Raw genomic sequence first — 144,179 nt, 5'->3', positions numbered from 1 at the left:
AATTAGCAGGTACCTAATTTATAAATGCTAAATGTTTTCCCTGAAGAGCACTGAAAACTTCAAACCTAAAACTAAGAGCATGCAACTTCTGTGGTTTGCTTTCAGGACGTGCTGAAGCCTCTCAAGGAATAGCTGGATCTTTAAGACACCCCGGAGTACTGGGGGGCTCCTGGTAAAAAGGCAGAGCTGCCCTCCCATCAGCTCATTTGCCATTAAGGGAAGGACAGAGGATTTTCTGCTTCTTGGGGTGAATCATCCGGTTACAGCCTGTGCAGGACCCCTCTTTGCACAAAGATCATGGTTACCAAAACACTCAGAGAATGGTTTTAAGGAGAAAATGATCCAAGGATTTGCCACTAATGGGTTTCCCTTGCCAGCCTAAGGGACCAATAACACTCCCACATCCAGGTTTTCACCATCACAGAATGGCTCTACACATTGCAAGCTTGCTCATGCCATCCATCCTCACCAGAATCTCCTTACATTTGCTGCATTCAGGATCTCCCAACAAGTATTTTGAGGATTTCTTTCTCTGGACCACATCTGGGAAGAGTGTGACTTGCACAGAATAAACAGAACTGCTAACAATTCTGGTCCTGAGCAAGCACAAAAGCATATGATGTAAGTTGTACCAGCCTTTCAAATCCTACAAAAAGGCTGTGGCTGGGCTCCTGCTGACATCTGCATAGAAATCAGTCTCCAGCCTTCTGATGTAATCATCACTTAACATTTCAGAGGTAGCACTGAAGACCTGCCATCCAGGGGTATTTTTGAACCTAATTCATAATGACTGACATTTTTAAACCAAGCTACTGCAGAGGAAAGGTATAATGGTTCAGAAGAGGTCAAGACACCAGACAAAGGAAGAACTATCAGACCCCAGTGACAGCATGGTTTACAGTGAAATATGAAGAGCTAAATTTAGCACCTGTATTAATGGCAGGTTATTAAGGGGTTTCTTACTTGTACATTCCTATACATAGTGACATATACTACTAAGGCTTAATCTCAGTCCTCAGATTTATTTTACTCCCCTTAAAAGAAAAAAAATAATTTTCCCTCTATTCTTTAAATATTTGCTCATACAGTATAAGAACAACTCAAGTTATTACAAACATATAGCATTTTGAACTACACCATCAGACTTCTCTATCCCTCTCATGCCACATATAGAAGAAAGGGAGTGACTTTACTCACAGTGAATTTACACAGGTGCTCTGGTCCATAAGAACTACTCAGTGAGTTGACACTTCTTTGCACCAAGATATTCCCAAATTATTAAAAAAGAACCATGTTGTTTTGTTTTTTTAAAGGGCTGTACAATTGTAAAACTGTAAAGGTTACCACTATTTTTACTAGAAGATTTTTTCACTAAAACATTGGCATAACCAGCCTTCATTTTATTTCCTTAATCATGCAACAAGTCATGAAGATGCTGCTGCATCTTTACTACAATTCATCCTCATTTTATTGCTTACAGACCAGCTCAGTAAAGTAAAACCTTAAAGAATCACACAACACTTTCTTTCTTTTTTTTTTTTCCTTCTCTTCCTCTCAGTGGTATTGCCTGTGGTATTTTGAGAAACACAAACAAATAATAAATTCCTGCCAAGATTACTAAGCCGGTAAAGGTATCTAGGAAACCATGATAACAGTGGTTTCTTTTTTCTTCCTCCCGTGGTCTCTGCAGTAATTAAAAAGGTGGTCTATAGTCTGAGATCCCCTAATCATGCTACAAGTTGTTACATCTCCATTTATGCAAGAGCCATTGGTAATTTCTGTAAGTTATTGAGATGCAGCTGAATGTAATGCAGTCTTGTCAAGATAAGGTAAGCCTTGGCACTACTTCTGTGAGATCAGTGATAATTCCCTGATGTGGAGTATCAGAGGCTGCCAGTGAGTCACAAGACCCTTGAGTTCCACCAGAAAAGTTGGGCATGCACCCAAAAGGGCTTCTAGATTACAAGTCTATAATGTGCCTCTTTCATGCTGATATACATAAACTTCTTTAATGTCAACACACATGAGCTTTCTTTTAAAATAATTATCCAAAGGGGTTGGTGAATCCGTGTCTCACTCAGCCTTTACTGGCCTACAGACTTGGATTCCTTCCCTGCATCCAGAAGAGCATTAACAAGGGACAGATATGAGAAATAATGACTTCCCAGGTACCACAGTTCAGGGCCTGCAGATTTACAGGGCTCAGAGGAACAGGCTGGTACCACTCTCCCCATTGACTCCACAACAAATAGGTCAGACCTGTCTCCATGGCACATCCTCCACTCCTCTTTGCACACACCACAGAAAGTCAACAAGCAGCTCTGTTTTCGGGGGTAACAAACCATATACTGTCCTCAAGCACACACAGGAACTTGTAACAAGCCATGAATCTATAGGCCTTTCCAGTGAGACACTCAAAAGGGAGGAGGGGAGGAAAGACGCCCTCTGACTGGTACCAATTACGCACTTCTCCAAGTCACAATAATGTACCACTAATATTATCCAGAGGGAGTCCCTTTGGCTCTATTCTTATCTGGTGTTTCTAACCCTCCTTTACAGAAGGATACTGAATAAATGAGGTATTTCTGTGACCTACAGCAAGCCTGCACACAACTGTTTGTATTATATATGGTTTCATTTTGCTCCCTGGCACTGCTCTTTGGTGGCTGTTACAGCCCATAAAGCCATCTGTTAGGAACACTCAGTCATAAAATTATTAATGCCTATAGCCTAAAACCAGCCCTAAGTAAATAAACAGTACCAGAAGGCCCAGTGCAAAATTCTGGGATGTTAAATACACAGAACCATAAATCTTCTTAATAGTTCTACGTGCTATTATTATGTATTCACTTGGAATTCTAACACACAGAAAGACTAGAGAGAAGTTGCTTCTAAGACAGTGCACTGAAGATTAGTCTCAGAGTGTAACCCCACATGAAAAATTCTGGGAAACTACTGTGAATCCCTCTGACATTTAGAGTTAATAATACAGAATTATGCAATTAGGAAAGAAAGTTCTAAACAAAGAAACTCAGGGCACACATAATCCTCGACATTCAAAATGCAGAGAACAAAAGAAGAACATCCCAAGTTTGAATCATTCAAATTCTAAAGTGCATAAAGGAAATTTATTTTTATGGGATACGTGGCACTTGCAAACATGAAGAAAATATTAAGAAATTAAGGGCAGATGGATCTTTGGCACTGCAATGGCAAAAAGTAAAAGAATAAAAGGCATGTGATGGCCACCTTAGTCACTTGACACTGGCTCCTACTCTAATATAAAGATGTAACCTCTTCACCTTCCATCATGCTCCCTTGGCCATGGGGTCTCCAGGAGGCTGGCATGGAGCCTGGCCTCTCAAGTCTCGCATACAGGAAGCAAGACAGACAGACAGACAGACAGACAGACAGACAGACAGACAGCTGCACTTCCCACCCTCCTGCCAGCCTGGGCTAAATTCCATGTGCACCCAGCACAGAAGAGCAGCCTGTCACCCTAGTCTGGTAGCCACAGATATCAAGAAATGACATCAACTGGAATTCCTGGGATCTAAGCATCTGCCAGAGCAGGAGAGAGGCTGCAGTGCTGCTGGCTTTATGTGTATCTTCTAAAAAGCTCTGGTCTTAATGAGGTTCATCATCTCCCTAATGGCAGTTTCAACAGCAACAAGTCCAAGTTTGCAGGCTGGGTTTATGAAGGAGGATCTGGCTTAGAAATGCCAGCCCTGCAAAGACAACCAAGGCCTGGCAAAAGATGCACAAATGCTCTCTGCCTGGAAACCAGCAGGTCCCAGGGAATCTGGTACAGGCAACAGTCAATCAGTGCGTGGTATAATCCAGCTCCTACTGAAGATCTGGTTACTCTAAAGAACTCACCAGTCTTAAGCCTTCACCCCAGCACAGTCACCAACTCAGGAACTCATTGGAACATATGGCAGTTCAGTTTAGCTGGTTTGATAGCAGAAACAATATGTCAATGCATTGGAATCAGGAAGCTTTTGTTCCAAACTGTTCATGTATTTAGCTACATTTTATTTAGAGCTGTGCCCTTTCCACCTCATCTCACTTAGTTTGTATACTCAGCTTGTGCACCTTTCACTTTTTAACCTAAGGTTTTGCTTCTTAATCACAGAGAGAAGAAACTGGATTATGAGAGTCACAGACACAGGGCTCTTTACTTACAGTATGTTTCAAATCTGGGTTTTCTCTCAAACTGCCAACTTCTGTAAACTGGATTGTGATTTTTACCATGAACAACATTTTGCATATGTCTATCAAGGTTCTTTGAGACCTTGACTATCCCAGAAATAAATATATTTTATTCAGACTCAGAGCTCTGTAAAGTAGGAACTAGAAGGAAAAACCCAGACTGGACCTAGTAATGCAGAAAGAAAATTCATTTTACATATGAAAATGAAAATGGATTACAAAAATGATAAATCACCCACCACATGCAGGCTGGGACAGCAGTTCAATTTCCAAATTAAGACTTAAAAATCTGAGTTCTGTTTCTAGCTCAATGAAAATTTTCACTGCAACTTTTGACAAATGATCTGATTTCTCTGTGCTCCATGTCTGCCAAATGAAAAATAAGCATTTCTTTTATCTATCCTGCCTATTTACATGTTAAGATTTTGTGGAAAGGAAGCTGAGAAGAGACAATACTAGTGGAAACTGTTTCTTAGCTGGGTTCTTAAGTGCCCAGTCTCATCTAGTCTTGGATTTCTGAATGTTACTCTAATGTTACTGATGAATTTTCCCTAGGGCACAAAATAAGATCATGCTGCTACCTGAATATATTGCTAATAAATGAAAACCTTTAAGACAACAGCAAACATCATCTCCAGTGACATCATTTGATGTTGCACATCACATTGTACTTGTAAACACAATAATTTGTTATATTTTCTACTTTACTGACAAGGACATTATCATAATGCTCTTTTACAGACCAGATGGATGCAGCAATAATTCTTATCCATCACATGCCCTACTGCGTCCCTCCATTACCACAATGCTTTATACAAAACAATATTTTTACATATCAACCACTAATTTAATATAATGTCATCTGTGTCCAGCCCATCTGACCCCAGAGATTTCCTCAGTGAATCCAGGTCAAATCCTGCACCTCCCAGATGAGCATTTTCCAGGTCTTTGCTATGCAACAGGTTTTCTTTGAGAGCAGGGGGACTCAATAGATCTGTATTTTCTAACTTACATATGTCGAAAGATATTCTAGGCACTCTATAATTAGCCAGCAAGGAAAAGCATTTCTGATTCATTAGGTCAACTTTAATGGTTTCCTCATTAAAAGTTTTCACTGTTAAGCTGACAGAAGCTAGAATTTAATAGTAGCTTCCAGCACTTTCTTTATTAGCCCATCTCTATTGAATCAGTCTTTATCACCTGAAGAGATATTTTAAATGGAAATTCCTCAGCCCCAAGCAACCTAGATTGACCAAAGGCCTAGAGATTGCTCTGTCCCTGCTTTAATAAACTGACTGTATATATTGCTGCAAAGGTCAGTCCTCATTAGTCAGTGGTGGCCATGCAAGATTTAACACATTATATTCCAGTACTAATTCGTCATTTGTTGATCCTGACCTATTCTTGTTGATATAAAGTATCTTTTAGAGGCAATTTATCAGTATGGATCTCTGGAGACCTCTTACAAGAACTGCTCCCCTCCTACCTGATTTGCAGCAGCTGGATAATTCTGTGGTCTGGACGAGCTAACTCCTGTTAATGCAGCAAAATATAGAATTAAGCTCTTTTACTCAACCCTTTGAGTATAAATCAGTAAAAGAAAAGTGACAGGCTCATATTCTATGTGCCTAGGAATAAGAACTTTGGCAGGTAGCTCATGGAATCTTAGATTCCCTTTTGTTGTGTTTCAGCCAAGTGAAATCACATCTTATGACTATATTCTCATGTTTGCAGGGGAAAGGATTCTTTCTTTAAAAGAGCAAAATTGTATTTCTTCCATTTTTTATTAAAGTGCCAGCTGGTAGACATTGGAATTTCATGGAGAGCAAGTCTACCCAGCTCTAGACAGCAGTAATCGTGTACAACCTAGTTATCTTGGAATGAACAAACTGCAAATAAAGTAGAGAAGTGGGCCCACTGAAACCAATCAAGATTGCTCTATGTTGACTAAAAACTATCCTCCTTGGGAAACTAACCTAATTTTCTTAACAGCTCTTCAATAGGTTTCCTGTTCTTAATTTGAAAGGCACTCAAAAAAAAAGTCTACTCCTCTTCCAGCTTCTACTTTCTGTGGGGAATTTGAGCAACTCAGAGTATTTTAAGAGGTTTGCTTGTCTAATGAATTAGGTATTGTCCCAGTGCTCAGGAATGGGGATTCAACCCATGCAGTTCTCACTGAGGCTGCATCTGAGCTTGAGGAACCTCTCTCAGGGTTACAATTTCCACAGACAAAAAGTAAAGGTGACATTTACCTTCTCCTGTATTTGGTCGATCTCGTCTCTCTGGGTCATAAACTCTATGTTTTCAGAGACTCCCTTTTGCAATTTGTAAAATGCCTAGCATGGCACTCTAAAAGCATATTTAATACAAATTTAAAACAGTAATTCATATGTCAACATGTGGATTTTTTCCCCTCATAAGCCTACGTAGGTGTCTTGAGTAGAGGTGTTTCTTTTAAACAGCATCAAGTGAAAGAACTACGATCACATAAGATGGAAAGACATTACTGGAGGCAGTTCAACTCCCCACTCCTTCCATCTTATTAAGATACCTAAAACTCTAGTTGCACTAATTTGGAATTTAGCAGCTTGTTAGCTAGAGAAACATTTTTGGTTAGACACTGAAAATGGCACAGAAGGGAGAGGACTATAGTCTTGGCCAGGATGTTTGGATTTACAGAATTCTCTCATTTCAGTAGCAATTTATAGGGATTCCAGGAACTCAGCTGACAATGATTTTATTTTTTTTGTAATCTCCTCTAAAGGAAAACCAAAACTGGCATCTAAGTTAACATTAAAATGTGGCTATCCATAGCTGCAAAAGCTTCCTGGCACAGGAGTGACCTTGGCATCCTTCGTCGATGCCTTATGATGCTAATGGAGGATTAATATAGGGAGGAGGAGGCAGCAGCAAAATAGGGAATAGATGGGGAAATGTGTGGGCAGTAAAGTAGCAATGAGCTTTCAAAGCCTTTCCATGCCCATAAACCATAAAAAGTGGCTGAGAGGAGTATTTACAGAACCATTCTCCGGAACCAGGGTGAAATAATTCAGTATGACAGCAGTTTAGAGACTCTGTGTAAGGAAAAAAAAATTAATTAATTATAGAAGAGGAAAATTATAAGCAGCGTAGTAGTACCAACAAGTAGGCACCTTGAACTTCTCATACTGTCCCTGTTACTGTGGCTACTTTTGACTGCCAAAACACCTCAAACTCCCTTGTTTGCATTAGCATATGTGTCTTAAACAGACTCTGTGCTGCCATCAGCAGCATCAGAACAAAGGTCAAGGGTAGCTGTGAAGAAAGTCTTTAAGCATGGCATCCAACCGTAGGCCCACTTCCAGTTTTCGTTTGGGTTTTAAAAAAAACACCCTTAGACAAGATGCAGAGTGGCAGACTTCTTGCTGAACAGAGAAGAAGGAGGCTTCCTGTTCTTGCTGAACAGGAAGGCTTAGAGGCATATGGAACCCATTAGAAATGGCATGTTTGCAGGGATAGATTATAAATTGGATCAACTAGAAAAGCATCTGAAAAAAAAAGGCCTGCCTACAATTCCATCTTGTGTGAACTGTCTCAGTCCAGATGAAGTGGGTTTCTAACCAGAGACTTCACTTTTCCATTGTTTCGTCATTTTACCACTTTTGGAAAAGGCCCAGAAATGATGACAGCAGAAGTCCTGTACACTGTAAGACCCATCCTGGAACAGAGAGAAAGGGGAGAGGAATGATTGGCACCATAATATACAAGCATACACCATCCAGTGTTCACCCAGAACAGAAAGCATCCATTTCAAAGGTTTAATGAGGCCATAATCCACATTTGGGCAAATCTTCAGACCTGGATGCAATAGACACACAGCTCTTGCACTTTCCCAAAATGACACTCACTGGGATGCTACCTGGCAGCCCCACACTCTTGAGTGCAGATTTAAAATCCTTGCTCCCTCTCTACCTCACAACTTCTGGAGTCATACTAACTTCCCTAATTATGGCAATGCAGGGGATTTCAACCTAAAAGAATAGCAACTAGACATTCATTAACATTGGACATGCAAAACAAATTTAGCTAAGCTGATTACTGTAATGGAGTAGCCAAGAGCACTGCTCAAATTGACATGGGAGTAGAAATGCCTTTGATACTCTCAGTACAATGAGCTGTCTATTTTTGTGAAGTCTCATGTTTCCTAATTACCTTAATACTGTAAGAATTAGGTAATACCAGTGTACAATCACTCACACCGGGCTGGGTTCACAGCCTTCCATTCCATGGTGCTAACAGGGGATGTTAATCTGATATAAGAAGTCTGGCTGCAACAGCAGCAGTGTCAGACAGCTTCTGTGGAATAATCAGTTTCACCTCAGGATAAGGAAAACCCTGAAATGCCACAGGGCAGAATTCATGATGGAGTAAAGGATATGCTACAGGCATGAAGGCAGCTGTAAATACGTCCTCCTGAGTTGTGCCTTGTGCCCCTGCCTTGCTGAAACCTTTCTCAGTGACAGCTGCACCACAGCAGACTGTCCCCTTAGAGAGTCCCTTTCCCTCTCTAGCACAGACAAAAATGAGGATGAAGCCATTTTCCCTTCAGTGCTGTGAAAGCAACTCTACTTTCCCAGCTGTGTGTGTGCCAGGAGATACAAAACACAACCTCTCATCCCACACATCACCTGTAATCCATGCACAACCCACACAAATCTCAGTACGAACCTGGCACAGCAAAAGAGTGCAGCAAGAGAGATGCCCTGACCTAACCTGAGAGGAAGCGAGCAGTTACTGAAGAAGGTTAATTTTCCATTCACCCAGCCTGTTCCTGTAACACTCAAATTTAGGCCTGGAGGAGCTGCAGAGGTGATGTTGGATGTCAGGTATGATATATGCTGCAATAGCTGAGCATGTCACTGCTGGTAGACATGAAGCAGGACCTTCTGTGCTAACCTCATGATGTGTGCTTCACGCCCCAGTATTTTTCTCTGTGTGTTTATTTATGGGCAGATTTAGAAAAAGAAAGCAAAGCATCCTAAAACAGGAACAGATGGGGTCTGCCTATTATCCAAAATCATTCTATGACAGAATAAAAACAAGCAAAGGCTCATGTGTGGCAACCTGCAGTGCAAGACACAGAGCAGACCCCGCTGACAGGCAGTATCTTATTGCTGAAGAGACCCAAGCTGGCTCCCCTTTCCTGTTCTTCAGCTGAGTTACTTCTAGTTTGCAATAGCAAGAGTAAGGAAAGGAATCAGCCTTTGTGTGCCACAAACACAGCTGAGACTCAAACTTTGGCTCTTGAGTGCAAAGAAAACAGAAAGCCAAGAAGCTAGGAGCAGCGTTAAAATTTCCACGGCTACAAATTTATCTTTCATGCATGATACACACAATTACAGCGTGCTTAAATCCTGGATTATTGGGACAATAGGTTGTAGCAGCTTAAATCCAAGTGAATCATTAAGCTGTGCCACTTCAGTAGGAATCTGCATGCTTAAAAAGTGCCTGTGCATCATACAGTCCATCTGTGTAACACACAGTCCATACAGCCCAGCTCCAGTAATTAACTTAACTACAATTCCTCATGAACATATTGCTACCATGTGTATACATTAGCATCTTGGCAATATTTTCTTTTTACAAAAAAGATTGAAAGCATTAGTGCCAATGTGGTAAAAATCTATGTCTGTCTGTATGTCTAAGCCTTATGGCTGTTCACAGGGATTGTCTCTCCTTCTCCCCCCCCACTTGTGTTAGACTACCAACTGCTTTGGAAACTTCTTTTTCCATTTCAAATACATTTTGTGCTTCCATATTGAGATAAACCCCCCAGGAGATGACTAGCAGGCCTCCAGCATCTGTGGCAAGGCTAACAAAGGAGGTCTGTTAGCTGATGATGATGGTGAGCTGAGTTGGAAAGCTTACAGGGAAATAAGGCAGTTGCCATCCACTGCACCAGGATGCTGGACTGCACTTCATTGTAAGGCAACAATGCAGGTCTGCTGGGAATCTTCAGTGGCTTATCATCCTCATCACATAGCTCAAGAAAGGAAAAAGGAATGTATAAAAGGGAAGCCTGCTAGTTGATTTAGATTCACAGTTCAGGAACAGACAGCAAAACTTGAAGAAACCTTGTCAAAACGGACTGTTGCAGAGACTCTGACACAAAAACCCAATAGATTGAATAACAAAAAACACCAAAACCTGAGGCAGGAAAATTTACTCAGCTTGCTTGTCTAATCTCTGCAAGCTCTATACTGCATAGTGGATAAAGACCTCTTACTGCTGCAACCAGCCTGAAGTCCACACATCACAGCACATCAGGATGTAGATTGACCATCTCAGCCCAGTCCTGCCCTGCAGTGCTGCCTGATCCACTATCTCCAGCATAGCTTCTGGGAGTAAACACAGAAACAGCTAAATTGGGCAACCAAAATGTGGACAGGTCATTTCTTATGCTGTAGAGAAAGACTGGTATCAGAGCCTTTGTAAAGCTTGTAGATGACTTGTTTCAATAGCTATCCATGCCACAGCTGCAACCCAAATTCCCATCTAGCAAATATGCTTCCTCTGCTGGAGCATCTAGAGACAGAAAGGCTACCCAAGCTGTGGAAGCACCATCTCAGTCACAGGTGAAAGTCCTAAATGGAGGACCTGCACCTTTGGATTGCAGCCACAAAGGTGAGATGCAGCTGCCTGGAGTCTGCTTCATCTCAGGCACGCTGTGAGAGGGGAGTATGTGGGAGCCAGACACAGCAGTGTGGTGTGGAACCAGTAGCCTGGGCTTTACCAGCATTGTAACACCACTATCCCATAATCTGATTTTAAAAAAACAAAACAATAAATATTACTTACCCACAAATGTTTTGCCACAGAACTTCCAGAAAGCTTATAAAAGCCCAAAGGCAGCAGTAGTCATGCTGCTTAGTCATATAGCTGCAAAGGATCACAAAAAAAATCCAAACAATATCTGGTACATCATTGCTCCCAAGCTGCAACTATACATGCCAAGCTTTACCACCAGGAAATAAATGGGAAAAATGCATAGGGAAAATCCAAATAGACCCCTGATTCCAGTTATAGTAAGTCATGCCAGAATTATGATTTGACATTACCTCCTAATCAGTGCTTTGAGAATTCTCTTCCTCATTCTTTACAATATCTCTACATGGAAAGATATACCTTAGGAAAAATATTATAATAAATGGAATGCTAATTAAAATCAAGTTTGTGACCTGAAGCAGTAATCTCAGATTTTTACATATTAAATAAGATTTCTAGTGGGTAACAGATTACATTTTTTTTATTTTATTTTGGGACAAAATGGGAAAAAATACCCAAAATATAAGAGTTTACAGAGTGAAAATAATTCACCTCTCCACTCCCAAAATAAATTAAATAGTTCTATATATTTATTTTTTGGAAGTTTGTCTGGAGCCATATCTACCAATGTGCCTTCTGGGAGTTGCAATATCAGAGCCTCAGGATTAATCCTGACAAGAGCGTGCCCTGCCCATCTCCAGCCCCCACCTTTTACAGTAATCATGGGATTCCTACAAAGTCACAGCTGGGAAATGTTCTTCATGCTATATAACATGATTATATCTCACAGGAGATATAATCCAGATAAAAAAAGGACCTGGGGAAAGAAAAATTAGATGCAAAAACTCAACTCCTATGTAAACCATAAGAGCTGAGCAGATGCAAATGTGCTTTGAACTGACCTGACACATCCTGATGGGGCCAGCTACAGCAAAATATCTTAATTCTATTAAACTCAACATGAAACAGATTTTATTCTCCAATTCTACATGGGGGAAAATTCAAATTTTTTTTCTGCTTTTGAGCTTACAGTTTTCCTGCTGAAAAGTATTTTGGTTTTGCTTTGATTTGATGTGTCAGGAGGAAAGGAAAAAAAAACACTACCATTTATACTCAGCAGTAAATCAGTAAAATAATTCAGAAGGAAGAAATTAAAAGAGTGGTTGGCACCACCGCCTTTTAGAACTAGTGCTAAGGACTGAGCATTGCTTGCATCCCTGCCTCAGCACTCACTGTGCTGTGCTGGGAAGAAAACAGGGCAGTGCATGCAGTACATCCATTTTCTCGGGAAAGGAAGATTCTGTCCTTAATTAAAAAGCATGGACTGCTGGAGGCTTCATCAGCTCTGCTCCCATGGCCAGGGTCAGGCCATGGGCTGTGTCACATCATTCCCTCACACTTGGAGAGGAGCTCCCCAAACACAAATCCCCAATAACTTTATTATTCCCATGTCCATCCCTCGTACTGAGGGAGGCTGAGGTGTGGAGAGGAAGTGGCAGCAGTGACTTCCAAGCCCAGACACAGAGAAGAATGGAGAGCTGAAGCCATCACTGAGCTAAAGCAGAAATAGAACTTTTCAAATCCCGGGGACAGAAGATTTGAGGCATCTCACTGAAAAGTCAAAAAGTTCTAAAGGAGAACCTACATTGTCAGGTTGGAGAACAGAAGCCAGATGTGGGCTCAGCAGCTGCCACAGGACTTGGCCTTGCTGCCTTGGTCAAACAGGCATGAGATTGTAATAACTGTAATTGAATTTAGAGCTTTTGCGTCATTTTCATTTGGATGGTTCCGTATTTGCTGGAATATCGTGGCAGGAGGGGCATGAATTTGGATTTCTTGTAAAAACAAGCCCATTTTTTATTTTATAGTTGACATTTGCTCTAAGAACAAGCTTTAGAAACAAAACCTCTCTGATCTCACAGGTCTGCAGTTTAAAGTTGTGGACATTTTATTTCCACTGCTCCCTTGTATTCTGACTTGTTTTACTGTGAGCAACAAGGTCATACATTTTTCAAATCTGGACTCCCCTGAAGTAAGGCAATCCTGACTACATTCACAAGAGACAGGATATATATTAGTTCATGGAATCACAAATCTTTTTTATCTTTCAAGTGTGTTATCAGTAGTTTCTGGGGTCATCAGCAGTCGTCACTCCTTAATCAACTGCACAACACCCATCACATTGAAGTATGTCTGTTTCCAGAAAACTGCAATTAGTACATCAGTCAATCTGCACTCCAGGTTTGTAAGCAAAGGTGAGCCATCAACACTGAGGCCTCAGCTGGAATCCATTCTTAAACAAATTACTTGCATTCACTTTAATCATTACACAAATAATAATTTCTGAAATTGAATCAATCTTTTGTTTAATATTCCCAAGAACTTATTTACCTTGGCATAAAAGAAATAGTAGAAGAGGGTTTCCTTAATTTTTGTGAGTATCAGAGTGAGCATAAGACAGTAGCTCATACAATAATCTGGAGCTCCTTTGTAAACCAATGTAGCTTCATTCTGTCTACAGCTTTAAACAACACAGGGCAGATGGGTTTAGGAGCAATACAGATCTGCTCAAAGTATGTTTTCTCATGAAGCCATTCATTAGTCATACACTTAAGACCAGAATAGCATTTTTTTCTCTACACATTCCAGGCCAACCCCAATAAAGTTGCAGAACAGTGACTGGGATTCAGCACATGCTATTGCTCACCTTTCCAGAGGTTTGTTTCCCATCTCATCACCCTAATTTATGGTATTTTGTGGCTTTCAGGTAGAGCGTATTTATATATCTATCTCACTACTCCAGTGGTCACAATGCTCATCACTGCTGTTGATCCATCAACCCTGAGTCACCTGCTGGGCCTTAAATACCTGCACCATCACTCTCCACTGAGCCAGTACCTGGGTGCAATTACATTCTCCATGTTTATGGAAGTGAGGCAGAAGTTTTGTGCAGCCTGCCACCTTTGACAGTGAACACTTGGCCTAGAAGACAGAGATAGAAAAGTATTCTGGAAATAAACTACAGAGGAGTCATATTGCAAACATGCAAACAACTCTGGAATCCTGGCAGGAAGAGAAATAAACATTGAAGAATGAAGGGGACATGGTTAGACAAAGTCAGCATCTTGGGAAGCATTTGGTGAAGTGAGAGACAGATTTCAGCTTAGTAAACAATCTATAAAGTTCTCCACAGGAAGAACAGACATACCACCCTGGATTACTGCAATGTCTAAGCCATTTCTCCTTTGTGATGACTTTCTTAGAAAAATCTTGGTTTTCTGCCTATTTGTTTAGAGAAAACATAGAAGTGGCTGTCTCTTTTGGAATGACAACATGAAGTCAAATGCTGTAACTTGGCCTAGACACACTCCCTCATAATGAACACAGTTCCCACTTGCAGAAATAAAACAAAGCAAAAATGCATCTGGATGCGCTTTTTTTGGGTGTTTTTTTTAAGATACATTTTTCTGTTTTGGGAATAGTTAAGCTCTATCACTCATAATTCCAGATTGCAGAAGAACTGCATAACAATTGCAGGTTAGAGCAGCAGGGAGGTTAAATCAATAGAAACCTTACTTTGTCAGTGTATTGCAAAAATGACAGGCACGTATCCCAAAGCTGTATTTTATGCTCCATGTTAATGGTATAGCAGCTGGCTTTGTTACCTTCTGCCCTGGCTTCCTCACAAACAGCATGTGAGCTGCTCATCCCCTCAGCCCTCACAGACACAGCATATCTGGAAAGTGCATAAAAGTGAAATTCCTGTGGAGATTACAGTGAAGAAAGGCATCTGTACCCCATCCCAGCAGCTGCAGGGGGGCTGTGACAGCAGTGCTAGAGTGCCTCCGTTGTGCAAAGGGCAATAGTGACATTCACAGAGCTGGGCAAAAATAAGGTGTTTCTCAGGAGGGGTGGTTTTGAACTTATCCCTCACTCTTCTTTCTGTCCAGCCTCTTGACTCACCACAGACACATGATCTGGGCACAAAACAGGCAGGCAAACATCCAGAAAGCCAGTGGGGAACATCTACAAAAAACAGCTCTGCAACCAAAGGAGAAAAGATACCTTCTCATAAATCTCCCTGGCAGAAATAAAGCAACAACCTGTAACTCAGAGAAGGCCCTAATTCCTTTTTGGATCAGCATTGGAATGGTCTCCCCAGGGAAGTGGTCACAGTACAAAGTCTGCCAGGACTCCAGAAGTGTTTGGACAATACTTTAAGGCACATTATGTGAATCTTGGGGTTGTCCAGTGCAGGGCCAGGAGCTGGACTCAATAATCCCTGTGGGTCTCTTCCAGCTTAGGCTATTCTGACTCTTGATGTGTGCTCATGTCTCCATTGCATCTCTCAGTGCTGTAATTGTCCATACAGACTCAGCACTCAGGGGAGAGAGCAACATCTTTCATGTTTTCCTGACAGCCTCTTATACTTCAGAATGATTAGTTTTAGAGTTGTTCACATATCTCACCTACATCTGAACACATTCAAGCTTCACAGGTAGAAGAGAGAGAGTTTCTTACAAGAACATGATTTCAGTCTCTAGGTGGAAGGAATTTCACAAAATCTATATCCATGTAAAGTATCTGCAGGCTGCATGGATGTGCCAAAACCCTCATATGTCTTCTCAAAAATCAAAGGGCTTGCTTAACAGGAAAAATATTATCCCTGGAGTTTAGTTTTATAGGAGTTACATCATTCCCAGAGGTATTGCAGCACTAGAGCAAACAGTGAAGAAGGGAAAAAGAAAAAGAGGCCCTTTCTCTGCCTCAGCATAGTTGCTTTGCCAATTTAATTCAAGGAGTAATGTCATAAACCATTCTTTACACCACCATAGTAACTATTGTTTACACCTTAGCATTGACACCAAACACTGAGAAGCTTCCTCCAAGTGAGTTTGAAAATCATTGAAAAAGTTAGTTCATTAGCAAATGAATTGCTCTTTTGTGTTTTATTATTTATTCATGTGGAGACACAAGTATAGTCATCTGTTGGTTCAGACATAAAAATGCCAATTGACAAAAAGATATAAAAAATCTTTACATTTAAAGTTTGCTAAAATGCTCTTACTGAGAAGTGCAAATGTGTGCTGATTATAAATATTCACTGAACAGACTAAAATAAATTTGATATACCTAAAAAGGGCTATATATTTCCAGCCAATTTTATTCTTCCTGGAAGGCTTTTAATGCATTTATGAAGATATGCTTACAGGCAGGATTAAATCTCTCCTGTTTGCACAACTATAATGCAAAATATGCAAATACTGTGGTAAATTAGAGCAGTTGTTGGCTTTTCTCTTCTGAGAAAACTTGACTGTGATGGTCTCTTCCCTTTTCCTTATCTCATAATTTCTATACCCTAAAATCATTGCCATAAAAAAAAAAAAATCATACCTTCGTACAACATCTTCCAGAGAAGCTATTGTGTATTTTCTCTGGAAAAAAAAAATAAAATGCAGAACTTGTCCTGCTCTTGAGTGACAAGGAGTGACAAGTACACCCTGTGAGCAAGCCAAGGCTTGTACTGAGACAGTAAGAAATAAAACAACATACATTTAGACATTTTACACAGATACTGATCACCAGAAAGAACATTAAGTGAATTAAATTGAAACCCATGAATAATTCACCAGTTTCAGCTGATGACAAACACAGAAGTGGCAGAACATTTGATGATCAATAATTATTTCAGAGATTTTAGGAAGTGTGGCACCTTATAACTGAACAATTTAATTAAGCACTAGATGTGACTTTAATTGCACAGGCTGTATCAATCCTCTTTTCCTTTTGAATTTCATGCAGATGCTAAAAATTGTTCATCTCTATTCAAGCAAATTCATTTCTCACCATGAATTAGAAAACTGGTTCTCTAATAAAGTTTTCCAATATTACATTTTGTGCTACATTCCTGCTCTCATTAAACTGCTAATAGCCTTCAAATTATAAGTTCATTGGCAACCGTAGCTGTAGGTTCACTGACATCACTCTTGAATCTCATCTGCTGCTGAGGTTTACAAGTGACAATACTAAGACTCATGACCTTGTGTCCAGCACCACCTTACTCCAATGGTAGATAAAATTTCCAGCAGTCAGAGACACAACACATGCTCAAATTGCCAGTCCTGGAAACATTTTTCAGAAATTAAGCAGATCCATATATTTATTTACAGAGCTTTTCTATGGAAACAGTTTCTTCCTATAACACCTCCTTTGAAAATGTGATATCACTGAACAAATCACACAAAGTCACTGACTTTTTTTTACTAGGTCTGCTGGCTCTGTGCCATCAGCTTGGGATGCAGAAATGCAGCTTGTTTTATCCAACCAGGTTAAACAAAAGGAATTCATTCAGCTCTGAGCCACAAACTTCTCCACTGTGGATTCCCACAGCTTTTGGGTTTTACAAATAATGTAGGATGAGGATACTGTATTTCTCCTGAAACACTGTGGGATGGTTTTTGATCTCTCTCACTTTGAAGCCTTCCTTGCTAGTTGTCCCAGTTTTGTTTGTTGGGGTTTTTTCCACCATTAGTCCAAGTTAGAGAAAACCTCTTCATGCTGCTGTGAGGGGTTGTGTTTTCCTCCATACAAAGAGTCTCCATAAATAGGTACATGATTCCCACACCATCTTCACAGTTTGTATCAAGCCCCTGGTCAGACATCAGCAGACTGGATCTTCAAACCTCCCCTAAAGCGATTAACCCAGAATCTTTGCATCCTCTTTGAACCTATATTTTCTACACCAAGATTCACAAGGAAGCACCAACAGTGCAGTGTCCTGTTGTCTCTACATCCCTAGACAAAACCAGCTGAAACAAAAAATTAAAAAAAAAAAAAAAGAAAGAAAAACCTGAAAACCTTTAACAGGCTTCCATTAAAACTTTTGGAATGCAAGTACCAATTCCATCTCCATGATCCAGTGGTTTTGAATATATGTAACTCTGGAATATGTGAACCATTTCAAAGAAGTTTTTCATAAAAAAAAAAAACTTGTCATTCACTGACATCTCCCTTCATGACCATGTTATTTTGTAATAATTTTCAGTCAAAAACTGACATTAGTCTATGACTGAGTCTTGCTGCAAACTTCTCAATCAGATCCATGGTGTTTTCTGAAACAGACAGAAATAAAAGGTCAGTTTACACTTGTACAAGCATCTAATTTCATCACATCTCTGTGCATGGTAGCTGGGGCCACGTGAGACCTTTCTAACTTACTATGGACTCTAACTGCCCTTGGAGTTACCACAAATTAATTTTTTACTGGTCTGAGACAATTTTTTTATTAATCAAATGACCCAGTTGGTTGGCATAATAAAGTAAATAATGCCAACTCTAAGCTGCAAAGAAAGCCTACAAATCACAGAAACTTTTTAACAGAGTCTTTCACACTAAAAAGATATTCCAGCCTGGTCTCAGCTTCCATAAGCAGAACAGCACCTACAGTTCATTTTCCATTTGTCAGGAGAGCTCATGAAATTATGTCTTGTGTGCTGCTGGAACTAAGCTGATATACTGTAAACCATTAGTTGTGTCCTGGTAGAAATAGTTCCTTACAGCTTCAGTGCCATTTGCTATCCCCACTGCAAGAGAGCTGTGGTGATTGATACGAGAGTACTCCCAACACTAGATATCCTGGTGTTGGAATAGCAGACTAAAGATACAAAAACCAGCATTCTAAGGGATGTCTTCCATGTGTATTCCACACTTCCATTCAAACTTCAATAATTTTTATGAGATTTTAATTTATCTCCGTTGATTTTGCTCTAACCTTGCCCACAACCCTTCTTTGCCTACTTTCCTAAAATGTTCTGTCTGTACAGCCTTCACTGACAAAACTGTTCTCCAAAGCACAGGCTGTTACAGAGCAGTCATGGAACAGGAATTATAAATGCAAACATTTTGCCCCAAGAGCCTCCTGTACAGCAGGCTGGGAACAGCCCCAGTCTGAAGGGCAAGGACTGCAGAGCCATGTGGTGGATATCACTTTGTATAGCCCAGAGTGGGCAGGCTCTGCCAATTAGCAGTAGTAGGGCTGTTTCATCCAATTTGCTCCCGAGGTAAATCCTGCCTGCAGTCAGCATTATGCTCATTTGGTCTCAGCAGACATTTGATCTGCCTAATCAAAAGAATCCATTTTCTGCTACCCAAAGAAGGAATAATGCAGTACACTCCAGGAAAAGAAGAAAAAAAAAAACAAAAAGCACAACAGTCTTACACAAACATACTGTCAAATCATACTTGAATAATTATGGCTCCTGTGGCACTTGTGTCTGGAAAAGAAAAAGAGGAGTTCAATCAGTTAACATGCAGCTCCTTACAGATAGGAGAATAAAGGAACTTGCAACCATGAATTTTGAATAATTTTGTTTGGTTCATTGTTCAGCACAGAACATAACATAGGAATATCTTTTCAGAAGTTTCAGTTAGGAGTATCTTTTCCAAAGTTTCATCTTTAACTGCTAGACACCACTTGAATTTATCTGGACATCACAACCTAATCTGGCTTAATGCCTCTGCTCTCTGGCTCATGTATTTCAAGCCAACATTTGGAATAGTCTTCAGTGTTCTGCAGTTTAACTCAAGGTTTGTGACACCTTTTTTGTAGTTTTTAGGTATGATTCAGTTACCCCTGTAGCCAGGAGGTTTCATTAGCAATGTGTGATACATTGGAGAAGTAAAATCAGGAACTGGAATACACTGCAATTAATAACTGAATCCATACTCAGATTCAGCATAAGAACACCCAAAAGCAATCATAAAAACTGCTCAGCAAACACCTGAGAAGCAGCCTATCATTCCAGAGGAGGCTTCAGAGGTATTGCTCCATATCCTTGTGTCATGCCGCCAAATATTACTGTAAATCCTTCTTGGCAGACCTTCCAAAGAGTATAGCATATACTGCATGACCAGACAGATAAATATCATCTCACAAACCTTAACCAAAGCCACAACACTCCCTTTCAGACTGAGTTTTACACAAAACAAGATTTTAAAAGTCGTGTGATATTTTCTCTTCAGTTGTTGTTCACTTTTTTCATATGTATATGCCAACCAGCTAAACTCATAACCTGGTGATCCTTCCAGGCCAGAAACTGCCACAGACAGTTCTGCAAGCATTGTAAAAAACATGCTCTGGCCTCTATCAACACTAGGCAGAAATCTTTAGAGCAGATCAGCAATGACCAAAGAATTAGTAATGTTTTTACAAACTCAGGTTTTTATATTTAGCAAGTGTATCCATGGCCTAAAACAGCCCATCAAAACCATGCTAGTCTTTGATATTTTAGCTTCTTCCTTAAAAAACTATTATAATGACACTTCTTCAACAGAAGGCATTTGCCTGTCAATATTCCAGCAGAAACTTCTTTTGTTTGTGCCAGTGTTCAGGTCCCAACAATGGCTAGGATAAGATGTGATTTCTTTGGGAAAGTGACCTGGCTGCCACCTTACAGACTGCACAAAGTTACACCAGCACAGCTAACAAAAACCACTATTTCTAATCAAACCTCAAAAAGAGGTCTTGCAGTAGGGGCAAGTGACTTCTACAGTCACTTGTAAGTGTAAAGAAAGGCTTTTTTTCTGCTGCATTTCAAAGTTGTGAACACTTGTCAAAAAGAAAAAGGGAGCAGAAGTCATTCCCTGTGGCATGTCTCAGGGAAACTTGAATATGGGCACCACTATCTTTGCCCCTGGAGGAAGAACATTTAACATTTCAGCACTGAGACACAGTTCCTTGTAGTCTCAGCCTATCCAAAACAACTTTCTAGCACCACACTCTAAGCATGTTCTGGATGCTCTACTGAAAAATGCTGTTATTCAATCAAATCCCATCTTAAGACATACACATTCTTGAGCAGATATAGTTAATCCTACAGAGCAATTTGATTCTTTTAATCTGTTTGTATTCTAACTCATCTGCTCCTTTTCTTTTGTATATACTTTGTGCTTTTTTGTTGCCTTTGTCTGTATTATAATAATAAATTATTAACAGCAATTTAACTCAGTGATTATTTCTTTTCTATAACTAGTTTATAACTACTGTTTTCAACTTTGGATGATACATAATTTTTAAATTTTGGAACTACTGCCACTTATTTAGCGCATCTATATTAACCAGCTCTTCTTTTCTCATGCAAAATTCTCCATAACTAATCCTACTCTAACCTAGATCACAGAAAACAGGGTGTTCCTCTCAGCATTATAAAGAGTGAGGAAATTCTACCTGAGATCTCATCTGAACTGGCTGATTGCAGAAGGATTTTAAAAATTACCTAGGGACATAATGCTGAATTGCCCTACAAGATGTGAAAGCAGCCACGTCCTGCCCTCCTGCTCCTGCCCTGTCACAGCTGTGCCCTGCTGTAACTTCTGGTCAGCCTGGCCCCAAAGACAGCACTGACCTGCCTTGAATAAGTGTTACATCTGCTCAAAGGATATTAATGGTTTGAACTATAAATATTGTCCCCACCCCATAAAATCCAGTGTATTATGCTACATGTGAATTTAAGTGAAGTGCTAAGAGACCTTGCTAAAAGAAAAGGTAAATTAAAGTTACTTTTTCCCTCCACAGCTTCTGTATAATAGGAAAAACTTTTTCTCTGGTACTTAGAACTTCTTTTTTGTCTCCACTAAATAATTTGCAAGCACCCTTGAAATGCTCACTGTAGTTATATTGCTCTTGGGAATAAAAAAGAAAATCACATTACTGAGGCCAGTGTGTCCAATTCTGCCATAAAGGCAGTGTGGAAGAGTACTTTGTGCACCAAGGATGGATGGGACAGGTAGCCAACATGTCCAGTTTAACCAAGGAAGATGAGAAGCAGAGCTCAACTTTTATCTAAGGTAAAAAACTAAGGTGGAAAAAACTTCTGAGACCACTCATTTGAGGTCCTCAATATTTGTTATGATTTTAGATACTTAGCACAATGCAAGTGGAGACTCAGCTGTCTTCCTCTGTTCAATACACAGTTAAATGCAACACCTTTTAGAAGTTTTATTTTGCTTTTTATCAGAAACTCCAGAACTGTCACTCATAAAACAAGTTTCTCAAAATTCTAGGTTTCAGCCAATACAAGGATATTACCAATAACATACCCTCTCTATTTAGCTGGGATTTTTATGACATCCATTAAGGGGTTTAATCTAAATACAAACTATAAAGCTGAGACAATCAGCAGCAGCTCTCCACTTGGCTGTGATGGTGCACCAAGAAAGGGGGAGAGAGTTCTGCCTTCCCATGGGGCAGCTGAGAGCCACTCTGTCTCAGAAATAAACAGCCTCCTGGTCTACAGGGAATAAATCTATTACCACAGTCTGCTTCCATCTTCAAGACAAGAGTCTGGAGAAAACATTCACATTAAGCATGATTTTTTTTAAAAAAAAGACTGATAATAAACAGAAAGCTTCACATTCCAAAGTTTAACCTATCAACTGACAGAATCTGGCCATGCTGTATTGTGAGATTTCTCATGTATTTTCAATCCATCTGGTACTTCCCAGAATATTGGATTAAATGGGCAATTAATCTAATCCAGTACAGCAATTCCTAAATGTTTCTTTCACCCTAAACATATACAAATATAGAAATATAAACAGTGTTTTAAACATTTGAATTTGATGTACTGAAGGTCACTGAACAGCACACAATACTCCCTCCCTCTCCAATCCACAGAACAGTGTGCTTTGTTTTTTCATAATTAATTTCTATTTCATAACTAAGCTTCTAGATAGCACACTACTCAGAAAAGAATTAAATATTCACGACTATGAGGTTTAAATTGGTCTTTTCAATAGATAAAACTATTGAAATAGGACAGTAAAATATCCTGATTTCAAGAGCAAGACACATAACTCAGAGTTCAAGTAGTAAAGCAGTTAATCTTCAACAGAACAGCACATGGTAGCTCTGAAAACAAAGCTCTAAATTCTGACAATCATCCTAAAATATTTAACACTGAATCTCTTCTGAGGCTTCTGTTAGAACTCAATAGAAAAGCCCCATCGTCTGCTCACAAAATAAATGCAAATCCTTACAAGGCTGGATAACCGTAATATGGCTCCAGGCATACCTTTGGTTCTTTCTTACTATCAGCTCCTGTGAGAATCACCATATTCCCTGATGCTCAGGGAAAGCTCTTTAAATGCCTGCTTTTTCCATTCTCTTCCAACACAGTCACTTTTAAACATCACCTCATTTTCCTCTCACATTTAACACTTCCATTAATGACTAAGAGCAAGACTTCTCATTTCAGTGCATTAGTCCAGTGAGCTCTCATCTTGTGATTTTCCTATTGTTTTATGGATTATAAAAATTAAGCAGCAAGATAAATAAATAAATAAATTAACAGTGTAACCCTGCCAAGGTAAAGTCAGAAAGAATTATTTACAGTCAATTCTTAAAAGGTATTGGCTCACTTATGACTGATGCCTACACCAGGGCTGCCAAGAGCAGACCCCCTGTGTTTCACTGTCATGGTCACACTGAACACACACCCATGGTGGCAGCACTTTTGATCCCCCAATTTACAATACATACACTTGGGTGACAAATTAACCTTTGTTTTGAAAATTGCTATGATCTCCAAAAGGCCAAAATGAGGAGCCCCAAATTTAACTTCCTCCTCTCACTGACCCAGTACAACACTCAGTCTTCTTGTGTGCCCTCAAGCTCTCTGCCTTATGTTTTTGGAATCACCTTTGGGACATGTGTTTCTTCACAGAGGTACAACAACCAGCACAAAGGCTTTATCCCAGTGGTGACCTGCAAGTAGGAGTTCCAAATGAAGTTTCAACAAAAACACTGAAGAGGTAAAAGGCATTTCTCAGCTCAAACTCCATAACAGATTTTCAGCCCAAAGTAAAAATAAATTATTTTTATGGATTATGCTAATTTACACCAGGAAAGAGGTCTTTTTCTTAAGAAAGAGGAATTTTTTCTTAAAGGTGGGAAGCATCATACACACAACATTTGACTCTTACTACTTCTTACATTAAATCACTTCAGCCAGTTACATTATTTGCCCCAGCTAGAGGTCTTAAAAAAGTGTACAATGGTATCTTTGAGTTCATCTCAGTCTCATCCTTGGAGAAATAAAATAAAATTATTCAGCCCTCCTTCATCAGCTGTTTCTTACTCTTTGTGTTGATTTCCATGAACTCTTCTCACCTCCGGTTTTGTCACCTCTTTCTTAAAACACAGCCCCAAAAGGAGTATTTCACACTCTCTGGTACATCACAACACAGTATATACTCCTTCTGTTGATGACTCAGACTTTTATCCAAGAAAAAATACACTTGGAATTGTCAGAAGGCATTCTTGAGAAATTAGATTTGCAAATACTTGTTCAACTTTGATTAAATGGACAATAAATCTAACACTAAGCCACAGGACACTGTTGCAGGAAAGAAACTTAAATCCAATAGTTTCTTTTATTTGCATAAAGGTATTGCTTCTTGGCTTGTACACCCTTGTATGTTTGTGACAGAGCTACTCATCTCTGCAGTAATAAACCAGCGTGTCCAGTCAATCACACATTACTGCTGTAAATCAAATAAAAAAGCATTTATTGCTTAAACCAGAAAATAGGTCAGAATGCAACTGAAGAGAGAAAAAAATTGAGAGGAGATAGAGGAATCACTCAGAAATGAGTGTGCAGTTATCAAACAGCTCTTGTTTTTCTGTGAGGCTGTATTTTCAAGTCATTTGTGAAGGTTCAAGTGGCCCATAATTATTAAGAAAAAGAATCTTGAAACACTGAAGAGCTGAATAATTTTAGTAGGTAGATTATTCCTCTGAAAACTTGAAAAATATACTTGTTATTACATACTATCCATTTTGAGTCCAGTTTAATGCTTTCCAGCCATCCAATGGTAAGAAAACTGCATGGCTCTTGATACCCTTGAATCTCATTTAAGTGAATATCTGGCAGCTGGGGAAGTTTGGGCATCACCAGCTAAGAGCTGCCCTGGAAGAAGCCAGAGTTGTAAGTATGTTTAATAAATTGTCTTTTTTTTTTTTCCCACTGTCTTACAATTATTTATATTCTTGCCACGCCTGCAGATCTTTGAAATAAAACTATGTCTCAAATGGTCTTCTTTCATTAACTGTCTCCAGACAAATCAATATATTGTGTGAGAGATGTGGGCACCATCTTTCAAGAGAAAGAAATTGCCATTGTAACTTATAACATGCAATTAGTCATGCAAAAATGAAATGATCTGGAAATAGGGTCTGCTTTATAAATGCTTCATTGTGAAGAGTAGATGGTACTTCAAAATGCTGGTGGAGTAATAAGTTCTTGTTTGTCAACATAATATTCCCACATGTAATTAGAAAATTGTGTGCAAGCTGACCACTTTACTTTGCTCTATTAAGGAAATGGACCAGTAGCATTAAAAACACCATGACAAAACATCCACTTTCAACTATGGAATGAAGAATAATTCCAGTCACTAAGCTGTTTTCACTGCTTGTCTCTGACATTTTTCATCTGTGCCCTTTAACTGAAGTAAAATCTTTTTCCCCAAATACTACAGAAAAAAAAAAAAAGAATAATTTTAAAAAATTATGAAAGGAGGGTGCATTATTCAAACATCTCTCCGTGTTTATAGGGTAAACACAAAGAATCAGCTTAATTGCATCTAAAAAAACTTGGAATGAGGACTAGGAAAACTTTCTGCCACTAAAGGTCATGACACACAAGGGTAGGGCTACCAAGAGAGGTCATATAATCTGTTCTTACACATGCCTGAAGATTTTTGACAGCTTCAGAAGAGACCCACATTGTGTCAGTGCAGAGCAGTGGATTCAGCTACTTCTCAAAGTCCTTTCCACCTGACATTTCCATTATTGTCTGCCTTTGTGCACCCTGGCTCTATGAGGACATTGCTGCACTGGTGCGTTCATACAGATGAAGATGACAGGGCTTGGCATAAGCATAGGGTGCTGTCAAAACACTAATACATGCTGCACCAGAGCTTTTCTTTAACACTTCATGGTTTTTCATTACTGAGACATGGATGAAGTCTCCACACACTTCGGTTTCCTGAGGTCATTACAGCTTTTATTAACTGGTCAGTGATGCTTGGGCTTTTTGCAGCTGCAAAAAAGACCTTCCTGAGCAATATGAAATGCAGATTTCATTCCTGGTGAGCACAGCTGCATAGGAAGAGGGGTGTAAAAGAAGTTATTTATTTTACTAAAACAAGGAAAAATAGTTGTCCTTTCTGTCATTTAAACAGCAGATTACAGCAAATGTTATGTTATGAGAAATTTAAAAAAACAAAACAGTTATAATGCAGTCTACCTTCAGAAGATAGTCAAAACTAAGTATCATGCTGGTTACTACTTTGTCATCCTCTCTCAAATCAAAAATCTTTCTATAACTAACATGACCCAATCTGAAGATACATAAAAACATAGGAAAACCATATTTGGAACACAAGTGTCCACATTTTTAGCCATATTTTAGGCCTCCACAAACAGATATGAGTACCCAGTTTGCCTGTTACTTTATTTTTAACTACATTCATAAACTAGACCGATGCCCTCAGGGAGATCTCTATAGCTGGCCCACCTAATGCTATTCCTGGTCAGTATAGCATGACTGTTCCCTTCAATACATACTCCCTACTTTGCTCCATTACCCAAGAAATCACATTTTTCCACTAGCCTGAGATAAAAATCAGGTGGCAGTCATGAGATCTGATGGAAAAATATATTTTTATATTGCCAGTCTTTTATGCTCAAGGAATAAAAGATATCACTTCTTTATTGTGTACACAAAACATAAAGGGCCAGGGCAGGCAAATCCAAGTGTTTCCATGAGACACTAAAATGGAAAAACTTTCAAGCATTTCAGAATCTGCAGGGTGAGTACCAGGAGCATAATTTCTCATCTGAAATGAAAGTATTTCAAGTTTGAAGTTTCAAAGTGTTTGTTTCAGGTTTTTTTCCTCCTCTGAACAATGTCTGCCAACAACAGACGTGGGTAGCAGGGCCTTCAGAGAAATTTATTTTCAAGTAGCCAGTCTTTTATCCCTCACCACTACTGAAACATGTTTGGTACTGAACATGTCACACAACTGTTCTGGGCTTGTTTTGTTTCCCTTTATTGACAGCTCATATGAGCAGGATTTCACTTAACTAGAAATCCTGCCAATTTTAATCATGCAAAAAGACCTAGGCAAGCGTGACAGGCATTAAAAAGAAAACAATTTCTTCAAAGATGCTACAAACAGATTAGTTTTCATAGAGTAAGACATAAAAATCCATGAAGCTTCTGGTTTATTAAAGCCTAAACACAGATGGATACACCTGAATTCAATTTCAAACTATCCATGACCCAGCATTAGAGGTTCCTTTTCTTCCCTCTCACCACAGCACATGATATTTCTTTCACTTGTTGTAAAACATATGTTAAACAATCTCTGATGGTCGCTGTTTCTGTACATTCACACAAAGGAATACAAATACCATTAGACCAAAATCAGGCTGCTTGTGCCACAGGTCTACACATACAAGAATAATCACCATCACACACTGTATTATTTCCCTAATCACATGAGAGAAAAGCAAAAAGACTGGACAAAACTTTATCCCTAAAATAAACAGAGACACACATAGATTCTTTTGCCAGTATGGACAAAGGCTCAGGAAATTTCCAAGACAATAATATAAATTCTTTCCACAAAAAGGGTGAAAGGGGTGTAATATGCTCTGCTCCTCGCTTGGGATACAAAAATCATTTCTGTGTGACATTTAAATTCAGTGGGGTTTGTTGCTTCTCTAATGTCAAAAAATAGAAACATTTTAATCTCCATGTGGTGTCTTTCCATCCTTTAATACAGAGTTCTTCTCTATCCCTCTTAATTGTGTCTAATTTTCTACGAGCACACTCATTCTTGGTTTGGTTTGCTGCCTCAAATTTTAGCAAATTTATCCCTTTTTTTTGACAGAGCCACATTTCACCTCTTCTGTCTCTCTAAAGACCAAAAAAAAAAAAAAAACCCAACAATAAATAAGCAAGCTTTATTTTTCTTTTTCAAATAAAACAAATATCATCTGTTTCCTCTTTCTCCATCTTGAGCTGTGTCCCAGCTCACCAGGGAACCAGCCCTCTGCATACCTACATGCCACTGTCAGTATATTTGGAAAACTCTTGACCTCAGGTTAGAATGTACTGCATGGCTCTCCCTGCTCAGTATTCATATTTACACTCAATTGTCTTTAAAATTGATTTGTTTATACAGCCAGCTGTATGTTGGAAGCTGCACAGTTGTTCCTTGCATCCTGCCTTGAGCTGTTTTCCCATAAAGGTTTCTGCTGCCCCTTTTCCCACACACTTATTCCCTGCAACTGGGATCAACATCAGCTGCAATCCCTCTGCCCACCACTCCACTCTTGTGCTGTAAACTGATGAATTCTAATCAAGATTTCTCAGGGCATTTTACACTCTCTCAAAGTCACTTTTGTGTTGCTTCATCTACTGCCCTCTCTTAACAAGTATTTCAAATTGGATGATAGCTCTAGAAGGTTTTACTCAGATACAAGTAGTACCCATTTTCCAGCCTTATTAAATCATAGCACTTGATTCATTTCCAGGGATTAGGTCCAAAATATCCTCTGGCTATATTGACCATTCAACAAATTGCATTATGAAAGCAGCACTACACCAGAGTAGCTCTAAAAGCCTGCTTTCTTGGATTTTGCATGGTTATTATTGCAATCAATATTGGAGCAATTCAAATCCCTCATGATCAATCCCCAAGGCTTCTTTAAGGTACTTTTCTTATAGGTACAAACATTACACCAATATTTTTTGAGCCACCCCCAGGGTCTGTAACAACAACCTGCCTTTTCATCAACTTCAACTTTTCATTCAACTTCTTTCAACTGCCTCTGGTTTATGGGACATATCACGCATCTCTTGCAAAATTCTTTGCCATCTTTCAGTATTAATTCATGCTAGAGTCAGTTTTGTTTTCTAATTCTCAAATCTCTAGAGCTTTCCTGGCTGTTTGGCTTGATATCACACCCTTGAAAACAATAATTCATTCAAAACCATGTGGGAGAAAATGTCCTTTTAAACATCAAAAGTAACAAACAAAACTCAGTGTTGTATCAAATATTTCAGAACATTTTAATTCTGAAAATAAAATGCCTTTTCCCCACCAAAAATATGTGTAAGTCTGACTCTAATCAGGAGTCTGGTATTTAATTTCCTCACTTGGATAAATTCACGATTCTATCAGGAAGAAAATATCTGGTATCTAAGCCCCTGACTTAGGAGAAGAATTCCACCTCCTCTCCTGGAGAAGTGCTGCTTTTAGTTTGTGTTTCTAGAACACTCTACCACAAACCTATATCCTGTCATTCAATTCTGTACCTTGATGTAGGTCTACAGTATGACCTCCACCACATCTCCCAAACTGAGGTTAATTTTAACCTGTCTACTGCAGGGGTTAAATCAGTTAAAATTCAATGATTTGATGCACTCAATAGTGTGACAAATCGAGGGAAAAGGCAGGGGCACATGAAAGGTGCACTAATTTCAATCAAGTCTTTCCTGTGTGTGAATGCCAGAGAATGATTGGATCTCAGATTTCATCATATGTGTGAGTACTGCTTTATTGTGAACATTTACATTAGTAGTTTAATCCCTTTAGGAAAAGAATACTGGAAATTGGTTTCAAAATGTTCCCTTCATTAAATTTGTTGCAATTTCTTTTGAAATAAAAGGCACAGTCTGAGGTAGTGAGAACCTCACAGATGAACTGTTAGAAACATTAGGTAAGGACCTCTCAACCCTTAAAAGGAATGAAATTGTGCTGCACATTTCCCAGCTGAATAGTTTGCAACATATTAACATCATTTGGGGAAATGGAATTTTAAGTAAAGGCTGTCAATGTGTATCACACATTTAAAGGAAATCAAAGTGAAGAGCTTAAAATGTGTGAGGAAGCCACATCCACATACAGCCACTCATGTTTTTTCTATGCTCTATTTTCTGCCCATTATGGTAGTTTATTCACAGTATTTCACTGTGCTGGGAGACAGAATGATATTGTACCACCATGAGAAATCTCAGGTTTGTGCTTCAGCAAGGTCCCACCTCAGGTAAGATCTCATAAGATTGTCCTAAATCTTGATTTCTTGTATCTCATCCACTCAGTGTGTCTAACATTGGCAAAAGAGATGCTGTGTAAAAATCAGCAACCTGCAGGAACCTGCCCTGGGTACAAGATCAGATGTCAAGTGCAGAGTTCCCTTTTGGAAAGAATGCTTTGGAGGAACCTCTTGTGGAAAACAGAATGTGGTCCAGCTGCATTTGTTTTAAATTCATTCATGCTTTTCTGAGTCCTGTGATGTGTTCAAAGCAGTAAATGTGGCCTGGTGCATGCTGAGTAACCTGCTTTTGTCTTCAATCTTCCCCAAACCACAGCCAACTATCAGATTATTAGAAATACCTGTGGCTTCAGCCTTAAAAAAATTCAAACTTTCTCAGATCTGTACACAGCAAACAGACAGGCAGGGAGTGCTCTAAATTAATCACAACTTATGATAATGATTATATGGCTCTAGTGCCTTCCCTGAAATTGCTAAACTTGACTCTCCTGGATGCCAGGACATTTTGGGGTGGCTCACACTCTTTCCAGTTCTCACAAAAAATAAAGGAAAGTTTCCCTGAAGTTGGTCTGTTCTGTGAACTAATACTTGGATTATTTTGATGGAGTCACACTTTTTAAACAGAGAACACTCTACCTAAAATTTCTAAAGGCACCTAAAGGCAAAATGTTTCAGACAATTTGTAGTTACAGAGGAAACTTTAAGGGTAAACATCTTACAGAAACACTTAGCTTTTCCATTCAGCAGTGTAGCACACAGAATTAAAAGCATGATGATATTGAAGAAATTACATAAGTAAGGCATATTTTTTAGATGAAATGTCCTTTTGTTCTCTCTACTCAAGTTTCCAGTAATCTTTTCTTTCTGTGCAAAGCACTTATGCACTATTAGAATATCAGAATTAATTTTAAAAATGCATTTGACAAAAATGTGTTTCTGACCCACACAGAAAAGCTACAGGAAAAACTTAAGTACTAATCTATGAATGAGATGAAAAGGGCAGTAGAAGATTGATGTACAAAGAAGAGTATTTGGTAGAGTCTTAAAAAAAAGGATATTACAGAAGCAACACTAAAAGTAACAGCACACAGGCAGCCTTAAAATCCTCCAGTTTCACTGCTGTGGGAATATTTTGGAAATAGGAAAGTAGGAGTATACTTATATTAGTAACTGCAACCACACTGATGGCCTGATGCACCACAAGTGACAGGGAATAAGTGACCCACTGGAAGCTTCCCATGTCACACACCTCTGATGCCTTTTTACTGAGAGTAAACAGGGCTTGTTATCTCTGCTCAGAACAAATATCCATGACTTTAAATCCAGGAAGGTTAAAAGCCTTCTCCTGACCCATGTCACTGTATGACACTTATAATCAGAACTATATTGATAACAAAAAAGGAAATTTTATTATCCAAACTAAATGAGGTTTTCCCTGAGCTTACTCCTGATCTACCCTCTGGCATTAGTAGTTTAAAAAAAAGAAAAAAGAGAATCACAGAGAAAAAGTTTTCTGTGGGTGGAACCAACACAAACTAGAAACACATGCTATATATTCTCCTTGGTGGGTGTTTTTTCCACATTTCAGTTCAGAAAAGGAAATTTATAGATTAGTCTTCACCTGCAAAGATGCAATGGCTGAAAGAAAGAGCAGGAAACATTCCTTTGGACCAAGTTCTCATTTGGAGGGGCTGCACCAAGCAATGCAGAAATCCCATATAGGCTGGCAAAGCATAACTTCAATACAACCTAAATGCAGGAGTGCACAGGAAAACATTTGAACACTTTCTCATGCTCTAGTAGAACATGTGGTTGAAGTTAAGCCTTTGCTTTTGTTCTTTCCCGAATCACAAGGCAATGAACAGACACTCTTCAGTCTTTGAGTGTTCTAAGTAAGGAACAGCCAAATTCCATCTATGACAACTGGCTCTATATATCAAATACCTCTAAGGAGGTATCTCAAAGTAGGGCTGCAACTCTTTAAAATACTAATCCTAAAATCTGCAACATACCATTAGCTGAGTAACCATACTGGCTGCAACTAACAAGAAACCAGTTTAACAAAAGCTCTCCCAGAAAATCCGCAGCAAAGAAGGCATTTTTAAAAAGTGCTTCATATAAATTGATTGTATTTTATCTATTCAGTATTGTTTTTTAGTGCCAGAAGTCCAGCATTAACTCAAGAATGCCTAGATTTGTGCTTACGCAGACACCCAGTCAAACAATTAGGAACTTAATCATTAAAGAGTTTAAGACAGAAAACAGATGTTCCAGCCAATTTTGTCAGAGCTGGGAGCCTCTGAAAAGAGAAGTCTGGACTGTTTAGCTTGCTTATTTCTGCAGAGCCAGAGATCATTCTTGTTACTGTGTTTTGAAGAGGTAATTTCTGAATGATGATGCTGGCAGAACTACAAACAAAGAATTACATTAATCCAATCTGGATGTCACTAACACATGTAAGACTGTCTTCAGATTTTCACAGGTTAAGCAGGATTTAAACTCCACTCCATTAATAAGACAGAAAGACACCATTCTTGGGCTTTAAATTGTGTCTCTGCCTAAAATGGCACAGGAATCCAGAGTGGATAACAATGCTTTGTCCTGCACCAGGAGCTCACAGAAGTAATTTATGTACATTGTACTGCCAACCATCAAATTGCTTTAAACAGATAAAACTCATCTTACACCAAACATTTGCAAAACAATAACCTTGCTAAGCCAGAACTGCCTCTCCAGAGCCTGTCCATGTACATAAACTTTCATTGTAACTGATAGCCCGCTCTCAAAGAAGAATAAGCAATATATTAGTAAAGAACTATAACTTCAAACACTCTCCAAGATATTGGACAAGAGGATTGAGGGTTAATTCAAACCTCTGGATCCAAAACACAGGTATTTGGGGTTTGGCTGTAGAGCCAAGCTGGAAATCCAATTAAAAAAATTATACCTTTAATTTTTATATTACCTAGAGCAGCTTCAAGAGCTGCTGAATTCTCAAAAAAGTTCTCTAATTACAGAAAAGCTTACAAGACAGCTGAGAACAAGCAGCTTCCCATTTCTCTATCCCAGATATAAAGCTCAGGTGTGCTCAAGCCTTACTGGAAGAGGCAAGAAGTACTTTTTTTTAAAAAAAAATGCAAGAGACAAAAATAACAAACCAGAAACAAGAAGACATCAAAGTCCTCCTGTGCTCAGGCCAGAGAAGCAATGGCCCATGGAACACACTACATATCATGCCTACAGGACTAGAGGAAAAATTCACATGCACACATCCTGACTCCTTTCAAGTCAAGCTGTCCAGATGTTTCTGCACAGCTGCACGTTAGTAATGTTCTGTGGGCAGCGTGCAGCAGACCCAACAAGCCTGTCTTGCTGTGCAGAACACCTGCAGGGAAATGAAAAGCACAACCATAACTCACAAAAGCTAAAATTAACTTCTCTTGTTCATGCTTTAAAACTAAAGCTCAGACAATGTATGTGAAAGAAAATGGAAGGGTAACCCAGATGAAGACAGCTAAAAAAAGAGAAAAATATATCCTTGCATTGGTTTTCAATTTGGATTGTAATTATGATGGCTTTTTTTTTTCCATTTCACTCAGCAACCCATTTTCACATTCTCTTTCCCTCCTCTTTTTGTTCTGCATATTGCTGATTTATGCTCCTTCATAGAGGAACTTAATCATTTGGAAAACTTCAAACCACAAAAACTCTAAAAAATGAAGTACACATGCTGAATTAGTAATGAATGGTTCTGCTCAAGGAGGCTCTGACCATACAATTTCTGTTAAAAGATGTTGCATAGAATGTTACTGATTTTAATGACATTTTTGATAATAGCATTGGCAAGGTCCATGATGAAATTTTCTCTCATTTTCAGAGTCTCAGAGTGAAAGCAGGGCTTTTTCTGGAAAATAATGCTTCAATCCAGCTTCAATTTGCACAGGAAAAAGATACATTTTGCTCTGCTATAAACTAAAATAAACTTTAAAATGTCAGAATGTGTTCTCTGACCAAAATCTGTCTCTATCTAACCAAGAATCAGTTTTTTGAAATGCAGACTCTTGGGTACTTGAGCATGACAGGAATTCAGTGAAATGCAGAAGAAAATTCAGAAACCTTTATTACTTTGAAAAATTGTTCAGATATCACTAACATAAATGCCTACAACTTAAGCTAAAAGCATTAGAGATTACATCTTCTACTATTTGAAGCAGTTAAATGAGCAAAGCTAAATTCTTCCCTAATATTCCAAGAGCTTGAACGTGTATTGCTGTATCTCTCATAAAGGTCTATTGAGAAGATTTTCTGCTCCTCATATCTTCAGATCATCCTCAATTTTAGGCTTTTTCAACTAAAACCTCCCCAAATCGCTATAATCTTCAGAGCTCAAATAGTGATAGAGAGAGAAAATCCAAAACATATGCAACAAGAGCATTAACTCAGCCAGGTTTTCCAGGCATATTTTCTGTAGAAAGAAGCTCCGTGACCAAAGGCATTGAAAGAAATTTACTGTAGGAGAAAAGCCTACAAACTTATTCCAGCATATCAGAGGGAGCATAAGTGAAGGTCAGGGTTAGTGCTATACCTGTCCTCTGGATAAACAGAATCCTCACAGTTGTCAGTTACTATAAGGATTAAAAATGAAATTCTCCTTTAACAACACAGGATTTGCCTTGTAAAAGGCTTAGAAACAAACTCTCCTCAGCAGGAAATTTGTAAAGGGAGCCTCAAAAGCCTGAGACACCAACCCAAACCATACCTCACCTTTCCTTAATCTAGACGTAAATGTGATCAGGAAAGAAAGCAACAGCTTCACTTGAACTCAGTCTATGCATTTGAGGTTATAATAACAAGATTATTGAAGAAATTCGAGGATGCTCATACAAGCTGGACATCCCAATGAGGACACAGGGTACCAGAATGCAACAACAACGTAGCATCAACAGCAAGAATATTAACTATTGAAATACCATGAAAAGTAACTGATGACAGCTGTAACTGCATTGCCTTTCAATAAATAAATAATCAATCTGGTTTAGATGAAACCTCAGAAGCCTAAAAGCTTGAGACAAAGCCTATGTGAAAAATCACACGATGATGACCTTTGGATCAAGTGTTTGGTCTGACAGGTCTTCAAACTAGGGTTCTCTTCTACTGTGCCTCTCCTCCTCCTGCCATCACACCTCCTTTCTCAAAGGATCTTGTTAAAATCTGTCCCACCTGCAACTCACCTTCCACTACTTCTCTCATCACATAGATCTCTCTTGGCTTCCTAATTTTCAGCCCAGTACACTCTCATCTCCCTCATGTCTGTTTTCACCTCATTTTTTCCTCTTCTTATGAATGTTTCTCCCTATAAGGATCTTCTTTCCCAAGTTACAAGTATTTTAAGATCTTCACCCTTCAGTCCAGTTTATTATCCATCTACCAACTCTTTTCATTATATTTTTTTTAATCTCAAAAAATGAACTGTGCTGTCTAGTCTGCCTGAAGTAGAACTGGATATGAATCAGTTTTCCCATGCCATCAAGGATCTTGAGCTTTAATTGCCTTCTTTTTTGCTGTTTCACAGTGAGATAAAACTGACATCTTTTGATATTTTTATTAAAACCAGAGACAGAGATATCTGTCTCAGACTAGACAATAAGTCTTGCAAAGGTGCTCATATGGGAAAATCTCAGTCTACCTAATTAGCATGAGAATTTTTCAAAGGATCACCCAGATTAATGATTTTCATATTATGCTCAGGGCTAAAATAGGAACCCAGCACCACTTTACTTCCTTTCTCCCAAAAAGTAATACTGAGCTGGGGAAAAACCTTCCATAAGTGCTTCATTCAGATGAATATGGCCTTAAACAGGAAGGGTTTCAACTGAAAACTGGCCTAAAAACCATTTATCTGCTTTAACCTGAGCTGTCCCCTACAGTTCCTCTCCACCCAAAAGTGTCTCCAGTAATTCTTAGTTAAGGCTCACCTGAAGATAACCATCAAGTCTAACATTTATCTGTTCTTCACAAAGCATCTTTGACTGTGTCTAAATTATGCTTGCATTCTCCTTTCCAGTCATACCCCATATTAGCTGCTGGGATTTCTTCACTGTGTGGAGCCATGGGGCTGGCTTTGGTGGGCTCTGTAGGAGTGGCAGAGGTAGCCCAAGACAGATACCTTCTGATGAGTCCTGCTTTTAGCCATTAAAAGTGACATCTTCAACTCTGTCCCAGTCTTCTGGGCATGAACAGTGGAACACATCTGACACCAGCCCTTGGTCCAGTGTAGCACCTTAAGCAGACTTTACCTACATATAAATATAAAAATCAAGATTACTCTGAAACAAACTAAGCCAAGTAAATGTATCTCAGGTGATGGCTAGCAGTGAATGTCACAGGAAACATACTAGAACTGAGTAAATCTATAGCCACATTTCTGCAGTTTTACTGTTCTGTTTCCTGAACTAGAGGTTTCTTTTCTCATTTAAGAGTTCCTATAAGATATTTTCCCATTAATTTATATAAATGTTATTTTTCTGAAGCTCTTACATGTCATATCTCACCTGGGTTCAGCCCACAAGTCAATCTAACACTCATTACTAATCTCTCAGATATACCCTTCTGAGGTTTCTCGTGGCAAACATGCACATCCTTTAATTTTTGTGACCATGACTGTGTGTGGTGCTTGACAACAGCCTAGAGCTGCAGTTGGGTCTGCCCACAGCTACATCATCACATTGTTTGCCAATCTGTTGCCATCTTGTACTTGACAGAGACACAACTGGGAGAGGACACCCTGGACCAGCACTTGACAATCAGGAGAATACTGTCCCATGACTAGACAGCACAGCAACAAAATATTACAACTTGGGTAGCCAAGCCGTGGGGTTTTGGGAGTGGGAAGCATCATCTGTAAAGTGGTTTGCACACAGCCTGGCATGAGCCTGCCTTCTAAACCAATTTGTCTCTGAGGAAAAAAACTCTGGGCACTTCTGAGGAAAGGTCAGCCACATTTATCTGCCAAAAGTCAGTCTCTCAGTGTCAACAAAATGACAACTATGCACACAACAGCAGGTAAATGTAGGTTGAAGGAGGAGAAGTTCCACAGGTAATACTGACAGCTGGAGTGAATATGACCTCAAGGCTGCCCTTCAGGCCATTTGAGAATGGCAGGTGATTTAACAACTAAAATATGATCACATTAACACAGGGGAGGGAGGGGATATCAAAATAAATGTATTAATTCAAAATGGGCATCACTGCTTCTACCAGAGCTAATGCCAAACCTTGTTATTTCAGTATGTTTCATCATTTGGGAGATGATTTAAGTAAAACCTCCTAGAGAAATGTTATTGACATCAGTGCCTTAGCTTTTACATGGAAAAAGAATTTCAGGAAAAGCTGAAAGACATGAAAATCAAACCAAATAAATCCAAAAATAAATGGAATATACTTTTGGAGGAGGAAGATATCAGGCACAATGATTTGGAAGGTCTCTCAACAGTTCAAACTTCTTACTTTGCCTGATCAAACCTTATCCAGAAGTCTTTATGAAATCTAATATTACTACTATGCTCTTCCTGTAAAAAAGCTTTCATTAAAACAGACCAGAAAATCTTGAATAAAACAGAATTTGTGTAGGGTTTAGGAATGAGGAGGATCTGGGAGTCACCCAGGAAAGGGCTGTAAGTAGATCAAATATGTAAACAACACTTACTGTCAGAATTATCCTGAAGGATGCTGAAATCCCACAATTCCTCTCTTACCCATAGCCTGTGCTTCTTCTCCAAGAAATTTTGTAATTTCCCCCTGGCATAATTATCCCTTTAACTAAACTAGTTTGTCAGTATGCAGAGGACACAAATAAACTAGTCATGGGCAATAAAGCCTTGCAAATCTTCTATTGTACTGCTCCAGCTCCCTACTATCCCTCCAATTTTTAATTGAATGTTGCCATTAAATGGTTCACTTTAATATGCAGCCAGTGAGGTTCCTTTAACATGCAAACTACTGTACTCCCAGAATAAGCATTACTTGCATGACATTTCTAATTCTAATTATTTTAGATTATTTTCTAACAGTCATTAAAAATACAGGAATTTTCTATATTCAATTAAGAAATAGGCCAACAGCCTAAGAAAGAGCCTTAGCAAATACACTTAAGGTATTCTCAAATATTTAAAAACTGCTGCCAGAGGAAATGAGCATGATTTCCAAAGCTGCTTTCCGAGACTGCTGCTAGAGATAGCAGGATAAGCTGTTGTAATCCTAGCTCTGGAAGCAGGGATACCACATCTTTCAAACTGCTGTAGGCAGCAACCAGGAGACCTTTCCCCCTCCTTCCCCACGCTTTAAACCTGTTTCCAGCCCACTGGAGGGGGAAATACATGCAGTGATACCACAGCCAGTTTCTGCCACCAAACAGATGGTGACTGCTGGAAGCCAGCAACACAGATCCTAGTCACTGAAACTTTATTGGGAGCGCCCACCAGTGTGAATAAATGTCTTTAGATGGACTAATTAAAATGACTCTTTTCATTAGTTAGGACCATCTGTTAGGCCACAGACCTGGTGGAATTGCACACAGGTGGACTTGCCTAGGTGGGAATCAGTAAAAGAGCTTCTCATGGCTCATAAAGCTATTGTGCCCCAATAACAGGCTACTGAGCTTTCACACAGAATGATCCCTCAGTCTGTGTCCACAGAAGGATTTTTACCCATCTCTCCAGCTCACCTGGATAGGTAATGACTGGTGTTGAGCACCAAGCTCAAAAGCTGTTTAATCTTCCTAGCTAAGTGTACCAAACGTGTCATTGTGTTACAATTGTCTGTACCTTCCCACTATTACCCTGGGATTTGCATGCAACAGCAAAAGGGGAGGAAAAAAAAATACTTTATATTTACCACCCCCAAAAAATTTCAAAACACTAGCTTGTAAAAGATCAGGAAAAACCCACAAAAATAAATGTGGAATCCACAATATTGAGCTTTGGTGCAGAAAGGATAGTGATACATAACATTTCCAAGATTTTGCTTTAAATCAAATCCTTCACATGGTACAAGGTCAGCCATATAAGACTCAGCAGTAAAGCCCTACATGCTCTTCTTCAGCTTTCCTGTGAAATCCACACAGACATTGCAGATACAGTGCAATGGGCCTGACTTGAAGTTTTACATTTATTCTTTCTTTTCCCTCACCCTGGAACACCCAGCATTGCTCAGTGCTCACACAATCTCGTATTCAAAGCTATTGGTAACAGAACTCCTGCTGACTCCATATCTCCTGACTGCTCAGGGCTTTATAAAAGCCAGGCCAGCTCACCCCTGTGAAGCAAAAAGCTCACATGTAAGCACCGAGTCATGGCTGTGCATCACTGCTGGCAATTGCTCCCATTTCCTGGCACAGCAGCCTCTCACAAGCTACACTGTTCTTTCATATTTGCTTTCCTATAATTCTCAGACAAACTAGAAATTGCATAGAATTAGGTAGGTTGAAAGTTCCATTCCACCATGTTAATAGAAGTACTGGTCACTGAAATTCATCTGTACTGCCCTATACACTACCAAGACTTCTGGGCATGAGAGCTGGACAGAAGAGGCACCATTGCCAAAGATAAAGGTCTAAAATGAAACTATTTCAATAAAATAGTTGTTTCAAGCCTTATTTTACACAAAAGGTCACCAACAGTTTATTTTCCCCCGTCTTATAGATCACCTTTAGACAACCAAAGAGTTAAAGCAAGGCAGACATCCAGGAAGCTGGCTAGCCAACATGCAAAGTACTTTTAAAAGAGCAGAGAGGCCAATATGCTTCTATTTACAATATTTTGTGACCCTAACCTACTCATCATGTTTTATTATTTCCTCATTTTATAGCTCTGCTCTTTCACAAGAGCCAGCAGCCAACACTTCTTCTCTGCTGGCCAAAGGAGCAGCCAAGTGTCTCCTTCACAGCCAATATCACTTACTGAGCCATGAGCAGCCAACATGAGGCTGTGAATGCACAAGGCAGCAGCTGATGCCCTTCTGCTGGAAAATTAGACTTGGGTTTTAAGCACCTAAGGATTTTTTTTCCTATCAACTCAATTCATTCTGTGAGTCTACTCGAAATGATTTGATAAAATTTGGATTTTAAATTAGGGCAACCAGTGGAATTACGCCGATTTATGCCAGCTGAGGAACCAACTATATTTTATCACTACATTCTCCTTCTTTTGTGTGAGAATAAACAGAAAATAATTCTTGCCCAAAGACAGCAAAAGAGCATTGTGTAGTTTCAAGGCCAAATAGTAGGATGGTTGCAGAAATCAGAAGCTCTAATTTAAAAAGCCTTGGCAAAACAGGAAAGATTTCCCCCAGTGTGGGAATCTGCAGTAGAAGGTGTTCAAAGCCCAGCAAGAGGCATCACTTAAGTGTAAAACTAATCAAGAGTTTTCACATGGTGCATTCACTTACAACCCTGTGTAAACAGCAGTCACAGTGGATTTCTTGGATCACACACTCTTGGATTTCTTTACTTGAAGCCTCTACAAGCAACCAAACCTTTGGTAGCTAAAATGCACAGGATGGTTATGGTTCATTCCCATTATCTGAGAATGGTGCATTGCTTCACCCTTTACAAGACTTTCAGCCCCAGCAATGACTGACTCTTCTCCTTGCAATATTGCTCCTGAAAACAGCTCTCATGGAAAGGGGAAAACAGCATGTTAAGCCTGTTAGAGTCCATCTCACCTGAAGACATGGTCAAATGTCTAGAGACACACACCTAAAGACCATCTCACCCCAAAACGTTATGGACACACCTCTGAAAAGAATTACTGTAAATTTAGGGCATGAATCCCTAGAGGATCCATAGGTTTTGTTCTGAGAAGAATTTTGGGAACTGGACCCTTAGGAGGCTTATTGGTAACTCAATTCTAGTTTATCCAATAAAATGCACCTTCATGCAGATTTATGTGTTTTATCTGACTACAAAAAAGCGTGGGAAGCTCTTGGGCAGCAGCAACCAGTGAAATTTCAGGCAGGCATCTGCCTTTGCCTATCCCAGCCCAAAACCAAAATCAAATAGCACTTCAGTCAATCTGGTAAATATAAAAATGGGATGACTGGATGTCTAGAGTAGCTACCTTTTTTACATATTAAAAAAAATTAATTAATTCTGCTTCAAATACCAGCAACAGCAGCTCTATCCTTAAACTGCAAGGAACACAAGTCTCTCACATCTAAGAATACAGATGAAAACCTACACTGCAAGTTACTGAGATCCCATTTTAGCTGTTGTGCTTTTAACTGGTCTCCTTTTCCTTTACTTTTCATTCTTGTTTTACTCAAAAATCAGACCTGTTAACAGTCCATTCACAGCCAGCACTGAATATGTACAATCACTAGTAGACCAGCTTTACCCTGAAAATCTGAACATACCACTTCTGTGACATTTAAACCCTCCACTGGCCCAAAACCAAGAAGCACCATTTGATTTTTCAGCTTGGAAATCCTTGAGTACAAACAGCATAGAATCTTGAGCTTTCAGGGGGGCTATGGGTGATCACTTACAAAGATCATAAATAAAGAGGGGATTAAGGTGTACAGCAAAGGGGGCACAAAAAAAATTGAGAAAAAGACCATTCTAGAATAAACATTAAATAGGAAAGAAAACTATTTAGGCTAACTAATCACTCAGAAAGCACCACAGCTTGTCACCCCAGCCCCACACAAAGTCTGGCAATAGGGATGGGAGCCTGGGAACAGGCATGATTCACATACATTGTAATAGCATCCTGAAACTACTGGCAACAGCAGAAACACAACAAAACAAGCAACACCACTCAGCTAAATATGCCATTACAATGCATGCACAGTTGTTTTATTATGCACAGGCCAGTAGATTAGTACACATCACCTAATAATGTACAATTAGGTTCACTTCAGAAACAAAAACAGACGGGCAATGTGGATGTTCACAGAAACTGCACAAGCAATGAAAACCATTTCATTTCCAATGAAATGGGAAAACTGGACAAACCTTGCCCTATGACAGATGAAGCACATGAATAAAAAGAGGCTGGTATTTTCCCTCTCCACATGTCAGGGGATAAAAGGTGTTATGAAATCTTCCATTTCTTGATTGCACACAGCCATGAATGCCAGCTTGTTGTAATTAAAGGGCTGGAACATCAGCATTCAACAAGGTTTAGAAAAGACTGCTTAGGAGAGAAGTTCCATTTACCCTTCTGTAATATGTCACAACAGCACAAGAACCCGTGCCACACATGAAGCTCATGGTTTTCAGCACTGCTGGATTTCTATATAATTTCTGCACAAATTTAAATAGTGGGTGATACAATGCAGTATCTGCATCAGCTACCTGGCTGTGGACTGACTGCACTCCAGCAGCTTCCATGGTGCTGTAGCCTCTGTCCCCAGGTGGTTCTGTCTAAAATGCTTCCTCTAGAGCAGAACAAAAGATGAATTCTCTAGTGCTTCCAGGAGGCTGGAATCAGCCACCAGCCTGACCATAAATATTTTTTGTGCATTGTGTAGCATCATTTATCATCACGTCCTACACTAATCATCTCCACCACATGAGCCTGTATTCAGGCCTTCAGTCCACCACTAAAGTTTTCCTTTACCTCAGATTTGATCAATTTTTTCCCCATACTAAGTTTCTCCTTCCCCAAATAGCTGTTTCAGAGGTTTGACAGTGTTGACAACTGTAAAGAGCTTAATTTAATGTATAAATTTGTGCTTACATATTCAAAAGGAACACATACTTATTTTAAATCTTTTTTAAAAGAAAATCAAATTTAGTAACAATCTTTACAGATTGACCACAGGCTGAAAGCCAGGTCTCATACAGCTGGTGTCATCCAGACCCTAATGAGACATGTTTCCAACACTCAGGAATCAGAAATGCCATCATTGTTCATATGTATTTGGAGACATTATTAGAGTAATTGAACCACTTTTTCAAACTTCTTACCAAAAAGCTTAACCAAGGATCTCAAATACTAGTTTGAAATAAGTCTGACAGGCCTTTAAGATTAACATCAGGTATTGAGATCCACGATGAAAGCTGAAAAACTGGCAACACCAGTGCTTTCTTGTAAGAGCAAGAGAGCTGACCCCACTGAAGCATAACTCATGTTACCAGTTCTGCAGTCAAAAAGTAATGTTTGCAACCTGATGCTCTGAAGATGGGATTGGGAAGCAAATCTTCAAGTATTAATGGCCTCTCTACTCTTCATTTCAGGCAATTCAGGCAGGTGCTCATGGCTAGTACAAAACAGGATAACCAAACACCTCAGTCTGGCAGCCAGGGAGCTGGCTATACCTTCACTATTAACTGAGCAAAGTCCTGCTTCTTCCCCAACCTCAACTCACACACAGCTGAGATTTAGCCATGACATTGTAATTGTTTCAGGAATGTGTAAACCCTCAGCCTCAGTCTTTATGGCAATGGGTTCTGCAAATTAATGAGTGAGGTAAATCACAGCTAGTCAAGCTTACATCTCCATAAAGATGTTCATGTGTATATACAGAAATACAGCAGCACAGCCTCCATCATAAACAAAATATTCCAAGCAAGGAAAGGAGAGTGGTCACGACTCTGCACATTAGAACAGCCCCAGGGCTCCTGCAGCACATCAGCCTGTAAGGGCTGATGACATGAGACCATGACATCCTGGGTCAGATGCCTTGGTGCAGAGCACACACCAACTTCTGGGCCATAAACACTCCCTTCAGATCCTGAGATTCAGCTGCTTCCATGCACAGCCCAGGGGGCAGCTGCAGTTACACTCACTGATTTAGCCACCTGCTGAGTTTGTTTCTCCAGCACATTTTTTAGACAGAAAAACAAGAACAAAGAAATTTAAAAGTCTGCATACATTTGAATAATGCTAAAGACAGACATTAAAGCAAGAGCAGAAGATGATTATGAACTGAAACTGCTACGTGGTTCTTTCTGCAACTCATAGCTGCAGCAGCACTCTTTCCTTCTTCTCCACATCAGATGGATGATTATTTAAATTCATTTATTTAATTTGCTGCTCCTTCCTCTTGCAAAGGAGACAAAAATCAAGCTGAGAGTGATCAAAGACCTTAAAAGATCAGCAGCCAGAAGGACATGTCTATTTTATGCTCCCTTCTCTCCACCCATTCTAGAATGGGTGGCAGAGGCTTACTGAGAAGCAAAAGAAACTGGGACTCTCTGGTTGCTTTTGATTCTAATTTCTAACCCCATCAGGGTAGAAATAAATAAAGCCTGCCTTCTACCTTCATGACCTTTGATTTCTGACACTGCAAGACTCTCAAACTTTTTAACAATAAAATTTATCTTTCTAGAGAAGAAGAAAGAATCTGATCTTCCCCTTTGGGTACAGTAGGATTTTTAGAGATGAGACTGTGGTACATTTCTATTCAGGAAATAGCTCTACTTTATATTACACAACTGCTCTTTAGTTAATAGGGATGTTCCAGAGAGAAACTGCATCTGAAAGTTACTGAGATGGATGTGCTAAATGTAGTGAGCACATTTTCATAACAAAAAAAATCAAAGCAGAACCTCAAATTAACTCAACACAAACTATCCCATAACATTAGAGGAAGAACAAGTTTTAAAAGTACTTCTGGTTCAATTTAAAAGTGAACACTTCTACTTAAATTTGGATGTAACCCTGTGAAGCTTCTCTTTGTTATTGTTGTTAATTTTTAACATAAATAACATCAATTTTAGATAAATTGGAAAAATCCCTAAATGTAAAAATTCTCAGCTCAATGAAATCACCAGCTATAATCCAAATTTTTGAAAGTTTTTGTTAATTTGGTTGACTTTTCAGTAGCTTTGATTTCTTTAAAGCAAATCAGTTCACTTAATATAACTTTACATAAAAATTGTTTGCAGACTTTGCTTTAAACTGCAGCCAATTGTACTGGCCTCTTTTCAGAAAAATCCTCTATCAGACCAACAAAAACTGGGATAGATCCTCAGACTGGTATCATCTAAAGTAACTTCTCTGGCTGGTAGATACTGCACTAGATGGATTCTGGTACTTCATTTGAGCAGAAAACTTTGCTTTTATTAGTTCAGAAAACATTTTGTAGAAGAGTATATGATATTTATTTTAGAAGAAACAGCTGTGATCATCTGGTGTAGTTCTTCCAGGTGTACGAATCCAATCCATTCTGATCAGCAGTTGTGTGGGTTTTGTTACATAAACAGTGATGAAGGCACCAGACCCGTGGCCAGCAGCAAATCTTGTGATTCCAGGAGATCACTCCCCATCAGTCTGGATCAGACAATGATTTGGTCCAATAATCTTATTCTTCCCTCTCTGCTTCCCTACAAATCCTGACCATTTTAAGAGTTTCTAATTTAGGAATTTTTTTAATTATTTGGGCATCTTTATTTTCAACATACTGCAGGAATAACAGTAAAGCTTCACTTCTCATACAACCATCCAAGAAAAGGCCTTTTTCAAAGGAAGTAGTTCTCCATTTCTCTCAGCAACACAAGAAAATCTCCCTGAAAAGCTTCCTGCTATTCTGCAGGGTGTCTGAAAAGAAGGGGAATTGCTGCTTTAAATATGCCTCTCAGGCTCCATTGTTATCAGCATCCAAGTACTTTCTTTGCCCATTTTCCTCTCACCTTTTGCTGCTTATACTTCCTCAGGCATACATTTCTTGCTTTTTTGAAAATAGATATCTGTCTGCTTCATAGGAGAGGCTATTTAGAGGTGGAAAAAAGAATACAGAGAGAAATCACCACAAGTTTTATATGTGTTAGTGTAACTTGATGACATAATGGGTTCACTTTTTTTTCTGCATATCCATACCTTCATTTTACAATAGACAGACTCATGGTAAGGAAGTGAGGCTCCATGTAATTCCCTTCCCTGCTGGTAGCCCCCCATTAAGCCTTGAGAGACGTTGAGTCTGTTTCAAACACACCATATCTTCCCAAGGTGACAGAGAACTTAACTTTGGTTGTTATTAAAATCACTAATTCTCAAACGTGCAATTTCTCATTCTCAGACACTAAAATGAAGAGGGATAAAAAATAAATACTACTGGCTTTTGTTTTCACCAGTTGAAAGTGAGGTTTGTACCTCTGTTATAATTCTTTGGACACATGTTAATTATTTGCATTTAAAAGTCATGGATGTGGCTTCCATATAAAAAAACAAAAAACAAGTCACAAATCCGTTCATTTGCTGAAAAGATTAAACTGACATTCAGATATAATATAGATTTAATATCTCCTCTCTATTTCAAATTTCACCAAACTCAACTGAGTTCCTGGCTGCTGCAAAGTGACTGCATAGTCTGAATAACCACAAATGTTCAAAGGACTGATAATGTGCCAAAAAAAGTTCTCCTCCATGAAAGAAATGCTTTTGCTATCTGAATGACCAGTTTCTCTGCAAGTCCCACCCAAAAATAGCCTAGATGTACTTTATAGCTAGCATCTGACTCACACTACATTTTCACCTTGGTAAAAATACAAGATCAAAAGAGCAAAGCCAAGGGGTATAATTTTCTCCTCCTTTGTCACATCCCAAAATGTTAAGTACATGTTCTTTTCCAGCAATCCTCACACAAAAAGATAAAATGAAGAGCAGTGAACTTCAGTCTACTAAATGTCACCCCAAAATAGGTAATTACCATATGAACATTAAACTGATGCACTCCTCTCCTTACAAGGTTCCTTTTTACAAGCTGAAGTTATTACCAGATCTTAATTGATGTAAAAATGAAATCTCTCAGAGCTGCAATTGGAAGACCTCCAAATCTTCACCTACCAGCTCATTCTAAACAGAGTTGATAAACCTGGGTCAAAATCAATTAAAAATATTCACTAAGCACATGGACAGGGAGCATGTGCTTGAGCCAGAATTGCATGCAGAACTTTGAATTTGTGTCTGTGCATACAGCCTACATGGGTCACTCCTCAGCCAGTGACTGCTGGTTGCTCCTCTGAGGAAAGGTTTGCTGCATCCATCTGTGTCCTTGCCCATGAGCTTCATGGTGAAACAGATACCTGAGTATCAGTGTGTTATAGGCTAGAGGCAAGTCCAGTGTCAGCAGTGGGCATCAGCTGAGTAGTTCAAATCAAACTTAGACTGCACATGAATTTAGCCCTTGGTTTGTTTACTGGGGGGAAAGCATCCAAGCATTTCAGGTTCTCTAGAAGATTTATCTCTAGAAGCCACAGTTATGTGGAGACAATCTGCTTTAGCACCTCTCTCAAGATGCACTTAACATGGAATCTCTTTTCTGTGATTATCTCCCTCATCAGCACTTTCCTAAAATACAGGAAAGGGAGAGAAACCCCTGCGGAGCCGACAGGGATCACAAGATTGCATTCATGTTACACCAGGACAGCCAAGAGAAGTCTTAAAATTAGGTATCAAAGGAGAAAGACTAGAAAGCACTCCAGTCCAGACAGGCTAAAGCATGAATCCATGGTACATCACATAATTTTAGTTCAGGATTATTAGTTTATTCCTATATGTAGTGATACAAAGCTCATTTTTCTGCTTATATAGCACTTAGAGTTCATATAAAAATACACTGATGTTGAAAGGCTGAACAAAACCTGGCATGTTTGAGACAATGATCTACATTCACTTTCAAATATTCATCTACACTCTTCCAAACTAAAGCAGCTAAGGTGAACTATGAATGAAGAGTTACGTTTTTTTTCCTTGAAGAGTCTAAGAAGCTACTTCAAAAGGAAGCAAACATTTCAAATGCTATATAAATACTATGATTTTAAGGTAATGTCATTGTTGATCAGTCCAGGTAATCTCCACATGGAGAGGTCAAATATGAAAATGTACTACCATCTTTCTACAACATCTCTGATAAAGCTATATCCTTCCATGGACTCAGGAGTTTCTTTGATGCTCAATACTCAAAAGCCATAGTCTGTAAAATATTTTCCCAAGCCCACAGCTTTCCACTTAGCTACAAATTTTCCTTAACAAACGACTGTGAACACCTCTGTGCTCATAGTGATAAATGTGTTTCCTTGTTTCCTCTCTGCAGATTCCATGTAGGAAACATCACCAGCACAGCACAAGGCATGTCACAAAGAAAGCTTCCAAGAGCTTTCAACACAGAAATGAGCTTCCACATTTCTATTCCAATTTGATGGTTCTTTTCTCAATTTGTGTCAAAAGACAAACCTCATCCAGTCTCTCAGCAGACCACTCCAAATGGCACTGCTGAGCTCACACAGGCTTGATGCACAAAGCTACCAAGTCTGACATGAGTTACTGTCCCTGTTCCACAGACTTCCTCTCTGCCAGAGCAGCCAGGGGGAAAATAACAGGGTTCCAATCTGCTTGGAAGGGTTTTATTTTTCACTCCTCAGTATTCATACTCAAGCATTTATTTGGTACAATCATAGTCATCATGCTAAATTGGCAGAAAACTGGGATTGCTGATTTATTCCTATAGCAGGAAGATTCAAAAGCAGCAAGCAGCACAACATGCAATTCAACAGCAGCATGTAACTTCTGCACCCAAAATTTTATGGAGAGAGTTGTCTCATGTGCAGTGGTTTAGCTTTATCAATTTGAGTTTGTCAGCTAACACACCAAATAATGTGGTGGGTTTAGTGTTGGCTAAAATCACCAGTGCACTTACTCATTTTTTTGTAGTATATTTTGGTAGTATATTTTCATATTTGACCTCTCCTTTACCTCCCTCCCAGCTGCTACAGTTCTCCCCTCTCCAAGCTCTCTGTGGGCTCCTGGGCCTCCATTCCCTTCCATCTGCTCAAGCCTGGAAGTCAACCTGGGACCTGCACAGCTCTCACAAGCACCAGTTCCATACAAACTAAGTTTTACTGCTGCTTTTCAGCATCTGAGCCACAACTCATGGACTGATTCATCTGAGAATACCTTGCCAGCTCCTCACTTGATTCTGCTTGAGGAGAGCAGCAGCAGCAGCAGCAAAAAGGGTCACAACTGCCACTGTTTCAGCATGCACATTTTATATGCTGAAAGAGTTTTTTGCAAGAGTTAGTGCAGATGGAAACCAAAAAATCCTTGCTCCAGGATGCTGGCAAGGAAAACTGTTCCCTCTACTGACATGTTGGCAAGGAATTTTTTTATTTTTTTTTTCTTTTTTCCCCCCTTCTTACACCAGCACTTTCATATTGGAAATTCTCCCTGCAACAGGATGCTGGCCAGACTAACACAGGCCACAAGCATCCTAAAGAGCCTAAAGCTCCCCTGTTTTTTTATTTGCCTGACAAAAACAGTGAAATCTTTCAATATCATCCTTATTGACTGCATTAAACATCAGTAAGAATTACTTCAAATACATAAATTTTTCCCTCTCTCACTACCACCTTTATAGAGACAGATTTTTAGGTACATGAGCTGTTCTACCATGAGGTTAGGAGATACCTAGATTTTTGTTTTGTACTTGTGTAGAGAGAGATTAATTGTGTACAGGGTGTGTCACTGACACCTCCTGTCTGTTCAGATTAACTTTCCTCCTTAATCCAGATCCCAAACTCAATTTTGAAGCAAGAACATTCTGAGTTTGGCTGCTAACATGCTACAAGCCACTAGATCAGGGAAAAAAACCTCCACTTCACAATGTACTTGTAATAAAGGATGGCTTGCAAGAGCTTACTCTCACACTCTCAGACATCACCTGACACAGAAGACACAGCTTCTAGTTGATAGTCCACACTTCCTGTAGCATTAGACAAGCTGCAGTGGAAGAGGGAACTAAAAGTCTCAATTTTTTCTCATCTTATACCCAGGAAATGAGGCTACTGGAGCCTACCCATAGCTTAAAAATCTCCACATTCACATTATCACATCCCTTAGTGTGCTGTACACTACTTCACAGCAGGGTTTATTGGGTTAGGATCACTAACTGCATGAATTTTAGGCAAGACTAGACTTGAGACATGGGTCCAGAGTTTTCTGCCTCTGACAATACTAATTTATATCTGCTTTATAGGCCTTGCACCATCTACCAAGGTCTCTTTTGACTTCAGACAAGAGTCATGGTGATTTTAGCAGCAGCATTTCACAATCAAGGTCCTGCACAAACAGTTATTCCTGCAAGATGAAAGCAGCCTCCCTGGACAGCAAGTAACTGTAAAGCTAGTGCTCTATGCCCTTCAGATTAGGGAAACTGCAGATTTGTTTTCATTATGGGAAATAAACTGATTAGCAGACGGCTATTCATTTTTTCCCCCTCTGTCAACTCTAATAAAATATAAATGGAAAATATAAATAGAAATCTTACTTCAATTAACATTCAAAGAGTTGAATGTTTGATCTCAACAAAATTTTGAATTTTGATCTCAAAAAAATCAAAATTCCTGAACATTAAGTGTATGGTTTGTACAAATTAAGTAAATTAATCTTTTAAAAAGGACGTTTGTTTTTGCACTTGACTGATAGCATGCAATATGATTAAAACACATTGACCTCCAAGTTTCAAAAAGATCACTGAAGATTTACTTAGACATTGGACCCACTTAGCTAGGTTTTACCAACTGAGCAGATATTCTTCAGGCTACACAAGTGCAATTTCTTGACTTTATTTCACCTTAGTATCTTTATAAACATGGCAAACCACAATAGGGTTTTAGATAATAAAAAAGTCAAGAAATGAAGTCCCACTTTCAGCTTGCCACACTCTTCAGGGCCAGTAAGTCAGAAGCTTTTGCCTAGATTTTGGTTCCACATTTATGCAGCATGCAGTGGAATATGCTTTTGAAATAGGCAGAAATGAGCTTGTGCAGGAGGCACTCAAGTGTGTGCAAGAAGAGTTAGAGATGACCTGCCTTTCTGCATTTGGTGTTCCATGTCTTGCATCTCCCACCATTTCTCTGCCTGCTCTACTTTGATTATAAACACTTATTTGGTGTTCCTCACGACAGACCAGGGAGGTCTCAGCTGCAAGGGCCTTCCCAAGGGCAGCATAATGTGAAAAACAGCTCTGCAGGGGATTTACAGAACTAGAAAAATACATGGCAATTATTTCCTCTGTAAGCTGTTGGTCAGAAATCACTGCAAAGGACAAAAATCACCATTACATTGGTGCCCTCCCCTCCAGATTCAGCAGATGCTACTTTAATGCCAATGTGATCCAGCCTTGCTATAAAACTGTACAAAAAATACCACAGCATTTCAGTGCATTGCTATTTTGTTATCACAAAATGTATGCCTTCTTGATCCCCAGCTATCACCTGCCCAAACTACCATCAGCAAATACATTCTACTAGACTCAGAGAGATTAGGGAAAGTAGGCTACAATAATTTCCTTCTCTTCCCAAACCCAGCAGTCAGAGTAGCAGCCCTTCAGGCTCCAAAAGACCAATGAAAGAAGTGTGAAAAATAACCGTATTGTAGTAGCAAACACAAATTCAGACCAAATGGGAGGCCTGTGGAGCAAGGCACATAGTCTGTGAGTGCTTGCCTCTCACTGGGAATATGCCTCTGGTCAAGAAAATACTTTAACATATGTGTAAGACACATTGCAGTCACTGAGCCTCAAAATTATTAAATTCTTTCCTGAACAACAGCTTAAAGAAGAAATAAAATATTCTCCACTATTGTCATAGTTTATTCCAGAAGAGGCTTCCTTGATTAGAATAATACTGATTGTGTTATAACTGTTTGACTCATGTCTTGAATTCCCTGCCATACAGAGTTTTCTCAAAGAACAACTGGAAATTATGAAATAAGAATTTGTCTTAATGGCCATTTCCAGTCTTGCAGTAAGGCAAGTTTCTTCTAAAAAATACACATGATAAATTGGTATCTAGAAAATCCAGTCAGCTATTAAAAACACATTCTGTGTATAAGAATAAGATCTAGACATTTCATTCCAACCCCAGGGTCTGGAAAGGGATGGACATGAAGTCCACAGGTCCTGCCATTCCCTGTATGTTCCTGGCCTCTGATTCCCTGCCTGCTAACACAATCACTATCTCAGCTGGCAAACCCACACATCTGTTTCCCAAAGCCAGGCTTGCCTGCCATGCTCAGCTCCTACCTCAGCTGGAGTTCCAGAGCTCACCAGGAATCACAGAACCAAGAAAGGTCTCCCACCTTACCCCCGTGGCCATCCCTTGGGTGGCTGCCTAAAGCAGGTCAGAGCACTCTTCAGCCCAGGCCATCAGCAGCAGCTCCCAACCTTCCCAAGGAAATCTCGGAGTCCGGATCACTCAGCCACAGGAAACTGTGCCTGGTCATGGGACCTGGCTCACAGTCCATATTGCCAAGAATTTTCCTCATCACATAATGCAAACCCTCCAGGGCTGCTTTATCACCACACAACACCCTACAATTTGCACAGCTTCTAAACTTTTAGAACTTCTTAGTTATTTCACCCCAAAAGAAAGAATTAAAGAATTTTAAAGCCGATATTGGAGTTGTACTGTGTGAAATTAATTCAACCAAACACTGCAATCCAGTGGAAGCTCCAGACCTCTTTAAATGAGCCCCTTCAGCAGATAATGTCTTTTTAATCAGTTTGATGCTCTGATAAATCTACTCTTATTTCCTAGCGGGGAAAAAAAGGAGCAACTGAGTTGATGCTTGCTTGAAACAAAGTATTTTGAGATAAAAGCTATTTGTGTTCATAAACCCCAGAAAGCCTCCAATTTAGAAACACAGGCAATTCCTTTCTATTCCAACTCCATAAATCTGTTTGTCTAATCCTGGGATATTTTGAGAGATTTTATGATAGCCCATGTGCATATCATTCCACTTGTCTGCACAGCAAAATTTGCTTGAGTACACAAAACATATAGCAACTTGTTGGGCTGAGTAATAGTAATAATCCATCTAATCACAGTCAATTCAGCTGCTGGTTGCTTATGGGCATCCTTTACACATTAATTTAAAGACTGAATAAGCAAGATCAGAGCAGCTATTTAACAAAAGCATGCTCATAAAGCTCCTCTAAGCACCCAACACTCATTTTCAGAGGCTTGTGATCTGGGAGCATGCTTTTAAAACAAGTTTACCAGCTTTAACCTTTCTGCTTGTCATCAGAAATACAAGTGAGGAGAATTTTATCTCATTTCTTACTAAATGATACACATTTCTGAAAACTAATTTGGGCATCAAGAAAAAGGACACTTATACACAAACAATTAAGTGGAGATTTTTGGTTTGTGGTTTGACTTTTTCTTAAATAAAGCATGTATTATGCCCACTCTCCAGTCTCAACTTGCCTTATTTTCAGTCAGAATTGCCCCAGTGAGGTGATGGGGTAGAAAGTGAGGTGATGGTGCCCCTTTTAGACAGAAGGTCTAGTGGGCACCATCAGTCTTTCATTAAGAAATATTTCTTGCTTTAATGTGCTTGAGTAGGAAAACCACACATTAAGTGGCTGAGGTTTTGGGCCATAGTGAGTGCCCACTTTTCCAGCTGTTTTCAGCTGCCACAGATGTGAGTGGCAGCAGAGGTCACCATCACAGAACTCATGTCCCACTCAGGTCACCACTGCAAACCCTGACTGCTTAAACCTGGTGACTTGTGTGCCTTACATTGTCACAACAGGGAAAAAAAGCAGGGCATGATCTTGTGGCTTTCAGGGTGGATGTGCAAGAACTAAGGGTCCAATTCCTTCAAACGGGGTGGACAAGCATGTCACAACATGTGAAACAAGCACTCCATGTATGGTGTGTCAGGAGGTGCTCTGGCAAAGCACACGGTTACTAAACATGACTCCAGATTTATCTCCAACCTCAACAGGCAAAGCTAATGAGAAGATAATTGATTTGTCCCCCAAGACAACAAAACAGCAGTTTGCTCCAGAAGAAGGTTTCTTCAACTCATTTCTTCAACTCTAAAGGTGTTAGAAATCAAGCATCAGAAGTCCCCTCAGCCTTTCCAGGAGGAGCATCAACAATAAATCAGAAGTGAGTTCTGTGAACACTCAAGTGGATACATGAAGGCCTAAGAAACACCCTCCACTGAGAAAGAAATCCCAGCATGTGAGAGAAAACAACTCCTCCCAAGTTTTTCCTGGCTTTTTGCTTTAAAGGCTGAGACAGTGAATCAGTGAATGGAGACAAAAATTACAAGAAAAAAAAACAGATACAGTGCAAAAACTGAGTGGAAGTGTCACTGGCCACAGATATCTCTGTATGACAGCAGCTCTTCTGCAGAGTGAAGAAAACTGTTCTGTTAATTGTCCTGCTGTAACAACCCCAGCAAAATGATATTCAAGAATCAGGCCTTTTTGTGATAGAGCTGTACTGGTCAGTGAATTGTTTCCCTACTGACCACAATACCATCACAGGAGGTGGTTCACGAAAGCAGAGATCTGTGGAAGCAATGGTGTTAAATCACTGATTGAACCAGGGTAGGATGTTTTACTGGAATATTTGTCATGAGGGGTAGGCATGCATCAAAAGGTCCCTTTCTTAGCTCCAATATCACATGCAGAACCTAAATTTCAAAATTCCAGTTGGAAATGCAGTTGTATGCATTACTTTCCCCTTCTTCTAACTGGTGAAGAGATACTAGCAAAATTCCTAGCTCTTCACAGGATACCACCTTCATTTAAAATCACCTCTTTACACATGACTAGGGATGTGTTAAGTTCTTGAGTATACTTCTAGTTAATATAAATCTGGCTTGTCAGTGTCAACATCCAAACTGTTGATTTATAGAGCAGGAAAGTATCTGGACAATGAACTCTGCTAGCACTGGCTACAAAAATTTAGCATCTAATTATGATATATTAAAAATTATCACCTTTTGATCAGTAAAGATGCCATTATTACATCATTGCTATGCTATATTGCAACTGGGTTTCTCAAGGACACGTATTAATCACCACAAGATTCATAATATTCCAGTTACTATTACTGTACCACTGCAGAAGTAAACAGAGATTGAGAAACCAAGTATCTTGCCCTCAGATCCCTTAAATAGTCTGTGGCAGGTTCAAAGTGTTCTTTATAGCAAAGAAAAGGCAGCTTAATAGCTAAGCACCACATTGATACTTGGGAGATCTGAAGTCACTTCTTTCCCATACACCTTTTGTTTTGTGTCTGGCATGCTTCCAAATATATCCAGGTTCATCCTTAGTACAAGTGGGTGAAACTAATTAAACAGGAGCTAGATAAACATAGAAAGTGTTAAAGTAACCCAGCCACGCACAGCCCAAGCCAGTACTGTTTGTGCAGTAATGTTGTTTTTCGTATGTATGAAGAGAAAAATAATAATTCTTTTAATTGCCAACTGCTTAGTCCTAGACAATAGGAACTAAAGCACAGGTTAATCCAAGGAGATTACATACCACCCCCAGTGCAGGTACACAAAGCATCTTATTCCACCTAGCCTTTCAAAGTAGAAAATGATTTCACATCAAGGCAGTTTGGGAGCCCCAAGAATGTGGGCAAGTTTGTGCTGGTGCACTTCACATCATGACTTGCTGCTTGTGCCTATCAGTGCCATGTGGATGGTCCTACACCCCTTGGTGAGTGTGCAGCTGCTCCTTGGCAGCAGAGGCATTGGGACACAAAGAAATACACAGAAGGCTCTGCAGGAAGACTTGTGAATGCTGGTGGGACACAGTCTCCTCCAGCAGAGAGAGGGTTTAGGATAAATGTTCATTCCCATGTGCTTCAGCAGCAATGCCACCACCCCACCTCACACTAATGGGGGAAACAGCCCACAGCAGCAGCAATATGGATCTTACTTAGTCTTATTGAATTAAAGATGTGACAGCAAAGATGTAACAGAGGGATCTTGGCTTTGACTCCACAATTCCTTCAGTTCTGTGCTATCAATAGAATTATTCAAAAGCTTGCTTAATGAGAGAATACACCCCCATGCATGTGGGCTCCTAATACACTGTTTTGTTTTCAGCCTGTCTTTGATAACATCTTGAGGCTGCTGCAGTACATATCACACATTAGCTTCAACCTTTTAATTCAATCAGCTATCATACATTGAAATACCTTTCCTTGTCAACAAGAAAAATATTTAAGATTAAGAGAGAGGACCCCTGGGTAAGGCTTAGAAAAAAGGTACAGGAAAGATCTGGCTCTTCAAGCTCTCCTGTATATGTTCTTCTGCAGCTCTCCCAGTATCACTAAGCCTGTTCTTCTCAGGGGAATTACATTTGATAGCATATTTAGTTCACAGGCCTAGCACAGTTACATTAAACAGAGGCTGCTGATAAAATATTACATCTCCCTCCCCCTGGCACTCCATTTACTATGATGTAAAAGGCAGACACCCCATAGAGAAATTAATCAGAAAGAAGGGGAATGAATCTACAGAGTGAAAATTAAAGACCCCATGACATCTACATCCATCTACTACATCCAGATGAAACTGTGTCCAAAACTCAAGGATGTATTAAGATCTTTCCGAGAGATGGAAGGGGTTACAGAATTCAGTATATTATCATCAATATAAATTACAGTTATTTAAATGGAAAGACTTCTCTTTGCTCAGCAATGAAGCTCCACAGAGAACACAATGTCTTTTAGAAGAAAGTACACTTTTTTTGCTCTGCAAACTGATGAAAAATACTTCAAGCTGAAGGACAGCTCATATAGAGGCAATTATCAGTCTAACTTCAGTAAAACCACACTGCTTTACCTTCAGTAAGGATATAGCCCAAGTATCTACATTTCTCCCATAAAGGGAAATCTACAGAAGTGTCTGTGTTCAAAAAAAAACCCCACAAACCAACAAAACAACCATAACTGTGTGTCCTAGTTGAATAGTCAGTTCCTCCCCATTTGGTCTAATGCTCTCAAAGCTTTTCAACACCAAATCTATCCCAACATAAAGAATCCCTATAACTCTTTCAAGGGCATCTTGATTTCCCTTTATCCCTTAACCAGATACTCATCTATCAGAATCCCTGGAAAGACATTTGCAGAATCAAATGGTACTCTGTAAGGGAGGGATTCTGAATGCTTTAGCTAATAAATTTGGCTGGAATGGATTAACCTGGATAGAATGTGAAAGAAGCAATCTTGGCTTTAAGCACACATGAACTACTCTAGTTTTTGTAGACGTCAACTGGTAGCAGGGAGAATATATTTAACCAGCAAGGAAAATTGCAAGACATGGACAAAAGTGAATGGACTATGCAGCCTCTTTTAAACCATCATGTAGGTATGCAGGTTTTGTTTGCAACAACCTAACTAAATGACAGGGTTTAAATTTATGGTCTGTGAGCAAATGTGCAAGAAGAACCTCGTGAACTCTTACAGACAGTACCACATTTATGAAGCAATACTCAGATTACAGCTTCCTCAAAAAGGAACTTAGTAGAGCAGGGTTTGAAATGCTACTTTCAAATCTGTTAGGCTTGATTCAGGTAGACCTGAATTTGAAGTGTGGAGCAGAGAAAGACCCTTAAATTAATCACATCCCTCCACAACACAGGATACAGAGTAAATATATCACCTTTCTTGTAAAGATATATCGCTTCAGGTGTTTGCAGATGAATAAGTCTGAATCAACCATGCAAGCCTACTTACTTTACCAAAATCAAAACTTAACTTCATTTCAAACTCACTTATTCTAGAGACACGCAGCAGCCTTAAATCACTTTAAGGGGAGATGAAAAAAAAAAAAAACCTACAGGAAAATTATAAGTATAAAACTGCTTCTATTCTCAAAATAAGAGCATTACTCCAATCTTGGTAGTTCTGGGTGAGAGATCAGAATTGGGCCTTGAAAGATTATTAAACAAGTATTAAAGTAAAGAGGACTATATTGCATGTTCCTTCTAGAAAGTCTCATACTTTGTCTCTCAAATCCAGCAAGAGGCTGCACACCAGAAGACAGGAAATTCTAAGTTTAGTCAGAGCTGACTTTCAAACCACATCATCATTTATTCAGAGTGAAAATACCTTCATGCCTCCTGTTGTTGCAGACTGTTGAGATGAGGAGAATAAATGTTCTCCTCTTCAGAAAGGACAGTAACATCACACTGAGGTGGGAAGGGTCTTCTCACGTATTAAAGAATCTTGTTAGCAGCCACACTCCAGTAAATAAAATAAAATTTTATCATGATACAGACTGCAACAAAATATCAAGACAGATAATTTTCCCATTAGCTGCTATCCAAGCAACCCCACTACCTGACAGTAACAGCTTTGGTATAGTCCTGCCTAGTTCAATTTTCTCACTCTATCTCTCCAAATTTTCCTTCTGTTTCCTTCACTTTCACAGAAGTTTCCTCACCTTTCTCCAACTGCATGTGCAAAAGAAAGAAAAACTTACTGGCTGTCCAGCCCCTCTGTTCTTCAGAAAAGCCCCTCAGAGCCTCTCAGCTCATAAGGAGCTCCCTGCCTAAACCAGCCCCTAGAATCAGAATAGGCCAAGTTGGAAGGGACCCATCAGTATCACTGGTTCCAGCTCCAGCCCAGTGCCCAAGCAGTCTCTGGTAAGAATGTTACAGACATTTCATTTAACAAATTTCTCTAGATCATAGAATCACTCAGGTTAGAAAAGACCTTTAAGATCATTCAGCCCAACCATTACTCAGCATTGCCAAGCCATGTCCTTAAGCATGACATCCATACATCTAAATACCTCCAGGGGTGGCTACTCCACCATCTCCCTCAGCAGTCTGTTCCAATGCTTGACAGTCCTTTCTGTGAAGAAATTTTTCCTAATATCCAATCTAAACCTTCCCTGGCACAACTTGTGGCAGTTTCCTCTCATGCTATTGCTTGTTGGCTGGGACAAGAGGCCACCTTGCTCCACCTTCCTTTCAGGCAGTTGTAGAAGGCAGTAAGGTCCCCCCCCAAGTCTCCTTTGCTCCAGGCTAAACACCCCCAGCTCCCTCAGCTGCTCCTCATAACAATGGTAGTCCAGACCCTTCTCCAGCCCCATTGTCTTTCTCTGGACTTGTTCCAGCACCTCAATGTCTTTGCTGAAATGAGGGGCCCAGAACTGGACACAGCGCTCGGGGTGTGGCCTTACCAGTGCTGAGAACAGGGGGACAATCACTGTCCTGGTCCTGTGGCCATGCTATTCCCAGTGCAGGCCAGGATGCCACTGGCCTTTTGGCCACATGCACACACTGCTGGCTCACAGCAACAGCACCCCAGGTCCTTGGCCACTGTGCCATTTTTCAGCCACTCTGTCCCCAGCCTGTAGCACTGCAGGGGGTTGTTGGGACCCAAAGACAGGATCTGGCACCTCACCTTGTTGAGCCTCATACATCTGGCCTTGGGCCCATTAATCCAGCCTGTCCAGAACCTTCTGTGGAACCTCCCTACCCTCCAGCAGATCAACACTCCCACCCAACTTGGTGTCATCAACAAGGATGACTGAGGACACCCTTAATCCCCTCATCCTGAACACTGACAAGATGTTAAACAGAACTGGATCACTGCTTACTAATAGATGAGACATTCAAGAATAAAAATTCCTCCCAGCATTACAGTGTAATAGACTTCCAACACCACCACCAACAGAATAGCAAACCACATGAAAGCACCAGGACTATGACCAAGACTGTCCCAGGACTTATTTCAAAGTGATGAAATACATCTTGGGCTGTGGCAACACCTGTGAGACCAAGGTGTCCCTTTCTACATCTGCAGGGATAGCAATGTGCTTACTGGTTACATCAAAGAAAAGAACATGTCAAAAACAGTGTTCAAGTAACATCATTTAGTAAAAATATTTATGCTGCAATTTCTGGGAGTTAAGAAACATTCCAGATACATCCTACAAATGTTATTAGGCTGTTTTTGTAAAAGATAGGAGAGAAAAGGATAAGAACACTTGTAACAAATGTTCTTGACATATTAAGCCAAGATGATTATCTATGCTTAAATATTCTTTGGAGGATGTTGGTTTATTTACCTTATGAAAGACTTACATGGACTAGATCTTAGTTCAGATCAGCACCACACATGCGAACACTCTGCAAAACATTAACTAAGTGAAATAAAGCAAGCTGGAAGCTTTCATATGTTTCTGACTCTGTATAATGCCAGGTTTTTCTAAGTTAACTCTCACTGGCTTACTCTTGCCATTTCCCTTGATTGTTTTCCACTTTAGTCTTGCAAACCAATAGGCTTTATTTAATTGCTATGTTCAATACTATGGTTTCTTTTTATGTTAACATCACAAGGACAGTGGGAGGACATCTATTTTCTCTACCTTTAAAAAGAATTTCTGGTGCCATGGGCACTTGCTGAATTGAAATGCAGAGGGCTTTTTGCCCTTGGCACATTAAGCCATTCCCTAATACAGTAGGCAAACAATAATTTAGATAAAGACTTCGGTATATGAATAACTTTCACTACGCATTAGACTTCACTCAAGGGTTAATAATCTGCCCAGGGTTGAGGTCTGTGTGAAATGTCAGGAAGCTATAAGGGGGGGGGGGTCTATTCTAGCTTTCAACACCAGCAAATAAAACACCTTATTTTAACAAGATCACAAAGCAGAGCAATGCAATGCTGTTGCTACCACAATTTTCTGCCTGAATGTCTATGTGTATAATAAAATTAATCATTTCATCCACATCAGCTTTCTTCAGGAATGTGACAATATCCAATTGTAAAAATATCAGTGAATTCCTACCTGAGGCAAGTTGAGGAGAATTCAGATTTGTTAGTGTTACACTGATAAGCACCCATTTCTCAGAAGCACATTTTTGTCCTGTAAATAACATTTCTGTGTTTGATTCAAAAGCTTTTGGGCAGGTCCAGGCAATATTATCCTGGAAGCTGTGGGATGTGGTTTATCTTCCAACAACCAGAGTGGGGAACAAGGAGCCAAGACACTCTTGCCCCCCTAACCCCTGTGCCTTTGCTTTTCCTCAGTTTACCCTCAATAGCACTCTTCTAATAATAGCTTGCTTTAATATTTGCAAAACATACTGAATGCATGTTCTGTGCATGTAAATATGTATACAAATGATTTCACAGCAGGGTGCTCAGCTCTCAAAAGTGTTTTGGCATGGCCTGCAAACATGAGAAAAGGCTTAACTGAAAACTTCTCATACTAAATACTTCAGCTCAAATTAACAATTTGCATTGGGGTACTTCACACCCACTTCAGGCTAAGTCATATTTCAAACTATCATAACTTTTTGCACTATGATGAGAATAAGAGGACTCCAGTAGGAAGTACACACATCAGCACTTTCTTCTCCCTTTAAGTATAGTGCGGGCTTTGAAGTAGTAACAAATAAGAACAGGTGTATTTTGTAAACAAATTTCTACATCAACTTTCAAGACTACCCTGCAAAGTGATTAAAATATTCATCTTCATTATTGTAAAGAGTAACATAAATAAACAATTATTCTCTTTTTTTTTTTTTTGCAGAGATATTAGGTTGATCAATTAGGCCTATTGCAGAAAGACTTGAATTAGTCTGATTAGTCTCAGCTACTTAAATTCAGAAGCAGATGCCTCACTTTGCAAGAGTGGTGATTAAAGGCTGCATTCACAAAAAAAATTGGATTACGCACACTTAAGACAATACCTACCATTTTTCAGCTCTCCCCCTCACAGCAGATGGCCCGTACAATTACTGACTTCAAAAAATTCTCACTAGAACTCCTCCAAGGCTCCCCTCACTTTTTGAGACAAAGGTATGTGCAAGTCAAGACTATTTTCAAATTTTCTCCTCATATTGAGGCTCATCATGCAGGTCAAGAAAACCATTCACACAGGATTGTAAGTCAAAATACAGTGCCTGAACATTCCCAGAAGAGTCACCCATATGGCTACTAGCAGCAAGGGAGAGCCAGAATAATAACATAAGAGCCTTGGCAGCAAATAAAATCCACATCTCACCCTCACAGCACTCCAGCCAGCACAAGCAAGTGAGAAAGCCAGGACTGAGAGATACAAAATGGCTCATTATCTACCCCAGAAGGCACAGCACTGCCAAGCCGCTCTTTATCAAGTCCTTAACAGGTGTAAAATTAGCACTTGTTATTAAAGACAATGGAGTTACATGTATTGCCAGCAGCCGAAGAAATGTGCTAGAATTGTTTTCACCTCCAGTTAATTCGGTACCATTCAATAATGTGCACGAAGCCCGTAAATTAGAGAAGTGTCTCCTGAAGCATGGCAGGGAGCTAAGACTGTGTGAGCAGCCTTTCTAAAACACAGGTGATTTCCTCAATGAAGGACTGAGGACCAAAACCTCTTTTCATCAATACTGATGTAAGTTCAAACAAATTGCATTTGCCTGAATGTGCTCTCAGGTAAACCTGTGCCAGTGTAATCTCTAACCAGAACCTGGAGCTGTCAGAAATCCTCATAAGCAAATGTCAGGACAGTGCTGTTTTCAGCTTTTCTAACCCCACAGAGCACAGACTGGCTGGCTGCACCAATATTCTCTCTTCTCAGCTACTTGCAATTCATTCCTGGGAATAAAGCAGAGAGAGGTGGTATTTACTGAGAAAAACCCTATTTCAGATGTATCTCATTATAGGCAGATCTCATTATAGGCAGATGACCTCAGGTTTAGGACAAGAAGTCACTGAATCACTCAGGACTGTGTATCTTCATTCTGTTCTAATACCATGCTCAGCTCTGAAAGCAAATTATTTAGATACATACTGCACATAGGAATGCATCTAACTGCTGAGCCGTATTATTTAATAGCACTGTACAACTCACTACTCTCCTCCTTTCCTCAGTAACTGGGAGAAGGATTGGCCAACATCAAACAAATCTGATCAAGGACAGAAATCTCAGTGATAATTACATTCCCACAGGGCTTCATGAAAACTGGCAGTGAGATAGAGGAGGAAATTAACTCCTCCACCAAGGGGAGGGAAGTCAGGCATCTCACTATCCCTGTGGCAGCAATTGGCCAGGCAGCCAGCACACAATTTGCTCTGCACTAGCCAAAGCACACGCTGCCTTTTGTCTGCTGGGACTGTCACTGGGAGCATGTCAGGAGATCAGCTTTAGTGGGAGGCATTTTTAAGTCCATAAGAAACCCTGCTGCTCCTGCCAGATACCATGCACAGCCTGAAGTGCAAACCATGGGACAAAGCTTTCTTGCTTTAATATTAATACTGAGTCTGTTCCTGGTGTCTGTGGGAATGGTGCTGGTCTAGTGCAGAACAATCAGCTCAGAGTTACTAATAGCTGCAGGTTCTCTTCTGCTGTAGTGTTCTGCAGTTTTCCTACCGTCATTTTATGATGCAGTCAGAACATGTCTGAAAGCCAACATGTATACCCAATATAAAAAGCAAACTTTCTATTCAAAGGCCACTGGACAAGTTCAGGTTTGGACAAAACGGGTGCCTGTTTGCTAAGGTATGAAACACCTTACCACTGTCCTTGGTTCGTCATGTATCTTAGAGGAGGCAAGAATCAACATAAAGCAAATAAAAAGAGCAGTTTCTTTTTATACAGAGCAAGTCTCCAGCTCTTGTTGGATTGATGGGTGTGGTGAGTCACCAGCACATTGCCAGGGCTGTCAAGTTGTCACTTTAGCTGGCTGCAGTACAAAGCTGTGTCCTTCCACACGGTCACCACTCCCCTCTCTGCGTGCAAATAAAGACTACAGCCTTCTCACTCCTTTTTCCAAATGCACAGGGAAATCTGTTATTTCTTCATCAGTCTCGCATCCCCCTGGGCAGTGGGAGTGCTCATCATCTGATGCATGTAAATGCTAACAAAACTCCCATCTTGACATTAAATGGTTTAAAACCTATAAAATGGCAAATGCAGGGTAGTAATGACAAAAACTGGTAGGTTTCAGGTTGCCTACAGGATTCTGCCATGCTGGCACTGACATCTGTGATATTGCTAAACTAGACCCTGGACTTCCCAAGGACTGGGAACTAGCAGGAGAACTGGAGTTACAGTCTGGTTGCCACAGATATTTCCATCAGCCAGTGGAGCTGCTCGGTCATGCACTGACGCTCCCCAGCCTACGTGGGTGCACTTCAGAAAAGAAAAGGAGCAGCAGGTTCCTTAGAGGAGTTCGTGCCAGTGTGCTGCAGGCTGGCAAAACTCATCACTCATTCACTCTGATAAGATGATAGCACAACAAAGGCAAGGCTGATGCAACACCTTTGTAAACACAGAGCCACGCTGGCTTTGTTGAAGTATTGCCACATTTTAAACATACATACAAACAGCAGAACCACTGCAGTGTGTTGCTGGGTAGGCTGCAGCTAAATCACCCCCTGCAAAGCACTGGGGGCTCTGGGCAAGCAGCAACACAAGTGGCAGCCACTTGAAATGCAACAACTGGCACAGGTCCTCAAGGGCCACCAGCAGCCTTGCACCTCACTTACCATCAGCTGGAAAACTATTAACCAGCTGCATCCATGCAAAGAGCAGAGAGAGGCTTGTGCCAGGGGGAGGGAGGCAGAGCCCTCACGTTTCCAAAGGTTCCCAAAGGTTAGTTTGTGTACGGTGCTGTCAGACTGCTGTGCTCCTTTCCAGCCTGATTATTAGCACTGCTAATGGGGACAGGCCTTGGAGGACAAGGACTGTAGAGCTGAGTGCCTGGTGCACATAGAGCCAAGATTCCTGGCCACATTCCCAGCATATACAGACCTATCTACTACATTAACAGATTTTATAACATCAGCAATTGAAACAGGACATCCATAACTTGGAGGGGTTAACTTTACAAAAAATTTTCAATCCTGTATTTATAATGAACACACATGAAAAGTGATCTTTAGTTGCTATGGTAAACTTGTCAGTGTGTTGTCAGTGTATTAGAAGACCTTCCTTGCCTAGACCTGGAGAGATTTCCTAGTTCTGATTTTGGAGGAAAAGTAAGTAAGACATGTCACTGAAGTTTAATGTTTTGATGCTATTTCAGGCACTGGTTTGGGTTGGGTCACCTGTCTATCAAGAACAACCCCATCAAGTAACTTCATTACCATTGCACAACACCTAATAGTAAACTGCATTTACAACAGGATTATTAGTAAAGAAGAGCAGGAAGAGAGAAAGAGAGTTTAGATACTAAAGAACAAATCAGAGACCAAGTGAGGCACCCAAAGAGGCAACAGCAAGAATTGAAAATGTCCTACCGAACACTTAAAAACTGGGAAAAGGAGAAAACAGGGAAACCTTGTGTTTGCAAAAGTGTTTTAGAAAACTTCTACATCAAAGCTATACATAGGGGTGTTGCAAATGATTTGGTTGGTATGAGGCTGAGCAAAAATGTGACAAAGGATATAAACAGGGGAGCAACACACAGCTGGCCTCAATCTTCTCCACTCCCTTGTGCTTGCCCAGAATGCACAGCTTTGAAAAGAAGTGCACAATCCATGTACTGGTATTTTCTTCCATTATGGATGTGTTTGTATACATTATTATATTTTCCTCCTTCTGTTTCTGTCTCCAAAAGCTGAATCAAAGCTCTCCATCATTTCCTGTTGCATAAGTAAATAACATTATCTTCTCTTTGAAAACTGAGCAGTTTGAAAATGGCATCCCATTGGGGCCTGTCTGCAGGGTTTCAGCTGCCACAGCTGAATGTTTTGCTCTATTCAGCAAAGGACATTGGAAGAGACATATTTTTAAGAACTTTTATGTGCTCAATTTGAAGGCAAACACAGTAGTCCACTTTGTCCTTCCCTCTAGTTCCCTGTCTATTTAGGCTAAAAAATTGTGTTTGTACAGCACTTAGCCCCATGAGACTGAAGCCTTTAGGTACAAATGTAACTCATTTAAATGGTAATGTACAACAAAATGAGTGGCACTCTTCAAAACAAGCAGCATTTGTAAGTGTATCTCTGCCAGGTGCTGACAAATGGAGGGTCATGGTTGCAGGCAAAGGGAAAGGTCTCGGTGAGACAATATTTAAAAGTCAGTTTTTCCAGTCAAAGGCCAAATTCTAAAATGTCTGCTTATTTCTCTACTGCCTATCCCCTGAAGCACTGTGCCTGCCTCCCAGAGAGCAGCACACGAGGACTCCAAAGGTATTTCCTATACAAGGTCAGATCAATTAAAATGTGCTTTAAATAGAGTCACGAGAGCCAAGTGCAGGAACTCCACAATCTGATTAGACCCCTGACACACTGAAGGGCAGAGCCTCAGACCATCTGCTGACCTCGGGTAGGAAAGCCAGATAAAAAGGAGGTGGGACCTGCTTTTTCTGTACCCTGGGACTGAAGCTTTGGTCCTTCTGGTCGTTCAATATTGCTTTAATAGCAGAGGTGCCAGGAGTTAACTAGTGACCTAGTTCTTTTCCTACTGAAGTCAACAGCAGAACTCCAAAACCTCGTCTCTCAAAAGTCAGGACAAGCTCTTTTAGGTGTCCCAGTGAGACCAAGCAGGAAAGGAGCTGCTGCTGTCCTTCTCCAGACCTGATAGGAAGTTTCCAAATAAATATTTACATTAAAGAAATAAATGAAGCAAAACCTTGGCAGAGTGAAATTGCACTGGTTCACGCCAGGGCCTGGGCTGTGCACTTTGATGACAAAGAAAACAAACAAAACCTGTCTCAGAGAGATCTCACAACCAAGATTTGAAAGGTCCTAGTCTCAAGAGAAAATATTAATATAAAAATGCAGCAAGTGAATTCAGTGCTACTGAGTATGTGTTGATGCAGTGGAGAGATGGCAGAAATGTTATTTGTGTCTTCTGTAAGAGTATCCCTTTACTCTTCCCCCCTGCAGTGAGATGCAGTCCAGTGATACCTGCCCTTCTGTCTCATATGGGGGTCCCAGGAAAATACTAAAACCAGGAATTACCTGTCTCAAGCTAAATTCAGAAGCAAAAGATGAGGTTTAACAAGGTTAAAAACAGGCTGCTGAGGGAGTGCATCACCTGGAGTCCCTGTGTGGGTTGCTCTGAAATATTCCCCTCCTCTTGGCTCCATGCTCCAGCTGTCCCAGCCACCCTCCACTTGTGGAGAGGCTTTTGGGAAGGGGAAACAAGGAGTGAAGCCACTGGCTTCCCTGCAAGCTGCTCTAAGGTCACCGCCATGCCAAACATGCCCCATCATCCTGCAGCTCCCCTCAGGTCTGATAATAAATCTCTGAGCATTTACAGTGTCAAGGGTTATGTCTTATTCTTTGTATTCCACAAGCATATTTCTGCAAGTCAAATTCTGCATGGAGCCATGAGATGTTACACACAGGAGCAGCCTGGAAGGCAGTTACTACTTTCTAATTTGCACTTGCGATATCATTTCACATCGACAGAAATATTCTTTCCTTTCTCCTAAATACCACTGATAAATAAAATGTTTTTAGCAGGGTTTTCATCTGGTGAAAGTCAAGGTAGCTCTGCTGAACCACTGCTAAAGGAATTTACACCATCTGAAGCCCTGGAGCAAAAAAAAATCCAAGTCAGTGGGATATAAGCCAAAATTGGAGTGTTTTGCTGGATACAAACCAGATTTACTTGCTTGCTTAAACAGGTGCCTAAGTGCTGTAGTGAAATGGGTCCCAAATATGAAAGCATTTTTTATTTATGTCCCCTTCTGCCAGCTTGGACATATGATACAGAGGTCATCTTATAGCTAACATTTTTGTCTTAAACCCTGCCTATAGCCACACTATAGAACAGCTGCCTGTGGAGTTATGTTCCACGCATAACTTTAAAAATAAAATGCAACTGAATGGAAAACGTGGGTTTATAACTAGAAAGAGAATACAAGGGTACCTCAAAATAGATATAAATGAGACATTTTCTGCATGCTGAGAAAAGAACTCACAATCTTTTCTTTCTACTGCACTCTCTTTTGGTACTGGTGTTTCAATACTGCATTTACAGTGTCCTAGAACTGCCTTAGCTGGAACTGGTTAGACCAGAAGCACTGCATGGGAAAAGGGTTTACACATACATTAAACAAGTTTTTGTCTACAGAGCATCTTATTTCTCTATAGGGAATCTATGGTTGTACTAACTGCAATTCCAAACACTTGTAGCAATGTCCCCAGCAGGAACCCCATCTCCCAGAAGCAGTTTTATGCACTGAACCATGACCACTGAATGAGAAAAGGCAAAAGTAAGCTTAGAGGCCATGTCCAGAACACAAGTTCCTCCTCATTTTCTCCAGTCCCTGATCACCAGATGAGAGTCCTGCCTTCTCATTTGATTTCTGTTCCAGTCCATACTTCATCTGCTCCTGAAATAGGCCTGACCATGTGAGGACTTCTCTTCTTGTCCTTCACACAAGCTCACCTCTGGCCTCCTCGTGAAACCTAGTGAGATGTGAAGTTTGAGGAAAAGGGAATTTGTGTCCCTGAAATTTACTCTTTAAGCTTTGAATCAGCATTGAACTCCAAAAAACCTGTCAATACTTTTTTTCCCTCTTGTTGGGAAATAGGTGTGATGTGAGCTGCTTGATGAACTGGGCCATCAAGGGACCTAGAAAGTGTTGTCCCAGCAAGGAGAAGGTGAAGAGTTTCATGGAAAGAACTGCAAGCAAAGGAAAAAGTATTCCAGTGTGAACTATCTCTGCCAAAAGTTATTCAGGCAGCTCTCCAAAGCCAGCAGGTTTCTAAAGTTTTATTTGATACTATAACAAGCTCAACACAATCAGGTGTTTAAGTGTGCAATTTAATGGCTGTTTTAAATCATCAAATTTAAATAGACAAGGAATGAAATAAAGCACATATTTTAATTTTGAAATTTTCATCCATAATCTGATGTAATTCTTTGTAAAAGAGACTCAAATAATAAACTAAGTATATATTTGTACAAGTTTTAGCTGGACAGAACTGCAACAGCTAAAACAGTAAGCTAAAATGTTATCTCAAGTCTTGAGGTATGAAAGATCATTTACTACCCCCACCTACCAAAAAAGAACAGACCCTGCATAGGCAAAACTCTGTATTTCATCCATCAGTGCCTCACCTTATTTTGCATGTCAGGCTTGCTTTATGCCACCAAGCCAGAGGCTAAATACATTTAATATGCATATGATTGCCAAGTTGACATGGAACTCAGCAGCCCTGAAATGTCTCATTTGTTTCTTTGTGGCAAACATAACAGTAGTTAGAAACGAAGGAGAGAATAGCAAAGGATGCCAGTCTGATCAGCAAACACTATACAGGGGAATATATAAACACATTAGCAGGTTTATGAAAACTGGGATGGATGATTAGCAGCTTGATTTTTACTTCAGAGGATGGTAATATTGCCAGGGTGGGGGAGAAACAATGAAGACCTCCAGGGAGAGGATGAGGTGGCTGGCAAATAAATAAAAGAAACAAAACCCCTTAGGTCCATTCAAGATGGTGTTAGAGGCTACCTTGAAAAAGAGTGTGTGCCCAACCTTGCTGTGCCCAGGGCTCAGAGGTACCACAGGTCAACTCATCCTGCCACAGCACTATTCTGCATAGTGCAGAACCCAACACCAAGTGCAAAGTTCCTCTCTTTTTGCCATCATGTTTGTGGAGGTTTCCCCTTTTGCTAATAAATATTTGTTCCTCGGCCTGATGCTCCTTTTTTTTATTTTGTTTTTATTTATACAATCCTTGCTCTGAAAAATCCACAATGTATTGAATCACTTCATGGTTTTGATTCTATTTGAAGAACTGTGACTTTCTGCACACAGCAAGTAAATTTAGATGGAATTTACAAGGCAGTAAATATAGCTGGTATTCAAGGGTATCAGCAAAGGGACCCTCCAGAAATTCCAGATGCCGTATTCCCTTGCATAAAACCAGACACAATGCCAAACATCAATAAACCAACATGGTGCACCCTTTTCCAGGGATAAATCAAAGGGATAGAGAAGGGCACTCTTTGTAACCCATGCAGTCAAAAAACCGTTTAAGCATCAAACCCTTGCTCTGACTCCCCCAGTCCTCCATCTGCAGAATAAGGAGGAAGGAATTTACTCCACCTCAAAAGCCTCTCGTGAGGATAAGAAAACAGTGCATGGATGCCATGCTGTTAGGCCTCCCTAGGGAGAGAAAAAGAGCGAGGGGGAAATTTCACACATGTCAGTCTTTGGGCCAAATGGCCAGAAAACCCTGGAGGTGGTGTCACTAGAAGCACCAGCTCCACATTAACCCCGCCTGGGGAGGCTCCAGCCAGCACCAGGAGCTGAGGACCAGACACTGCTGCTGTCCAGCCAGGGAGCAAACACAGCAGTGGCACAGAAAAATGAATGTAGCAGTTTGCCATGATGGACCTATGGGGCCCAGGGCTTGATTCCACTTCCTAGTTTTCTTGTGGTTTCAGACCCATTTTTAATTGCTTTTTCTCATCAGGGAAAACAAGTATGTGAGCCGCAGGTCTTTGTTCTGTAAACTATCAAGTGCTAAGAGAATGTAAGTATTAGCACTGCTATTTATTTCACCCTTTGGTGTTTTGTCTCTCTTTCCTGATTGGTCTATGATGACGAATGTCAGAATTCTGTTCCCAGTTATACACCTCTTGGGCAAAGAGACAATGCAATGTGACATTTAACACAGTGTACCAGAGACCATCCTCCCTCTTCTGAATATTAAAATCACACACACAGCAAAAAGCACTCGTAACAATAGATGTATCTTTTATTCACAGATAAAAACTGAAGCAAGCTGTTATAATACATATTTATACAAAGGATTTGAAAAAACCATAAAAAGGAAAATGATTAGAAAATATGATTCATTATGAAATGTGGTATTACATACACTATTAAACCTTTTCAAAAGTATTTGTTTGGCAACAATTTATCAATAGTTTCCACACTTAAGTGGCCTCCTTCAAAAAAGCACAAATCTCATGCAGCATGTATAAACTTGATCCTGAGGGTTTGCCTTCCTTAGAAAAACTGTAAAAAGATATACTATTTGTCTTAAAAGTTCAAAATGCAAATGCTATATTTATAGTCAAAACTATATAAAAATATGGACCTAACTTAACATTTACAAAAACTTTTTGCTCCTTTTTTTTTTTTTGCTTGTTTTATGATTTCGGTAATAAACGTAATTCTCAATTCCTGCAGTCAGAGAGGAAAAAAGAAAACTGAACAAAACCACAGTGCCCTTTGTAGACTTCCTCACATTAAGTTTACGACTCCAAAAAAGACCAGGTCTGTGAAAAGTGAGGTTAGTAACCAAGGAAGTAGGTAAGCAGTTAATATATATCTATATATGTATATATAAAATGGAAAACAAACATTTATTTTGATCTGAAAAAGTAATAATACAAAACCTGAAGGTAAAACAATCATCTCAAAATGCCATAATACTCCTTTTCAATAGATAAATGTTCATAAAAATATCTTGAACCCTAACCAAGGAAACAATTATAATACAATTTTAATTCTGCTACATAAAACAGCTTTTCTATGAAACAAGAAGGCAAGTTCAGGTATGAAAACATAATTTACTTATTGCTTTTGCTACAATGTTGTTTGTTTTTTACATATAGTCATAAATACACTATACAGTATAAAATATTTCGTAGGAATACATTTTGTGGTCTGCTTAGGTTTGCTGGCTTTAATTCTAGCACCAAATACAAAAATGAAAATCAAATTAACTTTAAAGGCACTTCCATTTCATGTTTGTTTGTTTGTTAATTAACATCAGGTTTTGTACTAAATTTCTTCACTTCCCTCTGGTAGAAGCAATACTTGATCCTACTTTCATCTTTGTACAGCTCAGGTCACGTTGAGGCACCAAATGATTTATGAACATTCCCATTCCTCAGCTGTTTCTTTCTCTTACAACATTCATTGTTGCTTTTTAGTCTTCACCTTTCTTCCTTCACTTCCCAGCTACTTTATCCCTTTACTTCTTCATGTCAGACGACCCAGCTTCACTTCCTTCAGTCCCTAGAGAAACCTCTCTTCAAACCTCCACTTCCCTCACTCCATCCTGCACATCAGATATCCCAATATCGAAGCACGTCACTATCATGATATGTGACTTGCACAGATTAACACACTGCTCCAGTTCTTCTGTCACTTGTTCCAGTGCCTCCAGGTACTCCTGTGACTCCTTATCAAGGTCAGGATCCACTTCAACTGTCAGACAAAGAAAGTACTGAGTAAGAGAAACAGCTTATCATAAAACATTATTCTATCACAAAGGAGCCAATATGGTAAAGTAAAATTTAGTTTCTCTTGAACTAAGGTTTTTTTTCCCCTTTGTTCAGCAGATGTAAAACTCTACCTTGAGGCTCCAGTTATGCAAAGCACTCAGTCTGGGAACAAATCTCATGCCTCAATTTCCCAGCTATAACATGGATATGGAAACAATTTTTTCCTTCTTTGGAAAGAAGAATAATAAAAGGGTATATATTTAATTTAAATAAACATCACATTTCATATTAATGGCACCATTTTGATGCTCTCTTCTGGTTGGTTTGGATGGGTTTTTTGTTCAAATAGTGTATTACAAAAATACAGATTTAGTCATAGAGTATTTTAGGACTCAATTCAGCAAAATATCTTAGCAAGTGATTAAGTTTTTCAGTGGGACTGCTGACATGCTGAAAAATCTGTTAGAGGGCTGATCATTTTGCTATTTTTGTAAAATACTTACAGTCTTCCTTCCACTTATTTGGATCCATCATCAACCTGCACTTTGTCTCTTCCAACTCTTCCTTCAAAAATTCGTGCTTTGCCTTTATTTCTCTGATTCGCTGCTGGCGCCTCTCCAGTATCTTCAGCTTGGTATGGAAATACATCAGACCCTTTTAAGACAAAGAAAGACCACTTCATGAATTGTCCTGTTGTGAGCTGGCCCATAACAGTCTGACAAAAATTGCTCTCAGCTCACTACTTGTAAGAGTGAGAGGGTGGCTTGTTTTATTTGGTTGTGGGGTTGGTGGGGTTTTTATGGGTTTTGTGGGGTCTTTTTATATGAAGTTTACATTTATGGATTCTTATCCAGAGGAATTGAAAGCTGCATCACTTGAGCATTTGTTTCACTTCTCTGAATTAGCAAACATCTCCTAATACATTCTGAAACTACTACTGTTTGTAGATGATTTTTTTTCCCAGTAGTGAAAATGATAAACACAGCCTAATAATGTCAGAGTTACAGTTAACACTAAAACATGAATTCTTATTTTCTAAAAAGCATTCCTACCTTCTCAACATCCTGGAAAGGCTATTACAAAAGAAAGGGGAAAAAGGCATCAGTAGAACATAGAATTTTGGTCTCTAAAATAGAATTAGCTGAAGTGTTTTCCAAATACAAGTAAGTTAAACTCAGTATATCCCTGATTTAATAGAATCTTGTCATTTACATAAAGAGTTAATAACCCTGTTGTTGAGGGACGCTGTAAGGTTCCACCAGCCAGGCTAGGATTATGAAGTCTTCTCATAATGTATTCATTGGTAACTTCCATTTACACCATCAGTCATGTTAGACACAATTAATTTTAGGCAGTAATCATTTTCATTTTCTGTGTTAAGGGTACCCCAACATATGAATTGTAAAATTAATAATTATAGTACTTTAATTGCATTCAATTTCCTGAACACCATTCTGGCATTCAAGCAAAGACTTTGTCTGTATATTGTAATTTAACTTGTCTACAGTTGTAAAATATGTTCTGACCTCAGTTTCCTCTTGTCTGTGTCGCTGTAAGCGTTCCACATCATCAATCTCATAAACTTTAATTTCAAATGGCTCTTTCAAAGTGCCTGGCAAAGGTGGTAGATCAACCCATTGGCCAGTGACACTGGGTTTTCTTCCTAAGGAGGCAGCATCTGGCAGTGGTGCAGGAATCAGTCTGCGACGCTGGAGACCTAAAATACAAAAACAAACATTCCTCAGGCTCCAAGAGACTAACATGCTGCAGAACACACTGCAGTGAATTAAAGAAAGATCTAGGTTCTCAGCATACTTAGAAAGAAATGCTTTTCTTCATCTTTTCTTTTTAGTAAAATGCCCTCAGGCTGCTAATTGAGTTACTGCCTTGACAAAGTAGGTTTCACTTGGTTCCCAGATGGGAGCAACAGCAGTTCTGCTCCCAAAGCAGATGTCTGAACATCAGTTCTTTATTCTCTCCTTGCAGAAATATTTCGCCTGGATTGATTTTTGTTTGGTGGACTACAATGGTATTCATTACCTTGCAAAGGCAGTGAGATAGTGAATAATCTAAAACTAATTCTGATAATGGCTTATTTATCTGGAAATCTTCTGCTCCCCCAATTTAAGCCAAGCAAGGCTATCTAAGATCCCTGTCACTGCACTACATCTTTGCAAAGCTCAAACAGTTCCCTCCAGAACTACTACTGCTATTTTAGGGTGCTAAATACCAGCAGTGGGATTGAGAGACATTCAGAAGGCATCAACCAAGCTGCAACTTGAGCACCTCTAATGTTGAGACATCTCACACCTTTGCACTAGCACCCAGAAGCTCAGTGCATGACAAAACTCACCAATTCTGGGAGCCTTCAATAGAATGCTCCCAGATTTTGCAAGAAAATCATCCTGCTCCATTATGGTTGTGCTAGGGTTCAAGTTTCATTGAAGCAGAGACTGAATTATATCCTTCAAAAATGCTGATGCTCTTGATGCAGGAGTTGGCACTCTGGTGCTCAGCTTTTTTTGTGGTTATTAACTCTCTTACCATTCTCTAAAAATCTGACCTTTACAAGCCAAAGCATGTCTCAAGTCTGAGTACATGCATAAAGCTGGTCAGGAAACATTAACAAACCTGCAGTCCAATCCCTAGGAAGAGGAGGACTGAAGGCCACCAAAAACAAGCTGAAATGACACAAGTAGCAGTAAGCATAAGCTGGCTTTAGGTGACTGGTGACAATAAATTTAGTACTTAATTGCCTTCTCATATTAAAAACTAACTCAGAGGTGAAGAGTCTTTTTTCTTCTGCACTTACAGAAGGAAGAACATCAAACAGACAAGGCAGCTCTGCCCAAAGGACAACACTGCCAAAACAACTTCTGGGCTGAGACCTCTACAGGAGAGGTAAGTGCTAACTAAGGCTGTCAGATAAGCCCTGTCATGAACTTCAACATGAAATGAAGAAAAATCCCAGCAAGCACCCCCAAAGTAACACACCTCCACTGATACCCCAAAAGTTACCTGCTTTACATATTCCTAAGAAAAACATCCCTCATTCTTAATTGCATCCTTGCTGATTTCTAAGTAACAACAAAATGGGAATGCTTTCAAAAGGGGGAAGACTTGATTCTGCTTCTACAAAATCATTCTCACAACCCCAATCCATTCAGCCTGAAACACCACTACAGTCCTGCTGGATGAACCCACGCACTGTAACCCTGATCCTGTAACTGCTTTGGTGACAGGAGATCCCTCTGAGGAAAGCACCAAACAGCTGTGGTCAAACACTTGTAATAAGCAGGAAAACTTCATCTCCTTCCACTGTACAAGCCAGGGTCAATGGCTTTTCTCCAGGAATGAAGTTACGGGGTAAGGGGACAGGTTTACAGTGACATACATGGGAGTAGGATCTGTCCTTAAATCCAGAGCATCCAACATAGTCTAGTGTTACATAAGCTACTCCAAGAATATCTAACAATGTGCAAAGATTACAATAATTTTAGAACAGTAATAGGTCTGTACCAAGCATTTCTCGTAAGAAATATTTGATGCACTTCCTGGAAACCACATTTCATGCATAAAACACATTATTTTCTCAAAGTCTACAGTACTCCAAAAAAGTAATACATAATTTACTGATATAGAGCAATTACAACTGAAAAAAGAAATAGTTTTTCATTTTTAAAGACCTTATAAGTATTTCCTGGGGCAAAACCAAATAAAAATCCATCAGTGAGTAATGCCTTCTCAATACGTGTGCAACTCATACAGTTGTTAATATTGATTTATAGGAAAGGTTTAAGAGGCTGATATGCTATGCAAAGAGAAGTATAGCAAATGCTGCACTGTTTCTAAAATGATCGCTTGCTGAAGCAACTCAGTTTCCTTCACCAGAAAGCACCATGAGATCAACTTTGTTTCATTTTGTTGCCTGAACAGAGCATCATGGCTATCTAGAGGGATTGAAACAATTGCCATTTTCCAACCAGAATTTCAGATCCAGCACATTGCTAATATTAGTTCCCACTATATTTCCAACAGTCAGTATGCCCAGGCTGCTGAAGCAGGCTGCTGGTTGCCACAGATTCTTTACAATACCACAGGATCTCAACCTAGATCTGAGAAATGAACACTCGAACACCAATCATATGAGCCAGATTTTGAAGCTGACTACAAACACACTTGACTGCAGCTGCACCAGCAGTGAAAGCAGTAGGGAAATGCAGGAAATAAGGAAATATAAGGAAATAAGGCACCAGAGGGAAGGAAAGGGGAGCTGGCCCCCATATGCCCACCTTTGTTTGGCATGGTCAGACACAGTGAGCCAGAGATGCCCCTTCCAAGCAACTCTCCCAGTCAGTTTCCTACTGCTTATAGTATCCACACACACACACACTAGAATTTCTTAATATAAATACTATTAGAGTGCAATACAATAATGTTGTGATTAGCTGATAGCATTAACCCAAGAGTCACTGCATCTTACACACACACCCTACTGCTCTAATTCTTACCTTTGGGTAATCTAATGTGCATTTAGCAGTCCTCATTAATTCACAAACACTCTTCTCCATTTCCGGCCCATTCCTTCATTTCTAAACTACAGTCCTAGTGGTTCCCTCTGGCATTCCCTCACAGACACCTAGCAGCAGAGCTCCTCCTCTCCTCTCACTGCCCTTCTCTCACCAGTCCTCCAGGTCACTCATTCAATCCTCACAAAAACTCACCAGCACCTCGTTCTTCCCAACCCACCCATAACACCCCTACTCGGGCCACCCTGGTCCTGGTCCTGCTGAGGGAGGAAGGAATGTCATCCCCCATCTGCCAGCAGCCACCTGCTGCCTCCTCCCTCGCAGCGAGGCTGCCGGCACCCCGGGGCACTCTCACCTCTCCTGCCCTCTCCACCGCAGCACCTGTGTCACACCTGCAGCTTTGAAGTAAAATAAATGACAAGTAGCTGCTGTCACAGCAATGCACATGCACACACAGGCACATGCAGTCAGTCCACCTCCCTGCTGTGACTTCCTTTCAAGCCTCCTCTCTGTCAGAGATGCTACAAAACACCTCCATCCTCAGGATGCAGTGGAGCACCAGTGAACACCTGGCCTCCTGCCCCATCATGTCTTACCTGTTGATCGTTTCTTGGGGGATTTAAGGCTCCTCATCCGACCCGGCGATGACATCCCGCTCTCGCTCATGGAGTCGTGTGCCGAGGAGGCGCTGCCGGTGGCCTCGCTGTCCCGAATCATGCTCTCATAGCCGCTGCTGCCGCCACTGTGGTAGAACAGAGCCGTCCTCCCCATGGCTGGTGGCAGCTCCCCGCTGAGGACGCTGCTGTTGTCACTGCCGTGCCCGCTGCTGTAGCGCTGCGGCCGCCGCGGCGCCGTTATCTTGCTGTAGGGAGACGGCAGCACCGGCATCTGTGACTTCTCGTCGCTGAGGTTGATGCCACTGTCATTGCCGCTGTCAGAGTCGGTGGAGCCTCGGAAGTGTCCCGCCTTGGCAGAGCCGCCCGACACCAGCTCGTTCACACGGCTGTTGGCTGCCCTCATGGCCTGCTTGGTGCCCATGATGGTCCCACGGCCGGGTTTGCTGCTGACAGGCTGCACAGAACGGGGAGCTGCCTTCCCACCAGGGGCCATGCCAGAGCCCTTCCCTGCAGCCTGTGCCAGGGACTTCACAGAGGAGCTGAGAGACTTTGACCCGCTGGCAGAGAGGCCCCGGTTTTTATTCCCGTTGGCTTGCACCTTCTGGTTAGCTGTGGGTTTTGCCTGGCTGTTTTTACCAGGTGCAGGGGCGGTGAAGGGCAGTGGTAAACCCATACTGGAAGAAACAGGAGGGACCCCCAGCCTGGGGACAGAGCGCCCTGCCCGGCTGTTACCAGTGCTCCCGCTGTCCCTCACCGTGCTTGCTTTGGATCCAACTGATGTCAGGCTGTCACACCTCTCCAGAGACATGTGGCTCCCATATCGATGCACAGCTTCACTCTTTGATGCCTTCACCTTTAAACTCGATGTCATCTTGGGCAAAGAGTGGTCACCCTTCAAGTTCATTTTGCAGCTGGCACTTTCACTAAAGTAAGAGCCAGCTTTCAACCGTAAATCTGCTTCATCTTCAGCCTTTGGTGTGGCAGCTCTGGCAAAGTCCAGGCCACAGGCTTTCCCCCCACCGTTACCCAGACCAACAGGTTTCTGCTCCAGGCTCGATTTACGTACAGGAGGTGTTGGAGGTGTTGGTCCACCTGGTCTGGGCAACATGGTTGATTTCTGTGGTGCATTCTTCTTTCCCAGGGATGATTTCAAGCTGCCGGTGGCCAAGGAAGCATCCGAATTCCCTCGGGTCCCAGACTCTGGCAAAGTACTGTTAGCATGTGACACTGGCATCACTCCCAGTGTGGTGGCTCCTCTCTTCAGCTGTGGCATCTTCATCGCAACTTCTGACTTCTTTGCAGCTCCATTGGAGGATTTACAGGCCATTTCACAACCATCCACAACCCTCTGTGAACAGGTGACCATAGTCTGTGACTTCGTTGGCCTGGATGCTGTGCCAAAACACTGGGCAGCCTTTTCTGGCTGCTTCTCAGTACCAAATGTGTGAGGTTTTGGACACAGCAGCGACTCTGCAGGTTTTGCTTCCAAGTGATAATCAGTGCGTAACAGCCAAGGATCTTCAAACATACCATGTGGATTCTGCAGCTCTTTATAGCTGAGGACAGTATTATTGTGGATTGGAGAAGAGGTAGTTTTTGTTTTCCTAGGAAGACTAGAATGTATTGTTTCTATCACAGGAGCATCACGAGAATTACTAAATTTGATTTTTACTGGCTGATCAGTGACACAAAAAGCACTTTTTATCTGAGATGCTTTGGTAGTTTCAGAGGTTTGAGGGCTTTTGCTGATGCCTGAGGAAAGCTTGCTGGAACTCAAGCTCTCACTCTCTAGCTCAGAGAAGCAAAATCCACTGTCATTCAAAGCACTTTTCAGGGGGACACATAAATGGGATGAGTCCAAGTTGAAGGGTTCCTCGGACTTATTACAGTTGTAAGATAACTGTGGGACAAAACTGTCACTAGACTGGGCTCCATCACTTTCAATTGTACAAATGCTGACTTCACTAAGCCATGAACTGATGGAGGAACGTCTGCTGCTGGTAAAGGGATCCTTAGCAAAGGGCACAACAATATCAATATTTACACCAGTAGAAGCTTCCTGTGAGGTATAAGCATCAAACTCATCATTTATGCTGCTGATAATACTGACCGGCCTCGAACCCGATGCAAGGGCCTGAAGGGAGCAGTCACTGTTAAAGCTAATGATACTGGAAGGTCTCCCATTATCCATAATTCCACTAATAGAGAGCTCTTCCACCACTGTGAAAACAAGCTCATCCTCTCCATTCAGCTCAACAGGCTGCTGCAAAGTCACTGTGGTGGTCAGTATATCCCGATCAAAACATTTCCCTCTGAATGCTGACCTGAAGCTGTGTACCTCTATCGCACCTGACTGACTCTGGGTGTTGCTACCAACAAGGAATGTGCTTCCTAAAGGATTTTGCTCAGGTTTGTTTCCCATCTGTTTGCTCATTCCCACAGGAGGAGTCCGAATTGCATTGCTATTGTCCAGCTCCAAATTCTCAGCTTTGGAGCTTGGGGAGTGTTCTCTCTGCTGGGGAGGGGGAGGCGCTGGGCTTGGCAAAGGTCTCTTCACATACAAGGACTTTTCCTTAGTGACACATTCAGCTGTGGCCTTACTCTGCTCAGGATTCCTCAAGGGGCTACACCTTGAAGTCTGCAGGGAATCATTGATTGTCTCTCTCTCCCCCTCTATGACAGAGTCTATTATTTTGTTGTCAGCTCTGCTCTGCAACTTGGAAAGCTCTGCTTTCAAGTGAGGTGTGCTATTTTCTTGACAGTTGCCATTGCCACCCCTTGGTGCAACAGCCTGGAAAGAAAGGTTATGTCCTTTTTTGGGGGATGCAGTTTCTTGTGGAATCAGTTTCTTAAATCCCCCAGAAGGAGAGGATACTTTTTCCTTTATCAACTTAGACTGTGGATTTTCTGTACTTCCAGGAACAGGACTGCAACTGGACCCAGTTTCTCCACAAGCAAAATTCATGGGTTCCTCACTTCCATCAATGCACTCTAGCCTTTCCTGCAGTTCAGCAAAAGTGTTGCATTTGAAATGGTCCTTGTCAGAACTCCTACCAATTGCAGAATTGTCTTTATTTCTCTTCTTATTTAGGGACGGGATAATGGGAACAAACTCTGGTGGACCTTCATTATCTGTCAATTCCCTGTCAGACAAAGCTGCACCGTTGGGACCAACATAGATGACAGTATCACAAGACTGTTCACTGCTGGAGGAATAATCAGGATCACTGGATATATTCAGGACAGGAAGGTCAGGGTCAAGGGCAACAGTTCGTGGGTGGAATGGCCGCAAATGGGGCGGTCTCCGGACATGTCCTTCTTCACAGGAACTCTCTCCTCCAGACGAGCTGGATGCATACTGCAGATGACAAGGAACAGAGAAGTTATTACTACCAATTGATAAATAAGTATATACATGTACAGTAAATTATTAAAAGGTCAGATTGCAATATACTCTGCTTTGTGTATATTATCACAACTACATCTAGTGGGAAAATATTAGAAGGGAAGGTAATTAAAATAACATGCTACATGGATTTTACTGTATTAATAATAATCTAACGATCACACCTTTTCAGATAATTTCTATTAAATATGCATTTCTTTCTTCTTACTAGTTTTCTCTTCCTCCTTTATAAATTTTTAGTTAATACTGATAGAAGCTTTTGAGACAGTTCCACATGTAAGCAAAGAAAGAATACGTGTTTGAAACAAAAAGAAGGGAATTTCAGGATTAAGGATTGGGAGCAGGATGATGGCTCAGTGCCAAGTCATTTGTCAGTTCCTCTCCTGAGATTTTATGCATTTTGTATTACTTCCACACATCGAGAAATCCCATGTTTCCCTACTGAGAGGTTAGGAAAACTCATTTTCAAATGAATTCATTTCTGCTTGTTTGTGAACCAACCTTGGATTTCTTCTTTCTCATGCGGTGGATTCGCGATGCGAGCTGAACAGTGGTGAGAGTCTCTGCATAATTGGCTGGGGAGTCAGAAATGTGTGCAATCATAGTAGTCCTGCAGTTGATGTTCCCAAGTGATTCCCTCAACAACATTGTCAACTTGTTGTCCCTGTGCAGAAATTGAAAACACCAGGATTATTTAAAGAAACCACCAAATTTTTTGCAGAATTTTACACCACAAGCTGTATTTTCACTCTTGTGCATGCATAAGATAAGAAATATGCTCCTGTTATTGACCACACTTTAAATATATCTAAATGTACACACACAAAGGTACCAATATTTTAATTTATCTGCCTATGTATTTACAGAATGGTAAGTCATTTTGTTGCTCAGCAAATTGTAAACCAGTTGACTGATAACTCGTTTTCATAGGTTTAGGTCATACTACCCAAAAGAGCTCATGAGTGCTATATTTTTAGCTGAACACAGTACCTGGAGAGCTACACTCTGTGAGCTCTATGCAAACACGTTTAACAGTAAGAAATACAAGTCAACAGAAATGGCAAGAAGTCTCTAAACAAATATAACAATGTTAGATACCAGAAATACAAGTGTCACCCCAACTAATCTACTTTCCATTCTGCCACCTGTGGTCTGCTCTGCCATAGCAAAAGGGAAGCAGAATTTATCTCTGGAGGCTTTCCTGCAAAGCCTCCACTGTGGACAGTAAAGCTGAGGAGACAAATGACATTTTGTACCCACTGGTCTCCAGGACATCTTTCCCCAAGGTTCCTTGGAATAGGAAGCTCCATGTTTCCTACTGCCCCACCTCAAGCAGTTCCATCCTGAGGGAACTCCTGTCATGCCTGATCACCAAACCACAGTAAGTGACCAAGTTGAGGATCTGCCCTTCCCTATTTTAATCCATCCATCCTCTACTCCATGCACAAACCTAGCAAGTAGCCTGAGGAAAATATCTCTCTGGCTAATACAGAAAGAAAAAAAACACCTGTTTGAGATTCATCACTAGATAAATATGTGAAATGACACCACTGATAATGCATTATAACTTTGTGCTGTTGTTAAGACAAGCAGCAATTAAATTTAAGGACTGAAGGCCAAGTTCTGGTAAGAGTGCTTACAGTGTGGCTGTTGTCTTTAAGCCTGGCTCCCCACAGGTGTCTTTGACACAAAATTGTCACAGACACTCCACAAATGAACACACCTAAACATTCACTTCTGCTAAAACTAATCTGCAACAAGGTGGTCTTTTGGGGTTTTTTTAATTGAAAATATGTACTATCCAAAAAGACACAGAAATAACAACCTTTGATGACCATGCTTGATCAATACTCAATTATTTTCCAAAATTTCAGTACAATTTTCACATTTGCAAAAAGAAGAGAAAATTGTATGAAATTTGGGTTCAATTATTCACTTATTTCCAGCTGGCTGAGATTAGCCAAAAATTCCAAATCCAGGAAACAAAGAGGAGAGCGAAGAAAAGAAAACATCGTAGACATTTTTCCCTCACTGTTTTCAACAATCAAACCCTCCCCAACACTTCACCAAAATTCAGTATATACCAATATATACCATGTTTGGCCATCTAACTAAGAATTCCACATTACTCAAACATTTAAAAGCCTGTGCTTATGTTAATATGGACAAGTAGATGAACAGATATATGTATCTGTAGGAGTGACCTTAAAACAGACAGAATTTCCTTTAACTTCATATTAGGTAAACAGTAAATTGTTGATACAATCCATTTCTCAGGTAACACCAGCCACAAATTTAAGATAATGCAGACTAGACTTCACTTACTTATATGGCACATGCTTAGCACCATTAATTAAGGCCAAAATCACGTTGCCCAGGGCAGAGAGAGACAGACACAGAGAGCCTCCTCCATCTCGGCTCTTGCTCAGCACTTTTTCACAGCTCCCTAGATCAATGAGATGCAAACGACTGCGTCCTCCAGACACTACAACAAAAAGGGGTAAAACAGTTGTGCATCACGTTCTTGCATGGACTCAAGCCAAACCTGGTATTCAAAAGGCATTCAAATGAAAAGAATAATGAATACAGCATGGGATAATGACCAAATTAATATTTAATTGTAAGGAAACCAGATATTAGTCACAGCTACAAAAGTTAAAGGTGACTCAACTGGCTTGAGAGTTTTTTTCCTTTTTAAGTTAATTGTAAATTATTAGTAAAACTAATGCAACACCAACCACATCATTAAAAAATGAACAATATGGTAAGTTCATTCATACTTCCTCCTTTGCCACTCTTCTCCATGCGATACTGGTATATGTGAAGAGTAAAGAGCATGTGTGAATTCCTCCTATCTTCCTCCTCACATTCAGGCTTGCTGGTGCTTCTGGCAGCAATTGCAGCATCAAGGAAAAAGGCAGCTTTCTCTGCTGTTGGGGCCCTTAGCTCACTTTGGTTTTGAAGCTTGAATATAAAAGAAAATGACTAATTAGCACAGGGGCATTTTTTTTATTATTTTTTGCTGAACATGCTAAATCTCCAGGGCACTAAGGAAAACAAATATGTACACCATGGGAGAAGGGCTTATAAATTAAAAGTAATAAATTTTTTTTACTGGCTTAAAAGTTGTCATATTTGTTGTCAGATAAAAGGAAATAAAAAGCAGAAGAAAGTCAGGCTCAGAAAAATCTATGTTGTGATATTCATTATACCTGGGTTCCACATATTGGATCTTCTCTCAGATAAACCCCAGGAGACTGGCCATCCTGAAGGCTGCCAGTGGCTACCTCAGCTAACAAATCCTTTAGGTTTTCATCTTTGCCACTGATCTCTACAGCAGATACTCTAATAGAGAAACGAGTTCCAGTTTTTTCTTTACGTTCATTGATCAATTTGAACAGCCAAGAAATTGCACAGGGGATGATACCAAGGCTTTGTGTGGAGTTATCTTTCCCAATCATGGTAAAAGATTTTCCTAGAATGAAAAGACAAACATAAACACAGTTAACCTTTCTTGTACAAGGCAGTGTGTCTTCGTATTGCCACCTGATATCACCACAATACATTACATGTAATGCCATGTGCTGCACAGATAAGGGAAAGAAGAGATGAAAAAATTCAAAGTATGTAATTAATAATCCATTACTATTTATTCAATTAGGTTTGCAAGTTTTGTAAGCTGGACCCACAGCAAATTAATGTTAAAAACAAACATCTCTGATCTTTTGATTTTCATCACAATTCACCTACATAAACTTGTTCTTGAATAAGCTAATCTGATGCTACATTTTACCTTTTCAAATTAAAACTTACAATCACAGTGTAGAAATAAACCGTGATAAGTTTGCAAAGCTAATTAAAAAGAAATTCTAATCTATTCATATACTCCAGGTTTATTGTTCCAGGAGCTGACAGCATGTAATTACCAGACTGACATAGTAATTAACTGTAACGAATTTGGGAGCTCACCAAGCTTGACGTGACCAAAGCAAAATATGCAACCATCTGCACCATTCACAACAGACTGGATTACTTCTGCTACTGTTCCAGAGCATACCTCAGCCTGGAAGAAAAATTGGAGACAAATAAGTGAAAGAGCATATACTGCTGTGGTTTTTACTACTCTTCTGTAATGAAATGAATGACTCAATATTTTTGAGGCGCAATATTCTCCCCATTTTTATGGCATCAGTCCTATTCTTTTAGTAACTATGCTATCTTAAAAAAAATATAAAATATGCTACTACAGCCTAAAATAGTTTTCAATTCTATTAAACTTATTCTCTTGGAATATTGATTCTATGACTAATGTAGCAAACTGAATGCTATCCAACCAGGCTTCCTGCTGGTATAATAGCTTAGCCAAGGCTATTCAGTAATAGTAGCAACTCCACTGAAATTAAGCTACTCAGGAGTGCTCACAGGAATTAAAAAGACATCCATACTGGAGAAAATGCATTAAGATCCATGAATAAGATTTCATAGTATCACATTTTCCTCTTTCAGCGGAAACATCATCATCAATAAAGAGAACTTGCTAAAATACTTGACTGTGCTAAAACCAGTTTATCCATGTCAGAGAAGGTTTCAAATACATAATAAGATGATCTATTAAGTACAGCAACTGGGAACAGGGAAGGGGGCTGCTGTAAATATGTAACTAGAGTGAAATGATAAAGCTCTGTTTGCAGCTGCATGGCAGCGAGCTTCCCTCCAGCTATAACGCCTCCACAGAAGGAGCTGCAGTGGCCAACATCACCCAAACACATCACAACAGGCCTGCTACAAGGAACTGAAAAGCCATCCCAAAGCTGGGGTCAACAGCCTGAAGGACTGGTGCCAAAACCAGCAGACACACAGGCTGTGACCAGCCACCTTGCAGCAGGGCTGGCAGCACATGTAAGAAAACCTCACTGCCAGTTCTGGAGATGTTGAGATTGCTGTTGCTTACTTCTGCACAAAGACCCTACTCGAACTTAGGAAGTATCTAAAAACAGCTTTCAGAGAGGATTATCTGTGCTTTGGGAACTGAGGTGTGTGGGAAGTTATTCTCCATCCTTAGTGCCTGTCTAGAACTTAGACTCAATAAATACTTTCCTATCTACAGTCTGGGACCCAAAAAACTAAACAAAACCCTAGGAGAAGATCTGAGGAGGGGATTATGAACTAGACACTGTCATATTTTACCAACATTAATAGACTATTTTCACCTTGGACTCTTTGCACTGTATTTTTCACCTTAATTTTTTTCAGCAATTCAGACTTGGTGTAGTTCTTCAAATGCTGTTGAATTAGTTCTTTTTAAAGCTGTTCTAGGGTTTTATTTTCTGAAGCAAAGATTTTTCACAGAAGGAATTATCAGATGTCCATGAGTGCAACCTCAATGGATATACTGCAGACCCCAATCCTCTCAAAGACCAGCCATCCTGTCTGTAGCAGATTTCAGGTCTTTGGCTACTACTGAATAAATGCTCCCTTTTGCAGGCCAAAAGAAAAACATGCACCACCATCAGCACAACCATCAACATAAAATAATCAGACAAAACCACAGTATAAACAAACTGGAAAAGGTGCAGATAATATAAAAGCATCCTGTTCCAGTTTAACAATCCCAAGGGATTAGCTTTATCTTGCCTCCTAGTTTAACATTAAGCATATGTTTATTTCCCATTGAAAGCTGTGGGGAAGAACTTTATTTCAGTCCCATCAAATGGGTTAAAACCTAGCTGGATGAAAAACCAGATTTCAAGCTGGTGGTGTGCCTTTCTCTAACAAGGGAATGCATGAGAAGGTAATTTAGTCAGCAAATCTATCTCCCCAGATATTATTCTTTAATTTTACATCTTAACTAAACAGAAGATGCAAGAATTTACCAACTTGTCTATTAATTACCATGGTTTTTTTCCAGGCATTAAGGCAAGTCATTCAAATAAAGTTCCCCAGAAACAGAAGGAACTCTTCAGGCAATCAAATGCAGTGGCCAAGAGAAGACTCAAGAAGTTTATGTGAGTGACTCCAGTACCTGTGAAGCGTCCTGGGGGAAAACTGCATCAAAGGCAAACATCTTTGGGACAGCAACAACACCTCTTCTGTGACCTGCATTGGAAGGCCCCGTTGCTGCTGGATCATAAAACGTGATTTGCTTTTTTCGTGGGTCAACCTTTAGGAAGGACATGGATTCAGACGTTTCGTGTGCTCCTTGAGAGGAGCAAATCCTTACCATCACTTTCACCTGCAAGGATTCAAGAGAAAGCAACAGCTTGAGTTCTCAGCTACAGATAAACACATGCAAAACATTCCTCCCAACCCACTCCCCTTCCCATGATGTGTTTGTTTGTAATGTTTAGGTGTGTCAGAACAACCGTGGGACAAAAACAGAGCCAGATTTTCCAGCCTGGGGTCTTCAATCAACTAATTAGGTTTCAAAGGTGCACTTTTTCTCTTTAGTTGACACTGTTCCAGTTTTACCAATTCAATTTATAAATGTCTGATCTGCAAGTATGATCCTCTGTAGGTGTAATACGATGCCAAAGAAAAGAAAATTCTAGTCTCCTTAGTTTCAAGTACCCAATGTGACTGAAAGGACACTCTGAAAACCAGTCAATAACACAGGGCTCAGACAGCTACTGCATTTGAAATAAGTCTAGAAACTTTCAATTTCTCATTCATATTATTCTAATAAAAAGGTGTTTCTCTTACAACTGTCCCAGGCAGCTGCCTTTTGCTGTCATTGCTAAGCTCTTCAGCAGTTAGTTGCAGATTTAATGGGGGGAAAAAAAAGAAGGGAAAAAACCCCAAACCACAAGCCAATAAAAGGTCAAAAAGCTTGAAAAGAAATCTCTCACAAGGTTCTGTTTCTATTGCAGCAGTACAAATTATGGTCTCCTACACACAGGTTTTTAAGGCAGTATCTTTAGAAAGCTCCGACATGCTAGCTGTGATTTCCAAAGCACTTTATGGGAGCCAAGTGACTGGGTCGCAGGAAAATTCAGCAACAGCTGCACACCTGCTTCTTTTAAGCTTCCTGGAAATCATACTCTTACTTTAAAAACCTGTGAAATACTGCCTCACACCCACTTACAACCATTTATCCTTATGAAATGCTCCCATGTCAGAACCAGCATGTTTTATACACCTTGCACTGAAGTAAATTACTATTACAGGTGCAACTTCAACTCTGAACTGCACTGCAGATCAGACTTCAGAGAAAAGCAATGTTCAGTGAGAATTACTTTTTCCACAGCATATGAAATGTTTCAGTAACAAGCTGAACAACAGTATAATCTCCTTTTTCAACTACCAGACAACTCTCACAGCACCAGAGTTAAGCAGGTGGTTGAAGAGCCTCAGTGGTTGTGATATACCACAGTGATGTACCACAGTGTACAGCTGGAACAATTTCCATATGCACCCATCAGCACCTTCATCTTCTGCAACACAGCTACTGAGCCACGAAACACCCACTCCTGTTAAAGCACATGGTTTAGTGGTGGGCTTGGCAGTGCTGGTTTAACAGCTAGACTTGATCTTGAAGATCCTTTCCAACCTAGACAGTTCTCTGGTTCTATGAGTCAGGCTCACTTTTAGCCCCAAGCTGGATATTGCATGTAGAAGCTGGGTTCAAAAGCACTTGTCTCTAATAAAGAATGATTCTCTGTTTCAGTAAGCTCTTTGCTAAAATGTGTCAGGACAATTTGACTGCTACTTCGTTTCAAGAACATTATGTCATTAAAATGGTGTGCACTTATTCCATGAACACATTCTTCGTGTCTTTACCAAAAAACTGGACTTTGCAGTCAGCACCTCCCCATCACTTCCATAGAGACACTGGCAAAGGAAGAACCAAAGCTGAAAACCTACTTCAGCAAAGCACAGCATGTGAAATGCAGGCAACAAGCAGAGACCAGAGCAGGCTGAGCCACCCTCAGGGACTGGCCCTCATACCAGACAAGATGAAAACGTGACAGCAGACACATCTGCACCCATGGTGTGCAGTGAAATGCGTGGCCAAGCCAGGATGATCCACAGCAGATGTGGGAGCAGCAGGAAGCACCATGCTGAACTGTCCCTGCCTCTACCAGCTGGGGAGGGCAGGTAATTCAAACATTTAAGTTCTCAACTGTCCCCTTCTTCCATCTCCTTCTCTCTGTGGGGGCTAAGCTGTACACGGGCATCCTTATACAATTCCTCAAGCACTCTCAAAGGAAATATTTTCCACAAAGCCGCTCTAAAAAGCTTTCTCCTAACATTTCTTCCAAACAAAGAGGTTAAGAGACAACCAATCCTTCCCACAAACACTGCAGGAGGCTCCACCAAACATAACAGCAAATTCTTCCACCTCTTGACTCAAGCTGTCCCCGATCCAACTTTATTTTCTTTCGCCTTTCACTGTAACGTAAATATGAAAATACAGTCCCAGAAAACAAGCAAACCTTAAAATAAATGAAACAGCTGCCTCAAAAGCAAAGTGCATCAGAGGTGACACACTCAAGGCTGTTTCCCCATAAAAGCTGCATGAAGCAGCTTTGTGTATTAGCCTGCTAGCTCAACCTTGACATGCTACCAAGGTGCTCATAAAAAATAACCTCCCTCAGGGCAAAAAAAAAACCAAACCAAAACAAAATAAAATGCAAAAAAAAAACCAAACAAAACAAAAACAAACAAACAAAAAATACCCACAAAAAAAACCCCCAACAACAATAAAAAAACCAAACAAAAAAAGCCATCTAAATATATGTAAGTATAAATGCCCACTTCAGGGTCACTTGATTAAAATGAATTTTAAAATATATGCTGTTTTCAAAGCACTTATCTAAACAGTCCTTTCTGTTCTCTCTTCCATCTATTATTAGATTATAGGAGCCAGAGCTTGGATAAGAGGAAAATTGGTTTGCTTCTGACCTAAACAGCAAGTTACCTCCATCAGAGTATTGCTCCCCCTAAACATAATGATGGCTTCACCCACAGAAAATCCTTGTGTGACAAATTAGCTTTTTAAGACCACCTCTCTGAATCAGAAAGATACTAAAATAGCTTCACATAATGGATCAGATCCCAAATTTAACAGGTCTCAAGGGTCATCCTCATTTTCACAATGGAAGTGAGCTTTCAAGACAAATGTGAGAGGGGAGAGAAAAGCAGCTTGAGGGATTTCCTCTTTTAGTGTTTTGTGTAAAAACGCTGATTTGCAGAGTAAAAAAACAATGACTTCACATTTAGTTTCCCTGCCCACTAAATATATCTGCAAGTGACATCTATCAGTAATTGTAGAGTTATAATGTGCCACACTCATTCATGATGCTGAGCCGGACTGATTTCGCTCTGGGAAAAAGCAGGAATGCTCATGGAAGTACCATCAAGCACAAAGATTACTCAAACACATCCCTTCACAAGAGCAGAAACTAAGAGCAGGCAGATCCCAGGTGCATGCACATGCTTCTGTGTGTAAAAAGGAAAGGTTTGATGTAATACTGTTTATTCTTCTCACACTTCCTGCATGCCTGTGGCTGAGGACCAATCTTAAGTGACAGGTTTCTAGTCTCAGCTCCGAAGTTCATCCCAGTATTCTTCTGGAGTTAATACTGCAGGAAAACAGTGCAGTGTGAGTACTATAGAGCCAGCATGGCTCTTGCCTTAAGGATCAATTTAACTGCAGCTTCTCCTGGGTCTCTTTGTCTAGTTCTCATACAAAAGGCATGCTCACCTGTAGAGACAATATGAGATGCAGGAAATCATCCAGAAACAAGGGCTTGCAGGGAAGGGAGGATTCAGGATAAAACTGGGGCTGTAAATTTGAAAGCAACTTTGGCCCATAACTAGGGAGAAAATCAGCAATGACTGCACCTGAATACTTTTATTTGCTTATGAAAATGAGTTATTAGAATTAAGTGCAATTAGTTTCAGGCCCATTTAAGATCCCACCTTTTGTGGGCAATTATTTGACAGTATGTCCAGGTTTCTGGGACTCCAACTGCAGTGGTACCAGCTGCTGCTAACATTTGTACAAAGAAAGGAAGCAACAAGAAAAGGAATTTAGAGGAGAATTAATAAAGAAATGGAAGAGTAAGACAGGTCTAAAGGAAAAAGAACAGGTCAGGGGGATGGGAACAGAAGAGAGCTAGAAGGACTGGGGGAAAGGGGAGAGAGAAAGAGAGAGAATACAAAGAAGAAAACACAATACAAATTTGGTGATTTCAAAAAAGTCATCTCAGGCTCAGGGCACCTCACAACTCTTATACTCCTTAAGGAGAGCTCACACAGAGACCCATTCTGTGATCAGAATTACCCTTTTTGCTAAAAGTGGGTATCATTACTTTTTTTCCCCTTTTGTTTTTTCTTCTTCAATGCAGAGAACGACACAAGGTAAAAATATAATTACGAGTGGAAGTTCGTAATTATGAAGGATATAAGACTTTGTACATAGACATTCATGCAGACATTGAATACTGGATAGAGACTATTTTAATGAGGATGTTGATAGAAAAACCGACTAGGTTTGTATTTGACTTCAATTTCTGCAAATAAAAATAAAAGAAACATAAATATCACAATATTTGCACATTATTATAATTTTTCTCATTGCCTGAAGAGAGTCTAAATCACAGAAACAAATGAAGTCTCTCATTAACTAACTGACTAATCTGGTAGGGTTTGTACACTGGGGTTCACCCTCCATTACTCAGCTTTTCCAAACTCATGTAGGTGCAGGAATCAGGAGGTCAGCAGAATTGTTTTAGCAAATCCCATTAAAATCAAAAGTGCTTGGAAAAAGAAGATGGTAAATATATCTTGAATATGTCATTACAAGATAAAGAATTAAAAAAATAAATAAACAAGAATCTAATTAGTAAAAGCTCTAGAAATGGGTGGCCTAAGGTCAGAGGTCCGTCACCCAGCACAACAATGGGTGTAAATTTAACCTTCACTGGGCAAGGTTGAGGGTTTCTGAGTAATCAAATATTTTTTTTTATTTTTTTTAAGTTTATTTGTCAGCCTACAATGGAAGTCAGGACAAAGAAAGGCAACAAAAGAAAACAGCCACTAGAATTCGTTTGCTCCAGATATGCAAGGGCAAATCTAAGGGATGGAATCTGAAGCATAAAAACAAAAATCACGCCAGTTTTATATAAACATATGGGATTTAAAGGAGACAAACCTGCAAAAGGGTGGATTTCTTAATAAATAAATAAATAAATAAATAAAGAGGAAAAAAGAGAAGTCCTCTGCATAGAAGACAAGTGGAGGACTCTGGGGCCAAACCCCATAAAGGTTTAGAAACATCTGATGAGATCACTAGAGAATTACAGATCCACTCAAATATCAGCAACCTGTTGGAGTCCTGAGGCAAAACTCTAGACCTTGAGATCTTTAACCCTTATGAAAGTCAAAGCTAGATGGATATTTAACAGTTTTCACCTAAACATCAACATATCTCAGAAACTGAGGGATGTACATCCTAAATGGCACCAGCCCTTCCTCTCCTTGCAGTGCTCCTCCTCCTCTGATACTGGATACCCCATTTCACACCAAAGGGTCGCAAGGAGAGGCCCTCTGCCTCTGAACTGAACCAGCTGGAGCTGAGGAGAACAGGACAGAGGAGTCACACTGACCACAATAATGGGCTGGCTTCAGGGCTCATCAAGACAGTGCAGAGCACCAAGCGTATGTTAGTGCCAAAAAGTAGGTCTGGAAAAATAAAGAGGCAGACCAAAAACCTGTGAAACCCAAAATTTGAAGCAACTGACAACTGAAGGTGAGACTGATGGTCAAAGACAAGCTATAAATTTTTTCTAGTAAGGTCCATATATTTTGGATCTGAACTGAATGGAGCTATCACAAAACCACAATCAAATACAAAACTCCACAACCAGTGAGGCATGTGTTGTCCCAGAAGAAATCCTGTCCATGCCTGAGTTTGCAGAGAAAAAAGCCACTGGTCAAAAGAGAGAACAACACAATCCTACATAACTCTAGATAGAAACAGCCAGGAGATTGACAATCAGGTTTTCATACATTGCCCCACAAGCAAGAGAGATGGAAAGGCTTTAAACTCTGAGACCAGAGAACGGGGAAGGACCATCTCACACTTAAAGAACCAGATGATTTAAATTCTGCTCCTAAGACTATTATGGACTTCTACTAAATGTTTTAGACAACAAATACAAAAAATATTATGTGTATATATATATATGTATGTATGTATGTAGGTATTTATTAGAAAATTGGTCATTCATCTTTCAGTGGAGGGTGCCAAACACTCAACACAGTTTAATTAGGGACAGATGTGTAGACAGAGAAGACTCCACTAATTCACTAGGTAATGACTGCACTCCATGGCACTTTGAATGTTGAGGAAATTAGGATCCTGACCCAGCCAAGTATGTTAGCACAGACATAACTGTAACATATGGTACCTCCTTGGAAATCAATGGATGTGCAGTGTTTATGTTTTTGTAGTGACGCTTTGTTAGCATCTGATGCTTATATAGTTGTCAAGTTTCATACTAGACATAATGAGAAGGAAAAAAATAAAAGTAATGGATCAAAAAGCATTTAAAAATTTAAAATACATGCGCTGAAGCCTTTCTTACTAAAATAAACTCTGACTTTGTCTGTCCGTATTTTGGGAAGGTGCTGGCACTGTACTGGAATCCATTCTAAAAATGCTGGTCATATTCTGCATTACAGCAGTATCATAATCCCTAAATGAACAAGCAATTTGGTCTTTAGCAATAAATGTCATTATAACAAATTTGAATGGACACTAAATATTCCCTAGAAACACGCATCCTTGACAGGCATCGTGCAGCCAGGAAGTTAATTTTGTCCAATGTTCACAAAATGGCGTATAACAGCAGGTTAATTAAATAACTGTGTTTAGACACCCACCATTCTGAATTAAGATTTCTCACCAAGAAATTACAAAGAATTCACATTCCGTTGAATAAAGACCATTTTCCAATAAAATCACTTATTTTTCAACTACAGTGTAAATCAAATTACGGAAGTCCTAGTTCAGAGCCAATATTTCTCATGGATTTAATTGTAACTGACAGATATATAACCCTTGCTAAATTGGTTTACTGTGGGTGGCTCTTACAAGCCTTTCATATACTGCCACTACCAATGGATGGCAAATTTATATGCAAAATCACCACGCTAGCATAGACCATCTAGCTCCCGTGGGAGAACCTAAAACAAAAAGGAAAAAAAAAATCACTTCTATATTGTACTCTGCTAAAAAAGAATTGATTCTGTACTCCCAGAAAACATGAAGGAAAAATACTTCATTTTTTTAAGGTGAAAAAATGTAATAGCAAAAAAAGAAGTACAAGAACGTCTGTATTTTTATCTCACTTTTCCACATTTTTGTTTCTGCAGTTCAAGGTGTTTTGGCAGGGATGCAAGCACCTTGGATGATACAGTGGTACCTAAATCAATAGGCAAGAACTTCCTGTGATACATGACTTATATCAAAAATAACGCTTCAGTCATTAGGGAACGAGGAGTAGTAAAGATGACAAAATTAAGTACCTATTTGTTATCCATCATCAAACCATCATAAGAACCACTGAATGGGGGATACAACACACTTAAGACAACCCTGCATGATCAGTAAATCATATTATCAGTACCTTAGCTATGGCTTAGTAAAGCATAAATGGAAGTAAATGTCTTAAACTCATAAATGGAGAGCAGCATGCGTATACCTGTCCAAGAAACATGTCTGACAATTCAGGTTCTCTTTAAATGCTCCACTTCAATTGTCTCACATAGGAGCATTCTGTCATTCTAACATTAAAGAAATTGACAGAATCCTTGGAAGAGACAAGCACTTAAAGTTGCTGTTGTAAGTGATGCAGTATTATAAAGAATGAGCTGAATAGCACCCCAGAAAATAACATTTTGCATGAAGAAAGCTTTCCACTATGCTAAAGAAAAATAGCACATTAGAATGCTATATAGTAACCAGTGTAAAAAGGATGTCTTTCTTAATACCACAATATGATAAATTATCTTAAGTAGCACATTAATGTCAGAAATTGAGCATAATCTAACTTCTTTCCAGTGACAATATTAAATGGCTTTCAGACGTCTTTCCTACTATTCTGACATTAAAGTTAATAACACCCAGAGAGACCACAAAAATGATTCAGTTACAAGAATCATAGTGCACTGGATCATTGCCTTTTAAGTAGGATTCAACTAAATGGTTTGGACTCTGATTTTGGCACATTCAAGAGAAAGCTATGAATTTTGCAACGTAACATTTATCAGTAGTGTGCAAAATTCCTTTCAGTATCCAGTTTGAATTGAAAGAGGGATCTTCCTTTGTGCATGAGTTTTATTACTGTTGATTGTATGAAACACAGGTCCCAGGCAGACCTACTGTTCTAAATTGTGCTTTTTTTTCAACTTTTCCCTGCTTGGTATTCCTGCGTGTTGACAACACCAGCAAGCACCTGTGAGAGTGTGTAACATTTTGCAGTCTTACTAAAGAAAATTAAGCAAAAGGCTTAATTAAAGATTTGTATCACAGGACAAGTCCACACACTGCTGCTGAAATTATTAGAAGCAGAAAAAATTGGTATTTCTGAAATGTAAAGAAATTAATAAGACATTTATTTTCCACCTTCCAGAAGAATACTTGAAACAGTCAGAAACTATAAATACAAATTGCAGAAGATATGTAAGGGCTCTCTGCTGCAGCAAGTCTTTAATAACAAATGTATTCAACCATAAAAGCTATATAGCAATTTCACCACAGAAGAAATGGATGATATGCATGGAAATGATGATGTGAAATTAAGAATAAATTTAAATCTTGGACTCAAATAATCAATAACTGAGTGCAAGTGGAAGAACTGGCCATCATGATCTCTCCACATTCTTGCCTCGCCCAGCAGTGCTCACAATGCACACTAACTGCATTTGCTGCAGCCATGCAGCTTATGAAAAGCAGGAACTCAAGCCTCTTCCATTCCCCAAATGTCTGCTGTGCTCAGATGTTCAAGACAAGGTCCCACAACCAGTGGCAGGACCTGTTCAGTTCTTGACACCATAGAGGAACACAAGATAGTCCAGATGCTACTTTCAATCAGTTCCTTAGATTCAACTGGCCCATCACCCAGTTCAGAATAACTCTAATTTCCCTGTTGGCCACAAAAGTTATATCACATTTTCCAAATTGTTGCTGTGTCTCTTACAACATATTGAGCCAACCTTGAGTATCAGTGGATGGAATAAATGTCAAGAATTACCACTGCAGAGACAATAAAGAAAGCCAGTCATGCTTTCCATTGTAAATGCTTCAACATGTACTTTACTCTAAGCTTCCAGTGGATTTACAAGAGAAATGGGACTGCACAGATTGTGTCAGTACAAACAATAATTAGTCACTGTAGTATTCAGGCACTACTCACGGAGAATAAATAGTATTTTGGCATAGTTGGCATATCATTCATCTCTTCATTTTTTCATAATGGGAGGCACATTCCTCTCATTGAAGCATCCTGGACACTGCATGGGTTTCCAGTTTGTTACTTCTATTTTTCATTCTCACACAACTTCTCAGAGGAGAGGGAGGAAAAGGCTGCCTCACCAGCTGCTTAACCCACTGTAACCACACAGTAATAGTGAGGGACACTGCTGACATGGGAATGATCACCCAAACCACAGAGTACCAATCATAGCCACAGATGCTGTGGTAGGAAAAAGTGACTCCAGAATTCATCAGTGATTCTGTTCCATATGTCTATCTTATACTCATTATTGGACAGGCTGCAAGAAAAAGCTGAGGGAAATGATAACCAGGAGGAGTGTAAAGTAAAAGCTGTTAGAAGAGAGACTGACGTTAACAGAGGACCACAGCAGAACTGCCAGTGTTTACTGACTGCTCTCTCTATTGCTGTGATACTTAAAGCAGTGAGGAAGAAATGTAATTATTTTATTCCTGTCACCCTCATCATGAGACACCAGCTGAGTAAATCTTGATCAGCAGAAGCTGATGAGTAGGAAATAATGGAGAATGCTAATGCATAGTGAGCTAAACGCTACCAAAGGCTGTTTGGCATTGATCATAAAAGGTGAAACTATGAATTTTTAGTATTAAAGAACACCTACAGAGGAGTACAGAGGTAGTGAGGAGTGACACTTCTCCTTGGATCACAAGTTCTAAGAATTCAGACATGAAATTTCATTTGTGCTGACTCATAATTTTTTTTTCAAAGCTTATTTTTTAATTTATTTTAATTAATTATTTTAATTTATTTTAAAAAGCTTTATTCTTGGAGGAGTTTTTTTAAGGCAAACCCTGATATTCATAAAGTTGCAAAAGTGGAATGGGTTTAGACACATTTAGTAAGTAGGTACTGCATATCTTACACTGTGTTCCAGAAATTACTCCTTTGGATTTTGAGGAGCATTAAAACTGGTAACTAGCCTACCCCATCATCATCTGGATGCTCTAAATCTTAACTCAAGAACTAAAGGGCTGATTCAATTAGCAGAGAGCTGTTATCTTTTCCAGAAAAGCATAGGATTCTTCCAAATTGTGGTCAAAAAGTATTTGGTGAGAAGGACACAGCTGGAACCCTCACAGATTCACAGAACATGCTGAGTTGGAATTGAGTCCATCTCCTGACCCTGCAGAGGACCATCCCCAAGAATCACACAAACAGAATCTTCAATACTCTGTGATCCTTGTAGGTTCCTTCCAGCTCAGGATATTCTGTGATTCTATGTTTTTAATGTTTCAGCTGAGAGCTAAATAACAGACATTTTGAGGGTCAACAGACAGCCATCCTGTGCTGGAGGAAGAGCTCCCGCAGCTGAGCTGATCAGGGTCCTGCCATATCCTTGGAATTCTTGTGAAGCTTTTCCTTGCAAAGTTCCCCACTCTACTCACTAATGAGAACAGTAGGTAGAGCTCATGACCCAAGGCATATTATATTACCTCCTGCCCTCTGGAATCATGCACTTGATCACAGACTTTGTTAATCTGTTTGAAGAGACCAGATAAACCAGTGTTTGTCATGAGGTACAAGTCATGCTGGGAAGTTCCTCCAGCCACCTCAAAGCACAGGAAAAAGGCTGAAGTCTCTTGGCTACACACAGCTGCAGGCACACAAGTGCACAGACAGTTTTATTGAGCTGTAGGCACAAGGATATACAATCATACTCTAAAGATCTTTCTAAGGCAAGTGTCTCAGAAATACCATGCTCCCTGTTATTCCTGGTGCCATGGCCAAGCACTAAGTCTCACAGAAAAAAAACCAGGCACAACAAATGGGTTTTGTTTAAACTCACACATAGAAAGGACATTCCTTAGCAAACCCTCTTCCACCTGGGAATGTCTAAATTACTGTGCCAGGTTTACTGTATTCCATCATTACAACCTCTTTTTTAAGACAGTGGAAAAGCAGGAGAAAAAAAACAATCCATTTTCCTCTGTGACTTTCCACCTGCTTAAAATAGCCCAAATTACTCTTCTATTTTCCATTAAGCACAAACCCAGTTAGGAAATACAGAGTATTCTCAGTGAGCAAGTGTCAGCTCCAGGTATTTAGGCTGACAAACTCTTTATGTTAATGCTGATTTGTATAGTTACTCTGGGTGCATAATTTAGCTCTCCTGTGCACATTACATACTTCAATTCTATCTTCAAACACTAATCTCTTGTAGGCTATATAAATAAGTATTCAGACTCTGTTGTGTCGTTGATTAAACAGTTATAAATATGAATAAAGCTCTAAGTAATTGGGCTGTATTTTAATTAATTTTAGATAAACTTTGAATTCTTCAATTTCAAAGATGCTGCATTTTCTAAGTTGGCAAGACTGCTACTCCATTTCCATACCCTTACAATGACATGTGAAGCAGATGGAAACAAAGCCTCCTCAGCATATCTTCTTAACCTCAGCAGAGAGACACAACCAGTGCCTGAGTCCTGCCAGCAACACAGACACTGCTTCTTCCACAGCTGAAGCCTGTATGGGCATTGGGTTTGGACCAGTGCACTTGGATGTCAAAGGAAATTTTGTCTCTTACTCATTGCAGAGTGCGCAGGAGGCAACAGCACTCAGGCACATTCAAATGAATATGGCTCTCTCTCTATCCCAAGACCCTTTTCTTGAGTCTATCCAGCTCTGTTCTAGGCCACAAGCTTCCAGCCCAATTAAAATTTGTCTAGAAAAATATTTTAAAATATTGAAATCCACAGTTACCTTTCCAATGCCAGGGTTGTCCTTGATTTTGGACACAGCTCTCAGAAGGCATGGTGGTGCTGGGGGAGGACAGAGCTGCAGGATGCCACTAAAGTTAGTAGCATAAATAGAGAAGTCATGTGTGTGTGGCAGGGGTGGATGGTATTTCTTTCTCTTCGAAGACAGGTTAAGCTTCTGTGCTGCTCTGTATAAAAGTAATAGCAAGAAAGGAAAATGTTACTTAGGTGTTAACAGGAATCGGAACCAGACAAACAGATGCTCATTGTCTGGTTAACAAATCAGGTCATTGCATTCTAATCTGATTTCATAAGGACAAGCCACCAGGACACTAATAAAAGAAACATGGGTAGAAAAATTACTGGCAAAATATTCAGTTTATTTCTCCAGCAACAGAATTTCAATTATAATCTAACTTGCCCTTCTTTCCCCCAACAGCCTGACATCTGAATCCTAAAAAACTAACATCTCACTGACATAATAAAAAGCAGAAATAATCCCCTTGTCACTGGCAGAACCAGATGGACTTTGCTGGTGATAACATTATGAAAGTGGTTCTTTGTACTCTACAAGTTACTCAAGGCAGAGGATTGCACTCCAAGTCAGCTGAGCTCAAGATCCTCTCCTGTTGGCTGCACAGAAAATCCTTAGATAACAGAAAATTTCCTTCAAGACAGATTGGTTTTTCCTCCCCAATTCCTTTCTTTCACATAAAAATGGAAAGCTATTTAAAAGACACACTTTAATGTGTTGAATGATAATGATCCTGTTTTTTAAATGTATAATTTCAAAACATAAAAGATGAAGGAGGAAAAATTAGAACATACAATTAAAATTGTAACATTCTTCCTTGTGAATAAAAATGGAACATAATCTGTTTTTTCTGCTATTCCCCATCAGCAGCACCAAACAATATAGCAAGAAACCAAAACAGAAATTCTTCCCTACATCAAAACCCACATGGGAAAATAAAATTCACCCTGCAGAGTGATTATTTTAAGCAGAACAAAATATGTATGTTAGCAAGCACATGCTGGGCAACTGGGCATGGCAATGAGGGTGAAATCTCAGTTCTCTCAAAGTCAACAAGAGCTTTAACACCTGAAAAAGACACATGTGAGCTGACCTGAGACTCTCAGTAGACAGTCCATCCACAGGTAAGTATCATAAAAGCATCCAAATTGGTACCTTTTAGCATTGCTTTGAATGCCGGTTAAGGCAGCAAAAGCACAAGGTGTCCCACTGCCAGCACCTGGGGACTTGCCCAGACCACACTACTGATGCCAGCAGGTCTTCTGGGGACACACCACTCTTCTGGTCCATGCTTGTAATATAAGGGCTTGTCACTTCATACAAATTAGTATCTTTATACAATGACTACTTTATACTTTCATCATGTCTTTCAGCCCAAGATCCCCAAGTACTTTTCAGTGAGATCAAACTGGCACTAGCATCTGTGAAGTTTTATAAGCAACAGACTATGGAGGAACCAAGGCAGTGTTTTGCTGTCAGAATGAATTAAGGGTAAATCTAGAACCCCAACCTTGCTACAGATCTTGTCATCATTGGCAGGCAGCCTCGGGCTTAGTAAGCTGATCAGAGAGGGAAACTGTTCCTTTGCTTGTATTTGTTGCAGGTTAGGAATAAAAATTAACACCAAGAGCAGAAAGGCTGCAGTTTCTTCCAGCTGCACTATTGGCTTCAAATGAGCAACAGTAAAAAGTACTGGCTGTTTTTGATTGTCAAAACTGGACACTTGAGTCAAAATTGGACAGCTAGTTAGTACAACAGCAGGACTCTCAACACTCAAAAATTCCCAGTCCTTTTCTCTATATTCCAAAACCTGTGTGTTAAACTCCTGAACCTTTTTACTTCAACTTCTAGAGATGCAGACCCCCTACACGCTTCCTTCTCCCTCTATAAACACTACACTATTTAGAAAAAGACAAAGATACGTGTGATAAAAAAATGAGGCTCTAGTTCCAAACTCAGAGGGAGCCCAAAGCCACTGTCCTTTGAGGAACAAGTTGGACTTTTGCCTCTGAGGAAAGAAGCAGCTTTTGACTCCTACTGCATCCTGAAACCAGCAGGAACTGCATCCCACAGCGAAGCAAAATACCACAAGCATGGGGTTATACAGAACCTCAAGGGTTTGGTGGTAATGAGAATGGGTTTAACTGCCTAAATCTCAAACCCCCTTGCTAATACTTCATTCAGTATGAAAACATACACTGAAATAGGACACTGGGAACACAGTTGCACAACTTCACTGTGGTTGCAGCTGCACATTAAAACTGTAATGCCTCCTAAATTATATGCAGCTTTACTGTGCAGAAAAGAGTCTCTACCTGTTGGTACTGTCATTGTGGAACTCAAGACAGTCATTAGCATCTATCTCCAAGTACCAATTAACAATCCTGCTTATTATTTAATCGTCTTGTTGATTAATATGAAAGATAATGTTTATTTTCTTGTTTACATGCTATGATCCCTTGCTGAAATTATAAAAACTCCTCAAGAGAATGTCTTCAAAGTGCAATCAAGATATACATTAAATCCTGATGAAATAATTACTCCTGCAACAGATCCGGCTGAAGGGGCTCCTCTGGGAAACATACATGAAAGAGAATGAGATACAAAGGACAAATTTACTCAGGAATTGTGTGTTCAAGCAGCTAACTAAGCACTAACACTCAATGAGTAACTGCACCCAAAAAGGCCAAGCTAAGCAAAGCATAGAAAAAATGAACAGAAAATGCCACTTTTTAGAAGTGTAGTATTTCTCAAAATACCTCAGTAGCACATTTTTGGGACATTTTGATAAGCAGATCCAAGATTCTCAATCTGTTAGTAACTGCCTTAACTTCTGCACCAAGACAGAACTGCTTTCAAACTGGTTCACTTTGACAGTGTGTGACCTTCCTGCACCTCCACTGTTCAAAGGACAGTGGCATATGCTACCTAAAGCAATTAACTGCTGTAGTGCTGATAAATCCTCTTCCTGTGAGTCTGAAGGGCGATGACTTTACTAAGAAATTTGGCAAAGGGACTGTTGATGTCCATGTGAGATAACAGGAAACTGAAAGCAGAGGAACTGGAGTAGCTGTTGTAGAAAATAATCAGTGCTTTGATGGGCAACCGGCCAACTGCACTAATAATGATGTGTGTGGTTCACACTTAAAAAGCATCTCTTGTCAGGTAACAGTACACAAAGCTTAATTACAACCTCTCTGTGTTTGAATGTAAGAATAGATTTGTCTGACATTAAAACAAGGTTATTTCTGGAGCTGGAACACCACAGACAACTTGCAAAAGCAGTATCAAACAGCTAACGTGGTTTGATTTTGTTTGTTGTTCTGGGTTTTTTTTCCTAAAAGGGAAAGGTTAAGGATCTAATTGAAAGCATAGGGCAATTTAGCCAAAACAAAACATCACTATCAAACTGTAGACTCTGAATATGAATTCAAGTAATTGTCATCCTCAGCTGCTATAAAAAGCACAGTCAGTTCTTCTAACAAAAATCCAGTTGGGCAGCCCCTTTCACATGCTTTGCTTGAGCTCCTGGACAGGTCCAGGCAAAGAGCACAACAGAAACACTCATCAATCCCTATGTGCTTCTTGCAGAACAAGCAATACACTTGGTGGCATCTCAGCCACCTACTCATTAGGCCAAAATATAGGCCAAGATGGTCTGGACATGGGCCCAAATAAACCAAACAAAATCAAACTTCAAAAACCTCTTTACTTCAGTAAAATTCATGAGAGGATGCATTTACATGGAGCCAGTCCTGAGACGCTCCAGAGTCCAGTTTCTGCACTCCTTAGCCAACAACACGTTTCTGAATTTACACTTAAGTTTTTGGTTAAGCTTTCAGCTTTTTCTTTTCTCCAGAATTCCTTTTCTCAGGGGGAATTTGTTCCATGGAGACAGGATTGGAAAAGCTCTCCTAAACTGGGCCCTTTTCACCCAGCACCAGGAAGACAGCATTCAAGCTCATGCCAGATCACTTTCTGCAGTGAGCCTAATTTGGTGCCATGTCCATTGCCTGACCTGCTTACTTTTCTCAAATTTAATCTTGCACAGGAGGCCCTCACACACACCTTCAGCACCACAATGGGCTGTCTGACCTTGTTCAATATTAACTTCTGTTTCCTCACAGGGAAAATTATGACCTTTAGGGAATTCTACACAAAATTTAAGTCAATTGTTTCTCCAGGCACGTGCCAAATATTTTTCATAGCTCTGACAGAGTTTTACACTTTCCATCTACTCTTTTCCCATTCAGCCTTCACAACCACTCTTCTACAAAACACTCTTACAAGGGAAACTAGGCCCCACACTCTTACACTTCTCTTCCAATTAAAGCATGAGAGACATCCATGTATATTGTTTTTACCTCCAGCTGTGAGATCTACTGTCTGCATTTTGCTTAACTCTTTCCCTCTTTAATAGAAGATGTCTTTTAAGACGCTCTGGAGAATTCTTTCCTCATAGCTAGGCGTCACGGTAGAAAATAAAACTAATATATGGCACATGCAGGGGCACTCAAATATCAAATGACAAGGGACAGTCTCTAACCTGCTCCTTCCCCCACACGATTTACAGATTACTGGGTTTTTTGCCAGGCATGGATGAGACCAGTGAGGAAAACCATGGCCAGATCAATTACATAATGCTCAGCACCAAGGGAACAACACTGTGCAACAACAGTAGCTACAAAGCCTGCTCATTTTTAATTTTAAATTCTGCCTATATTGTTAGCATGACATTTCAGATATTCTGATGTACAGCAAGCTGCTTCTAGCTTACACTCCCTGCACAGATTCTGCACATTATAGCTGTGAAAGTAAACAGCACAATTTAAATCCCTAAAGGACTCCTTCTGAACGCAATTTCTCCACAAAAAAAAAATAAAAGAAAAGAAAATTAGATTTGAAACTTTCATAACTACACAAAGTTACAAAATTTTTGCTTAAAACTTTGTGGATTTTATTAACCTTCAGAAGCAAGAGAGAAATTAAATGAAATGTACTTTGGGACATACTATAAATGGACCAGCTGAGATAAAGGCAGAGGACTTAATGGACACAGTACATTTATGGACAAACTGCCACAAGACAGAACTGGGAGTCCTGCTTCCCATTATTAAGCTCCACTGACAAGAATAATAAAAGAAAATTTCTGCACATCCATTTCACCATGACTCATTAAATATTAACAGTTTTAGTGTTATTAGCTAGTCTTATCTTTCAGAGATCACTATCATTACTCATATTGTGAGAATGCTGAAAGGCTTCACTGAAAGGGTCAAGGCCAAACAAGTGTACAGTCCAAGCCTTAAATATCCTGAACTTTGGACTTTGCACGAGTATGCTTACTCAAGACTTTTGGTTTGACCTTGACAGACATCAAGTAAGTGATTTTTATATTGATTCTGAGCCATCTCCTAAGTTTGGAAAATTATGAATGCAGGCTTACACTGAGAACCAGTCAACTTTGAAGCAAAGCTTTCCCAAATTTTCCCAGTTCTCAGCTCAACAAGGCATAAATCCCCCCTCATAACCAATATCCCAGTCTTTTCCTGCTGTCAACCAGTTCCAAAGGAAGCAGTGGGAAAGTCACAGCCTGTCATCCTATCTGCAGTTCCAGTTATTGTTTCCTTAATCACTCATCAAAACAGGGACAAATAGACGGATGTCCTACAATACATCCTCCAGCACCCTGTCCCAGGCCTTCCACAACTCATGGGATAAACCTGGTTGGCATTATTATTTTCATTATTGATATTGCTGTTTGATTTGTGGTTCAAAAATTAGAAAGGTAGCACAATGAAAAAAAAAAATCAGTTGCTACCCAAAACCCCAAGTAAAATTAAAAACCAGCAAGGCATCTGTTCCCACTAACAGCATTCACCTTGGAAAGCAAAATGTGATTTTAAGAAAACATATTTTTAAAGAGAAAACCAGGAATGTGTAAGTACATCATGAAGGTTTGGAAAGGACAGGCACCATTTGTATTTTTAGAGTAACTTTAGTCCAAGGAGCCACTTATAAAGCACATGATAAATTTTGAGGGTAGGGTCTCTTCCTCCCCCAAGCTCACTAGGTTCTTGTGATAGATGTACAACTTCTGGAGGACATAAACACTTTCCCCATTTCATAACATTACAAAAGTTCTGCACCAAAACTTTGTTTTCTTAGCTGTCCCAGTAATGCTGCTGAGAAGCACTGCCAGGAAGAACAAACAATTAATGTTCCTTATTTCTGTGTTTTGCCTTCCTCAATAAATAATTAGTTCATCTGGATCACAATGCACAGCCTCAAACAATGGCATTTTTATAATGGGTGAGGGTAATAAAGTCTCAATAGAAACCCATTATTCTGAAACATTCCAAAATGTCAAACCACATTTAATATTTCAAGGATGTTACCTCACCAACACTGTGAGAGCAAGTATCTCCAATTCGAGACAAAGTTCATGCCTTCCCTCATGCACATAGCATAATCTTGCAATTCAGACTTGAATTTCAGCCTCTCACTTTGACCTTGTAATTTTCTCTTACTATCTCTTATTAAAATCAGCAAGGCAGAAATAAAAATCAGCAGTGTTGACATATTAGGATCATTGTCTCAGTTTTTCACTAGACAGTTTTTAACTACTCTTACTCTTAGCAAATTCACATCTCATGTCTCCCATTCCTTATTTTCTCCCCTCCTCAGCAACAGACATGCAGAGGAGTTTATTTCCTTTGCCTGCAGCAGCTGCTATCTGAAACCACCACTACACCCTGGTCAGTATTCTCTTTTCAAATTAAGAACTCCCAGTCCTTCCAACCTCTCCTCACAGGTCAGGTTCCCTTGATTTCTGCCCATCCTTGTTGCTTGCCCCCAACTCTATTCACAACTTCATAAAATATGGAATAAAAAGGCTTTGTGCATCAGTGAGCAATAATCAAGGTTCACCTGAATTCAGGCACAGAACAGAGAAAGGCCAAGCAAAGCCACTTTGGGATAAAGTCAAAACAATCTCCAGAAGATGAGAAGCTAAAACAAACCTGCAAGATACTCCTGACATCAAAAGAGCTCCCTCATGCTGTAGATACCCAAGAGGTGGTCCCTCCACTCAGCAGTTTATTAATTTAACAGAAGCAACCAATCTAGCCCATCTTCAAGTATTCAAGCAATTTGCATACAGGTATCCAAGACAAAATTTTCACCACACTTCTCTGTAACTTTTCCCCAGGTTTAAGAAACACCAAAGGGCAGATCCTCACGAGCACTGAGTATGGCACTCCAACCATCTTTCCTGCTCTCCCAAACCAGCAGCTTATGAGGTTGCTGCTGCAAAATTGTCACTTCCATGCTCTCTTCAGCTTGTAGACATTTTTAAGACATTTTCCTGGCCAAAGAACATTGTTTCGGCAGCCAGAACCAGTGTTCAGGAGCTTATTTTTTGTATATATATCTCAGAATAACATCTAGTCACAGCAGCCTGCCATATACCATCTCCAGCTCTGCTCACTAATGATGTTAAACAAAGCAGGAACAGATGAACATATTGCTGCACTTCCACACTCGCTGTTTACAGCTGTACCATATGACAAACTGCTGAAAACTCGTGTAGGTTAATCTTTAAGTAAGCAAGACTGTCAACACCTAATACAGAAATATGTCAGTTCCCAGGCTGCACACTGCACAGATAGCTATGTACTGAAAATACTGCTGGCATTCAGGTAGCTGTATTTCCCCACTCTGTTTCATGAGCTAACTGAGCTAAGCAGGCAGAACCACATCAATCTAAGCTCACTCCTTAGGCAAAAAACAGTTGGACTTATTTGCCAGGGAGACACAGATGCATGAAACAGTCAGGTTGAGCAAAATAGAATTCTAGTCTCATTTGTATTCCGTCAAGAGAAAGTAAGAAAGACATTTTTAAAACAACAAAGTAATGCAACTGAAACAATGGTGCTAACTACCCCTTCACTACTGAAGTAACAGTAAAATAAATTCCTTAAAATTCTGCTTTGTAGTATCAGCTCCTGGTGTACAAAAATAATTCTGCTCATTCAGGCTGCTCCAGGGAAGAGGTAGATGTATGTTCAAGTGTTAAGGAGGAGAGACAAAGTACATTACATGACTAACAGGGGTTTGTCTGAAACACCAGATTAAGAAATATATCTGACAGGAAAGAGAAGGACCAAAAGAGGGGAGAATTCAGTATTTCCATGTTCCTAACTGCATATAGCAGTCCGAATACAAGTTAGCATCTGTGAATATAATGCCTTCTTTACAATAAAAGCTCTGAGGTGGTTTATATTTTCCCGTTACCTTCCTTTGACCCAAAACACCATCCCCACAGATATACCTTTCTCATCAATTCCAGCTCCCTCAGTTCCGTATTTTATTGCACATCTAGAAAATCCGCACAGGATCCGTTCCCACTTCAGCTGGGTTTTATTTCAGATGCTTAGTCATAGGCTTGACACCTATACTGCCAAGCAAATAACTTCTCAGGGGGGCATTTACTTATTCCTACTCTTAGTGAGTTAAATGGTCAATGACAGCACTAAATGATGCAGTGGAAATCGTCCAAGTCCAGAAGTGGTATGCCTACACAAGGAGTATTTTTAAACAGAGGAGGGACACATGGGCTTCTAAACCCAGGGTTACTATGATTTATTTAACTGACATCAGCTCTGAAGTGATACTTCTCAGAGGTATAACAGGCTGATAACTGCATCACCCTTCAAAATAGCACTTAGAAGGAAAATTTGAGATGCATGTTTTTCCATCACTGCAGATGGAGAGATCTGACTATTTCTGACCCAAAGATGGTAATTTTAAATTTCAGTAAAAATGAGCAACTCCTGAAGACCTGCTTGAGACACATCAGTAAACGATATTCTGAAGCTTGCCTAAAGTCCAGAAAGCTTCACTAATAACATTTAGATTAGATTTATTATATGCTGATTAACATCCATTGAGTCCTTTCCTCCAGACGGCAAGTGGTTGTTAATAAGTGAGCTCCAACACTGAGGACACAAAAAGCCAAGCAAAGCAGAAAGCAAACCTAATAGCAGCACTAATGATGAGCGAGACACTGCTCTTTGAAATGTCCTGCCAAAAGAAACATCTTCCATACTCCAGCAGGAAGGATGAAGGAAGCTTTAGAAAGCCAAAATTCAGTATTTCATAGAGAATTTAAAAGTAGCATCAGAGTAATCCTGCAGTTGATCAAGCACTGCAGCTATAGTGCTGGTACATTGTTTTGGCTTGACATTTTATTTTTTGTCATAAATGATAATGTGGGATGTCTTGTTTTGCGACAAGCACAAGCAAGCACAGCAGTTCAGCTCTGAAAAGAGACAGTGCCACTTCAAAGTCCATCTGCCCTGCAAACCACATCCTGCACACCATAAACCGAATGTTAGAGTGACTCCAAGTTGGCCACCAAAACTAAATATTCAATTAACTACCAATCTGATTTAAAAGTATTTCACCTGCTAAATCTGTCTTGACAATGGTATTAAAATAGTTAAATTTGTTCTTGGAAGAGCCTGGAAGTCACTAATGAAGTTTCAAAACAGGTGCAAACTGTGAAATTACATCCCCACAGGAAAGTCACCATTATCATTTTACCTATGGAATGCTCCGTTCCCACTGCAGAACAACCACCAGTGCAGCTGCCACTGCTGCCAAGCTGAGGAGCCCCAAATAACGGAGTCAGAGCAAGCGCTGGTGTTCAGGAGTCCAGGAACCAAAAAAGCAGGCAGACTGGGAGGGCTGGGCTGAGGGGGAGGCAGGAGAAGTGCTCCTCTTGACAAGCTAGGAAGGGTAGAAAGAAAGGAAAAATCCAAGGGGAAAGAGAGACTCTGGTAGCTAGGCAGCAGTGAGATTCCATACACTCAGGAAAACAGAATAATCAAGTGCATTCAGCTAGGGAGAAAGGAGAAAATAAAGAAAGGGTCATACAGGGGAAAAAAAAAAACAAAAAAAAAAAAAAAACAGAGACAACTAAAATAAAGGGAGAAAATATTAAGTCCAGGTGAGCAGAAGATCCAAGAGAGGACAAAGTAAGAAGAAATATCTGCATGACTCCAGTCAAGACTTCAGACCTTTTCCTAGTTTGAAATCCACTGATCACTATTTACCCCGATAAATAAATGCAAACCTTGGTAGCTCTGAAGGCATAGATTCTCCCTTACTTGTGGGCACATCTGCTTTATATTATTCTTTTCTTTTCCTCATAGGCATCAAGAGTGCCTCAGTATATACAGCTAATCCAAGTGCTGCAACCACTGTCTACACTGAACCACCTACAGCAGCTCAAAAAGTCACCACACCTCCTAGAAGAGCAGCCTCTGCTGCTCCAAAACCTCTTGTATTATCATTCATGAAGGCACTCAGGACTGACAAAAATCAGCCCTCCTCAGGTGTGGCCTCAGATTATAAATATCTTTAAGATATTTGGTCAGCAGAAAACACTGGAAGTGCTTTGTTGTACCCCAATTCTACTTCTGCTCTCAAGCTGGAGTTAAGACCTAGAACATCCTCTCCAAAATTCTGACCTCATCACATCGTCCCCACATTACTAGATCCATTTCCCCTCCTTTTTTCACAGCCTCTTCATTTTTCTTGCCAATCTGGTTGGCATCCTCGTTTCTTTATTCTGCCACCTCCTGCACAGTCCAACCTGCTCCCACTCAGGTCCTACAGCCTGTGTTATCCAACAGAGGCTTCTCCTTCCAAGCATCTCTCTGACACTGCTCTCCCATACCATGATCCCTAACACTCCATACAGGAGCTTCATCTTCCAAGGCAGTGACTCACAGATGCCCAGTCCTGCTTCATCTGGTCACCACCCAGTTCCCTCTGAGAGTGTCAAACCCTCACCATGGGCTCTCCACCTTGGCTGATCATTCAGTCCTCACCTCTCTAAATCAACAGGCATACCCTGACCACAGACCTGTTGGCCTCTGGGACCTTTTCATGCTTTGCATAGTGTTCTAACTCAGCACTGTTCATCTTCAAACTCTACTTTCCCTCTTCTCTCAGCTGCTCCAATTTCCTCACCTCTCCCTTGGCTGAACTACAGCTCAGGGCCTCATCTCTGCCCACCCAGTCTCACACTATCACAGATGAGCTGTTCCTAGCAGGGAGCCTGCCTTGCCACACACCAATAATGCAGTGTATAAATGCATGATGCTGTATTAGTAGTGAACCCAGTAATGATGTTCTGCTGTTAAACACACTGTCCTGAGTCATTTGTGCTTCCAAGAACAAAGCCTAATAAATTCAGGCTTATCTCCTATTTTATCCTCCTCACGGGCTAACGTGAAATGGGATATACCTAAAGCATACACTCTTTGTTTGTCCTTAATTATAGGCAGTATTATGCTGCCACAGCAACTAGGAAAGCTTAAGCTGCCCTAAGTGATACAAGATACTGCACAAAGCCTCACACCCTGCCCCATCTCCATGCTGTGATACATGCGGGGCTCTCCGGGGACAGGGAGCAGCCACATTCCAGCAGCATAGAATGGCAGTGGTGAGACAAGGCCAGCCCCTGGTGACACCTGCTCCCCCTGCACACCTGCATGAGGCTGTCTCGCTCTCCCTGGCTCCATGCAGAGAGGAAAAGGGACAGGAGGGCACCCCCTCTCCAACCCCACCAGTGGGGAACACACTGCAGGATCAGGCTGTTCCAGTCCTCTACTCTAAACCCAGGGCTCATTAAGGAGAAAACATTAATTATGTATCTGGCTGCCCCTGAAACAGCTGGATCCTCCACTTCATCTGCACATCCACAGCTCTCCCGCAAGCTGAAAATTTCCCAGCCACCGTTCCTGAGCAGTGACCAAACGGCAGCAAGAGAAAGAGGGGCTTTTTGGGGCATTTAACAAAGAAGTGATGGTGCACTGAGGGGCTGCTGGGCTGCATTAATGCCAGCAAGCCATCACATCCCTGAGGAGCCCTGCAGCTCCTATCATATTGCTATGGCACTGTGAAACAGGGACAAAACAGCCATGGGGTTGGAATGTATCTGCCAGCAAAGCAGCCCTAATTAGGAAGGGCTGGTACCCCACTTTCAGAGGTAACTTAACTAGTCCAAATTAATTTTTCCCACATCACATTAACACAGGATTTCTTGGTTGTGGGTTGTGTTTACTGTGGAAGCTTTAACAGTTACTCTGCTTCTTCTCTTGACCCACGATTCATCAAGAATTTGCTGTGCTTACCTGCAACTATAGCACAGATTTCTGTTTCAGCCTCACACACTAGCTTAACTATCACAGGTCAGCACAAAAATCTCTAACTCAGGATCCAATGAATCACAGATTTTCTTCACCTTTTGATGAACTACTACTTATTCATAACCCAGTTATTAATATTATCAGAGATTTAATTTGTGCCAGCTCTGCACAAAGCCAGGATACCTGTGCACCCCAGCATGGTAGTGGGCAGAAGTTTACAGTTATTAAATACAGGGAACTGTGAATTACATTATGAGCTTAGCAGAAATATAATTCTTGCTTTTAACAGGACAGAGAATGACAGGCTGAAGTGATTTACCTAGAAACATCTTAAACCTGGCAACTTATTAAAAAAAATGTGTTTCTTTTTTTTTTTTTTTGCTTTTCTCCCCTGCATTAAATTCTGAAAGTACTGATAGTCATGGAATAATCAGGTTTAACAGGTTAGCAGTAATATATGCCTCAAGTGTTCCTAATACATCATAATCTTCTTTCAAAGAATTTGCATCACTGTCAAACTGAACTACTGATTTTCAGTTGATGCTTTTAACATGTTTCTATGGTTACTTTCCAAGGTCGCATCAGAGAAGCCTGAACAGCAGTTCAGGAAGACAAAAGGCATTTTGCATCCTTCACCATATTAAATAATTTATGAAAGTTAAGGCATCCTCGAGGAAAAAAAATCATAAAATAATAGGTTCTGAGGGTATTTTCTTTGCAACAGTTTGAAGCACAGTAAAATCAATATCTCTACAAAAGCTTTCAAGATGAGACTCTTTGACTAATGTTCCATATGGTACAAAATGCTAAAGAACACATTCCAAGTTTAGATCTATATGCACATGCCTACATGAACTGCATGAATGGACTTTAAACCAAAATGTAGACATCTAATTTGCTGCTATCAGCTTCATCTTTTAAATCGGGCATGAGGCATTGTCTCAGTATTCTAAATTTAAAAGATGCAAAAATAAAACTGAAAAAAAATTAAGTAAAACCAGTAATGACAGGCTTTATTATTTCCACCATTTTTTATTTAAAGCCATACAGATTTCATCCATCCCCTAAATGTTACAAATTTAAGTAGTGTAATGAAAGCTTGTACAAAAAATATCTGAATTCTCTGCCTACCACTACACTGGATCAGAGTTTATTGGAACTAATTGAAGTGTCTAAGGCTTGGAACAAAAACACATTAGTCATTTAGTGGTTGTGCTAATATTGCTATGCCTTTCCTGCAGTTTCATTAGATACAGACTGCTTCAATACCCTAATCATATGCTCAGTCACAGCACAATCAGGACACAGAGTACTGACAAGCTGTCCCACCATGCCTAAAGCTGATAAGGTGTCTGCTCTATGAGTAACCTCAATTATTGACTATATTTTATGGTCAATCTAATGACCAAATGCTTATCAGTGAACCATCAGGTGCCTGTAATAGGATAGTGACCCTTAGTTTATATGTACCATTACTGCTCATTAGTGAATAATTAGATTCTTTAATCCAAATTCGCAGGCTTTAAAATATGATGGAATATCCTGACTCTATAAAAAGACAACTACGCTTATTTTAACTCTTCAGATGTTCAATTACATTACTCAGAGATTGTATATTTTGTTAAGAAAATCTGCTTGCAAGAAGCATATCATGTGCAATGTTTTATATCATGCCTAAATTGACACAGCTTTCCCAAACATGCAGGAGGATGATGAGAGCAGAAAGATAATGGGTGCGATTCACCACTGTGATTCTCCAGATTTATTATCTTAAATGGTTTTAATCTAGCAAAGCCCAGCAACATCTCAAATCATTTAGAAACCTGAAAACTAGTGAGTGCTATGTTTGGAAGATTAATTTTTCAAACAAAAGCAGGTGGATACATGGGAAAGTAGTTCCACTATACAGCTTCCACACTTCAAAGGCAGCAGTCCTACAGCAGCAAAAGCAACCCTCTAAGCCAACCAGTTTGAAAATATCAACATCAAACAAGATGAGAATTTTAGAACAGGGACTTAATGCAGTTTGTCTTCTGCTCAGTACTGCTCAGGGTTGCTTGCTTAGTTATTTTCTTCTAATCAGTTTTGATTCCTCCTCACTGCCCTGTCACTGCTCAAATCTTCTTTCCAGCTTGTGCACTGAGGGCAGGGGGATCCCTGCTCCCCAAACCCCACAGCCCCACCCAGCTGCACAGGCACTGTCACCACTGTCACCAGCCACCAGCAGGCGGAAATGGCACGTTAATGGTGACAGCTTCGATTTATTGGGGGTCTTGATTCTTCTCCCAAGGGAGTGGTATTTTCTTTTTTGTCAGAGAGCCCATTAACCTCTTCCCAAGTGCATGCCCATTCTAGTCCTTGCTGCCCTTCTCCTGCCTCATCTTGGAAACACCATTTCCTCTCTTCCCCCACTGCTCGCGTGACAAGAAAACCCAACTTTGTTATAAAGGTTATTACCTTAAGCTCTTTAACAAAATATGCCAGTTATTTACTTAGCTGCAAGCATAGCCACAGAAGGGTCCTACCACTATCTCACATATTTTCCCTTAGTAATAGAAAGTTTGTTCAGGTTCCTTACACAAAAAACCCACCTGGAAACTGGTATAAAGTGTGGAGCACTAGGCAAGGCACACTTCATGCCACACCAAGGGACAAAGCCAGCTACATTCTTAAATCTGAAGAATGCAAGAATAAACTTCTCTTGAAATGTAAGGGTGAACTGGAAGTCTCCTCACAGCCATCCATGAACATAAGCTGTGCTTTTTGCCCTGGCTTTCTCATTCTGCCAGTGACCTGCTGCTGCTCCATTTTCTGCTAAATCCTCTGGTCCTCTGGTAACACAACCACTGAGGAATCTCTGGCAATTTGCTTGCGTGACACAGTCAGATGTTAATCAAAGCTTTCCTCCTTCTGTGACAGATCACAGTAAGGAAAAAAGCTTAAAACTGATTTAATTTCTTAATACGCTTCTGTCTGCTGTCTTTAATATTTGGCTTTGATTCTGAATACTTAGTGCTTCTCTGCATTTCTTGGTAATGAATAAAATACCTTTTTTTAAGCAGAACATAATTAAGCTTGAAGAAATTAAATATGACATTCAAATGAGAAAGAGCTTTGGATGAATATGTAGTTTCGGGCTGCACATATGCTTAACAAAATCAATGCATTCCCTGCAAAGAATATCTTAAAGATACTCATTTTAACCATGGGGACCTCTTATGACCAGGTATCCTTTTTGTTGCATCTCTTAGCTATTATTTTCCAGGTGAGGACATGAACTCTCTGTCCTGTCCTCAGAGTTTGTGACCTTACAAACACAGAACTGATTCTCATCAAGGAACAAACTAGAGCAAAAAACAAAACAACCAACCAAAAAAATCCAGCAAGATCCCTGTTCCCAGGCACAAGACAGTCCCCAAGCAAGAGTGTAAGAGTGTTATTTCAGCAAATAGAAACTCCAGCTTTAATGTGAAAAAGGTATTTATATGTGCCCAGGAATCCATGTCAAAACCCAAAAGCTAAATTGTGCTAGGACCTGTACAAACACAGTGAATCCTGTTTCATGAAAAGTAAGATTGGAATATCTTGTTCATGTGGGAAAAAAAACCAACCTGTATCTAGTATTGCTGTGGCTCAGGAAATCACAGATGCAGCTTCCACAATACCCTGTGAAGGCTTTGTCTTCCAAAGTAACTAACACTGCACCCAAATACACTGGACATTAACATATATGCATATTTTTGCCTAGCTACTTTATTCCTAAGGCAAAACAGCCCTTTTAACAAGCTCCTTTTCAACCACAGCTCCTCTCACAAAAGGCTCATGTAAAATATGAAGGTCCTCAGTGGACTTGGTCAAAGAGAGGCCAGTGATTTGTAAAAAAATAAATATATGTGTGTGTCTGTGCAACTGTCAATATATCAACTTCATTCGTTCCAATAGAGAACAAGAACAAAATCTACCAGGCTCTGCATAATGTGAGTAACTGGCCTTGCTATGAAGTTCAGATTTTAAGTGGCTGAGGAGTTTCAGTATAGAAAAAAAATCAGAAAATCTAATGAATGGGGACTACAGCATGACACTATAGCCATGACTCTTCTTTCATCTCCAGGTGCTTCCTGAGAGAGCATTAGCTGAACAGAGAGATGAAGGAGAGACAAGTGAATACTGCTGCAAAAGAGTCAAGACAGGAATGACCTTCTTCCTCAACATGTTCAAGGCTGGATAGTGCAGAGGGAAGCAGACAGGAGTGGAAGGGTTGAAACAAAGAGGCCTGAGAGCCCATTTACTGAACAAACCCCGAAACTGATTATATCCTAATATTTGTGGCTCCTGGAAAAGCCATTTCTGCCAGTATCTGTGTCATTTCTCACTCATCCTTGAGGATTTCCTCCTCCTCCTTTCCCCTCCTGCTGAGAGGAGTGCATGGCCTGAGGGTGGAGGACTCTGTGAAAACTTTGATCCATTGAGGTCCCAAAGGCAGAAGAGTCAAGGGAGAAGGAGCAATGTCAGAGTGAGCCTCTCCTGAGGTTAATGCCAAAGTTGGGGGAGCAGCCTGGACAGAACTTCGTACCCACCTGAAGATCTGCTCAACCCATTTACAAGTGCCAGGGATCAGTGATGGATGTCTCTCCCCCATAAAATCTTTGTGAGATTTTTTTTTTTCCCTTGTGTTTCAACAACAACAGAATAAGAAACAGAAGTGCTTTGTGCACAAAAATTCCATCAGCTCTGCCCATCAGTTAAAAAATTCAAGAGAATCAATTTTGAATATAGGAAACATGGGTAGGGAATAAGCAATGTACTAATGGGGTTTTAAAATGTTTTAGCTATCACAGAGCTGCTAAAGCTATAAAATTCTGATTCACTCAAGGCAAAGACAGATTCATGAGAAGCAATTAGGGCCTGATCCAACATACAATGATGTCATTTGCAGTCTTGCTGCTGACTTCGAGAATCTTTGAATTAAACCAATGATATCCACTTGACAATAAAAACAGAACTGAGTTTTGCTGACCAGTGACAAAAGCATTACTGAGAGAAAATATTTTGGTCTTATTTTATACTATTAGGCACTGATTTCTTTCTCTCAGTTTCAAGGAAGGTATTTTATTTTCTGGTTTCTCCAGTGAAAGGGAAAAATCTTCACATTTCCTTATTAACACTGAAATATATCCAAAGCAGATTAAGAAAAAAATCATACCCTCAATATGAAATACAGTAAAAAAAGCTGTGCTGCAGTCCCATCTAAATACTTTGAAAAGGATGCATCTGTCCTTGCTTAGGTAACTAAACAAGGAAAGAGACATCTGAGCTTCTCCCTTTACCTTTCCTCTCCATTCCCACTGATTATTTCAGATATCTATCTTTGAATGAAACAAATCATCCTCAGCAGGCCACCGTTTCTCTGTGTTTATTCAAACCCACAGCACAAGAGACAATCCACTAATTTACACACAGTGCTTTTGGGGCGCTCATTTCCCAGTCTCTTGTGAACAGACAGGCTGTGATATGCAGGCATTGGACACTATCATTGTGCAGTGCTCTTTTAAAAAAGCAGAACTTGGAAAGTTGAGCTCTTTCTGAGGTCAGATTGTAACTTATAGTAAACATCATTTATTTAGTGACACAAAACATGCTAAAGACCAATGAAAAGGAAACAATACAATTACCATTGTGATTACATTCTACGAGGGATTGTTGGTGCATAAATTTTACTTTAGTGCCATTCACAGACATACGCTTTTCAATATTGACTCAAAATATGTTCAGTTCTGAATTAAAAAAGGAATTGGAATGCAAGTACAAAGCCCTGAGTTTTGTTGTTTTAAATACCATCTGCTTGACAGCGTATTACATTTAATCAACATTGCTAATTACAACAAACATCCAAACAAAACTAACATATTTTTGTCATAGGACACCAGAATAGAAAAAAAAGATATTGTTCTGGGCTATTGCTAGAATAATGTCCAACTGTTTCAGCTGTTTCTAACAACCATGGAAAACTTATTTGGACAGATAGGTCATGCTACTGAATAAAAAAATATCTTTGTTTTACCTAGATCTGAGTGAAAAAGTCTTGTTACTTCAGCTTTTGCTCCCTGGAAACCTACAGAACAGCAGACTGGTGGTGAAGGTGGCCATTAAGGACTAGACAAAGCCCAACACGTGTCTCCTTGGGTGTTGGTCAATAGAGGGTCCAGGTCTCCAGAGAGAGAATTGGGGTGTCCCCATCCCATCCCTGCTCTCCAGTGGCAGCAGAAAGCCACACGCATGACCAGGTGACCAGCTCCACCCTTCAGCAACCAGCACCATGGCAAACACAGCACTTCCCAGCTGTGTGAAGACCCACAAGCAGTCATGGAAACCAGAAAGAAGAGAACCTACCTTATGAAGAAGGAAGCTGCAGCCGAGGTACCTGCTGAGACCCCACTGGCTGGAGCCACCACGCTCTGTGAGGCTGCCGTGCCGCCCGCGGGGTCGGAGCCGTGCTGCCCTGAGCTGATCTGAACACTGGGAACATCTCGGCCACTTTCTGGTGCTGCTTCTGCCTGATAAAAATAAAAACATACCAACATGTTAGAACACTTCAATACATGGCCACAACAGGGAAAAATTTCACACAGCACTTCCAAAGAGAGTCTTTGCAAGGGTGAGGGTGAAGACCATTAGCAGGTGAGGATACACATATATGAGGATACAGGTGGAGAAGTGCACCACAGTAGGCTCAGCAACAGAGAAAGTAAAAACCACAACCACAGTGGAGGAGCAGAAAAACACAGAGAACCTTTGTGAGGAGTAATGCACAGTTAAATAGTTTGACAGGCATGAAGAAATGGAAAACGATAAGCAGAACCCTTTTGTTTTACAATGTTATTTTGGAGCTGGCAGAACTGTTTATCTGGTTCAGTTATGACTGTCAGGAATTATTTCTCAGTGGCACATCACCTACAAGACCTATCTGTTTAAGAGGAACTAACCAAACAGTCACACTTGTAATATGTTTCCACATGAATAACCCCAAGAACTAAATAAAAGAAAATTGATTTTTTTTTAGAAATATATATACAGCCCTGTTTTTCAGTATTATTTTTCTTAGCAGCACAAGCGTATAACACTTTTCTCCTGCAAACCTTTCCAGTGTAAGAACAGGAGATCCTGGAGATCCATCTTCTCCAGCATAAAGCATTTGCAGTGTCTGAGACACAGTCTGAAAGGGGGAAATTGTTTTGAGATTTTGCCAAAATTTTAGACATCTGTATTGTGAAATTGTGTCAGGTCTATATCTTTATGTTAAGGCCACCAACTCTTTCAAGTACCGAGTTCAATTAAGCCCCATCAGTCAAATGCTCATCAACAGTGCTGGGAAGCCTCCTCTTTGGAAGAACCTGCTCTCTGTCTGGGAGTCCTGAAGATTTAATTAAAGATGACACCACAATAAATATTTGTCAAAAGAGTTAATTGCTTCATGTATGATAATATATGATGTTTCTGTCATCTGAAATACTACTTTGACATTTCAAACTAATTAGCTAAAATAGATTCCAGGAAAGGAGACAGCCTTGTAATGAAGCACAGGCACAATTAGGTACTTCCTGGGATGCCACCAAATTTTGAATTTTGAGCTGCTATAGATCATGTTTTACAACTACAGATATGCAGACATGGCAATAGGACACTCCCAGTTTCATACACACCCTGAATTTTCTCATACACTGACAATACAAACAGAGATTTTCTCATGAGAACTGGGACAACCTGGTTATTAGGTACCAAGGAAAAAAACTTTGCCAACCAAGTAGTGCTCAACTGGTGCATGAAAGCCTGTCTGGAGTTTCATCTGGACTCATTCCTAGAGGCTGAATGCTGTATTCCCAGTTCCCAACAAAGTCAACAAGAAGAAAGTGCACACAGATCTTTTGAAGGTCTGCTCTTTCAAGATTAGTATTATTATCAGTATTATGGAGTGGCTGACTAATGCTTTAACATAGAGTGCCACACAAAAAATTATTTTTATAGAGCTCACCAGAGATCTGAGGCTGAGACATAGAATAATATTCATGCAGATTAACTTAATCCTAGTGAAGCTATTCACGCTAGAAGCCAAACTGGAAACTTGGAACAACCCTCTGCAAAACCCTTCACTCTGTAATACAGCAATCTTATGAGATCAGATTTCTCAGTGATGAAAGAAGAAAGACCAATGCATTGTTAGAGATCAAGACTGGCACAAAGAAATGGTGTGGCAGGAAAAAGGACTTTAAAAAGGGAGTTTGTCTGTCCGTCCTATCCATGATCTGCTGGCAATGGCAGCCAGGAACAAAGAAGCTTGGAAAAGGATCAGATCCACTCACGTGGTTAATTGCTTATAACTAAGTGATGGAGTAATGAACCTTGAGGGGTCGATAAAGCAGGTATTTGATCATTAATGCACTGAAGCAAAAAATGTGTGGTCTTGACCTATAGCAGTCACAGAAAGAATATGACATGTGGAACAACACACAGATGGGTAAAATCCAGTGCGACATCCGAACTTCAGAGTTACATGAACTGACACAAAGCACTGACAACAAGTGGAGCTTACATGGATTCAGCAATTTACAAACTAAAAAATTCTACAGCACAACCTCTGGAGCCAGCATGTGGAGCCTACAGAGTGGCACACCAGGGACTGCCATGCTCAGCAGCACTGGCGTGACAGCCAGAGGAGGATCCAACCTGCAGCCACTGGCAGGATGACATCTGTGTCTGAATACTCCCCAAGTTCTGTCAGAAAGACAACCAGAACCCTCTGCCACAGAACCTGCTGTCTCAGGCTCAAGTTAGATTTTCAAGAAATTTTTTCACTCACTGTCAACAGGAGCTTTACTAGACAAGAGACCTTGACACAAAGAAAATCGTGTTCAAGCCACATTTTGATAAAAAGACAGGAGCAGCAACATGTTTCTAACCAATCACACTAATTAATGTATAATGTAAATGATGGTATGATCTAAAGCTAAATATGAAATCTGTAGAGTATTATACACATAAGAAAACCTTCAGAACTTCATTGAATTTTACAGCTAAGTGTAACAGACTTGTAAGAACTGACTGGAATCTGTTAACAGATCGATTCCTGTAAAAGCTATTCACACTTAAAAATATAAGCCATGTGTAACACATATTCCTTTTACACTGCTTTTTTATTTCTATGAGAAGTCAAAACCCTACATTTCCAAGAGACCAATGGTTATGGACATATCAGGCACATAAATTGAAATATCCAAATCAAACCTGATATTTCAGATGGCAGATGGTTAATATACTTTCCAAACCAACATATCTAAATTGGATAAATTGCTATTCCCACATTAAAGACATTTGAAAACTCAAACTGTAATTTCTGTTTCTGTAAGTTTTATTCTCAGTTCTGTGTGAACATAAAAAGAGGATGAGAGGAAGCCAATGAGAAGGGACTGATTCTTGTAAAGGAGCAAAATGTGATGATATACGAGATAAAATCATCAGAAGACAACCCATATAATTTTCATTGACTCAACTACCCAATTAATATTAAACACAGAGGTAATATAAGTTTTGCTGCATAGTGAGAAGCTGAAAAACAAAAGTTCTTCCAAGTTTTGGATTAATTTCAAGAACTGTCTGCACCATCCAAAGTGACAGGATTTTCCAGCACAGCCATATGCAGCTCTCCCTGAGAAGCTACATCTCTCAGGTGATGAGAAAGGCTCAGGTATGACAAAATTTGTCAGGTCTAAGTCATTTACCCTGAAGAAAGAACACTAAAGACAAGTAATGGGACCCTCCTGGGCCTGGACACTCCAGTTTGTCACACCAGAAATAAAAAAAAAGGGTTGTTTTGTTTTGTTTTTTTTAAACTAAATGGACCTCCCTCATCTCAACAAATACTTTTCTGAGGACTGTGTGTGGAAAACAGAATTCTTTAGAGAAATTTGAGCAACTTTTGACTTTTCCAAGTGTTCAAGTCTGCACAGAGAGAAGGCTCCAGACGGCAGCTGAGAGAGAACTGTGCTTCTCCATTTAATGAATTTTCATAAATCATTAATGATCAAATGCAGAAAGCACAGCCTTGTCACTATAAAGTGTTACTGACTGCACTGAATATTTAAAATATCATAAGGCTCCACATCAGAGAGTAACGTTTGTTTCAATTTTCTAAAAAAATATTTGCTGGACAAAAGCCACTGGAAAAAACCAAAAACCCTCTGGAAAGATGCTAAACCTCAAAGGAAGGATTTCCAAAACTGCTCTACAGAACCCCTTCCCTCTACTCTCTCCAAAACCACATGAAAACTGGCACCAGTAAGAGCACAGCAAGGATGACATTTGAAAATGTCACACCAAGCATTTTGCACGTGCAGGCATGAGCAATGTCTTGGTGCTTTGTGTCAGTGCCTGTGTCATGGACAGGAGGGTTTTGGGACCAGGTCCCAGAACCCATCCTGAGGACATGGGGGCAAGTCAGCCACAGTGCATTCCCAGCTGGCAGCATCCACACACACAGCTGAAGATGGCAGGGCCACAACAAGCAGTTACAGCATGACTTGTTCCCAGTTAAGAGGGCAAAAGCCTGGGGGAAAGGGCAGGATGAGATGGAGCTGACCTGACATCCTCAGGCAGCACTGGGGGAGTTGTGCAGGGCAGGATGGGGGCACCCCCTGTCCCATCCCTGATTCCCAGCACACAGGCTCACTGTTGTGACTAGATGGCAGGAAACATCTGCCCAGGCTTAAGCAAATCAGACTAGTCCAAAATTACACTATAAAGATTAAATTTCCAGATACACAGGACTCTGTCAGGCCATCACCATCCAAAGGACAATTACAATTGTAACAAGCTCTTTACATATTTGAAGTGCCAAGCCAAAAACTAAGCCATAATGTTTCCAGTTTTCCAAGTACTTCCATTCTCTGGACATTAACCTTTGTCAAGAGAATGACCAGGGATCCAAAAAAGCCAAACAAGGTCATGCCACTCGGTCTCTGAAATGCATGCGAAATATCTATCTGGCAACAGGCAAGAAAAACACAGGACTATAAAAATCTATAGAAAAATAGACCAGTCCCAGGATAATACTGTCATGGCAGAAGAAAACCAGAAGGTTGGGTAAAGCTGCAAAAGAGTATCGAGAACAGAATCACTAACAAGGGAACAAAGAAAATTACAAGAATCTCTACGAATCTGACACACATCTGTTTATCAGAGTCACAATGCCATATAATTTATTTTATATTTCAAAAAATTGTATAATATAATGAAAGCACTTAACAGGGCGTTCAGGTGAAGCACTAAGTGCTCTGGTACAGCCTGAGTCTGTACTGGTGATTTTTTTCCCCTTTTCTAGCTTTTTTTACCCCTTTCTGACTAGCAGGCAGACAGAATTTTGAGAATTTGCTCTAACTTACTATTTCCCCCTTTCTGACTAGAACGTCACAGTCAATTAAATTGTAAAAACTGCTTGATGTAATGATTTTGCAAACTATTAAACCTACTGTTTATATATGATAAAACAATAATTTTCCACCTAAATGATTCATGCAAAGACTCTTATGACCTACTACCACTGAGTGGAACAAACGTGACGTAAATCTTGAGCTGGATAATGCTTACACTATAAACCCTTCTTTCCCATAAGCGTGGATAAGTCCTGCATGCATCTCCTGTGAGAAATGTCTCCTCCTGACTGATGAGCATTACATAAAGTTAACAGGGCAGCATATGCCAGGCTGAAGTGAAACGTGTTCTGGATAAACTTTTTACTGCCATTTGGCATTGTTTCTGCCAGGGCTCATTATAAAGCAAGTTGGGCATTTTATAACTACAATACACTACTGTAGTCATTTATAACCTGCAGCTGTGATGTGGTAACAAGAATGACTAAACCTGTAGTTTCAGACTTTTATATGCATCTCGTGTTCAATGTAAATCAAATGCAGAGCATAATATCCCTTCTCTCAAAAAAGGCTTTTCAGCTACAAGAGTTGCTAATGCCTGGCTTATGATCAATCTCTGAAGATGAAGCAGAAGGAGAAAAATTATAGAGAAGTAGAATTAAATAGAAATAGGAGGCCCATCTGCTGTCACAGACTGGCAAGTAATATAGGCGATCCAAAGGCAACCTCAGAGCTCTTGCTTTTTGAAATAATATCTGAATTACTAAAACAGGTTTAAGTTTTGGATCTTTACCAGCAAAAATCATTAGCAGTCTGTGCTCCGTGCAAAAAGGACCTCATCCTTTTGGGCAGGGCACAGCTACATCCAGTACTGGCATCCTTGGCCATACCAGGATGGAGAATCAGCAGCTTCTCCCTTCTGACCAAGGGCTTTTGATCTCAGTCTGACCCAGATCTCTCCCAAACCATGATACTTGGTCCTTGAAAAGATTATCAGGGTTCTGGGCAGGCCTCAGTCTACAAAATGGAGCATCACTCTTTTCTTCCTTCAGATTGGCAGTGTGGGAAATCCCTGCAGGCAGGGCTCTGGTAGTGCAAAGATGTCAGCAGGCAGTGACAGGCCAATTCCTTGACATTTAAGCTATTCAGGACACCCACAGCAGAAGACACAGCTGGCAATGCTCTTTTTTCTTTCCTTCTTCACAGCAATCTGACTGCCAGCCACATGAACAACACCCTCCTGTCTGCACACAGAACCCACCACCTGGAAAGTCAGGAGGTCATGAAATGAGCTACCAACAAGGACACAGATCCTGCTGCACATTAACACTCTCAAATGAGGACTTTTCATGTGCAGTGGATTTAAAACAGCCAGGCTAGAGGAACTGTTTCTTCTAATGCCTCTAGGCAAGCATCAGAAAGTGTTGCCCAGAGCCTTCCCTGTTGTCTTCTAATACAATAGGTATAGCCTCCAAAGCCAAAAAAATCTAGCTGTGTACTTCCCTAGGTATTTATTTAAATGGACAAATATACAATAAAAATGCTGCTTTTTGTCAAAGGCTGATAAGAGCAAGCAAAGGAATTCATTAACAGGTTCATAATAATGCAAATTTCTCTCATTTTAGGATTGGGTTTCCTACAAAGAGATAAATGCTTTTCCATTAAGACTGACTTCCATGGGCCAGATGTGTTTCTAACAGCCACTAAACACAGGAGACATGCAAAGCTTTGAACTGGGAGAACCTGTGTCACCTTCCTGACTCCACAACAGCATTTCTCAATGATTTGGGCAACTCAACAAAACTTCACCATGTCTTGATTACTCTCTATTCAGCAAAATAAATTACCATGTTCCTAGTTTCATTAAAATCACTGTATTGTTATAATGATTGATATACAATGTCATCAAATAAAGCAAAGGTGGACAGAGATTGTCATACCTAATTTCTATCTCAATCACACTTGAACTGCTTATATATTAAATGTAGCTGCTTTAAAAAGAACATCCCTTGGGATCAATTTGCCTGACAGCTACCACATGGAAGGCACCCATTGACTAGTAGTTCACTTGAATAGGTACAAGCCCTCATTATCTGAAGGGAAAAACTGGCTCTTAATTACACCCATATTCAGAGACCAAGGTTCAGTTACAGGCAGGCTCATGAAGCAGCATTAAGTTTGCAAAGACAAGGACAGCTGTAATCATTGGGATCGTTGTTGAAGGACACCAAGGTCTCAAATCAGGGATAGAGCTGTGCAGGTGACACTTTTCTCTTGTGGGTGTTCCTGCCAACCCTGCTGTGTGCTCCCAGTGTTGAGGCCATGTAACCCAGACGTGATTCACCATGAACAGAGTGAAATCCCCAAGCCTGCAGATGTCCCAAAGCTCTTTCAAGTAACCAATTGCCAATAATAAAAAATTTCAGAAGTGTGGCTGTGCGAAGAAGTGTCAAGTGAGATTTGACATAGGTAAGACCACATAAAAGGGGAAAAACAACATAAATGACTCCTCAACAACACTGAGCTCAAAACTTGCTTGGAAGATTTAAGGATCATTGGCAGTTCCTCTAAATCAAGATGTAGCAGCAGCCAAAAAAAAAACCAGCAAGCAAATTTTGGACATCACAAGGAAAGAACAAGGACACTGTCCTCATAGTGAGCACCACATATTGAGTCTAGCACTGCATCTCAAGACAGGGTGGTGGAGTAAGGGAAAGACAAGCAGAAAGACAAGCAAGTAAATAGTCAAGAAGATAAAGCAGGTGCCCTAGGAGGACAGAACGAAAGAGGCTGAGACTCTTGCTTGGAGAAGGGAAGACTGAGGAAAGCCTGACTGAGGCTTACAAAATCATGGAGGTACAGAATAAACTGAATGCAAGTGAATACTTCTTTGCACTGGGGTAGTGAACTCATGGAACCGGCTGGCATACAGAAGCCTGTGGAGCTTGAGAGTGTTTCAGGGTCAGACAGGGTTTGGATAAACTCCTGAACAGCAGGTCCCTAAACAGACAGGGAACAGACAGGTATGTGTCCCTGTGAATTCTCCAGCTGAGCATGCCGGGGAGTATGAGCAGACTGCAGAAAGCAGCCAGGCTCCACAGCTCTCCCTAAATACCATTTCCAGCTTCACTGCTGGAGACAGCCCTGGGCTAGACAAGCTGCAGCTGAGACTCAGCAGGATATTACTAATGCTCTTATCATTCCCATTCAAATCTTTTCAAGAGAACCTTAGTGTAACTAGCAAGAGGAGGTTGCACTATTCCTATATCCCCTATCAGGAGAAGCTGACAAGACTCAAGGAGATGTCCACACAGCTACCTTGAATGAACAAACTAGACCTTCCCCAAGCCAGGCATCACAAGGGCCATTCTCCCTTTCTTTATCCTTCCATTGCTACCTGACCCATAAAACAACCTTGTACAACTCCATCACCTTATTTTTTGAGAAGCACAACAGAGACAGTTCTGAATGGCAGATCCATTATCTTTACCCAACAACACTAAAAACACAGCAACTGCCTCATGCCTTCAGCACCTTTCAAATTCTTCCTTCGCATAAGGTATCACAAAAGAACAAACTCATCCATATTTGAAATAGTAGCAGCCATGCAAATCCAGAGGAATTAACTCAATTGTCTCTTCTCCAGACTAAACAGGACCAGCTCCCTCAGCCTCTTCTCATTAGAGAGATTCTGGAGAATCTTCTCCCCTCATCATCTTCACAGCCTTTCCATGGGACCCTCTCCAGGAGCTTTGTGTCTTTCTTGAACAGAGGAGCCCAGAACTGGACACAGCACTCCAGATGTGGTCTCAACCAGGGCTGAGCAGAGGCGCAGGATCATGTGCCTCAGTCTGCTGGCAATGCTCTTCCTAATGCAGCCCTGAATTCCACTGGCCTTCTTGTTCACTAGAGCACTGCTGGCTCGTGGTTAACTTGCTGTCTACAAGGACACCCAGAGCTCTTCCCAGTAGGTCAGTTCTGTACTGGTACATGGGGTTAATCCTCCCCTGCTGCAGAACCCTGCACTTGCTTCGGCTGAATTTCATTATGTTCCTCTCTACCCACATCTCCTGCCTGTCCAGGTATTGCTGGATGGCAGCACAGCACTTTGTGGTACCAGCCACTCCTCAGCAAACTTCCCAGGGCTGCACTCTGTCCCTCCATGCAGGGCATTGATGAATACGATGAACTGAACTGGAATCAGCACAGACCCCTGGGGAACACCACTGGCTACAGGGCTCCAAGCAGACTCTGCATCACTGATCAGAACCAAGGTCCAGCTCAGCACCTGTCCTCACTGGCTCTTCTGTCATTTAGAGAAGAAAATTATCAACACATTCCAGGAACCTCCTAGATTGCTTATGCCCTGCTGTGGTGTACCTCCAACAGGTATCAGGGTGGTTGAGGCCCCTCATGAGGACCAGGACTTCTGAACATGAAGTTGTTCCTATCTGTCTTTGGAGAAGCTCATGCACACAATCTTCCTGGTTGGGCAGCCCACTCTCTATATTGTCACTGTGAAATTATCTCATTGTAGTTTTAAAGTTCTATTTATAAGTCTAATAATCCCATCATTGATTACAGTGACTGTATTCAAATTATAAATCCATTAGCTGCTCAACAGTGAAATAAAATCAATAATGCACGTAAATGGGGAAAAAAGGAATTTAAATGCATACATTAATGTCACTTGAAGTAGCGCTATTTTATGCACCATCTCTAACAAAACTGTGTCACATCATTAGCAATAATGTGAAAAATCTTTTTCAATTAACAGAGCTGATTTGATGCTATGTTCACTAAAGTGGCAATCCATTCCATTAAACACACACATACGAAACGCTTGAAATATCTATGAACTCTATCCATACATCATAAATTCTCTCCTAAGTACTAAAACACAAAAATAGATACATCATTTTCTATTGATGCTTTTTAAACCTCCTGTCAGAAGCTACCAGGCACTTCAGTGACTCTAGCTGCAAGAAACAAAGAGCACCAATTTTTGCCCCATGTTCAGCTGCTCGTGCCACAAAACAACAGGAGATGCCTTCAGCAATGCTCATACTGTGCACAGCTCAACCATCTGAAGGCCCACACCCTCAACATGTCATCATTCCAGTAAACAACCTGTTGAGAAAATGTCAAATTCAAAGCACTTTAAAAAAAAAATAAATAGATGAAGTTCAAATACTGTTCTACACAAGCAGGCCAACTGGCCAATCCTACCTGCATACAGCTGTACAAATTAGTTCCTGTCATGTTCTAAACAGATACCACTGCAAGGCTTTCCCCTTCACCAGCCTGCACTAGACTAAGCTCAGCCTGACTTTATCTGGTTTCTCTGCTGCATTAACTTCTGAAGCCAAAGGGTATAATTCATCTGCGGTCCCCCTTAACCCATGTAGCCCATGCAACAGTAGACTCAAAAAAGCTGTTCTTTCTCAAATCTTGGATGACACCACTGCTGAGCTTCAGCCACAAAGTATGAACCTTCCTTGTACGGTGACTTCTAGTGCTGGGGTGGCATGGGGGGCATTGATTATCAGATCACCAAAGGATTTGGAGTGGAGCAAATTCAGAGAATAAATGGACCCGCAGGAAGCAAAAGACACTGAAGGAAGCAAAGTGAACAGAAAAGGCCAAAGAAACAAGTTGAAAGGCAAGAGCAGAAAATTTAAATATTTGGGGTATTTAGTGTAGCTTATGATACACTTGCTAGATGAGAGAATTAACTGTGAGACAAAGGTAAATCCAGTGGATTATCATTTTCACATAATCTCTAAAGTCTGCTTGTGTTAAATCTATCTCTGATGAGTTATAGGTGAAGTCTGGGCAAACATTCCTTATTATTGCCTGTTGAACTCAATTGTCAACAGAGGCAAGCATGGACTTGTTTCCTCATGAGAGCTGTAATAATAACTGCTTAGCCTGGAGGGGTGAAAGATCAAAAGAACTGGTTTCAGGTGGTAATTTGAGCCACAAGAGGGTCTGAGTCCTCAAAGAGTTACCCCGTCCCACAACTGTAAAACCAATACTATGGTGGAAATGTCAAACACAATAAAAAGAAATGCAATCCACACCCTCAGCCAAGAAAATGTTCATTTCCATCTTGTAGCCAATAACCTTTCTGTTAACTCTTAATATTTTTCCTGTATCACTGTGATACCTGGAAATACATTAAAAAGTAACTTTGTTTTCACCTTCAGCACCCTGCACTGGGGACAGTCTAGAACAAGAGAGCACAAAGGTTCCATCAACTACCAAAAACAGAGGGCTATGTTTTCAGCTGCACGTTGAAGGCTGAATTTCCAGCCCACTCTTTCTAAGCCAGTCTGCTCACGGGCTGCTGGGGCAGGGTCTCACTGAGAGCGGCAGTGTTTTCCTCCCACATCACACCCCTCCCTCTGCATTCACCAAGGCACCAAAGCTCAAAGCAAGGCATGACTGCCCAGCTGACATGCTGCAGTCACAGAAAAGGTCTTTTCCATGGGAACATAAAATAGATTAATATGAGAAAGCATTTAGTAACTTGGGCCAAAAGGTTTCCTTCTGCTTGAGACTTGTGGAGGGTGACCAACAGTAACTTTGAAAATTAAGTTTTTTTACCACCCCCCATTCCTTTATGCACTTCCTCTACAAGAGCAGTGACACCAACACCATTGGAGCTAAAGGGAAAACAGAAAAGCCTCAGTGCAGTCCCTGCCTCACCATCTGTCTAGCATTGACTTCTTGAGGATGAAGATGTTATACGTGGAGTCTGAGAAATGTCCCAAAGCTCAAAGACATCCATATGTCTCACGGACAAGATTTATGGTCAATGCATTGTATTTTAATTGTTTCATTACAAAATATATTTCCCACATTGTATTAATAAAAGGTCACTGAAAAAGCTATCAAGAAGGGTTTTAAGAATTAATTTAAAAATCCATTTGGCATGACATTTATCAAAGTAAAAAAGTAAATGCTGGAAAGTAAATCTTGTCATTGTTCTGTTTTCCACAGTCAGCTTTTTATTGCATCTTTTAAACAAAATGTAAGCCACCCTTGCTATAAACAAAGAGGCTTTACTCTACTCTCAGACAAATCCATCTGGTTTAGATTAGGGTAAGCAGAAGACTTATTGAAACTACAGGAAAGCCTGAATTGTGACTAAAATAACTCGTAGGTTTTTCACATAAGACAAATAAACATAAGCTCTGTGCTGTTCTGTGTACATGTGCTGTGCTGTGGGTGAACCCTCCCTCTCTGAACCTCACAGACCCAAGTAATAAACTTATACCTAAATTTGAATTTGTGAATACTCTCAAGAACATACATTGAGCTTTTGATAATTTTAAAGTTTTGCATGCATAGGCTTTAAAAGTTTTACTTAAGGCACTTCAAGTTTTTTAGTGCACTAACTTTTTCAACTTCTTAATGGTGCATTTTTTAATGTATTTTAAATCCACTTACAAATTGGTAAATTCTCAAGTAACCACAACACTTTGCCTTATAACCAGTGCCAGCTGTATATATTCAAGTAAGAAATACAGTGTGACCAAGATTTCACTTTGTGTAAGATGAAAGAAAAAGACATTTGCAAATAAGCTCTATTTCACTGAGATGTCTTTATATCACATGGCATGGCTACTTTAGCACTTCCATGCAGTACATAACACTGCATAATAATAACACAGTCAATTTTAAAAATACAGTAAGACATCTTTTTTTCTACAATACAAAATAAATGCAGATACTTCTAATAGGCATACAAGGTATACAAGTGGTTTTAATGTTCTACCTCTCAGCCAGATTCCAAGACATCTGGGGAGCCCAAATTCCCCTCACTCCTCTCCTTTTGCATTAAACTGAGTGGCGGTGCTGAGCACTGCTAATGTGTTTTTTTTCATTTGAGTAGTAACCTTATATTCACTTGTCAGGTCTAGAAATAAAAACATCAGTATAAAACTGTTTATTAATTATAGTTGTCAGGTGTCCAGCACAAATCAGCTGCCTTACCCAGAGTTACACCAGCTCCCTACCCTCCACTGTGTTCACTGTCTGCTCAGACAACTTATCACTGCTACTGGTGATTATTTTCTGTAATTTTTCACAACAGGCCACTTGGGTAAAGCAGCTGATTACATCTTCACCTTTTGCACCTTGATTGCAATCCTAGTCCTCCCCTCCCTGAACCTTCCTCCATATCCTTAATTACTGTTCCTCTTCACAGCTCCCAAAGCCCATGGTTATTATTTTGGTTTGAGCACCCACACTATGCCTCAAACACACGTTCCTGTTCAAAAAATTTATAATCTATATAATGGATTTTTCACACTTGAACTCCAAACACATATTAAAAATTTACAATGTCCTGCACTTCTGACCCCCAACATTCAGCCCAGAAGTGTTTTCACAACCGTAAGTGACATTACAAGATAATACATGCGAGTTTGGGAAGGGAGATGAGAGGAGCAGAAATCAAACCTTTTTTTTTATTTTCTCTACACAGACAATTCCATTCCCAACACTATTAGAACTAGCCATGAACAAAAAATACAGATCCTGGAGAAACGTGGGTGGCTGCAAGGTCTCCTGAGGTTTGGCAGATGTACACTGGGGTGTATTTTCACACCCAGAAGGCACTAGGTACACAGTAGCCTGCATCCAAAAAAGGATTTGCTCCTCATGACTGACCTGGGCTCTACCAGCACCAGCTGGAAGCCACAGGGACCATTGGAGGACAAGGCAGGCCAAGACAGACATCCAAGATGAGAAGGACAGAGTATCTCTTGGAAATGCCTGCTGGTCTTCCCAGCCACAAAGGAAGCCTCAGTAATTATTTTATAATAAATGCCTGGGCTTTTGGCAATTAAAAATATTTGAGATGAACCCTAGCCTTTACCTTTGTCTTCACAAATTTGTAAAATTAATCATGCCCACTTCATATGCAGCAGTGAGTTAAATCACTGGGAGGGTAAGCACTGCGTAGGAGCCTCCCACCAGGGAGTTCAGCACCTGTTTCAAGTACCCTTTAGTAAGGAAAAAAGGTGTAAGTACAGATTCCCAGTGAAAGAGGAGTATTTACAGGGTGGTCAAAATAACTGGTGCCACAACCAAGACTGGAAACTTCATGGGAAAAGAGCCATCTTTTTCTTCTGCATTTGTGCAGTATGTTGCCTAAATGGAGGCTGGAGTCTTAAAAATCCAGTCACACATAATAAATAGTACATTCAGTGCTGTTCTTTCTACTGCAGTAGTTCTTGCTGCAGAATTCCTCTAGCCAGACCAGCTTTGCTCCACAAGACAGGAAGTATTACTAAAGACAGACATCACTAAAAGTATGTATATGCACAGTTCTCTTCTGATTTAATCTGAAACCTAAACCCTGTCTCTAACTTAAGGAAAGAAAAGACAAAATTATCTCTCTAACAAGAAAAAAAAGAAAAAAGGTAAATCAATCAAATACACTTTTCTAATAGGGAAGGAAGTTTAGATGTGAGAATCAATCGAACTTGGAAAATCCCAGTCATTGAAAAATTGTAAAAAGATGTAAGATAAGAATTGGACAAGAATGTCCTGCAGTGGATACTGTCCTAGACAAGGGCTAGACTAGCTGTTTCCTGAAATTTCTCCAATCCTATTTCCTTCAACACCTGTGATTCCTCAGGGGAAGAGTGTAGGGGAAGCACCCACCCAAACAACTTCATCAGACACAAGGCTCTTAACAATACAAAAGGCAGTGGAAGAATTCCGACAGACACAAGAAGCACCATCTGGAAAGAGATGCACTCACAGTCTTCAGGAACTACATTTGGGTTTAAATGAATAAAATAAATAAGGAGAGAGGAGAGATAAAACAACTGAAGACTAGCTTCTCTCCAAAAACTGCTTATAAATCTGAACGATCCTTGCAGATGACTGGATCACATCCAAGCTGCCTCCAACACTTGCAGTGTTTGTCCTTTCGTTAAAGGTCACTGTTTTCCAGGCTACTGAGTTTCTTTGCACATTTCTAAATCACACTTAAGCTCTGCTGCATTATACACATTTTTCCTTCACAGGGGTTAAATGAGGCAACAGTTTTATCTTAGAATAGCATAGTGGTTAGGGAAGACCACATCTATCAGTCAGCATGGTTAAGCAGGAAGAAATCTGTAGCTGGCTGTAACTGAATTATTCAGAACAAGAGTAAGGGCAGACAAAGAATGAGCAGACAAATACTTCTGCTTTCAAAGTGCAGGCTTCTTAGCCCAGCAGCTTTCCCATTTTTCTTTCTCTGTTTCTGTGATATACAAAGAACTTAAAAGGCAATTTAAATGTAACATCATACGCCATACATGGCCAAATTGATCCCTAATGCATGAAGAAACACTTCAGAGAAAAGCTCTCATAGCAGAAGTTCCTTATAAACTATGAAGAGGTGAATGGGCCATTTTCCCTTTTCTCAGTGAATGACCTAATGTCAGTGGAGAGTCCCTGGATTTAAATGGGAACCCCTCAGAGGTGGAATGTATGTGAATTCACAAATTTCTTTAAGAGAGGAAAGTATGGGAGGGAGCAATCAGTCTCCAAGCCTTTTCTGGATGAAAACAAAAGTCAGCCTGGAAAAGTAATGTTACATAGCAGCACTCAAATATTTATCTTGGATGATCTTGGAGCTCAACCAGCTGAAGCTACCAAGCAATATTAGGCAGTATTTACATACAACAGCACATAAGGCATTATGTTAAATTTAGAGCTGCTTGGCACCAAAATACCTGATCTTGCAAGATCTGCTATGTCATCTTAAGTGAAAAGCATTACTTCAAATTGTACACACTTCATTATGAAATATAGTCCCTTGTTCACTACCTGAAAACTGGTCAGGAATAAATCTTAGTCAAAACCAGCCACATACTGCATCCTTCTTAGAACAGTTCCACAGATAGCTACATAATGAACTTGCTTTTAAAGGGAACCTGCACCTCTATAAAGCCTTTCCATTTCCCACAAGAGTTCATAAAATGCACGCAGAATACAGGAAATCAACATCAGGGCTTAAAATCCAAGTGCAGTGACATTTAAAGGCATGTGGCTCTGAAGCAACCTCCTGAGCCCCTTCCTCAGCAGCAAACTGTTTAGCAACACATCTAAGCTGCAGATTAATGCTGTGCATCACAGTCCATCAACAGCAACTGCTGAACTGCACACAGCATTAGAAGCTCAGCACTAAGACTTGAGGGTCAAGTTCATCTTTGATATAATCCCATGAAGCTCCCAGAACTTCATGTGTGACAAACTTGGCCTTTTGTGCTTCTCTAAAGGGGTTACCAGGTATGTGACAGACAAATAACATCACCTGCATACATGGAGCTAGAATAGGTGCAAAAACATCTGAGGAAAGGATCTCACCATGTGAGATAAGAAAGCAAATTCCTTGTGACATCTGATACAATATCCTTCAAAGCTCTTTAACCCTTCAGCTCTTGAAACATGCCTTAGAATACCGTTAGCTGATCCCTACAAAGATAAATATGTATAGATCTCAAATTTTATCTTCATCTCCCTGTATGTCCACACACGTGCAAAAGAAACTCAAGCAGATGAATTATCACTACTTACTAGACAAGCCTGAGGCAGGAAGCTGTTCACCCTGGAGATACTCCACATGCCCTCGAGGTACTGCTGGGCTTGGATGGTGACGGAGCTCAGGGCACCACTGAGACCGCTGGGGGCCACTGTCACTTGAACGCTGGAGTTGGGAAAACTGCCCACGCCTTGAGACCATCCGAGTCCTTTCTTCCTGTCTGCCGCAGGGAAGAGACCGGGCGACTTTCCAGGCTGCCTGCCCACCTGCCCAGCAATGAGAGGCAGGTCTCTCTGGGAGGAGACAGTGACCATCCTGGGTACCATGCTGGCCACTGCCCCGGCGCCGGGCGGGAGGTCAGGCATCTCTGGGTAGCTGGTTTGGCTGAGGGTGTGCATCATCTGAATGGCTTCCTGCTTCAGCTGATTCAAGTGAGTGGCACAAGTTTCGCATCTGCTCTCTCCTTCATTCCTGTTTTTCTGTAAATAGTCAGGCACTTGAAGCTTGTCAAAAATTAAAGCTGATAATCGTGGGTCCTAAAGAAGCGAAGAAAGGGGGAGAAAAACACCATACTCAGTTAAAGCAGTGCAGAAAGATAAAAAGGAGAGGAAAAAAGAAAGTTCTCTGAATTGCTCTCCACTCACAGAATTACTTTAAATTTGTTCTGGTAACTCTCAGCTTTTTTCCCACTGAATACCCTAACAGACCCACAGTGGATTAATAAACCATAAGTGAATTCATTTGTATTAGACCCAGCATGAAAATTATCATCGAAATTAAACAGTAGAGCTGCGGTGTTCTTGATAACTGCTCATTCTTCTAATTAACTCTCCTTTGGAGACATCTAAGGCACCCGTGTTCCCCATGCTTAGGAACAATGTTAGTTGAGATGCTGAACCTACAAATATCATAACTTGATTCAAAGGCATACCACCATCAGAAAACCAAGAAAATTAAAGTATTTTAAAAAATTAATGCATTGCCTGGTAAACGTCTCCCCACCCTTACCCACAGAAATGATTAATCAAGTGGCATAAAAGCCAGTTTACATGGTGCTGCCCACAGGACCATTACCTCTGATCTTTGCAACCCAGATGGCCACAATATTGCCTTCTGCTACAGTTGCTTTAATGAGAAATAGATTTGAGCCTACAGCCATGTGTGAAGGTGTGACAATGTGCACACCAAGACCCTGATTCAAAAGCAACACCTATTTTGTTTCCACAGGGCAATTCCCCACTATCCCTTGGCTAGTTCATTTTAAGGCTGCTAAGACATTTTAAAACCCAGCACTGTGTTTCCACTTCAGAGATAGAGTTACCTATCTCCTGAAACACACAAACGCCTCCCCATCCCAGGCCTGCTACTGTAAAGATTAGGCAAGAGATTAAATCCAGCCCTGTCGTAAATCTGCTATCGAGACTAACACCAGGCAGTAAAACTGACCCAGCTTCACACACTCACAGAGCTCTCTGAACAATTAAGGTTTTAATGAAATCATAGCGCAGCCAAAGGTTTATTTGTATAATTATTTTAAATGAAAATATTTAATTTTCTTGTTAGTAAGTAGGACACACATAGCTGGTAAATCAGCCATCCAACATATGCTGGGGATATCCCCAGATTGGCACTTGTTTTTAAAAATGTATTACTTTATGCCAAGCTGCAATTCCTCTCTAGGAAATTAATGTCCTATTAGAAAAGTAATTCTGGTTTTAATTACAATGCACATCAATAAAACTCTTTAAAGAAGTCTTGGCACTGGTACTTTGGCTTTGCTCTGAATTCAGAAAGTACTGAAATACTGCTTAACTTCTGCAGCAGAATTTATTTCTGTTGGACTACTCCTGCAATAGTTTTCGTCTTTCACAAGACACAGGTCAGTGTTGATAGAAACCATTGTAAGTATATCTAGCAGCACATTATTCCACAGCCAAAAGCCATTAACCAAACTTGCTCTTTCTGCATTAATCTAAATTATTGTTTATTGACTTAAAAGAAAAAATACTTCTTAGACTAAGAAAACCTACTCCTGCCACTGACTGAACAATAAATTGATTCACATTAGTGAATCAGCATGTTCACTAAAAGTGAAGTGAAAGACTGTTTCATTTTTGTCTCTTCTCTTTATTGGGCTTTAGATCCTCCTAAAAATGCCTTTGAAGTTGCACCATTTGCTTACCCTCGTGAAGAAGAAAATTCTTTTCCCACCAAACCTCCCAGAAGATGGTAATACTGACTTAATAGACAGAGTCAGGAAAAAAAAAAGAGTAATTAATATTTTAGGAACTTTTTTCTATCCCTTCAGCAGAAAGTGCTATTGGTTAGACTTTAAAAAACAGAAACTCAGCGCTGCAAGCACTATTTAGCCTCAGGCAAAACAAAGGCCATGCAGTCTATCTCCCAAGAAAAACAAACAGCACCGTGCTCAGTGCTCCTCAGAAACTTCTCCAAGGGAGAGCCCTCTGAGCAAATACTTGCTGAGGCTGACACACAGCATCTATTCAAACAGCCCCAAAACACAGCACCTTCCAGCGTGGCTGCCCCGTCTGCGGCCAGGCACATCCCTGGGCTCGCTCCTTTGATCCAAGCTGGGCACACAAGGAAGCACCTGCACGTCCCAACTGCGTGAGCCTCATCTGGCAATGCTTAAATTGCTATCAAATGTCAAAAGTTTCAAATAAGCAATTAAAGCGAATTACTAGGTGAAACAGGCTTCTCATTTAAAAGAAATTACTTCTTTTGATGTAAAGAAAATTAATGACCCCAATTCTAGCTCCATAAACACAGTTTACAGCATAAGGCAGATCAGAGTCAGGCTTGTCTTGCAGTTACAAAGAAATCAAGTGGATGTCATATTAAAGGGGGGGAACAAAAATAATTTTTTAAAAAATATATATTTAGAAAATTACACAAAGCTTATAGGCATATAGCATGCCAAATTTAAACTTGATAATTTATTTATAGGTTGGGTTTTTTTTTAAAAAAAAAGGCTTCTCATTTTCAATGCTTATATTTTGCCAAGCTTTACAAATAGCCTCTTACCCCACACATCCAGGCTCTGTGACCCCCAACTCACATTGTGGCCAACCTTTTCCAGCACCTCAGGGAGGGCCCAGCTGGACAGTTAGATTACTTTTATTTTTCCACTCTGAGAGACAAAAACACCTGGCTAATGGTTGGGCGTGAAGGCCAGAGGAAACACAAGTTACTGTTAAAAACATTAACCATAACTTAGAAGTTTAGCCAGCCCCATTAAAGAGGTTTTACTGCCCGGGGACAATGCCTGGTCCTGGGGAGCCCCAGCTTCGGCAGCTCACGCTCTAACAAGGCTGGGGTGGAAGTTACACTCTCGTGTTTAACAGAGGGAAGAAATAAAACTTGAGTGACCAAATGTGTGACACAAACGTGGGAGGAGTGAAGCAGCCAAAGCCATCCTTGCTGCAGCTCCACCAGCAGACAGGCAAACCAGACAAAGGGGGTGTGCAAATCGCTGAGGGGAATGGCACAAAAATTTAACACGCCATACACAAGCCTGTGTTCCAAACAGTGCTCCAACACCTCTTTAGTCTGCTACAAAGAACATGACTACTTTGTTTCTCCACAGCATAAATAAACTATGCTGTCTTTGTCACACCTACTTTCCAAATTCTCTTCTTTCCTCCTGAACAAGCAGGATAAGCAGAATACTGTGATGCTGTAACATTCACAGCTTCCCCTCCCACTGCAGAAACCAAAACCCCTCTTTCAGACTCAGCTTGTTAACTTTTGCATACAAATTTTAGATCTTCAAACATCACAGACTGTTAGAATTGTAAAATAAATGGTCTCACTAGGAACTGAGGAGCTCAGCAGCCCCCAACAAGGTCAGGGCATGAGATAATTACATATTCTTATATGTGGACAAATTTTCTGAATGCTTGAATTTACCACTGCTTTTCAGCAAGCAGTTCTTACAGACACAAGCCAGCTTGCCAACTGCTGCTGGCAGATTAAACACACACATGCAAACTGCCCACATGAGAGGAGCACACAGAAATGGTCTGCAAGTTCAGGATGGTAAACTTGGAAAACCAGGACTGCTCCCACTAGAACACACAGCAAAACACCCATTTCCTTCAGCGTTTAGCCTGAAGCCTGCCTTCAGGCTTTACCTCTGAAACCAGAAGTAGGGAAAAGAAGCACAGATTTTAAAGCACATCCAGGAACTTGTAACAGTGAGAAGGAAACTAGAAGTCTCTAATTGAGGATTCCCTCTCTGATGTGTAACAGCTCAAATGTGAGCTCTCATGTGCTGCCTCCACAGGAGAGACAGTGAGGACAGAGCAGGGTCTCAGCTTCTGGGGTAACACCACGAGCTGCATGTGGGGACACAAACAAAACCCACATTTCACAACTGTAAAGCACTACATCCCCAGACCATTGCCCTTGAAACTACAGCCATAACTCAAAGCAACTGGAATGTGGCCAAAGGCCAATATCTCCAAAAATCCCTGCTACAGCTTAGATACCAAAGTCACTGCCAGGTTTTTAAAGCATGAAACATCAAATTACCTCCCTGGACCTGAACTATTCTGAGAATCTGAAGCAGTTTGTCAGTGATAACTGCACTTAAATTAGATTATTTTGAAATTAGAGGTCAATCTGTAATTTCCCAAGTACTTAGAGTTTGCAGTTAGGTTTTCTTTTTAACTAACAAGAAAGAATAGAGAGCTTTTCTTCCACTGCAAAAGAGAAAGAAAGATACAAGCTTTGAATCTTACCTGCAGCTACTGACTTCTAACTCTCAAACTAAGCAAGAGAAGAGAAGGCAGAAAAGCATCTGGATTCTCACTTAAGAAGTCCCTGAAGTAATACCCACCCATCTGTAACCTAATCCCTTCAGCGAGGAACTGTGCACAGAGTGCGAACAAACGATGACGAACAAATGATGAAAAGTCAAATTGCCAACAACCATCCTCAGTAATTACCCACAATTTTGCCTGGCACTGGTTTCTGCAGTGCGAGTGTATCAGAAGAAGTATTTGGCATTCAATGAAATTAAAGTCTTGATACAAATATAATTTAAGAGAAAGAGGAGTCATTGAATGTCACACTGAAATATATAATTAAATACAAACTGAGGTGAACAACATTTTAAAAGGATGCTTTTGGAGAAAAGAATGTACTATCCCAGTGCAAAAGAATCAATGCTAACGATTTTTTGTCTTAATTGTCCTTCCAGATCTCTGCCACACTGCTTACAAATTAGTTTTTATCTTACATGACATTGTGAAATATCCCCTAATATCTTCTACATTGACAAATGCCTTGAAGGCTGATGCCTGCTTTCAACTATATAGCAGTCATTGTGTAAAAAAAGAAAAAAAAAAAAGCAAGGAAAAAAAAAAAAATGCAAGCACTATATTCAGCAAATCCAGAGCATGTTCAATGTAATCAAGGGGGGAAAAAACAGTGTTAATAATTATTTTTTAAGAAAAGTTTCCAGCTATCTGACTAATCTCAAGGGATTGAAAATATGAGCTTTAAGTCTTCAAGTAACCCATGTTGTGAATTCATTCAGTCACTGACCTCATCTTATCAGAATATAAACAATCAAGGAAAAACAAACACATGAAGCTTTCACAAAAACAGAATTCACCTGAAGTCCCATCTCCTGCGGGTTAAGGGTATCTGGAATTTGCAGTGTAACTTCACTGTCCTTGAAAACATTCCTCTGAACAAGCAGGAGAGCAACCCACATTTCCAAAGTGAGCAAAATGTGCAGGCATTAAGAAAAAAGTAGATACATTTTTAAGGCTGAGTTCCATTCGGCCTCTTTACACTAATGTCTCACTACCTTTAGGTGGAAGGTTAATTTAAGCCAAAGGACTGTGGCCCTTCTCCCATTCTATCTCCTACCAGGATTTCTTCAAATCTCCAATTCCATTATTCTGTTTCCAGCCACAACCTGAGGTAATACACACAGACATATCCCCCTGACTCTACCCAGCTGAGACTCAACCCAATTTCTTTTCATCTCTGGCATCCCAAAGAGTTGGAAAAAAAAAAAAAAAATCCAAGCACATTTTCTTACTTATAAAAAAAAAAATTACACAGTATCTCTTTTAAACAGTGCCCATCTTTCTAACAAAAGCCAAGCAGTATGATAAATCTGCTCAAAACCACATGACCCCGCACTAAAAATGACTGCGCCGTGTTTAGTTATTCGGCAGCTCCACTGAACTCTATTTATTTCCATTTCCTGCCCACTTTAATGTACTTCAGTGGCCTGCAGTAAAGTTAAAGCAATAGGTGTCTGTCATAAAGATGAATAGTGCTATTGGAATGCATAATACAGTGGAAGGAGGAAATGAGAGCAATCTGGTTTATTTACATCTCAGGCTCCCATCAGCACCTCAGCCCACCTCCCAATGGCTTCAGCTGCCTTTCCTGTTATCTTGCTGTATAGTCCCCTGCAATGAGTTGGCTTTTAACCTCTCAGAACCAGAGGGGATGAGCTGATCTCCCAGATTTGCTTTCATGAGATGGCAGAGTACTGGAGCAAACAGCCATGCAGTGTGCTCAGCGCAAAGAAAACAAAATAAAGGTAGTGGTTGCCATTTAAATTAATTAAAAGACACAAACAAAACAAAAGACCCCAAAGAGATCTGCTATCACCGGTAAATTTAGATCAACACACAGGAACCTGACTACTTCTGAGAAACAGTAATTACTGTTTCACAAAATATTACTTTTAATCTTCTTTCTGTACAGTCTAATTAAACAGATATTTTACTTGCCTTTGGAAAATGTTTTTCTTAATTTCATCCAATTTTAACATTTGGTGTGTTCTATAAACTACGCATCCAAACTAGTATGCAATTTTATGCTTATTTTTAATAGTGTATGCCTTCATTTAAAATTTATGACTTTTAATTTGCATGTTTATTGTTGGTTTTAAGTAATCTTTTAATTTTCCCTCTTGTGTTTGAGGCTTACTATAACTTCATAATGTAAATTCAGTACTGATTTTGTTCATGTGAAAACACCATCTTCCAACACACGTTGTGTCTTTTTTAATTTCGCTCTTATTCATTTTATAAACCTTCAGAAAAGTATTATAACTTGGAACAGCAGCAAGTACCCATAGTTGCACCACACAATAGTCAGTGTCTGAAAAGCCTTTGATACTACTTTCAGAAATAGCCACTTGGATGAAGCTGACTTTCAGAAATTCAGGCAAAAAAACCTCTTACAGAAATTAGACACTTGTTTAAAAGATAAAGAGCTTTTCATCCCTAATTATTTTTTCTTTGAAATCAGGGAATAAGTTCTGGTTAGCCCATGAGCACAGTAAATCAGATTATAAAAACTCTGCCCATTAGAGTCACAACTGCATAAAATGTCACAATTTTTCTTTCCTCTTCAAAGCAAGCCAAGCACTCACAGGTTAGAACAGCTACTTGGGAAAACAACGCTGTCCAATGCCAGCACATTGAATGCCACCAACTCCACATACAGCTTGAGTTCAGTGAGGCTGCCCAGATAAGAGAATAGCTCAATTCCAGCATAGGCATGAAAATCAGAGCACAGCACCACTACACAGAAACATGCTGCCTTGTCAAAATGCCTCAGAAACACCAACTCTTAATATCATTTTATGGGAAACAAAAGGCTGTTCCTGCTATTAGAACTCAGTTGACAGCCTATGTTTCCAGAATTACAAATTGCAGTGTGAGCCTGGTGGAATGGACTCCCTCACTGATGAACTCTGACCAGCAACCCAGCCCAGCCAGCCCAATGGACTGGGCGAGGAGTCACACCCATGATGAGATCTTCATGTTTAAGTGATCATAACTTCATTTGTCCCAGTAGAACCGTGCCCATTTGTATCAGAGAGACCTTTGATGAGGGAGCTCAAGAACAGCTGGACACCAGCCACAGTGAAAGCAACTCCAGCCTAGAAAGACTGCATAGGAAAAAAAAAGGTGCTTGGAACACTCCTCTGTATATGAACACTACCACTGTTTCAGTCCAACCATCTGAATCCAATTAACAGAACGCTCAGCGGCAGAAGTTAGGGAGTGGACACATTTTCAAAATGAACATCATTAGCATAATGTAGATTTAAAATCAACTATGGAAACCAGCACTTGGCATTGGATCACACTCTCTTAGTGTCTCATTCACTCGCTCATTTTATCAATTATTTGGTAAATGAATACTTGAAGACCATACAGAAACGATTTAGCCTTCACAACCAAAAGGCTGCCCATTGTGCACTCCCTTGCAAGCTACAAATTACTGCATACAGTGCACAGTTAGCACACCATGCAGCTTTTATTATTACAAAAGTGGATTTCACTTATTCTTCATCTTAATTAAGTTCCACTGCCTCAGTTTGACTGCTTCACAAAAAAAAAAAAAAAATCTTGTTGGCTGAAAAATTTTGGGTTTACATCTGAATTTAGGGAGCGCTGTAGTGGAGTTGAGTTTTAATTTTTTCTCGTTCCCTGGACTTAATCAAGGGAAAAAGAACCTAACAGGGATGAATAGCCTAGGAATGATGAAGAGCTGTAACTCCTCAACCATAAACTGGCCACACTCTGCCTGAAGAGTCTGCTTTAGTTCCTTTGCTAACTAGGTGGCACATATGAGATACCTCCTCCCTGTACAAGCTGTTCATCCAGCAGTTCTTTAATGTGGATTCTTGGATGGCTTTTTTTATACCACAGCTTAAGCTAGTAAATTCAGAAGTCTGCAATCAGCTACCTGCTGGTCCTGTGTCCTCAGTATCTCTGGACTAGGATATTAGTAAGGTTCCATTGCTGTCCCTCAGCTTCAGATAGGCTGCCAGGACACAGAAGTAATTCATCTCCTTCTGCTTAGCTCAACTTACACTAGAAAGAAAAGATAAATATGCAGATCCCAAGGGCTAACTTCAGGTGGAGGACACTGCCCAAAGAATCAAGTGATCCTCCTATGGAATCTCATTAGAGTGAAGTATGATCCCAGCCAGATAAAATACAGCTGGAGACAGACCATTTGAGGTGTGTCTACAGAACAAATAGCAGTTTAAAAAACAAGAATGTTGTACAAAGTTAAAGGAGTTTGGTTTATTTAGTTTAGAAGAGGGAAAAGTAATGAAAGCCCTGCAGTACAAAAAGTGGTTACAAAGAGACTGCTGACAAATTGCTTCCAGATCCACTTGGGTAAGGAAAAGAGGAAATCATTCTACTTCTAAGCAAAGGTAACTCAAGAAAAACTATCAAAGGTGAGTGAGCATTGGCAATTGCTACAGAATGGTGTTGAGAAATCTTGTTCTTTTGAGAATTACTGAAGAGCAGGTGAAAAACATCTGTGGGGGTTATCAAGAGATAGATGACCCCATTCCAGTGGAGGAAGCTAGACTACTTTTTTAAAGATCTGAGGATCGTTCCCCAGCCCTATGATACTAGTTTTGGAAAGATGGGCAACATCTGTGCACAGACTTGCTGCTTGAGTCCAAGTGCCACAGACATTAAAATACTGCTCTACTTAGATGACTGCTAGTTATTATTAGTAGTAACCTACACTATCTTGCTCACAGCAAGTTTTCCAACTTTCATCATTCCTACGTTAATTTCATACCTCTTGTCCTAGTTGTGACCCTCTATATACTCTGAAAAATTCTTCTGTCAAATACAGCCAATCATTACCACACACAAAACTTTCTTTTACCATTAATTATGCTACATTTTATATCCCACTTTTATCTTCCTTTACAGACACAAAGTATAGAATTGCTACATTTTGCTCCCTACAACTTCAGGGACCAGCTTTAGGAATCCAAATGAGATCCTTAAATTAGAAGGTGCAAGTCCATCTACTCCTATCTGTCCATCTCAATGGACACCAGGTACAAGTGGTGTCCCTCAGGGTCCATACTGGGACCAGCATTGTTTAACATCTTTGTTACGGTCGACCAAGGGCAGCCTCAGCAGATGACACCAAGCTGAGTGGTGCAGTTGTCCCGCCTGAAGGATGGGATGTCATCCAAAGAGAGCTGGACAAGCTTGATTCCATGGGAATCTCATGAGATTTAACAAGACCAAGTGCTGGTGCTGCACCTGGGTCAGGACAAGCCCCAGTACCAA

At 40.2% G+C, this 144,179-nt stretch overlaps 1 protein-coding gene across 1 annotated transcript; it reads right to left on the bottom strand.

Moving 5' to 3' along the window:
* Positions 1-70,565: 70,565 nt before the first annotated feature.
* Positions 70,566-134,592, bottom strand: KIF26A (kinesin family member 26A). Its single transcript, XM_033515253.1, has 13 exons — positions 134,097-134,592; positions 117,481-117,644; positions 98,840-99,023; positions 86,638-86,847; positions 84,585-84,678; positions 83,828-84,090; positions 83,396-83,579; positions 82,941-83,100; positions 81,117-81,279; positions 77,189-80,567; positions 73,590-73,780; positions 72,567-72,717; positions 70,566-72,046 (listed from the first exon to the last, which is right to left on the bottom strand). Exons 1-13 carry the CDS (start codon positions 134,460-134,462, stop codon positions 71,871-71,873), a joined length of 5,685 nt encoding a protein of 1,894 aa, XP_033371144.1. The 5' UTR covers positions 134,463-134,592; the 3' UTR covers positions 70,566-71,870.
* Positions 134,593-144,179: the final 9,587 nt, after the last annotated feature.

This window comes from Parus major, chromosome 5, assembly GCF_001522545.3.
Source record: "Parus major isolate Abel chromosome 5, Parus_major1.1, whole genome shotgun sequence".
NCBI classification, from domain to species: Eukaryota; Metazoa; Chordata; class Aves; order Passeriformes; family Paridae; genus Parus; species Parus major.
This window is presented reverse-complemented; position numbering and strand designations above follow the sequence as displayed.

What these genes read in the sequence shown, in the direction of transcription:
- KIF26A (XM_033515253.1), bottom strand. Translation starts at nt 134,462, where the DNA reads ATGATGCACACCCTCAGCCAAACCAGCTACCCAGAGATGCCTGACCTC. An exon ending in GCAGCTTCCTTCTTCATAAG is followed by an intron (nt 99,024 to 117,480) that starts GTAGGTTCTCTT and finishes ACTTTTATACAG; the next exon opens with AGCAGCACAGAAGCTTAACC. An exon ending in TCCCCCAGGACGCTTCACAG is followed by an intron (nt 84,679 to 86,637) that starts GTACTGGAGTCA and finishes TTTTTCTTCCAG; the next exon opens with GCTGAGGTATGCTCTGGAAC.